The following is a 144,179-nucleotide window of genomic DNA, read 5'->3' as shown; positions in this document are numbered from 1 at the left end:
TCATGACTGTCCATCTAATGTCATATTTAAGGAAAAAATTTAATTATTACAACATGAAATTATACACAAAATATTAGCATTAGTTAAAGACTGGTGATATTCTGATGCACCTGGCAAATGGATAAAGCCTTTATGGAGCATCTTTTTGATAACTGAAGTGGTTTTGCATTTTGCAATCAAAATACATCATTTGTAACAGAATCACATGTAAAAAGAAAGCATTTTCTGAAAATAGTTTGCAAACCTCGAATGCTCATGGTCTAGCAATGGCTCAGAGTTGTAAATAAATCATAAAGGAACATTCTGTGATTGTTAGAGGGAGAAAGAGAATAAATGCAGAAATATTTGCAAACCATATTTTGGATCATTTAGATCGTTCCCCATGATCCTTAATAAGTCTTGCAGGGGAGAGGCATTAGTTTCTCTTTAAAGTGTGTTTTGTAGTTCTAATGTGTCTGAAAGGTGTCTGTTTCTCAGTCTGTTCCCCTTAACATCACATGCCTTCTGTTCTACCAAGAAAACATGTGAAATATTTCACCAGTGACGTAAAACTAACAGATTATCAATTCCCAAGTGCCCAGCTCTCTTTTAGCCCTTGATCTGTTCCCTGAACCCACCAAATGTTTGTCAGATTGATCCAAGCCTTCAAGCCTCACTTTAAACTGCGAGAGGAACAGCAACTGTGACAGCAGAAAAGGAACAGCGTGTCCCAAACCTAATCAACTAAGGGGACCAGAATTATTCATCCAGGCTAATGTGTTAACGTTTCTAGACACCATGAAAACAAAAATAGTTTTTAAAAATTCTCTACCAGGAAAATGAACCAAAAACATTGAAATCTTGTATAGGTGTGTGCACACATATTTTTGTTCAATACATTTTTCTCTTGCATGAAAATTTCACCTAATACTAAAGCCATCGACTAGTAACAGCAAGTAGCATATTATAGTTTTTCTGGGCTGTAACTAAAAAATGGACTACAATAAATCTGTGAAAAATCACTTAAAGGGATAGTTCACCCAAAAATGAAAATTCTGTCATTTACTCACCCTCAAGATGTTCCAAACCTGTATGAATTTCTTTCTTCTGCTGAATACAAAAGAAGATATTTTGAAGAATGTTGGTAACCAAACAGTGGTTGGGCCTCATTGAGTTCCATAATATTTTTTTTTTCTATACTATGAAACTCATTGGGGTCCCTCAACTATACTGACATTCTTCAAAATATCTTCTTTTGTGTTCAGCAGAAGTAAGAAATTCATACAGGTTTGGAAAAACTTGAGGGTGAGTAAATGATGACAGGATTTTCATTTTTGGGTGAACCAGTATCCCTGTAAAGCTCCCTGATGGAATAGGAAAATACCGTACATGATATGCAAGAAAAAAAGTAAATCGTGCTTTTACTATTTCATTCCCTCGATTTACTAAATCTTGCAGACGATTTACTATTTTGTTCCCTCGATTTGCTAAATCGTGCAGACGTTTTATTATTTCGTTCCCTGGATTTAGTAAATCGTGCGGACGATTTACTATTTCGCTCCCTCGATTTGCTAAATCGTGCAGACGTTTTATTATTTCGTTCCCTCGATTTACTAAATCTTGCAGACGATTTACTATTTCGCTCCCTCGATTTGCTAAATCGTGCAGACGATTTATTATTTCGTTCCCTCGATTTACTAAATCTTGCAGACGATTTACTATTTCGCTCCCTCGATTTGCTAAATCGTGCGGACGTTTTACTATTTCGTTCCCTCAATTTGCTAAATCGTGCGGACGTTTTACTATTTCGTTCCCTCGATTTACTAAATCGTGCGGACGATTTACTATTTCGTTCCCTCGATTTACTAAATCGTGCGGACGATTTACTATTTCGTTCCCTCGGTTTACTAAATCGTGCGGACGATTTACTATTTCGTTCCCTCGATTTGCTAAATCGTGCGGATGATTTACTATTTTGTTCCCTCGATTTACTAAATCGTGCGGACGATTTACTATTTCGTTCCCTCGATTTGCTAAATCGTGCGGACGATTTACTATTTTGTTCCCTCGATTTACTAAATCGTGCGGACGATTTACTATTTCGTTCCCTCGGTTTACTAAATCGTGCGGACGATTTACTATTTCGTTCCCTCGATTTGCTAAATCGTGCGGACGATTTACTATTTCGTTCCCTCGGTTTACTAAATCGTGCGGACGATTTACTATTTCGTTCCCTCGATTTACTAAATCATGCGGACGATATACTATTTCGTTCCCTCGATTTGCTAAATCGTGCGCATGATTTATAAATCAAGGGGAACAAATTAGTAAATTGTGCGTGTGATTTAGCCTACTATTTTTTTCCTGGATGTCATGTGCGGGGCTCTGTAAGAAATAGTTCCGACATATGAAATAAAAAAAAGTTAATGAAGTCTTCTAACAAATATAATAAATTGAAAACTTTTTTTTTTATAATGAGCCATATTTTTTTTGCCAAATTATTATTATTTTTGTTTTTAAGACTTTTTATTTAATTTGGCCCCATGCAGTTCCATCATGAACCCCTAGGGCTTCGCAAACCCTTGGATAATACTTCAACCTCAGCTTACACACAACAAAATCTACCAAAAATATAAAGGGTGGGACAGCCACCATAACAGAGCTGTTACCTGGAGGGGCTACTCTGTCCTGCCAGGTGGGTTTGTAATCGCTCAGGGTGAGGAGGAGAATCTGGATGGTGCCGATAAAGATCCCGGCCAGACAGCCATAAAAGATGAGATAGAAGAGGAAGATTTTTGCTGTGGGGAGAGAGATGAGAGCATATTTCAGCATGCAGATTTCAGACATTTTGATGTTGTTTTTTGTTATGGACATGCTTTTGCTTTTAATTGCTTTTAATCAATGGTTGAAACCTGCAATACAATAAAGCAGGTTTAGTTTGTTTTTTCCTTAGAGAAAAGTCCAATCCAAATATGTTTACTAGAGGAGCTAAAGTCATTATTACTAGAACTTATTTATACATATACAACCTATATTTACTAAATTCATACATTAAAGAATAAGTATTTTTGAAAATTACTACTTGGAACAAACTGATCCCAGGAAGCTCACTGATGCTACATCAAACAGGCGAAACTGCTGACACCACACCAGCAATACAAATGTCCTCAGTCTGTCCCCAGAAAATACAGAGGTGCCAGCATGACAGGATATGATGAGTAATCTCAATGTCTCAAACATCAACAAATGTGTAAGGGCATCGCAGTGCAGTAAAACCAGTAGGGTCATACCTTAAGTTCTTTCCAGACCAGTCAAACCAGTCTATCCACTTTTATCCCAAAACAATTCACTGACAGCCTGTTCAGATGATGCAGATTTGAATAAATCATTACAGTGCTAAACTCAATTTCAATTGCTCATGTGCAGTTAGGCAAGGCCACAAGGTCTCTGTGGTTTCCAGTGGTGCATAAAACAATGTCAGAGGGTCACTGAGACTAAAGCCCAGCGAATGTCAACGTACTAGATGATGTAATGGCCGTCAGAAATCCTAGGAGATGCACTGACATCTAGAAGGTAATTATGCAATGCTTTGCTGAAGCACGACTCATTTTGAGCATCCATCCTTAGGAACTTCTTACACTTTATAGCTCTAGCATGGATTTTATGTCCACACGCATCTGTCTAGACACATTCAAGGTATTCTGAGATTAAATTATATAAACTGGAAGGCAGGTTCAATAACTTACCAAGACAACGGAGTTAACTTTAGACTTTAGGTAAGCCACATTTGTAAAACTGAAGGCATGGAGTCTATCAGTTAGAAACTGTTGCTGCTTCAAATACATGACGTCAATATTCAGAGCAACCTTAGATGAATCAGTCAGACCCCAAATACTAGGCCTTTCACCTTGAGTCACCTTGAACAATGATGCATTTTTAACCCTTTATATGTATATCACATTAATAATGACAAGTATACTAATTAAATGACATGCTGATTGATTTCATGGCAAGTACAGCAAAGAGACAATCAGCTTTTTATACAAATACAAGCCTTTAGCCTTCTCGTTTTTTGTTTAATTATTTATTTTTTAGGAGGAAAATAATTTTAATAAATTTCCTGTTAGTATTGAGCAGCAAAAAATCGAACTGATCAATAATCTGATGCTGTCCTTTGTTGACCTTTTGCTCCTCCATCAGCATCGAATTCCCGCACAGCATTCATTATACATTCATATATCTTTCTATTTAGGTAGAAAAACGAAAAACACATCAAGCCTGTCTAAAGAGCGCGGGGTCTCAACGAAACAGGTGGGATACAGAAAAACACCAACAAATGAACCTACATGTTCAAGAATGCGTTGAACTTTCAAAATACACCAATTAACGCGGCAAATCGTGCGTTGGGTCCGTATATCAATATATTAAAGTCCGCGAGACGTTTGCTGCAAAGTCAAATCACACAGGTTGCATCGTGACCAGACTGGCAGTCTATCTGTACCTGCTGTTATAGAAACGGCGATGACAGGCATCACAGCGCTGTCCAACGTGCTGAAATCCAGCGGTACTGTCGATATTATATACCTATAGCTTATACTTACACCAACTACCACCGGTGCGCCCCAGAAATTCCTTCTTCTCCGAATTCCATACAAACTTCTTCCATCCTCCATCATCTTTATTTTGAGCAGGCATTGTGTACTGTAAAGATTTTTTTGTTCCCTTGAGAAGCGAATTCCCTCGTGTTTCCTTTCTTGCCTCCTTTGCAACACTACACCCCTTTCCCGGAGCACTATGCCCAACGTGACATGGAGCCGTACCCGGCTCTCTCCAAGGTGCCCCGCGTAATATATCCCGCGGAGCGCCCATGTCCCGCCCACAGTCGCCCAGAACAAATCACAAAACAGAACCTCCAATCACGTAACACGGTCGTGCAGCTCACGAAATCGGGGAGGGAATCACTTTACAATAGGGTTGCGTAAAGGTACGTAAAAACCGCTGTAAGAACAGGACAGGTTGAAAGGAGTGATGTAAAAACGCATGACGCAAGAGCCGCGTTCAACGCGCAGAAGAGGGATCTAGGATGCCCAACGGCGCTGTTTTTTGAGGATGCTCAGGCTGTTATTTTTAGACAGTATATGCAGATGGATGAACATATGCCTGTGCCTATGTTTTCATCATTATGTCATTACAAAATCTATTAAACTTGTCATAATCGTTTCTGTCACTTCTTTGCTAATTCATTTCAAAGTAGTACAAAACGTGCAGCTAAACTATCACTGCAGGCTGTCACTTAAACGCCACTTTGTTTTTTTGTTTTATTTTATTCGTTTTCAGCTCTGTTGAAATTTATAACAGTGTAAAGTATTTGGAATGATTAATAAAAAAGCCGATTAAGCGGTTGACAGAGCAAATAGGCTACAAGAAAAAAAGCAACTTCATATGCAGAGAAATGTAAAATAAGGGGTTCAAAAGTTTGAGAAAAGAATAAAAGGATTTCCCCATCCCACAATTTCCTCATGGAAATTACCAAATGCTATTTTTTAGCTACCATACAAGCACTTTTGAACTTCATTGACCATCACAATGAACTCCTTTGTATATAAGAAAGGTCAGATGTTCTGGCTCTCATTGAAGCACAAGCTGCTCTTTGGATCATTCTCAAATCATACTGGAGAACAAAATAATTCTTGTTCATGCACTCTACAGAATGCTGGGTTGAAAACAACCCAAGTTGGGTTGAAAATGGACAAACCCAGGGGTTGGGTTAAATGGTTTGCCCAATGTGCTGGGCAGTTTTATTTAATCCAACTATTGTTTAAAAATTACTATATGTCTGGCTTAAAATGAACCCAAAATAGGTTGGAAATTTAAAGACAACAACAATTACTAAAGACAACACCAATAATCAAAAGGTGAACATTTATTAATAAGCAACTTAATAAATGTTTAATTATTATTCATTAAACTTATTAATAAATGTTCATTTATTAAACATATTAATAAATGTTCATTTATTAAACATATTAACAAATGTTAATTTCCAACATACTTTGGGTTCATTTTAAGCAAGCAATAACGTAATTTTTAAACAATAGTTGAGTTAAATAAAACTATTCAGCAGGTTGGGCGAACATTTAACCCAACCGCTGGGTTAAAACAATCCAAATGCTGGTTATGTCCATTTTTCAAACCAACTTGGGTTGATTTTAACCCAGCATTTTTTAGAGTGTGCTGTTTGAGTGCTGTGCTATTAAAGCAATAGAGAGACATATCAAAGACTAAGAAGTTCTGAAATACACTTTCACTTTAACCTATAATGCTGATAACAGAACATATATATATATATATATATATATATATATATATATATATATATATATATATATATATATGTGACAGAACATATGAACTCTGACCAAGATAAGAAATATTGAAAATTAAAATTAAAAGAGGTTGTAAGAGTGATACTCAAGGTGAATGCCCATAAGTGTACTATGGGAACCCACAGCAGCAATACCAAATACATCATATAACACATGTACATGCAGGAGTGTAGGAATATGAAATGCAGGATGATTTGAAAAGATAAGAAAAATTGGAAGGAAGAACATGAAAGTTTTTTAGAAGTGAAATGACAATGATTGATAGACCACTTTGCATCTGTATGAGTGCATAGAGGTGCTTGAACAGCCTCCACCCACACACACATGCACCCTTGACCAAACACTGAACCACCTTGGAACAGTGTTTACATGTATACAGAGTGTAGACTGAATCACAAATAGAGCACACAAAAGAGGCAAAGCTGTCAATGTCAAAAATGTCAAAAACTGAATTGTCAAGATCACATTTGTCAAACTCAAGGTGAGTTCATAAGGAGACACTACGCACTAAATAATTCTCTGACAGGCCACATTATTTGAATTTATGGCTGACATTCCTGAAAACACACAGATAAAGTGTAACACATGTAGCACTGTCAGATTTACAGTTGATACCAACATTCTGAAACCACATTCTAAATGTGAGTCAATTTAGAATCCACTATATAAGAATGTCAGAATTAATATTATGATAATGAATTTTTTGAACATATAAATACCATCTTTAATTAAATTAAATTGCAAATCATGCTTTTTCATGTTAGGCAAGTGGTAGTGGTAGGTCTATTACATTTTAAACTCACTGCTCTTCATCTTGTATGGATTCTACCAGCAATGTAGGCCTAACATTAATCTACTTCACTCATATGTTGGAATAATCTCATTACAAATCGAAATACAAAGTTGCAAATGGAAAAAAGGCTGGCGTCCCAACAAAGAGTTGTAGATCAGAAGATAAGACATCACCACAGCAAACACTCACTTCCTCTGCTGATGTTCCAGGTGATAGTAACTTTAGATTACTCAGCAAAGATGTTGCAGGAATGTGAAGCTTAATATGGATATTGTACACTTAAAAATAAAGGTTCTTTATGGGCATCATTGGTTCCTTGAAGAACCTTTAACATCCATGGAACCACCAAAGGTTCTTTAGATTATAGAAATGTTCCTCACATTAAGAAAAATGGTTCTTTTAAGAACTGTTCACTGAAAGGTTCTTTGGGAAACCAAAAGTATTTATTCTATGGCATTGCTGTGAAACCCCCCTTTTGGAACCATTTAACTTGTGATGTTTGAACCAATGAGGGAGACTCAAGCTGTTACCTTCAGGTAATTCAGTAAAAACAATGTACATTCATTCCATTGGCAGTTTTCAGGGACACCTTTTTCTTTGGTAAAAGTATATTAATAAATGTGTCTGTAAAATACTTAGTTCTTATTGGTCAATTACAGAATTCCGTGGTCGAATAATTTCGTACTGTATAATTGCTGCTAAACTGTATAATTGACTGAGCTAGTTTCATGTCTCTCATTTTCTTCTACGGTCTCTTTCTTCTCACATAATACAATTTCTTCTGAAATCAATAGGTCTATTTCATGTCCATTTATTTATTTAAAGGGATAGTTCACCCAAAAATAAAAATTTGCTGTTAATTTAATCACCCTCAGGCCATCCAGCATGTAGATGACTTTTCTTCTTCAGTAAAACAGTAAAGAAGATTTTTAGCTGAAACTGTGGCCCTCTGTGATTCATATAATGGAAGTCAATGGGTGCCGTCACTTTGAGATTCAAAAAAACATATGCAGACAAAGCAAAATGAATACCTGCGGCTCCTGACGATACATTGAGGTCTTAAAGCAACACCATGAAACATTTGCTCCACATTCAACCACATTCAAACAGGGCTGCGTTTAGTATCGTAAGAAACCATTGATGCTTTTGAGAAAAGCAGCCCAGAACAATGCTTAACAGAAGACAGCAAAATATAATATTATTATTATTAGTTATTTCACAATAAACAAAATGAAATAATAGCCTACATAGTTTGTGCAATTACATTTATTTAAATTGAACGTTAAAAGTTCATATTGATGTTCTGTCAGAATGCAAATGTTTCATTTTATGGGCGCAACAGCCTGTTACTGGCAGTACCTTGAAAATGAACCATTACTACGGTGACCATAGTTCAGCTAGGCATATAGTAGGCTTATTTGTAGATTTTCCATGGTTTACCAAGTAAACATTTTAACCATGTGTAAACAAAAATATAATCTAATAAACTGCAATTAAGGCATATTGAATGTTAAAATGCCTTTCAAATATAATGTTAAGTGGGTATCATAACCCACTTTACCCTTAGTAATTAAATAATTGAATAAATGTTAAAATCTATAAGTTCATATTAGAGGTATCATATCGGTATCGATATCGGCAATATTGGCCTTGAAAGTATCGGTATTGTATCAAAAACAAAATAAGTGGTATCGCCCATCCCTAGTACCGACCTGAACCAGAGATTGCAGAGTGTGGTTGTAGCCGCTAGGAGGCTGCTCAGGTAGCAGCGGCAGTATAATTCATCTGGTTAAGAGCTGTTCTACCACTGAAATAATTTGAGACATTATTTTAAGGTCGAAAAACTATAACAATAACAATACAGCACGCGTGTCTTCCCTCTCTGTTGAAAAACCGGTGATGCAAATGTCTATTATTGTGAATTCGCTCAGGACCGTTTGCCAATGCTTTGGATTACAGTTAATAATGCTGTAAATAATGTTCAGTTTCTTGCATAGACCAATTGTTTTGCTTCTTAAGACCTCAATGTATCGTCAGGAGCCGCGGGTATTAATTTTGTTTTGTCTGCATGTTTTTTTGAAGCTCAAAGTGACGGCACCCATTGACTTCCATTATGTGAATTACAGAGGACCACAGTTTCAGCTAAAAATCTTCTTTACTGTTCTACTGAAGAAAAAAAGTCATCTACATCTTAGATGGCCTGAGGGTGAGTAAATTAACAGCAAATTTTAATTTTTGTGCGAACTATCCCTTTAATTGGTCGGTGGATAAGTGGGATAATGTACAGTCAGTTGGTCATTATTGGAATACGAATTCATGATCACCCTGTCCGGGTTTTTTTTTTTTTTTTTTTTGCAATAATGACCAAGTGACTGCGCATTATCCCTTACTAGATTACCCTTGTTATATAATACCTCTGGGACATCAACCTCATGACCTTTCTTTTGTATTTTCCTTAACAAGTTAGACCATTAGTGCTTGTGCCTAATTTGAAAGTGTGAGCACTTCACTTACATTATTTTACATTGCTTAAAGGTGTTTTAATCTTCCAAACACCTTCAAGGACCCTCAACATGAAAAAAAAAAAAAAAAAAAAAAAAAAATATATATATATATATATATATATTTTTTTTTTTTTAGAGCATGAAACAGGTTTGTCTCTCCATCAAATAATAAGTCTTGTCTGTCTGTCACCTCAGAAGACATTCGCTGAGTCACTGCCTCTGTAGCCATGGCAACTAGCTCAGCGGTATCTATGTGTGAAAAATTTGGAATTTACAGGAGCACCCAAAGAGCTGCATGAGAACTATCACAACACTTCAGACAGATGCTTTTTGCCGCTCCAGTCAATATGGCTAAACATAACAGGGTTTCACTTCGTGACCTCATTGTTTCATGCTGTGTCTAAATGCAGCAGTTACCACTGCTAAAGGTTTAATATAGAAATGTTATACTTAATACATCAATGCAGAGGATCCATTTCGACTAATGCCGGATATGCATGCACACTACGTTGTCTAAACTGGGAGTACAGGACATACTAACCATATTGCTTAATTTTTAACAGACATGACACTCTGCCTCTAAGCACTTTTAGACATTTTATTTAATTAATTATATTTATAACTCTACACCACACCCTAAACAGTTTTTCAGAAAGTGCCTTTTTAATGAGTTTCTTCGATGGCAAATTTGTAGAATTAATGTACGGTTATTTAAATGATGCAAAGCAGTAGTATAAAAAGGCTGTAATATAATACTACGGAAAAAAAGCATGTAGGTTTAAAGCGGACATTCATATATGACCTTTGTACAGTCCACCCACGAGAGCTGTTTTCACGACAGATTCTTAGATAGAGAGGTTTGTGGTGTACAGAAACGGTTTGTATATACCGTAAAGCTGAGTCAAGCAGTATTAGCATGTGTTTAAGCAACATTTCCTGCATGATTTTAGAGATAATAGAACATCCGTTGCCGTCAAGGACACCGCTACCCATCGGTCCCCTACCCGGTAGCTTTGTTGCAGTATTTACTGTTGCGGCCTGACAATTTTTTTAGCTAAGCCTCATTATTGACTGAAGCTATTCTCTTCTGAGAATATCTGTGTGTGATTCCTTGGAAAGTTTGTGGAACAATAAGGTTTAAATACTAATAAGACAGAATGTGACAGCAGGCGTTTTATACATTTTCCCAAAAGTTCAGTTCATAGACTAGATTTGCATATCACAGAAAACTTTTACAGCTGTTTTGTTCACCTGCAACCGAAACGGCAATGACGTGCTATAAATATCTTTCTCACAAAACTGCTGAGTTATCAGTCGCATGATTCATTTATGGCTCATCATAGTAAATGACTACTGTCTGCAGCACATTCATTTTGTTCTCCTCCAGAACTCTATTGAGGAGATATGGATTGAAAACAGTCAAGAGAGTTTATATATTTTCTAGTTGAGTGACCTCACTAGCAGGGCGTGTGTATGTTAAGGTGACCTTGTCCTGAAGGTTTCCTGCAGCGCTCCTGGTCACACTCTCGTCATCTGCTGGTGGTTTCTGGTCACTGCATCCATCACTAGACTGAAGGAAAGCAACCTCACGACACCAACGTGATTAGGTGAATATGAGAGATTTGAATGGGGAATTTTTACATGAACTTAATTTAACTGAGTTGTTTCTACTAAAAATGAGTATGGTCAGCTTTACTTAAAGGATTAGTTCACTTTCAAATGAAAATTACCCCAAGCTTTACTCACCCTCAAGCCATCCTAGGTGTATATGACTTTCTTGTTTCTGACCAAGACAATCGGAGAAATATTAATAAATATCCTGATGCATCCAAGCTTTATAATGGTAGTATGTGTTACCCAATGAGTATGAGCTGAAGAAAGTGCCTCCATCCACATCCATCCATCATAAACATATTCCACACGGCTCCGGAGGATTTATAAAGGCCTTCTGAAGCGAAGCGATGCGTTTGTGTAAAAAAAAAAAAAAAAAAAAAATCCATATTTAACAAGTTATGAAGTTAAATATGTAGCTTCCACCAGACCGCCTTCCATATTCAAATTATGGAAAAAACGTCAGTTCCGTAAGTTGAAAAGGGAAGACATAGGACATAAAGCGTAAGCTTTTTGAAGAATACGGAAGGCGGTCTGGCGGAAGCTACATATTTTAATTTATAACTTGTTAAATATGAATATTGTTTTTACACAAACACATCGCATTTAGAGGAGTTTCTGTAATGTTTCTGAATTTTGTGGTTACCATTATGCAGAAGAGTGGCGCCTGTGTTAGGGCTGTGAGCACTCATATGCACGATGGAATTCCTGTTCTCAATTTAACTGAGTTTGTTCAATGAGTTATTTTTTTGAGTGCATTTTGTAAAGCAAATAGTTAAGTTAATAAGATAAATTAAGTCAATGAATGTGTTCCTTACGTAATAAACATAACAGTATTACATAAACTGCACATATATGATGTAACAGTGACAAATTCAAATGATTTGTATTTACTAAAAGAAGTGTCAGCTTTACTTGAATTTCTTTATTTATACAAATTACTTTAGTTGAGCGGAACCACATGACGTTGCTTTTTTTTTTTAAAGTAAATCCAACAGTTAATTTTTTTTTGAGTGAAGTGAAAATGCAAATTCACTCTCTGACAGCTTATGCAAGCCAATTTCCCCCACATAACTGCCACAAAGTATTGCTTTTGTAAATCGTAAATATGAAAGTAGAAATTATGACAAACTAAGTCCTATTAATGAGATGAAAATTCGAAATTATGACATACCAAGTCAAAATTATGACATTTAAAAGTCATTAAAATTATGACAAACCAAGTCGAAATTATGACTTTAAAAGTCATCAAAATTATGACATACTAAGTTGAAATGTACATAAATCTTAGTCATAATTTCGACTTTCATAATTCATAATTAAGATTTGTGCAGCTCAGTGGGTAGCACTGTTACCTCACAGCAATAAGGTCCCTGGTTCGAGCCACAGCTAAGCCAGGAATCCTTAGGCCTGGGCGATAAAACGGTATCAATATTTATCGACGGGACGTCTTAATCTATAACGATAGAAAAAATGTTCGATATAATTCTCGATATTGTTTCACTTAAATGCGTTAAAAATGTAAACAGACATGAAGTTCGGTAGCATGAACAACTCTTAAGCTCGCTCCGTCCCTGGATCACAAACAGACGTGCTGCGAGTGACAAGCAAACAAGTTGCTCTGGAGTTCAGTTGCGCAATCACCGCGTGAAATCAGAACACGCAAACATATGAAAATGAGTGCTGTACCTGCCGGCGACGAGGAGATTGTGAATAAAAAAAGGACATGTCAGTGTGGCAATTTCATGGTTTCCTTACGTCTTACTACTTCAAAGTTCGTCTTGAGAGAGCAGTTGTCATGTCGGTATAAACAGCTGCAGTGTTTTCAACAACACAGTATCTTTATTTCTGTTACAAATATTCAAATTATCACAGAAATACTGAGATAAAAGTTTATAGTTCAGATATAAACACTAATGTTTATGTTATCGATCAAAATTGAGCAAATCCGCTTCTGAAAGAAACTTGGCGCTGAAAACGACGAATTTATCGATTACATTGTTTCACCACCAGGTGGCGACAAGTGACTGTTAAAAAATGTATTTGACATTGAATCTTCATTCAACAGATTCTTTTAAATACACTGATTCATCCAGTAATGAAACAAGAGTATTTATGAGCGAGTCATTGAATCATACATCCAAACAGATTTGGATGTATGATTCCGGTTTTCTCCAAAGACATGCAGGTTAGGTGGATTGGATGTGCCAAAATTGTCTGTAGGAGTGTGTGTGAGTATGAATGTGTCCCAGCACTCTCAGTGCTGGGTTGTGCCAGGAAGGGTGTAAAACCTGTGCCAAAACAAATGTGTGTGTGAAGTGTACCCTGCAAATGAGCGAAAATAACACGATGATGATGATGATGTCATAATTAAGATTTACCAAAGATTGTTTATGTTGGAGGAAATGGGATTCCATAGAGATTAATCTACTAAGGACAACTTTTTTATGGTGAAATAAGCATTGTAGTCACTAAATATTTGCTTAGTCATCTCTAAAGCTTACTTGAACTTGTTTTAGATTTAGAAACATAACTTTATGGCACCTTATGAAGAACTTCACACACAAAATGCTTTATACGTTGTACTGTAATTTGCCTTGGGCCCATTCACCTCAACCTACAGGGGAATAAGTTTGTGAGCACCGTCTAGTGGTGTATTATGTGCAGGGTCATCCAAGGCCATAGTGAAAAAAAAAAAAAAAAAAAAAAAAAAGAGGTTTCCACCTCCAAATAAAAAATAAAAAAGTAATTGCAACTTTTTATCTCACAATTCTGACTATTAGTTTACATCTCGCAATTGTGACTTTTTTTTCAAAATTGCATGATATAAACTCACCATTGCGAGTTAAGTCAGAATTGTGTGATACATTATCTCAGTGCATGTCTTCATTTAATACACTGTGTTCTAGTACTTATTTAAATGAAGGATTGAAAAAAAAAAAAAAACAAACATGTATGTTTACAACAGTTTTTTTTAAATCACCATGTCAAAATAGACCTGTCCTTCCTCTTCAGAGCAATTGCGTGGGTACTTGAAACCACAAAGGACTCCTATAATAGAGGAACACTTTAATTCCTCACGGTGACATTGAGATAAGCTTCCGCATGACAGAATCCAGCTATTTCTATATTAAAGGGAAAGTTCACCAAAAAACAAAAGTTCTGTCATTATTTACTCACCCTTCATTCAAACCTGCATGACTCTCTTTCTACTGCTGAAAAAAGGAATATTTTAGGATGCTTAAGCTGCTATTTTAATACAATGATTGTCCCTGGTCTCCATTCACTATCATTGTACGGAAAACAGCAGCTTGGACATTCTGCTAAATATCTACTTTTGTGTTTCACGCAAGAGAAACGGGTTTGGAACAACATGAGGTTGAGTAAATGATTACAGATTTTTTTTTTTTTGTGCGATCTGTCACTTTAAATAGCTTCTAGGCGATGCCACCATCAAGGGATTTCTAAGTTAAGTTAAATTTGCGTGAGTCATAACATAATCCCAAAATAATGAAGTTCACATAAGCTCTTGTCCCCAGTGACATGGACAAGGGTAAGCTAATTTATTCATATCAAGCAAATGGCTTCCTGTTTCTGCCACTTTTCATTCACACTTGTATTTATTTTACAGACACGTCTACATTTTGAGGCAGAATATATTAGCGCAATTTCCTCAGGATATGGTGGTCTCCTGCCTTCACTGCTGTGAGATCGAGTGGCACTCATCTAGTGTCCTTCACACTGCATTAATCGCTGTTTGCGTTCGTCCTCAGAGAACAGCGCTCCCTATTGCTCTTCCTGTCTCATGCAGCACCATCCCCCAGCACCCCCACCAAACTCACACGTGCAAACATGTGCACGACTCCTAGATATACAACAAGGAAAAAGAGCACGGGGAAACCAGGTGGGATAAGCAGGTCTACCCTTATGGTGGCTGCACACACACACACACTTGCACACGCTATGATTGTGACGACAGATTGCTATGCTATTTTTAGAGCCAGTCAATTTACCTTGCAACTTCACTTACCCTTAAGCATATTAATACGGAAGAATACTTTACCTACGTAACAAGATACTCCAAATTTGCTGACTCTGAGAAAGGATTGTATTTCTGTACATTTCATGCATCAATGTGGAAAATGAAAGAAGGAGACAGAGAATGAAACAGAGAGAGTGTCAGATGTCACTGAGATGAATTGGAACTGCCACTGCAGCAATTTAAGGCTTGACCTTGAAAGCACGAGATGATGGGTTGGTCACATTACCAAGGCAACAGTGAGCTGAAGTGAAGAGCCTTTAATTGTACCTATTTGACCTCCTCATGAAAAATAGACAATAGAGCACACCTGTGATGGCCTAATTCTTAAACTGCCTTGGGCTCAGTTACAGGCTAAAGTATGTGTGAATCCTGCATACATTACCTGAGAGATTTTATCAACAATTACTTCTATAAAAGGTCAAATTAATGAGATTTAAGGTGTTGGACAGATCAGTTTTCCTGCAATTGTATATTTGCTGTCTATTTTCTCTATACAAAATTTGTTTTTAACAGTTTTTTAAATCACTGTCAAAAGAGACCTCTTCAGAACAACTGTCTGGGACATAAAAAACAGCCAGATTATTTACAGCTTTATAACTTTTGATTTTAATTCATTAAATAAAAATAAAAATAGGCTACTTAAAAACTGCACGACAATTAACCATGTTTTTTTGGCATATTGATTACCATTTGTATAACCACACAAATACCATAGTTAAACTATGTTTTTTTTTAAGCATAACCATTTGTGGTTACCATGGAATAACTACAATAACAATAGTTTTGTAGTAAAACCATAGTTAATTTCCCTATTAGTGAATGAACAAACTCATCCCATGAAGTATAATGAATGACATAAACATAAGACATATTTTCACTTAAACAGCTTTACAGTTGCATTTACAGTTAGCCTATTACAGGTTTTTTTTTTTTTTTTTTTTTTTTTTTTACAATCGCTAGGACCCATTTCTCAATACTTGGGTCACTTTTTCAAAACTCTTCACACAGTGAGCACAACAGAAATCTATGTGGGCTAAACTGTGGATCATCTATTATTGCTTTGGCACAAAATGCATTCAATGATTACATGTTTTAAATTACATTCATTCTTTTCTCACTTCAACACAACAAATGCCAAAACTCAGTGTACCAACAGGCCAATTTGTGTTCACAAGACTCTCTCTCTCTCTCTCTCTCTCTTCTCAATATTTACTTTATTATTTGCGCTCACAACTGCCAACTTTTTTAGTGCAGAGGAGTCATTCAAGTCAGGTGAATGGGTGCGAAGTCTGAGCTATATAAACCTTCGATCTTTTCTCACAGCACAGGTTCTTCATTCTCTGTATTCAATGCTCAGCTAAAAACACCTGAAATACCATCACAGCTTATTGCAACAGTTAAGATAAGATCTTAAATCTATTTAAAAACTATTTTAATCAAAAAAATAAAAGCAATGGCATTTGACAGTCTTTGTTCCAACAATATGTAACAATGTTTGTACTGCAGCATATTTTATCACTTAATGTTATGAAGCGAAAAGCGTTATGAACACTGTTTTATTTCTCCTGCGTCACTCTAGCCCCGCTCACTGTAAAATGTCATTGGTCCAAAATCCTGCTCCTCTAAAGCCCAAAGTATAGTTCACTTTTTACGCGTACAGTGTACAGTGCGCATGACGCAAATTTGTATGCGCAGGTTGCACAGATGCATTAAAAAAAAAAAAAAAAAAAATTCAATAATTAGTTTATCCACAAGGTGGCAACCATGCCCTGGGGGCAACGATTCACAAGGTAGTCAAAGATAAACTGCATAAACAGAACAGACTGGAGCTCATGCAAGCTACAGCGACAATGGAGGCCTACATAGACGAGAGATTGTGCAAAGAGGTTAGAAAGTATCCTCATTTGTACAACTCTTGCATGAAAGAATACAAAGTTGTTTACATGGGTTGTAACTCGTGGCGAGAGATTGTTCAAAACTGCGCATGCGTTGAACGCCTGTGTATGCGTACGAGTCAAATGAAGTATACTTTCCAAGGCTGTGCGTTAGACTAGCATACGCGTAAAAAAAAACGAAGTGTACCCAGGGCTTAAACATTTTTTGCTTTCAGTGTCAACAGACAATTTATTTATTTGCCTGATTAGGAGACTATATTACGAATTGTTTGTGTTGTAACAAATTGCTAAATAGAAATGCAAACATAAATCTTCTAAAATTACTCAAACGGTTGATATTCATGCAGAAAGCAGAACACAGAATTTCTATTCTATGCTGTTCACATCTGACAAGAGTGTGGGCTGCAGAGGTGAAGTGTGACGTATAAGTTTTGAGACAGACGGATGATTCAACGCCTTGCATACTTAATTTAGAGTCAGTGTGTAGGATACACTGAAAACAGGTTTAAAGGGGATTAACGGGTCAAATTTAGCATGAGGGAACAAAATGGGGCATGTGTTTGTCATAGCACCCTTGATTCCTGATTTAGCAGTGGAGAGGGTCTGGAAATGTACGGTGCTTAATGACACAGTGTGTAGGATGCAGCTCTGGAGAAAAGTGCACTGTGGGCTCAAAATGCAAAGATGTGAGAATACAAAACAGTCTTTTGTCCCATTTATCAATGTAATTTCAATTTTGATTTAATAAAAGCATAAATTGACAGAGATATTACTATTATGTGCAATAAAGTGCTACAAACAAAAACACTTTAAAACATCATGTCTATCATCTATCATGCGTGTCTGTTGTGTACATGTGAAAGTCTGTGACTGATCTGGTAATGCCTTTTACCCACTTCCTGTTTTCATCTGAGCTCTCTAATGCAAAACAGACAACATTTGGCATACAGTGCATTCATGCAGGATGGTAGTTTTGCCATATGACCATTATTTTTTTATTATTATTTTTTTTATTTTAAAGGGGTCATATCATGAGGAATCAAATTACCCCTTAATCTTTTGAGAAAAAAAAAAAAAAAAATTAAGTACTGGAAAAACATTGTGACTTTCAGAACACAAAACATTGAGTTCTTATTTTTAACAATATCCCTGGACATTTCAGTTTGATCTTAGCAGTTTGTATCGCACATGTACATTTATTCAATTAGCAGGCACTTTTATCCAAAGCAACCTAATAATGAGGAATACAACTGTAATTTTTAGGTTTTCTTTTCAAGTCTTAAAAAAACTAAATTGTGACTGTTTTGGCACAAAACAAGAAAAAACAAAACAAAAAAACATTAATATTATAGGCACAACTTATTTTATTATTATTATGATGATATGACCCCTTTAAAACTGAGAAATTGATAGAAGTGGATCAGAATAACAACAAAGTACAGTATACAATCAAGAACACCAGAATTACAATCATCATATCACAATTTTATGTGATAACATTTTAAACAATATGATTGACATTTTTTTTTTCTATTTTACACAGATATGTTTGATCTATATAACAAATTCTGTGTGCAAAATGCTGATCCATTGCTTTTACAGTAACTGAAAAACAGCAAAACTTGTTCACCGTTCCACTTCTGTCAGACTAAATGGCACTTCAAGTCTGCTGCACTTCCTCTCCTTTCTCCTGTAGCTGTTGGTTGTACCTACACACACACACAAATACAAAGTGTGTCACTCCTTTTGAATGCATAATGTTAGCCATAGCACTGCAGGTGCTGAATGAACACAATAGGTTGCTGGGAACAGGAACACATGTCTTCATGACAGTCTGTTACCTCTCACTTTTTAACCTGCAGTTTCTCAACTCTGGTCCTTGAGGTCCATTTTCCTGCAGAGTTTTGCTCCAACCCCAATCAAACACACCTGAACAAGCTAATCAAGGTCTTCATGATTACTAGAAAGTTATAAGCAGATCAAGGTTGGAGCTAAATGCTGTGTTCACACCATGTTGTAATTACCATAATTTTGAGATGACAACACATGACGTTCTACTCGAGCTGTTCATGTCCTCAGACTGGGAATTATGCATTTCTATGGCAGCAGTATCAATGCCTAAAATAATCTGCAGCGGTCACGTGGTACAGCGGTCACGTGGTACAAGTAGGAGCTCTCAGAAAATTCCCAGCTTACAAGTGAAAAATTATCCCATAATTTACTCACCCTCAAGCCATCCTAGGTGTATATGCCTTTCTTCTTTCAGCCAAACACAATTGGAGTTCTATTAAAAAATATCCTGGCTCTTCCAAGCTTTAGAATGGGAATGAATGGTACCATTTTATTTGAAGCCCAAAAATATTGCATCCATCCATCATAAAAGTAATCCATACGGTTCTAGGGGGATAATAAAGGCCTTCTGAAGTGAAGCAATGCGTTTTTGTAGGAAAAATATCTATATAAACATATAATTATAACTTTATAACTAAACTGTAATCACAAGCTTCCGTTAACACCCGTCCACATGTTCACGTGATAGTCGAGTTCGGACGTAGGGCATAGCGTAAGCTAAAGTGAGAGTAGACGCCTCTCGCGGTTCAAACAAATAGGGCTGGGCAACAAAGTCAAGCTCCTCCGACATTTCTCTTTAAAAATTCTCATTTTAGACTTTTAATTCGTGACTGGTGTTTTGTTTTGCTCTATCCTCTGCACTTCTGCGTTCACCAGTGCGTCTTGTGTCGGGTTACAGGTCGACTGGAACTACTAGCATACTGTCGTTACTGGAAGCCAGGTATTATAGTTTATAAAGTTATAAATATGGTTATTTTTCTTACAAAAACGCATAGCTTCACTTCAGAAGTCCTTTATTACCCCCTGAAGCCATAAGGATTACTTTTATGATGGATGGATGCACTTTTTTGGGCTTGAAAAAAAATGGTACCATTCACTCCCATTTTAAAGCTTGGAAGAGCCAGGATTATTTTTAATATAATTCAGATTGTGTTTGGCTGAAAGAAGAAAGACATGGCTTGAGGTTGAGTAAATTATGGGATAATTTCATCTTGTGTGAACTATCCCTTTAAGAGCTCTATGAGGACATAAACGCTTTTTACAAGTTGAAATCTCATAGTCACAGTAATTACGACATCTGTAGGTCAAGGGCCAGAGTTGAGAGCTGTGCTAAACTCTCCATTACTTCCAGTTCGCCATCCCCAGGACTTATTTTTCTCAAAAAACTCATGTAATATAATTACAAGGCACCTTCACAACCTCCACCAACATAGGAGCCGATCCTATGGCCAAGCGCCCACGGAAAAACACATAATATTCTCAATTCATTTTGATCTATAAAAAAATCTATTGAGATTCAGGAACCTCTCTGATTGGTGGATCTCATATCGGGTCCCAGCGGGTCGTACTCATAATACACACAATTTTACCTTTATGTTTAGCATTAGAGCATAACAACCTGACACAAAAATTTGTGCTTTCTGTTTTTTTGCACAATGATAAATAGCATTTTAAGTAATTAACTCCAAAATCATCAGGTCTATCAGCGATATAATTTATTATTGAGTAATAAGCATGTTAAAATGTTTTAGGGGGCATTTGTTGAATATGTGTTTAATAATTTAGCCCAGATATCATTTGCTCAAGGAAGTGAATAAAGACGTGTTTATATTTGGTTGGTAATGTATTTGCACTTGCAGGTTTCCAATTAAAAAAGAAAGACATTTGGTTATGGAAGGTGGGCACCCACTGGCAGAAACATAAATCAGTGCCAACTGTATGTCTACCAACATTTAAGCCTGGGGCCATGATACATATCTCAATCATTTGTGGAGGCCATAACAAATATCTCATCTTTTTGTGTACATAAAACAGTTGTTTCAAATACTGATGGAGATCACATACAGTATCATGGTTTATCATAAATTACTATGCCAGTCATAGGCAACACTGAGCCTCAAAGTCCACTGTTCTGAATAGTTTAGTTCCATCCCTATTTAAATCCAACTGAAAAATCAAACAAGTCCTCAAGATTACATGAAAATTACAGGCAGATGAGTTCGATTAAGGAGCTAAATACTGTAGGATTGTGGACCTCAAGAGCCAGAGTTGCCCATCCTTGGACTATTCTATAATAACCTATGCATGATAATCCGCAGTGTTTTTGTAATATATGTGTGTTATTATAGTAGTGCAATTTTAAAAATGAAGAAATCAGTACATTTACTAACTTGAAAATAAAAGTATAACAAAATTTACTTTACATATAGACAAATACATTTATTTATAAAATAATTAATTTAATTTTATTAGTTTTTTAAATAATTAAAAAAACTTCTATGCAACTTTTAAACCTCAAACTGTACAATTCATCACATGGAATCAACCAGTAAACAATGACTGAATTGAAAAACACCCTTTTGATACACAATGTCTCTCAGCAAAAGTAAATATTGGTACTAAATACGTAGTAGGCCCAAGGCAAGTGTGATAAACAAGTGTTTTTGTGTATGTGTTTAGTGTGAAAACATTACGTAACAAGTAATTTGAGGTTTAATTAAAAAAAATGAGTCAAACTGTCAGTGTTGGTGAATAAAATTAAATAAATAAAACTAAGTTTAAATAAATAAAACTATGTAGTAACTCTTCTACATTTTGGTAGCTTGATATTAGCTTAAAAAAAAAAAATACTGTAGCTTTTGATGCTGCCACTCCAAATAGATCATTCTCGATTTTCTGTCAGATAAATACTTTGGGGGGAAAAAGGGATCTGATTTACTTTATTTAGTTAGTTTTAATGCATTTAAAAATATTATGTCAGTTACTAGCTTGTTGAACTCCAAATCATTAAACTCAAAGTCTTTGCAGCTTAACCTTACGACTAAGCTTGTCTCTTGTGTGTATTGATTGATGGTAGTAAACAAAGCTGACCTTAGAACAGAACTCGTAATGACTAACCTCCATATTCTTACGAGCTGGGTGGTTCCACATATGCCCAGGAAGAAGTTAACAGCAAACAGAGCCCAGTTCTTGGGAATGATCACCAAGCAGTACCTTGACCAAATTAATCCTGGAAAGAAACCAGAGAGAGTCGCTGTGTTGAAATAAAAATCCTCATTGCAGAATCAACAATTTGTGTGGGTAAAGTGGGTTAAGGCCTTAGCCTTGTTAAATGAAGACTTATATAGGTCAAAACTTAGGCCAAGATCACACTTGAGCTACTGAATCGTAGTTGAACAATTTTTTTAAACTAATATGCTAAGAGAAAAGACTAGCTGCCTCAGAAATGCTCTCTCAGAGTCAGAAATACAAACACAGAGAGAATATTTTCTTGACTGTCAAATTAGATCTACTGCTCAGATATTTAGTTTCCTGGGTTTGTTTCAAGTTCTATTTTCAGCCAAACTCATCTCAGGTTACTATGAGGCTTTAGATGAGATATTCTAATCTAGAGGACACTGACAACAGCTACTGATGTTGATAAATCTTGATCAAACAACATTGAGCAAGTCTCTGTCATGTCACTTGAACAAGTACCTGTGGCTGTAATGACGCAGGACTGAGAGAGACTGAGCTTTTCTGGTGGCCGGGTCAAATCAGAAAATCCAGCGACAACTAAACCCTGCATGAGGAAAGAAAGAGCAAACAACAGTGAGCTTGGCAACTTTGATCAGCAGGAAATTCATAATATGACTGAATTTACCGCAGCATTACAACATTTCAAATTGCAAAATGTGCACTGCCAATTTGTTAACTTAAAGCTAAAGTTCACTCAAAAATCATCCTTATCACCCTTTTGTCTTTACAAACCGCTCTTCCAAGGGACACAAAATAAGAAGCTTAGCAGAATGTTCTAGGTGCTCTCTTCCATATAATGAATGAGGATGGGGAAGCTCAAGCTCGAAAAAGCAGCACAAAAGTAGTCCATGTGACTTCCACACTACATTCCGAATCTTACGAAGCCATAAAATTGTTTCGTGTAAGGACAAGACTGGAATTTAAGTTACACCTTAAAATCTAGCTTGGCAGGGGTGGTCACTGTTTCTTTGTATAGAAAGAGCAGCAACATTCTGCTACTTTTATGAACTTATGCGTTCCACAGAAGAAAGAATGGGTGTTAAAATGCATGTGGGTGAGTAAATGATGAACAATTCCCTACTATAACTAGTTATTTTCATAGCATTCTCTATAATCAAGTAAAACACAAACTTCCAAGGCCAAGACAATCAACAATTTAGCCATAGAACTGCAAACATGTAAAAGCCGAAGATGGTAAAAGGCGATGATGAGTGCTGTATTTTAATATTTGTGTATTTTTAATATTTCAACTGTGAGGGGAAAACAATTCTCATCTCACCCATTTAAAAACAGGTGCCCAGAAGAAAACCGTCTTTGGCCCTTGAGGGGAAAAAAAAAATTTCTGTGAGAAATTATGACATACTGCTACTGTAAAAAACAGACTTGCTGTTGGTTAATTTTTTTTTTAATTTGATGCTCTTAATTCCGTAAAACTTGTAGAAGAAGAATGCTTGTGATCAGATAAGATTCATCTAAAAATGTCATACAGTGTATGATAAGAAATTATCATCCAGAAGTGCTGGAGTAGTCCAAGCAATGTTTAAACCTTAAAAGGTTAGTTCACCCAAAAATGAAAATTCTGTCATTAATTACTCACCCTCATGTCGCTTCAAACCCGCAAGACCTTCGTTCATCTTCGGAACACAAATTAAGATATTTTTGATGAAATCCGTGAGCTATCTGGCCTCCGATAGACTGCAACACAATTTCCAATTTCAAGGCCCAGAAAGATACTAAAGACATCGTTAAAATAGTCCATGTGACTACAGTGGTTCAAGCTTAATCTTATGAATTACGAGAATACTTTTGTGCGTAAAAACAAACAAAAATAATGACTTTATTCAACAATTTCTTCTCTTCCATGTCAGTCTCCTACACAGTTGACGTTGTAAACAGGCTGAACGACTGTAGTCACATGGACTATTTTAACGATGTCTTTACTACCTTTCTGGGCCTTGAAAGTGGTAATTGTGCTGCAGTCTATCTGATGCCTGATAGCTCATGGATTGACTCAATAATATCCTTATTTTTTGTTCAAAAACATGAACGAAGGTCTTACGGGTTTTTAACAACATGAGGGTGAGTACTTAATTTTGGGTGAACGAAGCCTTTAAGGGTACATTTACATGACATCGATGTACTAAAAACTTAAGTTTTTCTTTGTGTTTTTCACGTACAGACGACAACATTGTCAAAATGATCCCTGTTCACACCGATCTGCGAAAACGACTAAAAGTGCTTTTATGCTGCCAGGCCAGTAGTTGGCGATGTCACTTTGTAAAGAAACACTAAGCGCCTATAGACTAAACATGTAATATGCATGTGCATGACGTCACCATTTTCAGGCCCCCAAAACGACATTGTCGTGTAAATGAATGCTATAGACTGAACACATAATACGCATGCGCATGACAAAATTTTCACAAATTTGCGTTTTTGTAGTTTACATGGAGATGATAACGTTATCATTTTCAAAAACTTGCATTTTGAAATGTTTTCAAAAGTTTATTAAATTAAAATTTAGGGGCTGTTTACACTTTTTATGCATTATGGCCATTCATTTACATTTTGGGGGCCTGAAAACACAAACTTGTGAAAACAGTGATGTCATGCGCAGCATATTACACGTTCAGTCTATAAGCACATAGTGTTTCTTTACAAAGTGACATCACCAACTACTGGCCTGGCAGCAGAATACAGCATTTTTAGTAGTTTTTGCGGATCAGTGTGAACAGGGATCATTTTGACAACGTTGTCGTCTGTACGTAAAAAACGCAAAGGAAAAACTTTTCCATTTTTAGCACATTGTTGTAAACGTATCCTTAGCATCAACGGCACAGGGACAAACAACTCCATCAAGAACTCTGGAAAGAACAAAATAGGAAACCAACGCTGCATCTGAAATCGAATCCTTCCCTAATATATAGTTTGCGAAAAACAGTATGCGAAAAACAGTAGGCGAAAAGTCCCCAGATTACCTACTTCTTCTGGTGAGATTCTGAGGTGCGCATACGATAGACACCTTAGGCCTTGTCCCAAATGGCACACTTCTATGCACTTTCGGTCTTGTGGACTTACAATGGCTGCCGCATGCGCGTGTCCGTTAAGTCCACGAGACCGTAGGGTGTCCCATTTGTAAATTTTAGGCTTCAGAAGGGTGCACGCAAGCGCCCCCTTTGCGGCCGATATGCGCCCTCGATGCACACTTTTGCGACCTCCGCGGCAGACTTCTTCCCGACAGTCAAAGCGGCGTTACGTCACGAAAGTGCGGACTCGTAGGAAGGCCGTGAGTGTTTAGGGTGCCATTTGGGACAGGGCCTTACAATCCCATGAGGCCACAGAAGGGAATTTATGAATGGAGGAGAAACGACGCAACTGACGCTGGTAGGTCACATGATAATGACAACATGGCGGATATAGTACGTCCAGATTACATTTATACTACCCACATTCATACTATATAGAACATACTTTTTTTAACGGTCGCAAGGTTAGTTCAAATTCAAATGTAGTACCAACTCAGACAGTATGTGATTTCAGAAGCAGTGCAGGTCTAGGTGGTTATGGTGGACAGGACACCATACAACACAATACATGATTAAGTGGGACAGAAAGATGCACATAAGACTACCTCATTCAAACTGTCCAAGCCAGGCCCTAAAAGTATTTTGATATTTAAATCAGACTTAAAATGTATGCACAAATTGCAGCAGCAAACAAATGACCCTAGATCATTTCTCATAACTAAAAGCTTTCTGAGCCATTTTGTGATCCCAAGGTTATTTTATATGGATGTATGAAGTTCATTTAAGTAGTTCATTCATATAGATGTGTTCAATTAACGTCAAATTGTATTTGCTTTACAACTTAAACTGTAAAATGTTTGCATGAAAGATGTGCTTGTGCCATCTTTCTTTGTAATAACTGCCACTTGTTTAATGCATTTAAGTATCTAAATTCATTTAGGGGTCACTGTATGGCTGCATGAAAAGTAACATTACGGAGATAATAAAAGACGCTAAGATGATAATATAGAAAACATGAGTTATACACATGCTTTAAAATATGAATAATGCAATAATTAGTCAATGACTGGCTAGTGTGTTTCTTCAGACAGGAACAGAGTAATTTCTTTACCAGCAGGATGATTGTAGAGAGGTCTTAATTTAGGCGGCAGCATTAACTCGATCCTGTCCAGGGTCCGGTGATACGTCGCTCTCATACCACCGGAATAAAAACGACATGATTGAAGTCGTAAATAAAGTCTGCTGCTACTCATAGTCATTCAATGCAGTGATCAGAGCACGATGTCGATGGGAAGTTACGTCTGTGCACCTTCTCTCCACCCTTCGCAACGACCTATCACAATGTCACCATCACCGAAAACACGTCAGCGAGCCTACAGGAACACAAACAATGAGATACGTGAGGTCGATCTTGAATAATACAGTGAGAAATGAATGAATGGATGAATAAATGACCTATCTCTCACTCTCTATATCTATTTTAAAATGGGCTCCTTGGATCTCTACAGGGAAAATGTGGTCATATGATCTATTAATAGGTAACAGACTACTGAAAATATAAAAGCGACTGCAGTGCTCATCATCAAGTAGGCTACTAACGGCTTCTGTCCAGCAGATGTCACTATCGGTCTAATCGACGCCTGGTGAAAATCCCGTTTTGGCTTGTGGAAACGAACGAGAAGAAGAGAGAATACATTTGGAGCAGAAAATTGTTCAAATCTTTAAATAATCCATGAAGAAGAAGCTATGAAATCTTGATTGTTAATAGCCTACAATTTCCAGTAGCCCCTCACTGCAAAACACACGAGATCCAAAGGGTGGAGACTGGTAGGTTTAGAGACATGTAAAGTGTTTTTCACGTTAGCTTTTTTAAAAATCGTCCCGCTGTTTTTAGTGATTAAAATCACTGCAGGTGCTGTATATGGATCACAAGTGCCCAAAACTTGCATCTTGTTCATATATTTTTGTTTTTAAGATGGAAAATTGACAGGCTTGTGCTGCAGTTACATGGCTGTTTTGCCCGCCAGGGCTCCGCGACAGTCACGTGACTGAAAACTGACTAGGCTACATCATCTGAAAATACAGTAGCCTATTACACAACCTTGATAAAGTCATTTTAGCAGTCAGCTGGTTTTAATCATGTCACACTCACTGTCTGTGCATGACTGATATATTTACACATAACACAAAATGAAACTAATTTTTTTTACAACCAGAATTCCAGAAATGTTTTTTAAATTTGAATAAAATGAAAACTAAAAGACTTTCAAATCACATGAGCCAATATTTTATTCACAATAGAACATAGATAACATAACAAATGTTTAAACTGAGAAATTTTACACTTTTATCCACTAAATGGGCTCATTTCAAATTTGATGCCTGCTACAGGTCTCAAAAAAGTTGGCACGGGGGCAACAAATGGCTGAAAAAGCAAGAAATTTTGAAAAGATTCAGCTGGGAGAACATCTAGCAACTAATTAAGTTAATTGATATCAGGTCTGTAAGATATAAAAGGGATGTCTTAGAGAGGCAGAGTCTCTCAGAAGTAAAGATGGGCAGAGGCTCTCCAATCTGTGAAAGAGTGCGTAAAAAGATTGTGGAAAACAATGTTCCTCAACGGCAAATTGCAAAGGAGAAATCTCTGTGCGTAAGGGGCAAGGCCGAAGACCTTTATTGGATGCCCGTGGTCTTCGGGCCCTCAGACGACACTGCATCACTCATCGGCATGATTGTGTCAATGACATTACTAAATGGGCCCTGGAATACTTCCAGAAACCACTGTCTGTAAACACAATCCGCCGTGCCATCTGCAGATGCCAACTAAAGCTCTATCATGCAAAAAGGAAGCCATATGTGAACATGGTCCAGAAGTGTCCTGTGGGCCAAGGCTCATTTAAAATGGACTGACGCCGTGTCCTCCGGGCTAAAGAGGAGGGAGACCTTCCAGCGTGTTGTCAGCGTTCAGTTCAAAAGCCAGCATCTCTGATGGTATGGGGGTGCATAAGTGAATAAGGTATGGGCATCTTGCATGTTTTGGAAGGCATTACGAATGCTGAAAGGTATATAAAGGTTTTAGAGCAACATATGCTCCCCTCCAGACGACGTCTGTTTCAGGGAAGGCCTTGTGTATTTCAGCAGGACAATACAAAACCACATACTGCAGCTATTACAACAGCATGGCTTCATCGTAGAATAGTCCTGCCTGCCTGCAGTCCAGATCTTTCACCTATAGAGAACATTTGGTGCATCGTTAAACAAAACATACATCAAAGACGACCACAAATTCTTCAGCAGCTGGAAACCTATATCAGGCAAGAATGGGACCAAATTCCAACACCAAAACTCCAGAAACTCATAACCTCGATGCCCAGACATCTTCAAACTGTTTTGAAAAGAAGAGATGTTACACCATGGTAAACATGCCCCCATCCCAACTATTTTGAGACCTGGCATCAAATTTGAAATGAGCTCATTTTGTGTATAAAATTGTAAAATTTCTCCGTTTAAACATTTGTTATGTTATCTATGTTCTATTGTGAATAAAATATTGGCTCATGTGATTTGAAAGTTAAATTGTATTCAAATTAAAAAAATGTCCCAACTTTTCCAGAATTCGGGTTGTAAGAGTTATTATAAACCATAATGCAATTATATTGCACTACCCCAAATATAGCATGGGGTAGTGGGTCACATCTTTACACCATTTAGTGAATGGGAACACTGCTTATTCCTGGGCTTACCTCATTCATTTGAATATGGGTAAATGTGAAAATAATAAGATTCTATTTTGTATATTGCCTGGTATGAAAAATATGATTTTCTAGTGTATAGCATCAAAAAACAACTGTATACGTCTGAGAAAATAACAATCCACACACTTACAAGTACAAAACATGTGACATGTGGTTGGTTGTTTTTGTTTGTGTGTAACACATTGGTAATTTCAGTTTGAAGTTCCCTTTTGAACAGTAAATATACACTAACAGTAACTTGGTGTGTAATTTCTGCAACACTGGGGGAAACAAAGCCACAGTTGAATGGTAATCATTCCCGAGTCTTAATCGTAACATCTTAAAGGAAAAGTTCACCCAAAAATGAAAATTACCCCAAAATTTACTCACCCTCAAGCCATAGGTGTATATGACTTTCTTCTTTCAGCCAAACACATTCAGAGTTATATTAAAAATATCCTGGCTCGTCCAAGCTTTATAATGGGAGTGATTGGAGGATGAGGTTTTGAAGTTCATATTGATCAAAAAAGTGCATATTGATCATTAAACAGACTCCACGCGGCTCCGGGGGGTTAATAAAGGCCTTCTGAAGCAAAATCGATGAGTTTGGGTAAGACAAATATCCTTATTTAAAACTTTATAAAGTAAAATAATGAGCTTCTGGCGCCACAGCCATACGCATCCGACATAAGCTTGTTATTTTACTTCATAAAGTTTTAAAACATTTAGGTTTTGAGTAGATATCATCTATTTAAAACCTAAATGTAAAAAAAAAAAAAAAAAAAAAAACACCTTGAAATATCACGGTTGACTAGATGGGATAGAGAAGGTTGGTAACACTTTCCAGTATACTTCTACTGTCTACACCCTGTGTACTCGACATTAATTCACAGTTTAGGGCTAAGTAGAAGATTTATAAACTACTTTAATTTGTAGCAGACAAATATTGGAATATTATATCAAAGTTTAGACATACAACATGACACACCAAATACTGGCTTACAGGCATTAAAAAAAAAACTAAAAAAAAACATTTAAACATTCCCAGGTTTTCCCTGGTAAAACACTTTATAATGGGAAAGTCTCTATGAACCAGCAACAGCAAAAGTATTCATTATCAGTTTCATTACAGTTAAATTAATCAGCATTATAAAGAGCAAAAGTCTTCACTGAAAAATAAAGCTATGTGAGTCATTTGCAGCAAAGTGAAAGTATTTTTTAGAGCCGTATGGTTCATTTGTAAACATAGGATACCTTTTATTTTGACAGGCTTACGAAAAGCACGTATGCATTCACGAAATTCCGCTTTATCTTATTTCCTCCTAATCATGTGCTTCCTGGAACTCAGTGAATCATACGGAGTTTACATTCTCGTGTTGTGATATTGTAAAGCTCTGATGAATGCTCATGTGGTGTGGATTACTCTGAATTTACTCAGAAGACAACACAATTACATTAGGACTTCGGTTTTGCTTGCATTTCTGATGAACAGTCGACGCTTGTGGGTTGATTGCAAAACTTAGGAGGCAAGTCGTCATGTTCGTTTACATCCTAAATAGCCTACTGTAGATTACTCAATCACCTATCGTAATTCGCACAATGGTGACAATATAGACTGTAATATTGAGATGAACTGATATAGAATCATGACTAAAAGCGGAACTGTTTTTGTCATGAGTCACATGTACAGTATAGCTACTGAAAGCTGTCTGTGGAAAGTCCGTAACAACCCTCCCAAAAAATACCGGAAATTATTAAAAGATTTACTGGACCGATAGGTAGATAAATAGATAGACCGATTATGATTACTGGTGTTACTGATAAGCAAAAGATCAGAAGAGTTCAACACAACATCAAAATAAATGAGCGCACTAACTAGTCTAGGTGGAGGGGTACTGAACCTGATAGCTGCAGAACACTGTTCCCAACTAAATTTGAACACATCCACTAGCCGCAAAAGAGAGTATTTGGACACTTATGTCACAGTTTGTTGCATTGTTAGCAAATGTCACTTTGATATTCTGATATAAATCACAATAAGTCTCTTATGTTCACCAAGGCTGCATTTATACAGTAAAAAAAATTATTTGAAGCAACTAATTTATATTGTAATATATCTTAAAATGAATTATAATCCTGTGATAGCAAAGCTGAATTTTCAGCATCATTACTCGAGTCTTCAGTGTCACATGATCCTTCAGAAATCATTCTAATATGCTGATTTGCTGCTCAAGAAACATTTCTTCTTATTATCAGTGTTGAAAACAGTGCTGCTTAATATTTATGTGGAAACCGTGATACATATTTTCAGGATTCTTTGATAAAAAATAAAGTTAGAAAGAATAGCATATATTTGGGGGAAAAAAAAGGTATTTTAATGCGTCCTTGCTAAATAAAAGTATTAATTTCTTTCAAAAAGGAACCCTTACTGATTATGCAGAAAAAAAAAAAATCATTTTTATAAATTCTGAAATTAATGCATGTCTGAATTTTTTTTTGCTTTCACCATTTAGTCTTAATTTTCAAGGTAAAAGTGAAAGAAGGATTTGCACTGTCAAAACTTTCATTTCAGTCACACTATCGATCGCTCCAAACAAACTTAGATGGGTGGGGCCGGTATACTGTGCAACACTAAGCATATTAAAATATTAAGCATACGTTTTATAGCAACTGTAGCTTTGCTTTAAGGAAGTAGATCTTTTAATTCTAATAGCCCAATTAATACTCTATATTAACATATAAAATGGAGACATTAGCATTTGGTTTAAATTAATGGTAATCTTATTCCAGTATGTACAGTGTCATTGTAAGAGAGCCGCTCATAAAATTCCCCTTTTTGTTTTTGATACAGTTACAAGTTTGGGACATTCCCCAGATAAACTATATATGTATCTGTTCATAGATAGGATTCAGAATATGTTAGACATGCTGCGCCTTCTGATCATATTAAGTTTGCTCAGAAGAGGTCGGTAATTGACTCCTAATTTTTATGGCTAAATCTGAAACTGCTCTGGCTGGATGTTTCTAAACTGGATGGAGATGGTGGGAGGCTTATAACAACATCATTTTTTTTTTTTATTCCCCAGCTTACCTTTCAGAAATTGTAGGACAAGGAGACACAAATGTTGTGGTGGGTCAGGATGCTTCATTCTCTTGTACGCTGCCAAACCCGTCTGGAGTCAAACATGTCACCTGGCAGCGGGTGCGTGCGGATCAGTCTGTACAAATTCTGGCTACATTCAGCGAACGCTTCCAGGATAATGTGGATAAGGAGTATGCCAGTAAAGTCACTTTGACTCGTGCATCATTTAATTCAACATCTATTGAGATCAAAAACACAACATTTGAAGATGAGGCTTGCTACATTTGTTCCTTCAAAGTGTATCCATCAGGACCCATACGAAAAACCATGTGCCTCACTGTTAAAGGTAGGTAAATGCCTGCAACCAAACTAATTGAAATCACAAAGGTTTTCTCAGATTTTGAGTCAAAAACACTTGGATTAATTAAAAAAAGACAGGTTTTAACCAAAACGTTTAACTGTTTTTAAGACTAGGGCATATCAGTTTGGGGAAGGTTATGTTTTTCAAATGTGTAATTATATAATTTATTTTTACCAAAACAGAGGTTTGGTATTTGTTTTACATTTTAGAAATGGCTGAAAAGCCATTAATGGCTTATAATAGGCTATTTAATGGCAGGTTCCCATTGTGACAACTTACTCCATATAGTTTGACAATATTTCCCACTATTGGGGACATAAGGTTGATGTGTGTTAAATGATCTTTTTCATGGCAATAACAGTGGAAATGTTTAAAGTGCCCCTATTATGCTATTTTAAAGTTTCCTAATTTCATTTTGGAGGTCTCCTACAGTAGGTTTACATGCACCCAAGGTCAAAAAAACATAATTTTCTCATTACTTACATTATAGCATTACCTCTTTTCGGTTCAATTAAGGATCCAATCTCTCTAAACCTCTCCTTTCTGAGATCCTACTCTGATTGGTCAGATGGCCCAGTCAGTTGTGATTGGTCTACCGCTTACACCGCATGTAGGGAAACAAAATCGCCTTTACCATATCTGAATTTCAACCACAGATGCTTCCTCAGCACTTGTATAGTTCAAATAGTAACAATGGCTTCGGTTTTACTGACTCAACACATCCTCATCCTTTGGAAGCGCATGCAAAGTAGATTTGCTTATGAACACGCTGTCTTCTCGACATGTTGACAAAACGAAACTCTTCCAGGCATCAGCTACAACTACAGTGTTTGAGCGTCAAAGTAGACATTGTACACAGGAACTAATGAAGACCATAGGCTGGCATTAATTTGTTACAAACATAGGCTTGTGCAGGAAGTAAGACTGGAATTACTGACGACTCATTTCAAAGTCGGTTCTTTCTTTTGGGAGAAAACCGATGAAATCTGATCTTTGAAACTTGGCAGACCTTTTACATTCCCAAACAGTTGTATTGCACACTACATGAAAGATAATATCTGAACAAGCATAATAGGGACACTTTAATAGCTTTTTTGTAGTCAAGACTTTCAAAAGTATAAGCCTACCCTGAGAAATATTCCCTGAAGTAAAAAAAGTGTAAACTAGCTCCAGTCTCCACTAATTGGTCAATAAGACAGAAAGTATGTGAAGTGTACTGTATAAGTTGTGTAAGTGAAAAACAAGCAGTTTTATCCAAGATAATGCAGATATGCCCAAACTCATAAGGGGTGGTGGAAATCAGAAGGTACACAGAGATCTGTCTATGAATGATAATGGTATCTCAAAACAAGACTTTTATTCAGTTTCCAGTTCCAGAAAAATGAAAGCAAGTGTCAGCATCATAGGGTTAAGACAGCACAGTATATATTGTGAACTTTAATAGACATTTTGAGCTTTGGATATCACATTATTTATTGTTTAGTGTTAAAAGGTTATATTTGAGTAATTATGTTGCTGTTATTTTCCAGGTATCTCAGAAATAACAGCGGAAGTGAATTCTTCACCCACTTCTGATACAAATGTTGTAGTCTCTTGTTCAGCCACCGGTAAACCAACTCCAACAATCCAGTGGAAATCTGCAGAGAATGAGCTGAACTACATGTCAAATAATTTCACAAACCTCAACTTAGATAGTTCAAGCACCATTACAAGTAACATCACGCTTCCACTGTCACAGTTTCATGGGAAGTACGTGGAATGTTTGGTTCAGAGTGACGGTGTGGAGAAGAGGTACCAAATTTACGTGCCTCAACAAGATGATGATAAAGGTAACTTGATTTGACTTATGATACATAAGTGTTTGGATGGTTGTGGCTTATTGTATTAAAAACTGCATGAGCTAATAATAACATGAGCAAGCAGTGGTAATATTGTAAAGATGTGTTTTTATGTTTTAAATGAAATGATCTTCATCAATCTTTACATGCAAAAATATTTTTCTTTCACAGAAAATGACACATTAAGAAGTTATATAATTCCGATGTTGGTCGTGGTTATTTTCAGTATTGTCGTTATTGCCTTCTACCTTCACACAAAGTTAAATAGTAAGTAGAAAATTATTACTCTCTATCAGGACCACATTTATTGTCATAAAGAACAGCATTGTTAAATATGTATATTAATCATTTCTTTTTTTTCTTCCTTTTTTTTTTTTTCCAGATAAAGATCAGAAATTTGCTTGTACAGCATAAACTACTGGTCTGCTGCCACTTTATTCAAAATTTACAAAACTGTTATATGCTACTTTTGCTACTAAAAAAGAAACTGTTTACATTCATGAATAAGCTAATTGTATAAATAATATCTGTTCACCTGAGAAAGTCTCTATAGTTTCTACATCCTGCATCTGCACTTTAAGAACTTAATGAATAGTTATTTCTACTTAACATTTGGTATTATTTATTGTTGTGGGTAATGTGTATTGCATTTTGAAGAATTTTGTTACAGCAGGCTGTCTTTGAGTATCGGCTACAGTTTTTTATTTTTATTTTTTTATTTATTTATTTTCTTTACCAAACCCTTTTGCTATATGTGAATTTTGTGTTTTATACATTAATTGAACATAGAAAGTTCGTTGTCATTTATACTATGTATAGTCCATAAGTCCATATCTGGTACTGAAACCAACTGAGCCAGACATGAAAATGTGTAAATGTTATTGCAGTCAAAGTCATTTCCACTTATCTACAACACACTGACATGCTGTTCAGCAAAGCCACAGGTCACCTGTCCATAATGCTCAAAGTTCTTTAATAAAACATGTTTGATGGATGCAAATATTCCCAAGAGCGATCATTTGATGGCTAACCCACCAATAACAATAGCATAATTCTTTAGAAATCCCTTTGTAATTTGTCATTGGCGTCATTTGCCTTTTGGCAGTGTGCCAACAATACTCTGGAAAAGTATTCCATTCATCTTCTCATGTACCAATGACATGTGAACAGATAAGAGTATCCTGTTTATATCCAGTGACAGCCATTCCAGCAAGTCTGACTCAATACAGATTTTTATCCTTAAAATACCTAAAGTAACCCCTCAAATGGAGAATGAATGTTTTGCTTTCAGTTCCTTTCATTGCAGAAGTAAGTTTCTGTTTCTTCCATATGCAGTGCATCAGTAATCAGTTAAATCCTTTTAAGATTTTTTTACCCCATTAAAACAGACAATAGATATTTTGCAGAATGTCCAGGCTGTTCTTTTCCCTATAACAAAAGTGAATAGCCAATACTGTCAAATTTCAAGGACAAAATGGCTACCAAAAAAAGTGCATTTTCCTTCTTAATCCATACAATATTTTTGTGTTATACACAGAATTAAATTTAAATTGTTATTCACTAAAAGTCTTGCCTTCCCTCTCATACACATTCAAACCTGACACATTAAAGGGATAGTTCACCCAAAAACGAAAATTCTCTAATCATTTACTTCATGCCATCCCTGATGTATATGATCAACGCTATCTCACGACCAATTCGTACATATTTTACGAGGTGGCTAATTCGTATGTGACCTCACTCGTACGAATTCATACGATTTGTCTAAACCCCAGTGACGGTAGGTTTAGGGGCGGGGTTAGGGGTATGTCATTCGTATGAATTCATACGAATTTGGCAACTCGTAAAATACATATGATTTAGCAAAAAACTTACGAATTCGTACGACCTCACTCATACGAATTTGTACGTTTTTTGCTAAATCGTACATATTTTACACGTTGCTAAATTCGTATGAATTAGCCACTTCTGAAAATACGTAGGAATTGCCGTGAGATCGGGTTGACATGACTGACTTTTGTGAGGTCACAGCAAGCTAAAAGTGTAATGTCACAGCGCACTCACTGTGTGCTCATACTATGGTCAATGTGAGGTCAAAGCGCACTCACTGTGTTTATACTGTGGTCAATGAACTGTGTGTTCTTGCCAGAGCTGGGTAGTAACGGATTACATGTAATCTGGATTATGTAATCAGATTCCAAAAATCAAGTACTTGTAATTAGAGTAAACTACTTTTGAAAATACTTGTAATCAGACTACAGATACTTTTTTATGAATTACATGATTACATATTATTTACACAATGGCATTAAGTTGTTCAAAATTAATTGATTCTCCTAATTTTTCATTTTTTTAATGTTTATATTTTTTCCATAATAAACCTGCCACTTATATATATATATATACAGGTGCTGGTCATATAATTAGAATATCGTGAAAAAGTTCATTTTTTTATTGTAAATTATTTTAAAAAATGAAACTTTCATATATTCTAGATTCCCTACATGTAAAGTAAAACATTTCAAACGGTTTTTTTTTGTAAATTTGTTGATTAGAGCGTACAGCTAATGAAAGTCCAAAATCCAGTATCTCAAAATATTAGAATATTTACATTTGAGTTTCATTAAATGACCATCCCTACAGTATAAAATCCGGGTATCTTTTGTTTTTTGAAACCACACTAATGGGGAAGACTGCTGACTTGGCAATGGTCCAGGAGACAATCATTGACACCCTCCACAAAGAGAGTAAGTCACAGAAGGTCATTACTGAATGGGGTGGCTGTTTACAGAGTGATGTATCAAAGCATATTAAATGCAAAGTTGACTGGAAGGAAGAAATTGGGTAGGCAAAGGTGCACAAGCAACAGGGATGACCGCAAGCTTGAGAGTACTGTCAAGTAAAGCCGATTCAAACACTTGGGAGAGCTTCACAATGAGTAGAATGAAGCCGGAGTCAGCGCATCAAGAGTCACCACACTCAGACATCTTCAGGAAAAGGACTACCAAGCCACTTCTGAACCAGAGACAACGTCAGAAGCATCTTACCTGGGCTAAGGAGAGAAAGAACTGGACAGTTAACAGTGGTCGAAAGTCCTCTTTTCAGATAAAAGTAAATTTTGCATTTCATGTTGAAATCATGGTCCCAGAGTCTGAAGGAAGACTGGAGAGGCACAGAATCCAAGCTGCTTGAAGTCTAGTGTGAAGTTTCTGAAGTCAATAATGATTTGGGGGGGGCGTGACGTCTGCTGGTGTTGGTCCATTGTGTTTTATCAAGTGCAAAGTCAATGCAGCCATCTTCCAGGAGATTTTGAAGCACTTTATGCTTCCATCTGCTGACAAGCTTTATGGAGATGCTGATTTCCTTTTCCAGCAGGACTTTAGCACCTGCCCACAGTGCAAAAAACACTTCCAAGTGGTTTGCTGACCATGATATTACTGTGCTTTATTGGCCAGCCAATATGCCTGACCTGAATCTATGGGATATTTTCAAGAGAAAGATGAGAAACAGTCGATCCAACAATATACAGATGATCTGAAGGCTCAATAGTGCCTCAGCAGTGCCACAGGCTGATCACTTCCATGCCACACTTCACTGATGCAGTAATTTGGGCTAGGAGCAAGTCATTTGCTGTAATATGTCCTGCCAATCAAGTATTGAGTGCACAAAAGAACATACTTTAAAGAACTTTAACTTTTCTGTTTTGCAAATCCATTTTTTGATTGATTTTAGGAAATATTCTAATATTTTGAAATACTGGATTTTGGACTTTCATGAGCTGTACGCTCTAATCATCAAAATTTAAAAAAAAAAACTTTTGAAATGTTTTACTTTACATGTAGGGAATCTAGAATATATGAAAGTTTCATTTTTAAAAATAATTTATAATAAAAAAAATGAACTTTTTGATGATATTCTAATTATATGACCAGCACCTGTATATATATATATCCTATAATATGTGTGACATCAAATAAGGGTTAGCACAAAAGTAATCTAAATGTAATCCAAAAGTAGTCAGATTACGTTACCAGAAATGTGCAATCTAAGAGATTATATTACTGATTACAAATTTTGTCATGTAACTTGTAATCAGTAACTGATTACAATTCATAAGTAATCTACCCAGCTCTGGTTCTTTCTATGGTCAAAATGTGAGGTCACAGCGCACTCACTGTGCGCTAATATATGGTCATATGGTTGGCATTTGACACAAATATTTGTATTTGACAGATGCATTTAGATTCTGCCGTTATTTTGGTGACTCCTTTTCACTTCTTAACCTCTATTTCTTTTTCCCCTTGAAAAGACTTGACACATCTTGAAATACAGAGAGCAATATGTCAATGCAATTAGTTTGATTACTGGTGTGATTACTGAAACCAGATGATTCTACACCTGAGCTAGCAAGATGGCTGGTTCACATGTACCTGGCTATGTGCCAGTACTCTGCTAACACAGGGCCAGGCCACAGTGGATATTGGCATTATAATAGCATATGAGCGTATGTGAATAGCAATTAAAGAAACCACTCCCCATTTCTCCAGTGTAACAATTCCATGCTGAAATCCTGGCATATCCACGTTTTTTAAGTGTTGAGAAACAGGAAGTTTCTCAACTTCCTGTCCCACCCCCCCCCCCATTTAACCTCAACATTTTTAATTCACAATGAGCTCATATATTACTCACGCTGCGAGTATCACAGTATGAATCATTTGAATTTACAATAAGCTCAAGTATTACTCACACTGCAATTATCACAGTATGAGGATTTTGTGATGTTGACTGGATCATCGGGAACATTGGGGATGGCATGAGGGTAAGTAAATGTTGAGAGAATTTCCGTATTTGTTGAACTATCCCTTAACAATGCATGAAAACTTTTAACTGGAAGTGCAGAACACCCAGCACTTCCTTATGGTTTGGTCCACAGGGAAGGAATTAAATATGCAAATAATGATGCAGAACATTGTTTGATATGTTAAGTACATATAAATGATAAACAACTCAATAAATATAGGCAGCCCACATCAAACAGTGAAAGATAAATGTATTAACTGGCCAAGCTGATTACTTAAGTTCATCATTTTGATTCATCCACTGATAAATACAACCAACAACAACCTGGTTTTAAATTGTTAGCAAAAAAATTTTGACATTTTTTTTCTAACAAGTCAATATATCTATTTGCTCAACAGTTAAATACTTGACATGTATGCTTTTCTGTAAAATTAATATTATGAAGGATCTAAATCACAATGTAATGTGGAGTGCTGAATCTCAATGCCGTGACCCCATGAATACACAAATTTACCATAATACATGAGACAGCAAAAATACAAACCATTTCTTCATTTGCAAATTAGTTTCTGGGAATGTGAGTCTTCCTGTTTAACATGGATTTTTTTTCCTTCTCAAAAGTGATGCCTCATTTTAACTGTCATTTAAATAAGGAAACTCCAATAATTACGTCACATGGTGAAGTAAGCAAGCAGGTGGTTTATTTACTTTCACTTTACATGAATGCAGGGTGTATGCGCTGTATGTGGGGAACCAGTGGCGTAGCACTGCGGGGGGCCCCGCGATAACCCCCCTGTGCAGGGTTGCATGAACAGATGAGATGATGATCATGTCAACAATAGCCAGAGATATTGTCAAAAGCATCAAATATTGGCAATATTAAGATGATTTAGCATTTCCAATTAATGTAGGCCTGTTACTTTCTTCTGATCTATCAGTATTACTATTAGGTTAGGCTACGTTTATTAATAAATTAATATTATAATAAATTAGCCCCGCAATAATTTCATAGCGCATCACCGCATAACTGATGTGCTGTGAGGATAATAAAAGACTAGGCTATTTGCTCCTCTTGAAAATGTTTTACACATTTTTTAGGTCTATTATACAATTAATTACAGGCCCATAATTAAAATTATAAACAGTCTTTAATATTCACTGCAGTCATCAATGGAAATTAAGAGCAGCTATAGGCTACTTCAAGCACCGACTTTAAAAAACAACCTGTTCAACACGAAATACTATTCTTCTTATTTGTTTCACTATATGTACGGACCACAAGAGAAATAATGGAATACATTAAGACAGGTATACCGTTATCAGCATATTATGTTGAAATTCGTCTCTGAGAGAATATGATCCGTTAATACAGCGTCTAGCTCCCTCACTTTTTACTTTCACTTTATGTAGTGAATAGGTTGGGAGACTTTTTTTTCACGTTTTTCAACACTTGAGCAAAGTTTGCTTCTTGCGTCATATCAGTGGCTCACCTTCTTGGGTTGAAACGGAAAGATCCCCCGCCCCCTTGGAGGCATCTGACTTACGCTACGCTACGCCTCTACAGGGAACTCAGGGAAATTCTGCACTTAGCTATATATATATATAAGATCACAAACGGACCATGGAAACCATTCGACATGTTGTGTCTGTTGAACTTGATCGTAATTTTAAGCTTCATAAATAGAGGTTAGTCATCATGAGAATCCTACTTTTTATTCAATACAACGCATTTCTTTTTAGGACAAAACTGTGTTGTTAAGTTTGCAAATTAATAACTTGTTTGTTTTTATTCCACAGCTTACCTTTCAGAAATTGTAGGACAAGGAGACACAAATGTTGTGGTGGGTCAGGATGCTTCATTCTCTTGTACGCTGCCAAACCCGTCTGGAGTCAAACATGTCACCTGGCAGCGGGTGCGCGCGGATCAGTCTGTACAAATTCTGGCTACATTCAGCGAACGCTTCCAGGATAATGTGGATAAGGAGTATGCCAGTAAAGTCACTTTGACTCGTGCGTCATTTAATTCAACATCTATTGAGATCAAAAACACAACATTTGAAGATGAGGCTTGCTACATTTGTTCCTTCAAAGTGTATCCGTCAGGACCCATACGAAAGACCATGTGCCTCACTGTTAAAGGTAGGTAAACACCTGTACATTACTGTGACGATACCATGGTGTAGTCATAGTTTTAGATGGTAATACCATGGTGTTTGATATAGGCTATGGGTCTAAATACAGCATTTTTGTAAAAATGTAATTTTAAAAGTCACTTTAGAATAAACAGCACATACCTTGCACTGTATCTTGACTATCCACACATTGTTCTTATGTGGCGGGGCATGTTGTCACAATGAACATTTTAGCTATATATATATTAAAGATGCACCGATATATCGGCCAATAATCGGTATCGGCTGATAAAAGCAAATTTTCACACTATCGGCTATCGGCTGATATAAAAACAACCGATAGTCAGGGCTTAATATATCCTGTCAATCAAAAGTGCACTGAATGCACTGAATTTGTGATTTGTGTAAAGATAATGCTAAGAAACCAGTTTGATGTTCAATATTAATAGTTATTATATGAATTGATAACATTCAGAAAGTTAAGAAATATTAATTTATTCTTCAGAGTTTAGTTAATGTGTGTTAATATTAATTTGGGTAATGTGTTTGTTTATAACTGATGCCAGTTACTCTGAAACAAGAAATAAAGTTTTTATATGCATTTCTTTCAAACAATGATTAATTAATTATAATGAAATTATCATTAATTTAAAAAAAGGTATAAAAGGCAGAAACCCCAAACTATCATTATCGTTATCGGCAGATATCACTAATCGGCTATCGGTATCGGTGGAGAAATTTAGTATCGGTATATATATATACATATATATATATATATATATATATATATATATATATATAGATAGATATATATGTATATATGTGTGTGTGTGTGTTACCGGCAATGTGTGAAATCCGGCATTGTATAGAATGCCTAGGGAATATATAGAATGCCTTAAGTTTTTTGGCAAAGTATGAAATGGTTTATATTTCACACATTTTGTAGGCATTCTATACAATGCCAAAGGGCTTGTCATTCTGTCAAATATCTAGGTAATGTATAGAATGCCTAGGAAAAGTATGCAACATAATCACAAAAAACAGACATTTCATACTTTGCCTACAAACTCATTCTATATATTCCCTTGGCATTCGATACAATACCTGCTTTTCACACATTGCTGGTTATATATATAAATATATATATATATATATATATATATATATATATATATATATATACAAGGACTAATGCAAGGACTAAAACCATCAAGCCAAACTTGTATTTAGAAGTTTTTCTAGTGTTGTAGGCCTAATATTTAGTACTTTTTAAGTCATTATCTTGCTGGTATTTTCCAGGTATCTCAGAAATAACAGCGGAAATGAATCCTTCACCCACTTCTGATCAGGTTGTAGTCTCATGTTCAGTCACCGGTAAACCAACTCCAAAAATCCAGTGGAAATCCGCAGAGAAAGAGCTGAACTTCGTGTCAAATAATTTCACAACACTAAACAAAGACAGTTCAACCACCATTACAAGTAACATCACGTTTCCACTGTCACAGTTTCATGGGAAGTACGTAGAATGTTTGGCTCAGAGTGACAGTGTGGAGAAGAGGTACCAAATCTACGTGCCTCAACAAGATGATAAAGGTAACGGGTTCAACACGGATATCAGCTAATAGTAAATCACATTGAGAAAATGTGCAGTTGTTACTTTCTAACTAATGCAGTCGCTTAATTTAGTCATACTAAATATTTTTTAATGAAATAACTCAAAAGATAAAACTGACTAATTTAGATGTTACAACATGAAGCACATTTTTAGATAAAACAGCAAAACCAATTAAGCCACACATTCATTATGTTGCCATTTTGACAGTTTTTAACTGCATGACTTTTTCTCACTATCTAATGAAAAAATATTTTCTTGTCTTGCAGCGAAGAATGCTACACAAAGGAGTTACATCATTACATCGGTCATCATTGTCATGACTGTTGTGGTTATTGTAATTTTTGTCATCTGTCTTCACACCAAACTAAAGAGTAAGCTGCAAAATTCTGTCTCTCAAGTTTAAATACTGCACCATACCCAACATACTGTAATCTTTTAACAACAGCATCTCTAATTCAATAATTATTTTTTGCTTATTTTTTCTCCCCAAGGAGACAGTTTTGGTATGAAATCCCTTGATGACCTAAACGAGGAATGTTAACTCTGCAGCTTCATATGTTTGTTTTGTTTTTTTCCTCACGAAAAAATTAATTAATTAATTATTTTCTTCATGAATATGAATTGTTGTATGTTCCTTAAAGGAATCACGAATGTGTCTAGTATTTATTTAATTTATTTATTTACATAGGCCTACATGCATTTTACATATTTATGTTTACAATACTGTGAAGTATTCTATTACAATAATATATTTAAATACACAATATTTTTGCCACTATGTTAGTGTATTTTGACCCCAGAGAACAACTGTATAATAGACATGTAATATTCATACTATAACTCATGTATTAATTTATCAGATGTATTTGCACTTTAAGACCCAGTTGGTTGAATGTAACGCTTGAATGTAATGTAATTATTCTAAAGTTGAGTATGTGACAGTAATATATAAATTCATAAATGCAAGTTTTGATGTTTTCCCATGATCCATTTGTTGTGCAATGACAGTGGTTTGGGGAAGGAAAAAACATTACCTAATACAAACCGAGAATCTAAAGGGTAAAAAATCTATTCTTCAACAGTGAGTAACAAACTGAAAGTTATGTCATTATTAGACACAGATACTGTTTTGTGGTTTCCTGCAGGAAAATCTAAAAGCTGCTTAGAGAGATTCCTAGTTTTGTTACTATTGTTAGTATTTGTACTTTGTTCACTGCAGTAACAAGTAAGTAGTAAGTAAGTGTTTAGCTGGCAAGAATGACTGGCAAGTAAATCATAAGTGTATAAAGTTACATATTTGTGTTTGTTACATGTTATATGTATGTTTATAAAACGGTTAGTTCCTGTCCTTGATTCTGATTGGTCAATAGCTGTGTTTTATTCACGATAAAACACGGCTATGACCGCTTCACCCAACGGTTCTGTGTATCACTACACAACCCCCTTAGCAACCACTCTTAGCAACGTAAACTATGTTCTCAATTGATATTGTTCATTTAAGCTTAAGTTATAAGCTAACTGTATTATGTAGAAGAGTATTGTGAGAAAGAGGTCGAGTGAGCGAGTTTATTACCTGCATTCAGATTTAGCATTTTCCTTCAGGTCAGTTCTATGTTCATAATAAAAAATCTGTTTAAATGTCCGATGTATTATCTTGTCCTTTTAACAGTTAAGGGGTTTTACCATGACTGACAGTGCTAGTCAAAGCATTTGTCAGTTGCGTCTTGTTCCGTGTTCACAACAATTCAGTCTTTTCAATGTAAAAGTCTTTGCTACTGACTGACACACTCAAAAAGACAGTCTTTGCCGCCATCTAATGGCGTAATAATGTAACTTCTGTTGCTGTTCACAGTCAGGGACTATTTTTTCCGGCGGAAGGAAGGCTTTTAGTGAAAGTTTACTTCATGAAAGTTGCATTGATACATATTTTTGGCTTTAATATTTGTATTGTGTGGTAACCGTTTTATAATTCAATGCAATTGCACATTGCAGGTTAGACGTAAACAATAAGGTACTCAAGGCTAGTGCTGTATCGTGAATACACTAGCTTCGCATCATGCCTAACAACGCCCTTCAGCCGTGACTTATTCACGATACAGCACAGCCTCTCTTACCTTATTGCTTAAGTCTAACCTGCAATGCGCAATTGCATTGAATTAAAAACAACTTGTCAACTGCTGCATCAACATTACTTAAATTTCTTTGCTTAAACCCAAATATGTAAGATGAATTTAGGTTGATTGAGACACTTTTGCCTTTGAGATGACTGAGAAAAATGCCCCAGTCTCCCTGAATTCAACATATATGTATAATGTCATTTCGAGTAAATCTAGTTAAAAAAATCTAAAACATTTTCATAACATTGCAGATTTTGAAAGGAAGAGAAGCTATTCACACAGTGAAAAGAAAGGGCCACTGGCCTAGTCGAGCTGAAAATGACGTATTTAAAGCGGTAACTGGCTAGTGGTAAATGCTGAGGCATGATTCCTGTACAAGGTCTAAACAACTTGCAGTATCAAACCAGTGGCAAACGAACACAATTTAAAGTTTTTGTTCCCTAAAATTACCAACTTGTAACTTTCAACAGTGCTTTGCTACCTCTTTTTTCACTAGCCACATGATTATCACTAGCGCATCTATATTATGATGCACAGGTGTTGCATCTGCAAACGGAGATGTGGTTAGAGCATGAGACAAACTTTAGGTAGCCATTTTCAAGTTAGCCATTTCCCTTGACTTACTGAGCACAGAAACATGCAGTTCTTTCACGCGACTTCTACGTTCCTTATTATGGCTGTTCTCTGCAGTCTGCTATGGTCTTTAGCAGGGGGTAAGTTTCGCTCACTTCTTATATAAAAAAATAAATCAGACACATCTGTTTTTTTAATGAAGCTTTCCCAGCAAACATTCTCAGAACTTTGGCTAATATTCTGGGAAGGTTCTTTCAAAGAACAAACATCCTTCCAGTAACATTAATAGAATGTTAGTTCAAAGTTATCTGGTCTTTAATAACATCTTTGAGCATTACCACAAAAGTGTTATTTACATTATTCATTTATCATTATTCATAGCTGGATGTTAGGCAAATGTTTTTTTAAACATTACTACTTACAGTATTACTTCTTTCAGATGGTTCAGAGAACGTTCAAAATTAATGTTCCCATAATACTTGCAAAATTATAAAACAGAAAACATTAAGGGAATGTTTTCTCGATTTTATCATTTAGCAAGTATTATATGACATTCACCAAGAAAAGGTTTTTAAAACATTTTAAAAAAAACTGGACATTTTGAACATTCTGAGAACATTCAGAAATAAAGTTTTCATAACTTAATTGGAACTTTAGCAAAACTTTCTTTTTTTTTTTTATTTTTTTTTTAGCTGGGTTGTTACATTTTGGTGTTGAGGTCTTTTTTAATTCATTTAACATTTTTGATGGGCTTGATGAAATGCAAAATATTTCCCAGGTACCTTGGTTGTGAAATACTCACGTGAACCGGTGACGGAGACTGAAGGCCATTCGTTGTCTCTCAAGTGTGAGGTGCAGTATGAGATACAGGATTGTGACATTGTGAACAATTGGTGGTACATAAAGCACGCTAAGCGTGAACCTGAGGTCGAGCCCATCACAGATCCAAACCAATATGTAATTGAAGTAAATGAAACACAAAAAGAAAAACTGAGGCACAGGAACATTTTCCTCTCATTCAATTCCTTGAGACTTAAAGACAGTGGATACTACCAGTGTGATGCCAAATGTCTCAACAGTGGGACTGCAGCGAAAGGCCATCTTGTGTACCTCAATGTCACAGGTTTGAGCAGAAACAAAATCATTGATTGTTAGTTGTTGTGTTAAAATGCTCTTAAATTTGACAATTGTTAATGTGACAAACCTGTTTCTACAGCTGATTCATACAAAGGTCTGAAGGTCTCAACATGGAGTGGCCAGTTAAAGGCAGACGCAGCTGTGCTAGCATTCAGCGCCATATTATTTTTATGGTGTTATTAAATGACATGTTTTCAGTATGAACCATTGCAAAAAAAAAAAAAAAAAAACCATTAAAAAAATAAAATTGGTTCTAATTTATCCTAAAGCACCATAAATTGAGTATTATTAGAATTTTATTTCTATATTTTAATATTCTTATTACCTAATTTAAGTTGTCAAAGGGATGATGAATTGCACAGCTTGTATATTAAATGATCTTTTTGTGCTAAATTCATTTTAACTGCAATGGAACATTTCACTGCAGCAGTCCAGGCTTGTGGCTGAAACTGAAACTAAGCTCATCTTAGTTTCATCAAGCTCACCATAGTTGTGATCAGATCAGTGATGGCACTTTTGCATTTTGCACTTGTGATACAATTCCCTTCAGTGTTGGGGAAAGTTAAAGTAATGCATTACAATATTGTGTTGCTCCCTAAAAAAGTAACAAATTGCATTACTTGGTTACTTTTTATGGAAAATAATGCGTTATGTTACTTTTCCTCACCTGGGCTGGGCCTTTCGCACCTAAAGTGACATGAATAAGCCTCAGTCGGAAGGAAATGCAAATGTACAGTAGAGGGCGCAGCTCAAATAAACCTTTCAGCTGTGCTGCCATTCTGGATTTCAGTAGAATATGCAGGAGAAGAAAGTTTACTCTTCAGCAATAAAAATAAATAAATAAGTAAGTAAATAAAACAAATGTGATGTTTATCGAAAGTAATTTTTGCTTATGTGTATGATTGAATTGGCTCATCGAAGGTCAGCTGCAAGACATTGGTTAATAATGCGAGATTAAATACAAAGTATATTTGTGTTATTTAACATTTAATTACTGCAGGTTTGTGTAATATTCTGAGATTGAGATCTGAGAATTTTAATCATTTTGAGGAATACTGAATCTGTTTTTGTGCAAGTGAGATGAGTAAATGCATGAGTAAATGTTCACATTACTTACTCCGGATTTCTCTAAACATGGGGACAGGAGAGCTGTCAGTCATTAAATGAACTGTGCGATGACGCTTTGTGCGAATTATGGGTGTAACTTCCATTAAACTGTAAACAATCACTGAAATGTTCACTCTATAAACGCAATAATATGCTTCTTTTAAAAACTGGGCACAATGAGATGACGTTATTCTCACTCTGTTCAACCACTGAATATTAAAAGGAAATTTAAAAGTGTAAAAGCATCAACAAAGTACATTACTGTGTAGTACTCTATTGCATTAATATAGTTAATTACACAATATTTTTACCACAGAGAATGACTGTATAAAAGATAATATTCAACTATAACTCGTGTATTAATTTATCAGACTCATGTATTTGCACTTTAAGACCCAGTTGGTTGTAATGTAATGTTAATGCTTGAATGTAATGTTATTCTTCTGGAGTTCAGCCTGTGACAGTAAGTCATAAATTCATAAATGTTTTCCCATCATTCATGATGTCACAGTTCACAATGGTACAGTACTGTGTTGAGCAATGACAGTGGTTTGGGGAAGAAAAAACATTACCCAATACAAACCGAGAATCTAAAGGGTTGAAAAACCTCCAACAGTGTGAAACAAAGTGAAAGTTATGTCATTATTAGACACAGATACTGTTTTGTGGTTTTCTGTAGGAAACTCTAAAGGCTGCTTAGAGAGTTGACTTTTGTTACTATTGTTAGTATTTGTACTTTGTTCACTGCAGTAATATTACTAAAAGTACAAGTGTTTAGCTGGCAAGAATGACTGGCAAGTAAATTATAAGAGTATAAAGTTGCATATTTCTGTTTATTGCAGTATATGTGTGTGTCTAACCTGCAATGCACAATTGCATTTAATTAAAAAAACTAGTCAACTGCTGCATTAACATTAATTTCTTTGCATAACCCCAAAAAAGGAAGAGGTGTGTCAAACACAGGAAATTTATGCAGGTCACATAAATGATGTCAACAAATTAGTATAACACACATAGATGACAAGACTAAAAATATCATATGTAAGATGAATTTAGGTTGATTGGGGCACTTTTTGATATTGAGATGACTAATAAAAGTGTCCCAATCTCCCTGAATTCAACTTATAGGGTGAATTCAGGTTGATTGGGACACTTTTTCCCATGTCATCTCAATGGCAAAAAGTGTCCCAATCACCCTGAATTCACCCTATCATATGTATAATGTCATATATAGCATTTTGAGTAATTCTAGTTACAAAAATCTAAAACCTAAAGTTCTGACTTTTTATAACATTGCAGATTTTGAAAGGAAAGAAAAGAAAAGAAATGGTCACTGGTCTGGTTGAGCTGAAAATGATGCATTTAAAGTGGTAACACTTGCTAGCAGTAAATGTTGAGGCATGTTTCCTGTACAAGGTCTAAATCTACATAACTTGCAGTATCAAACCAGTGGCAACCTGAACACAAGTGTTTGTTTCCTCAAATGACCAACTTGTAACTTTCAAACAGTGCTTTGCTCTGTTTTCACTAGCCACGTGATCTGTGATTGCCTGTCTAAAATGATGCACCAGTGCTGCATCTGCAAAGTTCATAGGAAGATGTGGTTAGAGCATGAGACAAACTTCAGGTAGCCATTTTCAAGTTAGCCATTTCCTCTGACTGACTGAGCACAGAAACATGCAGATCTTTCACCCGACTCCTGCGCCCCTTATAATGGCTGTTCTCTGCAGTCTGTTATCAGCAGGGGGTAAGTCTCGCTCACTTCTTAACTAAATAATATATATATCAGACACATCTGTTTTAATTAAGCTTTCCCAGCTGAACAGTGAACAGTCTCAGAACTTTGGCTAACATTCTGGCAAGGTTCTTTCAAAGTTACAAACAAACGTTCTTCCAGTAACATTAATAGAACGTTAGTTCAAAGTTATCTGGTCTTTAATAACATCATCGGACATTAGCACAGAAGTGTTATTTATATCATTCATGGAAGGTTTTTCTGAAACATTTTAATTGTACATAAGTCTAATGTTTTTTTTTTTAACATTACTACTTACTACTTTTTTCAGATGGTTCAGAGATTATTCAAAATTAATATTCCCATAATACTTGCAAAATTATAAAACAGAAAACATTAAGGGAATGTTTTCTCGATTTAGCAAGTATATGACATTCACCAAGAACCAAGGAAAATATTTTTAACATTTTTTTAAAAAACTGGACATTTTGAACATTCTGAGAACATTCAGAAATAAAGTTTTTATAACTTAATTGGTACATTAGCAAAACATTCTTACAACATATTTTTGTTTGCTGGGTTCTTGTCAAATTTTAATTTGAGGTCTTTTCATAATCCATTCAACATTTTTGATGGGCTTGATGAAATACAAAATATTTCCCAGGTACCGTGGTTGTGAAATACTCACGTGAACCGGTGACGGAGACTGAAGGCCATTCGTTGTCTCTCAAGTGTGAGGTGCAGTATGAGATACAGGATTGTGACATTGTGAACAATTGGTGGTACATAAAGCCCACTAAGAGTGAACCTGAGCAGGAGCCCATCACAGATCCAAACCAATATGTAATTGAAGTAAATGAAACACAAAAAGAACAACTGAGGCAAAGGAACATTTTCCTCTCATTCAATTCCTTGAGCCTTAAAGACAGTGGATACTACCAGTGTGATGCCAAATGTCTCAACAGTGGGACTGTAGCGAAAGGCCATCTTGTGTACCTCAAAGTCACAGGTTTGAGCAGAAACAAAATCATTGATTGTTAGTTGTTGTGTGTTACAATGCTCTTAAATTTGACAATTGTTAATGTGACAAACCTGTTTCTACAGCTGATCCATACAAAGGTCTGAAGGTCTCAACATGGAGTGGCCAGTTAAAGGCAGATGCAGCTGTGCTAGCATTCAGCGCCATATTATTTTTATGGTGTTATTAAATGACATTGTGTTTTCAGCTGTCCCCAAAATGTGTCTATAGCTCAAAATGCCCCACAGATAATTTATTATAGCTTGTCAAATTTGCCCCTATTTTGGTGTGAGCAAAACCCCAGTAGGGCTCGCTGCAGCCTGCAGTAGACATCCAACCCCGCCCATATCCAAATGTGACGTCAGAAGCCACGCCCCATGCCCAATACGTCACCGCGTGACTCCCCACTAAACCACTTCACCGACTTCATGCAGCACTGCGCAGACCGACCGGCGGCTTACTTGAAGCAGTGCATGCCGGTTATAAATTTTGTCTGGCTTGAGACAGCGCCGACGGCACATGACTGTGACGTATGGCATCAAAGTACCGCGAGAGCGATTTGAGCGCAGTCGGCTGAGTCAGCCAGCACAGCTTCTCCAGAGCGGCTGCACGAGCTCTGATGACGACACAGCTGTTTCATGATTGGCCGGATTCACTGCATGACAACAATCACATGTGTTTTGTGTTTTTATTCTGAAACCTTCAGTTCCACTAATGCTCACAAATCTGTAAAAGCTCTTTTAATGTAGTCGCATTGTTATATTGTTTCATGTTTATCAAAATAAAACCGATAAAAACGTAGACCCCACTTCTTTGGTATTTAAATAGTATATGCTTATGTTTAACTTTATTCTTGTACAAACAGACACTGTAAGCAACACATAAAGTATGAAAAGAAAACGCATCTGAAACATCTGTGTATTTGACAAATATTGCATTTATTTCACTTCAGCTTTGATAAAGTATGCAAACGCAGCGCGAGCGTCACTACGGGAAGCAGAAGTGTCAGACTTCACGTCTCCATTTTCAGCTTCTCCCCGACTGCACGCGGCTACTCTTGCCGATTGTTTGCATCCAGCTGCAGCTGATGTCGAACACACCTAAAATCTTAAAGGGGGTGTCTAATGCTATTTCATGCATTCTGACTTATTTACAGTGTTAAAGAGCTGGATTCTCATGCTAAACATGGCCAAAGTTTCAAAAAATGAGTTGGACGTATAACGGAGTATTCCTGTACCAAAAATCCTCTTCAGATTGTTTGCAAACTTCTGAATTTTTTTTTTTAAGAATATGGACCTTTATTATGTAATAAAGGGCGGAATTCCTTGTACAGGCACTTCTCCCGGAACAGCGCGCGCACACACATCGACCAGAGAGAGTGAGCAAGAGCACGCCCATCAATGTGCTTCGTTCGACTTTACGGAAGTAGTTGGCAGCGCTGCACAGGACTTGCTCGAGAAAGATTTGTCATTTTGTTTTTAGACCACGAAATCAACAATGTCACCAAAGAAGTTTTTGGTTGTGAGGGAAAGATAACCTTGCTTCCCAAAGAACCCAGTGTTAAGTGGAGCTGAGAGATTTGTGCTCAAGCATTACATTGATGCGCTCTCGATATCTGTTATTAAAATAACCATAGAAACTGATAGTTGCAATCACTTTTTTGTTTGTTAAAATGAATAGAGAAAATCTCGTGTTTTTCCGTGTATGCTCAAGCCCTCAGGATCAGCGCTTATGGTTTTATAAACAAGGCCCAGTTCTACGCTGGATTTACAGATCGTTTGAAATTTAAAGATGGAGAGGTCCCAGCGATAATAATCCCGGTCATGAGTCAGAACCGCAGGTGGTGAGTAAAACTGCTTCAAATGTCTGTTTTGTTGGCAATAGGCACCTAAGTGCATATAATGTGAACAACACGAACGTAGTGAATTCATAAATTCATTATTCATCATTCACTATATGAATGATGAATAGATCACGCTATATTCATTATCGTGATTTAAAAGTTATCCATATAATGTGATAATGTGATGGTGTATTGTGTGTATTTAAATATATTTGTTTAGCTGACCATTGATAGCTTGCAGACGATCGCTACGCAAAAGCTGTGCGTGCTCGTGACTCTTTAGCTCTGCTCACACGACACGCCTCCAGGCGCTCGGCTGTTTTCGGAAAGACTCGGTACAGCAAATGTATCTTTTATAAATATGATAAAACTAAAGACTTTTCGGAGATATGAAGGATGCACTACTACTCTATAGATTAACATGAGATTGGCAGAAACTGTGTGTGATATCCCCCCTTTAAGAATCGTCTGCAGAGCGGCATGGACCTGGCTTCTAACATCACACTTGGATGTGGTTGGATGTCCACCGCAGGCTGCAGCAAAAACATGCCGTTTTTGTGTGTATCCCTTTAAATTCAAATCAGCTACTGCTCCCGGCCTCACCCCCTTTGTTGCGTGTTCTCGGGGGCAGGGTTTATGTAAATTTTAGGGTTAGTGATGTCACTAACCCGGGAAGAAGCTTGTTGTAGTCCCTACCAGCCGTTTGTTGTAGAGAACAGAGAATTCTTTAAAAGAAAATATCTCCCTTTGCATTTAACTTTGAGCGTCGTAACTTTGCAGATGTTGTTTATGCTCTAACAGCAACATTATACATTAACTAAAGTTAAAAAAAGTGAAATCATAATCAACCACCCCTTTTAAGTGTACAGCACCATAAATTTAGTTTTATTAGAATTTTATTTCTATATTTTAATATTCTTATTGCCTAAAAGATAATATATACTGAATGTCAAAGGGATGATGAATTGCACAGCTTGTATATTAAATGATCTTTTTGTGCTACATTCATTTGAACTGCAATGGAACATTTCACTGCAGCAGTCCAGGCATGTGACTGAAACTGAAACTAACCCTGTCTTACTAAAAATAACATGCGCCTCCATGTGCACAGTTGTGATCAGGTCAGTGATCAGTGCAATGCATTTTGTTGCATTTTAGAGTCGACTTGCAATACAATTCCCTTCAGTGTTGTGGAAATTACTTTTAAAAGTAATGCATTAATATTGCGTTGCTCCCAAAAAAATAACTAACTGCATTACTTAGATACTTTTTATGGAAAATAATGCGTTATGTAACTTTTGCAATATTTTTCCTCACCTGGGCTGGGCTTGTTTGTTTTTTAATAGCAAAAAAGTTCTATTTTTGGCAAATGTAAGGGCTCTTTTACACCCAAAGTAAAATGAATAAGCCTCAGTCGGAAGGAAATGCAAATTCACACCTGTAGAGTAAGTAGTGGGTGCAGCTCATGTTCGCACACAGCGCACACAACGCCTCTACACTTACTTGCAATTTCTCTCACCATGGGGACAGGAGGGCTATCAGTCAAAAAATGGGAAAACTTGCGTTACTTATTTGAAAAAAAGTAACTAAATATTTTGATATTTTGTTGTAAATTTAAAGTAATGCCTAAAGTAACTACCAAAAGAGGCTGAATATTAATTTGCATGCCAATACAACATCATAAAAGTATGTACTGCACTGGTGATCGTAAAGTACCTTTGCATATATAAGCGTATGCAAGTAAACCATTACACCAGTATTAGCACAATAAAATTACTTCTAGATACATTACTGCAATTCATTTTTGCTGAACTTTTCGGTTCATATATTTCACAAATCAAATAATAATAATAATAATAATAATAATAAATTAAGTAATAAATAAATAATTTATTAACACATTGAAGTACATTAACCTTAACAGTTTTATAAATCAATAGTTCATCTATATTTTTTTAGACCTGGATAAATTTGCTAAAACATAAACATAAAATTCCTCTGCCATGCAGAAAATTAACTTAAAATGTGTGTAGATTTACAGTAGAAGCAAACCAAGGGATCTGGATTGATCTCAGGAGAGAAATACTACCATCTACTGGATATCAGATATCTTGTAGAAATCACTGAAAATATAAGGAATATAATATTTCTCTCCTGTCTGTGATTTATTCAACTCATGGACACAGTAATTAAAGGTGTTCCTTTTGTGGCCAGTAATAAACCCTCCAAGGCTATGCGAGCACTGCACTTCTGCCCGAGATGCTAAGGATGACAGATTGGAAGAGATTTTACTTTAATATTTTATATAACCAAGTACAATCAGCCTGATAACCTATCAAATGAGCTTATAATAAAAGGATTAATGGTCATTATAAAGGAGTAAATTGACCAGGTTTTACCCTCTATCATTGGAGACATCTGAGTGAGGTTGGATTTAAGTGCCTTTAAGCCCATCCGCAAATAACCTTCAGTGAGCGTGTACGGTCTGTTGACTTTCTCTTTCTTTTCCTGTCAGTTTTACTCTCCCTATTTCTCTTTAGTTTTCCCTTCATGGTGACCAGGAATTATGCTAGGTAATTCTGAAATTTCATTTTCAGTTACACTGAAAAAATTCCCCCTGTTATTTTTCTGCTGGTCACTCTATACCGAAATGACTGGATCTTATTACAACTAGCCTAAGGTTTTAAAGGAGTATTATATATTTTATATTATATAAGAAATATATTTCACATCTGATGACATTATAGTATGTAGTACTTTCTGACCTCAAATTTGTTTTATATCTTGTAAAATCCTTTTTACACAGAGACTACAACTTCCCCCAGGGGCGTAGAATTTACGTGTCCCTACTATTATCCAGTAACACTGATTTGTCCCTAGCAATAATTTCGATAAAAAATTAAAGCATATTCCCAGCAAACACATTTACGTCGTGCCAACGTTCTGTGTTTGTTGGGTTCATATATAACTTGTTGTCCGATTGTGTCATGTGGTTTTTATGTAGGTTATTACTTATTTTATTTAACCAGGAAACATCTCATTTAGATTAAAAATCTCTTACAAAAGCGTTCTGTGAGAAATGCTCAATTCCTGGTACACAAACGGTTAATAGATCAGAGTCCCGCCTCCTGAACCTACATCGCTAAACTGATTGGCTTTGTTTTTTCTTTCTAACTTGTGAGAGGCCGTAGCTATATTTGGTTGTGCGAAGCGGCAAAGCTCCTCCGTCAGAAACCAGGATGCGGTAAGTGAGGGAGAAATCAACAGTTCTGTGCACAAAAATACTGGGCAAATCGCGTCACATATTGGTCATAAGGTCAGTGCAGTTTTTTTCAATAGCTATATCTGACACCCAGCTATGGAGTTTGGTCCTCTGTAGAGGATATTGTATTTTAGCGAATTTCTCTGAGACCTGTTTTCGCCCAAAAATGAAATTTCTGTCATTTTTAGATATTTTTGATGAAATCCGTGGTATCTGATCCACATAGGCAGCAATGACGTTGCACCTTTTGAGGTCCAGAAAGGTACTAAAGACATCGTTAAAACCGTCGACGTGACTACAGTGGTTCAACCTTAATATTATGAAGCGACGAAAATACTTTTTGTGCGCAAAAACAAAACAAAAATAACAGCTTTATTCAACAAATTAATCTGAATGCGGGCTCGGTATTGGACGGCTCCTGCGGACGTAAACACTGAAGCTCTGCAACGAAAATAGCGTAGCAGTATGACAGGGGACAGACGAATTTGATCAAATTTAACACCCTTATGGAAATATAATATTGTTTGTAATTATCATTTAAATCTGAGTAATTTTCAAATTGTTTGTCATAAATCAACATCTCAGGAAAATGTTATGGGGTATGACTTTCTGTTACGAAACAGGACATTGATTTCATACATGTCCACTGTAGAGGACACGAGGACCTTATTACGCATTTTGGGAGACACAACAAGTGAATAGGGAAATAAATTATATATCAATATTCCTATGAAATATTAGATATTATTATGAAAATCTTACCCCGTTATTACAATTCTTTTTTCATTACATATAGCCCCAAACACATAAATATGCAAATTAGATATAGTGTATAGATACATTGTATATAATGGGAAAACACGTTTATGGCCATTTTACACACATATTGCATGAATGGTATATCAAATCATTCTGTTATATCTTTCATAACATAGTTGAGAATCAACTTTATACAAAGTTTTGTATAAAAAAAATCCTGAAACCTAAAAATTTATTGGCGATTTAACATTGATTTATCATTTTTTAAAAATGTTATTTTCCCATTTTTTTCTTATGTTCTAAACAATGTAATGACATGAAAAAAAAAAAAAAAAAAAAAAAAAACTAAATTCACAAAACTTTTTTTTCTGCTAGTCAGGAGGATATGACAATCACGGGATAAGTAGCAAACCTAAACGCTAGTGTGTGTGTGTGAGAAACCCTACATTAAGGGGACAAAACGTCCCCAAAAAGTATAGTCTGAAAAACTTTTTGGGGGGCATTTTTTTGGTCCCCATGAAGAAAACAGCTTATAAATCATATAGAATAACATTATTTGAAAATGTAAAAATGCTGAAAGTTTTCTGTGATGGGTAGAGTAAGTGTAAGGGGATAGAATATACAGTTTGTACAGTATAAAAATCATAATGTCTATTGAAAGTCCCCATAAAACATGAAAACACAACATTGCTGGGTCTGTTGAAGGCTTGGTCTTGTTGAAACCCTTGTCAGGCTGCTTTTAGTCATCCCAGTCTCATCAGTTCTCTTAGGAGACTGAAAACATGGCTCAGAACAATAGTGGCACAACTGAGACTTAACAGTATTGCTGTGTGCCATGCCCACCAGAAAAACTGGACAATATTGACGTGAAACAAATATGCCAACAGTTCATTTCTTTTAATGACATATGCAGACATGTTTGGCTTCTTTAAATAGCAAGGAACAAGACAGTAGACACATTGACATTGACTATTGCATTGCAGTATGAATGAAGTAAAGTTAAAGACAAGCAGGCAATTTAACAGTTACCTGTAACATTACAGAATTCATTAATTAACATATTGTTAAGGTCAGTATGGACTAAAAGCCTTAATACTTTATTCTATTCATTTCCTGAATTCTCAGCTTCTGTGGATGTCCCCACCGATTTCAAAATCAAACTCAAATGACTTCCCCTATATGTTAAACAAGGTTTGTGTTCAAATTACTGGCAGAACATGCAGGGCTAGAGTGATAGTTACACACTGCTCTGCTTGTGTCACCAAAAAGTACAGTACAAAAATAGTACTGGTAGTCAAATTATTTCAGTAACTAATGGAGCATAAACCTTTTTATCAAAGGGAAGTTTAAAGGTACTGCAGTTTGCGGTTTGATTCAAACAAATTTTTAAAAATCACATGGTTGAGCAGAAGTTTGACTAAATCCCAACAACAATGTGAGTAAATATGGTCAGTGAAGTTTTTCTTAGAGGTAGTGTAAATTTACTGCCATTAGGCTGTCATTCTGAGTAATCTATAAACACTTGCTCACCTTCTCATTCATTTGTAATTAGATGTCAATGTGAAAAACCAATTTAATTCCACCAATTCCAGCTCTTCACTTTGCAAGCATCCAAATTGCACCCAGGTTTAATGTATTATTTAATAGAGCTGTCCATGGCAGTTCAAATACATCACTTTGTCAAACGAGCATGGAGGGCTTGTCCATTGTTAATGTGGCTCATAATCAGAGGTGAGAGGCAGTGTAGGTGTCTGTTCTTATAGTGGAATCATTTTAAGATCTTTATCAATTATTCATTCGCAGGAACGATTGTAGCAAGCAGCTGTGGATAGATTGCTGTAAGGTATTATCAGGATGTTTAACATAATGAATCCAAAGTTTCCTGGGAATGTAAACCGTATTTTAAATGTTATTATTATCGATTACGTTTTATACATTTATGTTTGAATATTATTTGTGTTATTTCAGTATAAATCATATACAATATGCAAAATGTGTCAATTTTATTAAATAAAATATCAAACAAAGTGGCATATGCAATCAAAATATCCTGGAGCTTTTCTGAAATGTATGTGTGATAGGCTATCTTTATTTAGCAAAACATGTAATCAAATCTTATTTATTTTAATGCATTGAGCATTTGGGGGTAATGCAAGAAATGTGAGTTACAGTCAATCCAAAATTTGTTCAGACACCTTGAACATTTCATTCATTATTACAGTTTATTTACTATAGTTTAAAAAAAATGGCAATAAAAAAGATCTCAGACTTAAACTGTGTCAGAAAAAATCTTAATTATGTCATATAACACAAAACATGATCAGGTCAAAGTGTCTGAATAATTTTTGGTTCCAACTTTTTATCAATATTACTGGTAGTCCACTGTATGAAGAGTTTTTGGGTATAATATATCACAGTTTATTTTATTTTGCTATCCTCACTTACATAAATGAACTATAGTGTCCTGCACCCACTAGTAAAAATATATCAAAAATATCTAAAATGTCTAAATAATTTTTGGTTTGACTGTACAAAATCAGATTACTAGTAAAATAATGCTTTATTTTACAACAAAATATCTGAGTTACTTTGTTTTTACTTTTTTTTCCCCCATTTATGAACTGACAGCTCTCCTGTTCCCATGTTGAGAGAAATCAGGAGTGAAGTGTAGAGGCTTTATGTGCGGACTTTAAACGTGATGGTTATTGTAGACTAAATGTGAACATGCATTTACTCATATCGCTTGCACAAAACAGATTCAGTATTCCTCAAAATGAACAAAAACTATGAAATGCAAACTCAGAATATTACGCAAACCTGCAATAATTATATATACTAAATAACACAAATATACTTTATGTATTTAATTTCACTTTAATAACCAATGGCTTTGCTGCTGACCTTTGATGATCCAGTTCAACCATACGAATAAGCAAAAATGACTTTAGCAATAAAAAATAAATCAATTGTGATGTTTATCTAAAGTAAGAGTGTTTTTTCTTCAGTAATAGTGTTGAACTTTCTTCTCCATGACATGCAGGAAAAAAAAGTAAATCATGAGCACGCTTTACTAAGTCGTTCCCTCGATTTACTAAATCGTGGGAACGATTTACTATTTCGTTCCCTCGATATTTAGCAAATCAAGGGAATGGATTAGTAAGTTGTGCCCACAATTTAGTAAATTGAGGGAATGACTTAGTAAAGTGTGTGCACGATTTAGCCTACTATTTTTTTTCTGCATGTCACGTGTGGGGCTCCGTACTTCTGCAATCCAGAATGGCAGCACAGCTCAAAGGTTTGTTTGAGCTGTGCCCTCTACTATACAGGTGTGAATTTGCTTTTCCTTCAGCCTGAGGCTTATTCATTTCACTTTTGGCATGAAAGGGCTTTTACATTTGCCAAAAACAGAAGGTTTTTTTAGTTTTTTTCTGTTATTACAAAACAAGCAAGCCCAGCCCAGATGATAAAAAGTAACACAAAGGTAATGTAACATATTACTTTCCATAAAAAGTAACTAACACAATTAGTTACTTTTTTGGGAATAACGCAATATTGTAATGCATTACTTTTAAAAGTAACTTTCCCCATGCAACACTGGCAATGAAATTCTGGCATTTTTAAGTGTGCCTTTAGTGTCTTCTCAGGGCCACTGTAAGTTCATACTTTCTTATGACTGATGCTAATGTATAAAAGAAAAGAATTTTCAAAAAATATGCACTGAACACAGTGAATAATATGTGTTGAGGTCTGTTAGATCTGACATAGTCTGTAATGTCATGTTTCCAACAAAGCAACATTGATGGATAATGAAACCTCAGTAGAATTTCTTCTGACTGGGGAATGGCCTGCAGTAGATGTAAGTAGGAAGAATGGCCTATTCCTTTGTGAAGAGGAAGCAAATTTATAATTTATTATTACTTGAATAGACAAAGAGAACTAGGCAGAAACAACTGCTACATGAGGACATTTATAGATAAGTGTACTTATGCTTTTATTTCAGTAATAAACATGCACCAGTAGCTCACTGAGTCTATTGCAAAATCATTTTTCAACTTAACCACTGTGTAAAAGATATTCCTTTCACCAAATTAAGTAATACTGCATCAAACAACAAGATTCATCTTGAAAAAACAAACAAAACAACAACTAAATATAGAAATAATCTCTGCATTTACTACAGTGCAGTTTTCATACTAGAAATGAGATGTCACAGTAATTAGTCAGAGCTTTTATCTTGCATTTCAGTAACACACATTTCCAATCGTGTGGATTTTTGTTTGTATATTTTGCACGAATGCATTTTCATTAAGACATTACTTAACATGTGTGGGTCAGGTTTTTCCTGGACTGCAGTTATAGAAACCTGAAATCACCAAAGCTAAAAATCAAAACGGCTAAATGTTGGCAAACTATAGAATTTCTAATACTGAACTACCTAGTTTATATTAACTGTAACAAATAGGGAAAAATGTCCAAAAAGAGTAATGTTTATTTTGCCACTACACTACTCTTAAAAGGGTACCACTGTTGGCAAAATGGGTTTTATTAAAACTTTGCTGCCTGTACAGTAGGCAGACAGGCTTTTAGGCAGACAAACGTTTTAAATTTTGAAACTTCACTGAAGTTTCACAAGAACGACTCGAAACAAAAGATTTGTAAAGCTTCGAAGCTTCATGATGCAGTGTTTTGAAATCGCCCATCACTAGATATTTGTTGAATAAAGTCGTTATTTTGTTTTTTGGTGGACAAAAAGTATTCTTGTTGCTTCATAACCACTGTAATCACATGAACTGTTTTAAATATGTCTTTAGTAGCTTTCTGGGCATCTGAAAGTGTTAATTATCTTGCTGGCAATAGAGGCCTCACCGAGCCATCGGATTTTATCAAAAATATCTAAATTTGTGTTCCGAAGATGAACGGTTGTGGAACGACATGAATTTGAGTAATTAATGAATTTTTATTTTTGGGTGAACTAACTCTTTAAAAAATCACGAGTGGGGTAATACTGATGTATTTTATGTCGTAGAATAAAATGTGAATGTGTCTTGAGCCTGTGTTCACCACATTCCTTATTTCAAATATTTAACCATATAAATTCCAATTCTAAAAACACATTGACTTCGGGGCGATGGAACCGGTAGTGCTAAAATGCTAACTTGCTTCTGTGATTTGGCCTACAACGTGATGTCATACCTGCACCACTCTATTGGCATCTGTGGTTCCATGAAGAACTTTTAACATCCATGGATATTCTTTATAGTGGAAAAGGGTTCTTTATATTAATAAAATGTTATTTTAAAACTTTTTTTTTTTCTTTTTTTTTTTTTTAAAGAAATTTTTACTAAAAGGTTCTTTGGGGAACCCAAAATTGTGGCATCACTGCAAAACCTTCTTTTAGAACCTTTGTATTTAGAAAAAGGTAAATGGAGCATTTATTTTCTTACTTCATGTAGTATTTTCAAGACTTTAAAGTGAGATTTGAATTTGAGGGAAAGATGTAGATTTTGTGGAGGGAACAGAGCCCAGATTCAACTGACAAGATTAGGGAAATTTTTCTTTGATGATAGATTGAGCTGAGAGGAGATGTGTATTTAATGATTATTTAATGGTGATGAGTATAAGATCACAGCGGGATTCTGTAATGTTTCTTTTGTGTTCAGGTCTTCTGCTAATAAGGCAAAACGAGTATTGTGAATCACATCTAGCCTATGCCTCAAGGCGGCTAGAAGAACTACCAGTCAATACCCAGAGACATAAATTTCCAAAGCTCTGTCCAAACACATCACTGACTCACACATGTGAGAGTGAGAACGGGTGCTGATTCCACTCCCAATTACAGGCAAGTCTAAGTGAAGAGATATTTAGCAGTAAACATTATTTATTAATGGCAGCCATCATGCCTTATTGGCATCCCTCCACATATTCAAACAGGATGATCAGTTGCCATTTGGCGCAAGTGTTTGATGCAACATACTTCAGCAAGTTTGAGTTTGCAGATCTTTATACAGTAGAATTTTGATTTAATAACAATATACAGTAGAATACTTAGAATATACTGTATAGCACAAGACAAATGGACTTCTATTATGATGCAGATTTATCCTTTTTGGAGTTTGCCACCCCCATGTCACTATATATGGAATGGAAAAGAGCAGATTAAACATTTTGCACCCCACCCCATTTCTAATAATTTCTGATTATATAATTTTCATTTTTGGGTTAACAATTCCTGGAAAAGTATTATAGTAATTTTAATAATGTGATAATGGAATAAAAATAACACAATAACATAAAATGCAACACACTCACATAACTAATAAGAAAAATATGAATAAACTAACTTTTTTAAATAACACCTCGCCACTTTTTACATCCAAAAAATGTTGATACATTATTTTACAGTAAATTTACATTTGCTGTTCTTTCAAATATTTTTACCATATATGTCAAGATAACGTACAGTTAACAACATGTAGGCTAGTATATCAGAGTCTAATTGTAATTAGCCTACTCTCATTTTTGTAGTGTAATTGTCATGGTACATACTGTAAGTAGTCACAAGGACTACGTTTTTTAGTGCTTATTTGACTGGTAATAAGCCCTTAGTTATAATATGCGTTTGAGGAATGGAAAAAAAAATTATTCAGAACATCTCCTTTCGTGTTCGACAGAAGGATTTGGAATGACGGCCGAATAAATGATAGAATTCTCATTTCTAGATGTTCTATTCCTCTGACAGAATCATTCCCGTTGTTAGAAGATTGTTAAAATCATCTCTATCTCCAACATTTAAGAGTTAAATTATAAGAAGGGAAACCCCGTAAGTGTTAACCAATAAAAGAAAACTTGTAGCTATTCTAACGGCTGTGTGATGTCACGAATCAAGCGCCACAGCAGCATCCCTCAGTCTGACACCATGACAACCGCAGCGCGCGAACGCTGGAATCTTTGCAGCTGCCGCGAAGCCCAATATGAAGACAAGATGCCGCCATACGAGCGCGAGACGCACTTGTTCTTTTGAAATATTACTCGCTCCGCACTTTTGGAAGAAGACGTCGGAGATTTGCAAAACCACCTGTATCTAGCGTCCGTTGGCAATGTGAGTTAAACAACCTTTCTGCTGCTGGCCAAACCTTAACATTTCTGTGGCACATATGGTTTGAATGCACTGATATCAGCCGCGCGTATAGGAGCGATGAAATGCGCATTGGAGTCAGGGATGCTCCTCATGGCGTTTACGCGTGGAGAGCCCACTGGGGCGTGTGTGCTGTGCGTGTTAATGCATGTGTGAGAGAGTGAGAAAGGAAAACAGAGGAAAGAAAGGAGGCTTGTACATTGACCGCACGCGTTCCGCTGGCTCTAAATGGGGAATATGAGGATCTCGTGAGGACGCCAATGATAAATAGTATTCCAGACTTCCCTGCCACATAGGAGGACCACGGAACACCCTCCTCAGAGACCCCTTGTTTAATACGAGGGGCGATTGAATATCCACATAGTAAGGCGCATCAGGTAAGCGAAGCGATACGGGGATTTCATTCGCATTGAAGTTCTAAAGCGTCTTTTGTCGAGCATCATTTGATGCGTCGCAAAAGTGAAAGCGCTCAAGCGCCTTCGCACCTACATCTGCAGGTGTCAATGCGCGCGCTTGATCAACAAGAATGGACATATCACACAACTGACCACGGAAACCTGATCTGTAAAGTAAATCAAGCGTTTTTCATGCAGATTTTAATCAACTGGGGAAGCATCATGAGATTTGATAGCCAATTGAGACCAATTCATTCGATAAGAGTTATCACAACATTCATGTTCTGTTTACTTAAAGGGTCTTCTAATAACTTAGATATTGTCTTGTAATAATGTATTGGGCTTCCATCATCTTAAACGATCCTGATTACTGCATGGATGCTTAATGCTGCAGTGTTGGTCTGAGTTCAACTTCGAGATCACACGATATTGCTTTTTAATGACGATATCAATACAGATTTTTTTGTGTCCAATAGCCGATATGCATTACAGATATTTAACTATTCTTTTTTTCTTTTTCTTTTTTTTTTTAAACATAATTATCATGATGCGACAACAAAAATAATATGCCTTCTGAATAATGTTTAATTATTATTATTATTATTATTTCCATTATATTTATTATGGTGGCAGATTTATTTTCATCTTTGTTTAGGGCTGTCTGAATATTAAACTACACAATTGTAACTTGAGAATAAATGGCTGTTATTTAAGAAGTTAAGTAATCTTCCAAACAATACATTAAATTAGTTGCTTTTGTGAATATTGTTGTTAGATGATTTTCCATATTAGTGACCAAATGTCATCATTTATCCACAGAACGATAGTAGAGAATCACTTGAAAAGAGTTTGGTCAAATATTGGTCAAGGTGATCATCAGTTGCAATGCCAGATTATAATGGTTATGTATATATATATCTTTTTTGCATGCATTAATTCATCTAAGACTTGCTAAGCAGCTAGGCACTGCTGGCGACATAATTATTGATACTCGCTGCTCTCTGAGGGCTGAAGAGTGTGATCAAAGATTTATACACTCATTCCAGGCGCTGTTACATGTGGAAACAGAGGTTAGGAAGTAGACAGGGTTTGTCCCAATAGATTGTCCATGCATATCGCCTCAAGGGAGCTGAGAGAATAGAAATTGGTTTGAGCAACACAGTTAGGACTGTAAAGTAAATGAAGCAGATGCAGATTTTTAATGAATTGGGGAAGCTATTTCACAGGCAGTTGTCACCAAGGATTCAAATTTGTTGTAACATTTATGTTCCGTTTAGTTAATAGGGTCTAACATCATTAGATTGTATTGTAATTGTTTGTGTCGTGTAGTATTTGGGTTCCATCATCTTAAAGAGTCATGCTAAAAGAGCCTAATGCGGCAGTGTTGGTTTGAGTTAAACTTTTTGGAGCGTAATGGTTATGTAAACAAAGGTTCTTTTGTCATGAATTAATGTATGAGATGTTAACTTTACACTGCAGCACAGAAGCTGCATCTGTAGTGATATATATCACAAAAGGTGCATTCGCATAGACATTATTAATGCAGAAATTATGTTATAGCCTGTTAATTTCAGTGTCGCAGTTGCGGGACACTTGACACATTTTTTATTTCCTTTTTTCCCTATCACATATTTTAATAATCATCATAAATTAGGTATCATTCAAAAGATTAAACACTCAAAATTCATCCAGTAAAAAAATCTTTTTTTCCAAATTGGACATTGCTTTTCCAATGGAAACGGTAATTTAAAACCTTTTAACAGGCTCAAATTTTGTGATATCAGTTTCAGTTTTGAAACACAACTTTGTTAGACTTATGGCTTTGATTTTCTAGCAGTTTTAGAGTCCAAAATATTTTGTAAAATATATATTTTGTATAAAATAAAAAATGTTTTGTTCACTACATTTGCTTTACAGTAGACATATGACTTTTTTACATGTTGTCATTCATCTTCGGAACACAAATGACGATATTTTTTATGAAATCCGAGAGTTTTTTTTTTTTTTATCCCCTATAGACTGCAAAGCAATTACCACTTTCAAGGCCCAGAAAGGTAGTAAAGACATCGTTAAAATAGTCCATGTGACTACAGTGGTTCAACCTTAATGTTATGAAGTGACAAGAATACTTTTTGTGCGCAAAAAAGACAAAATAACGACTTTATTCAGCAATTTCTTCTCTTCCGTGTCAGTCTCTGACGCTGTTCATGTAGTAAACACAGTGCAGCGCTTCCAGGTTCTATGTCAAAACGCTGGCTCAGTATTGGCCGGTTCCTGCGCCAGCACCACACACATACGTCGTGGTGCTCACGTGAACAGCGTCAGAGACTGACACGGAAGAGAAGAAATTGCTGAATAAAGTCGTTATTTTGTCTTTTTTGCACACAAAAAGTATTCTCGTCACTTCATAACATTAAGGTTGAACCACTGTAGTCACATGGACTATTTTAACGATGTCTTTACTACCTTTCTGGGCCTTGAAAGTGGTAATTGCGTTGCAGTCTATAGGGGATCAGAAAGCTCTCAGATGAATGAAGGTCTTACGAGTTTGGAACGACATGAGAGTGAGTAATTAATGGCAGAATTGTCATTTTTGGGTGAACTAACCCTTTAATTTTTTGAAGTGCTTTCCAACCTTAGGTCTGTGTTCCAAAACATTCATGATCATTTAAGTTCAGAAATTATGATGAATAGACCCATATGAACGAGAGAGATTTATGGAATGGAACAAATAACTTAGCTACTCTCAGACTTCAGTTGAATACATTTGAGGCAATATGGAGCCCAATTTCAAGAATATTACATAACAATGACCATCAAACCATGTAGGAGAGGGTAGAAATTTGCATACAATCATATACATATCTATAATTCTGGCGTGTTATTGGTTTATTTCCGTCCTTGACTTAAAGACTTGAGTTTCTGCTCTAGTTCTCTATTCATTCCCCCCCACCCCTGTTTTTTAAATTTCTTCCATTTCTATTTTCTGTTTCTTGTTGTCAGATGTATATCTGTTAGAATATGCTGTTTCTAAGTTAAAAAAAGAAAAGAAATTATGAATAGAAATAAGAAAAAACAAATGTATTGTGAAATAGAGCTGGTTTGGAAACGAGGGTTTGAGATGGTCAGTGGCATATTTTAGTACTGTTTTTATGCTGCCTTGTGTCACACTGGATGTGTGTGCATTGTGCAGATACCTTAAGACTTAAGGCTACAGGATAATAAATGTATCTGGTCATCTCTAAGGGCTGAGGAGTGTGACCAATGGTTTATACACTCGCTCCACTGCTGTTTTGAGTGGAAACCAAAGGGAGGCATGTAGACAGGGTTTGGACTGTCCATGCACATTGCTTCAAGGGAGCTCAGGGGGAAAAAAGAAATTGGTGCGAGCAACACTATTAGGAGGTGACAGAAAAAATCTTTACTTTATAACATTCAGTTTGTTCATCTATGAGAGATGTTTTGAGTTTGTAAGCCATGGTTCATTTGGGCTAATGTCTCCGGGGATCAATTTAACCTTGTCCCCAGTTTTTCATCTCCATGGTTCTAATGAAATTGCACAGGACCCATCAGGGTCCAACCTTTCAAACCCTTGATTATAAGTGAGTGACCTAGTCTCTCAAATAAGATTATATCGCCTAATGGTGCATTACATAAGGCAAACAGATTTGGGACAGGTGTGTATTCACTGGCCCACACACAGGTCTCCAAAAACAGTGGATCGTCATGCTTTTAGCAATCTCTCATCATAGAATGATCATCACAGTGATTTTAAAGCATTCAAAAAAGAGTCCTTGAAAGACAAAGAGTAGCAAAGTGTGTGATAAGTTCTTCAGACCTCTTGTACTGAATTTATCTTGTTTATTTTGTTATTTTGGCCCTTAGGCATCATTCAGGACATGAATATGATGGAACAGACTTATTGCTAACAAACAATGTATAGATTCTTCAAATGGTACAGTGGTAAAGACAGTGAAAGAGTGGGAGAGGAAGAAGGCAAAAGGAGAAATACAGACAAAGGGAGAAGGTCAGATTTACTTTGAGAGAAGATAATAAATCTAATAGATTTTTCAGGGTGTCTGGTGGTTTATGCTGTCTGGCTTTGCTATGACTGAGTGTTTGAGACCAGCAGAAGTCACCTCCATCAAAGCCCAGACTCATACTGCTTACGTGGTTTATATCAAATCAGAGCTCATTACTGAAACTGCCAGTGCTCTTTAGCAAGAATAATGTGCAATTATTGGAGATGCTGAATGTACTATACTGTTTTGGTCATGACAAAAATGCTTTGGAGGCATTGTTGGATGTGAATATTTTCACATTTACTGTACATCTAACATTTAAATGATTGGTCCACATGATTTCAAAATGAATCTTTTTAAGTGCCTCGTGCTAAAGGTACATATTTTGCTGGTTTGGTAAATCATACATTTGTGTTTTATTCACAGTTATATAATGTTAGTTTATTTATTTATATATTTATTTGTTTATGTGTTTTAGGGCTGGGCGGTATGACGATATATATCGTTACCGTGGTATAAAGTGTCTATCGTTGGAGATTTTGCTAGCCTATATTGTGTATATCGTGATATGTAAATATATAGCACTATTAACACTTCAGAGTGATGAAATGCATGAATGTGAATATAAAGAGCGGGATGTGCTTGATGTTAAAAAAGAGTTATAAGCACAATATATCCTGAAAAGGAGCTCAGTGCGGTGCTCAAGCTGACTGGCAAAGTGCGCGCACAAATAGCTAATTTGGGACATGCTTGATGTTAAAAAGTGTTATTAAGCACAATAAGCAGAGAAAAAGAACTCAACGCGGTGCACGGAAAGCCATGTTTCTCAGCACGCGATCTCTAATTCAGTTCTCTTTCACATCTTACTGCGCTTGAATGGTCGAATACACCTATTGTTGTCCGACTGTTTGTAATTTGCTTCTTTTTTTCTTATTTTTAATAACAGAAATGAGATAAAATAACACATAACTATATCGTGATATATATTGTTAACGTGAAATACAGTTTTTCATATTGTGAAAGAAGAATTTGGTCATATCACCCACCCCTAATGTATTTATTTAAATTAATTTTTGATTAACAGTCTAATCAAAATCTAATGCCTAAAAATTACTGACCAGTCTTGTCTAAACAATTATTTCAATGCATTATCAGACAAAATTTTACTAAAATCATACAAAATACAGTAAAATGTTGCTTTGTAGCACTTACAGTAGTGACAATGTACACAGAGATATACATCATCATCATCATCATCATCAAAAAAAAAAAAAAATTCACTCAGAAAATGCTAGTAAATTTCAGAAATAATTACAAAGAAACGGCAAGTAACATACTGAGTTAAACGTGAAATTTGAGAGTAGAAAGAGTAGAAAGAGTAAAAAGAGAACATTTCTTTTTTTATAGTGGCACAGTATTTTCCCCATTTTTTAAATAATTAAATAAATCCAGAGAAGTTCATGCCTTGGATTAAACTACATATCAGCCCTCAAACAAGTGCTGTATAACATCAGTAAGAACACCTGCATTTTAACCTTTACACCTAAATTAATTTCTACTAAATTAGGTTTTTTTTCCTCATTTAATGATAAGTGATAAGTGATAAGTGCTTCTGTCAGGAGCACTATCGACAAAGATGATTGACAGTCGCATAGAGTTTGGATTCTCTGAACTCCCTGCCCATCCATGCAGCCTAGGATAAGATCAATATTTTCAATATTGTCAATATTTTAATGTACAACATCATTCAAGAAATTAGTCGCCTCAACCCAGGCAGACGTGGATATATGATAGAAAATTGTGTTTGTGTGTGTGTATGTGTTACAAACGACAGGGAGATTATGGGTTGTTAATTATCTCGTCCCTGACTGGACGAGAGGAGGAGCTGGGGATGGAGGAGGGTAATTAGCTCCAGAGAAACGCGATAGCTGCTGATAATGCTGAAAGAGCTTATATATGGATGCTGTGATAGGCGTTGTATTCCTATTGGTAGACGCGAGTCAGCTGAGTCACTGACGTGACCTGCCAGAACTAACACTACGCTTGATTCTCCTAGGTTCTGATATGTAGACTCTGCAGTTTTTTTTTTAATAGTACTGCATAGACAAATGGCAGATAAAATGCTTTGCAGAATCACACTTCACACTTCCAGCCAGTGTACAGTAAGTATAATATCCAATAAAAACTGCTCATGAAAGGCATCGTTTGCTCCAGACCACATTCAATATGACAAAGTATCAGTAAAAATAGTTATTATATAGTTATTACATAGTAATTAATGTAATTAGAAAATATTATTGTACCCAATACTTGTGTTTTCATGCTTAGAATATCATGCTAATGTCTCCAGCGAGTCAAATCTCCCATGCGCTTCATGCGAGACGAGCTATTGGTGTGGCACATGGGTAGAGTGCTCCAAATCGGTCACGTTTGAGGTTCCATACTGTTTAGGATGCTGCATTAGAGGCTGGCTAGGTCTCGCTACACAGAGCTGCAGACACACAAAACAGAAACTTTGATCCCATCTCACATTGATGACACATTCTTTAGACATGACAAAAGCATGGCTTTGAAGTATCGCCTAAGTTCATGGAGAGGAGAGTAACTCAACGTGCCTGGCATGTTAAACTCTCACACTGATGCTCTACATCACTGCCACAGCGTCTCTATATGTCACGGCGAACAGCTCTTAACCCTGAAAATGACTCACAAGATGAACTCACTCACAGCTTATTTTTTCCCATAATTATCCCTGCTACCGAATTAAACAGCCTTTCCATAGACCAGCGAGTTCGTTGACGTGGATAAATGATAGAAAATTGTGTTTGCGTGTGTGTATGTGTTACAAACGACAGGGAGACTATGGGTTGTTAATTATCTATTAAACTAAAAGGTTAAACTGGAGACAGGCTGTTGGAAATACATTCAGGTATGACTAGGAGATTAAAAAGAAAAGTGTATCTGAAGCGTACAGATATGTATGGAATTTAGATCAGGATTTGCTTTGCAGGATGCTTTGGATGTTGTTTATGCAGCTGGTTTCTATCAAGGGCTATAAAACAGTATAGTGAAAAAAGTATAAAGGTGCAATAGGTGATTCTCTACAGAAACATTTCTTGGTTGAAAGTCTCCTCATATCCTGATAGCAATCACTGTTAAACAGCCTAAATGTATTTTTTATAAATATACATCATCTGCGGAAGGCGTAGGACCCTAAAATGTTCATCCAATTATTATACTTGGTCCAAATGAAATAATATGATGTCCTACCTGCCTGTCATTGTATGTTTTTATATACACTCTCGCACCCTATTCACGCAGACATCATATGTCATCAGCGTGTTTCATGCTATGACGAGTTTATACAGACAGACGTCAGTCACGGAGCACCACAAACAAACAGCAGCCACCTTTTACAGTTCCTACCGAATCAAAACAACAAGCTTATTCTGCATTCATGCAATAGCTACCGTAATTAAGAGATGGGAACCCGTGACATTCTAGCCGGAGCTGTTCAGTCAGACTCAGATTTATGCGTGTCCATGTCAACACCGAAATGAATCCGCAGCAGTCAGGTACAAGCTCTATAAGCTATTTACGTTCATTATTATTGTAATGTTATGTGCTTTAAGACATGAGGTAGTTTAACGTCATCTCTTGGGACACTTTGGCCCTGTCACACTTCTGGCACACTTGTATGCACTTTTGGTCTTGTGGATTTACAATGGCTGCCACGTGCGTGTGTCCGTTAAGTCCACGAGACCGTAGAGTGTCCCATTTGTCAATTTTAGGCTTCAGAAAGGTGCTCACGAGCGCCCCCTTTGCGGCTGATATGCGCATTTGATGCACACTTTTGCTGAGCCCGCACTGGTGCGAGCTCCGCGCCAGACTTTTTCCCGACAGTCAAAGCGACGTTATGTCACGAAAGTGCGGACTCGTAGAAAGGCCGTGAGTGTTTAGGGTGCCATATGGGACAGGGCCTTTGCCAAGAGCAGCTGTGTATTTTGGCGGAGACGTGGCTTTGGACTGCAATTTGCAGTGAGTGTGGGATCATATGCTTTCAATGTTAGCATGCTAACATTAGCATTTCCCAGATCACTTACTGCACCTTTAAGTAACTTATCCTCACCACATAATATAATAATAATAATGAGAGAAAACAACAGATTTTAGAATTGGCAACTATATCTACCAGGAAAGTAGCTAGAAAATCATATCTGATCTTGTAATACAAAGCTAGTTACAAAAAAATAAAAAACTTTTGTCCCTTTCCTGCCTGTCAGATAAGCATTTGGAGAAGCAGATCTGGGCTTTACATGTGTATATGTGAAACATGCTGGGAAGAGCAGTATAGTCCTAGCAGTCTTTGCATGCTTTACACCAGACAAGGCGGAGATGTTTCCATGCTTGTCTTTCGTGAGTTTGTTTTGGATCACGAAAGATTGCAGAGCTTAGCTCTGCATAAAAATTTAAAGGCTTCCCAAACACCCTCATGGGTTTGCTCATGGCTTTCTGACATGAGGGTGGAACACATGGCTGGGTTAGCTAAAAGGAAAAGATATAATGGTGAGGCGAGTAGTCGCTTTGTATTGTTAGAGAATCTGACAGGAGGAAGCATTTTCCTTCCTCTCAGACGTATGTTAAATTTTCATTATACGTCTGCCTGTCAGTGTTTGTTAGGGTTTATCGAATGGGTAATGGCAAAATGACAGAGGTTTCCTCTAAATGTTAACTGTAGGGCAAGACAAATTGACCAGGATGATAAATTGCGACAGCAAAAAAACAACGGAAGCTAGAAAAGGAAAGTTTGTCAAGAGAAACTCTAGTGTTGTTGACAAACCGTTTTAAATTGAAGTATAATGTTCATTCAGGCCTTATGTACTAGGTTGTTGTTGCTAGGCTGTTCTGAGCCATTGCTTGGCACTAGATAGATAGATAGATAGATAGATAAAATATAAAAAATATAAAATCTAATTTATATTTAGTACAAATGAATATATTACAGTAGTATACTGATAAACTGTTTTTACAGTAATTGCACTGTATTACATAATTACAGTACCATGAAGTTACTATAAAACTGAAATACGGTTATAGTACTGTAAATCTTAAATCTCAACAGTGTTGCCAGTAAGTTACTGTAAAAACCCTTTTAAAATGTCTAACAGCGTAGATACTGTAGATAGATAGATAGATAGATAGAGGTGAATGAGTCCTCGAATTTTTTTCAATTTCTTATTCATCTTTGCAGACGGGTTTAGACTGTCTCTCTCTCTCTCAACACACACATCACAGCAAAGAGTTTAATTGGATTACAGTGGCGTAAACGTGGCATCCTTCGCAATCGGCTGTTGTTTTGTAGCCGTGCTTAAATTTCTGATGCCTCTAATACCCATAAATGTCTTCCCAGTTGCATGCCATCCATGCCAGCTTGTTCCTTTAGTTACGAGCTGAGCTGTATGTGCTAATCTCCCTGCTTCCCATAATTCAAGGAAACTGTCCTTAAGACACAACTGTGCTGTGTCAGGGCCATTTTTAATTTAATTTACTCATCTCAAAGGACCAGACAAGCCCAGATGAATTCTTATAAGCATCTGTGTTTGATTCTCCTGAGGTTTCTCCTGAGAGATTCATACTCTCTGTCTGATCCAATCTGGAAAATACTCATCGATGTATTGATTTAATCAGTGTGCCCATTCGGACCTCGTCAGCGGCTTTTCATTGATTGTACAAGTTAAAGTTATTTCCCCTCAGAGCACAGTTTGTTTCTTTTGTGACTCTTGTTTTTTTTTTTTACTGCGGTTAAAAACTGGAAAAAACAAAAAGCAATTTCAGCAAGATGATGTTACAGTCTGGATCAAAAAGCTTGAGACTACTAGTGTAAAATATTGCTGTTTAGCATTTTTTGTATTATCAGCACAAAAAAATATATATATAAATTTCAGAATATCTTACTATTTGGCACTTTCTATCATTGCATGAACTCAAGTTATAATGGACTTTGCAAGTTTGTGCAAAACCTGATGTTCCGCATTTTACACAATCAGACCAAAATTAACTTTGTATAAAAGATGACAAATTCATTAGTGACTTACTGTTCTAAAATATTTCACATACTGGTGCAGTAAATAAATCAATGATTTTGTTAGATGCTATGGAAGGAAGTATCATTGAGTTAAGGCATTCCGGAATGGCTCTCATTCCAACCAGAGAAGCTTTGTCCACTTCAGATGGATCACTGGGGATTTTCCTGCACACTTAGTTTACGTCTAATTTATCAGCTAATGTTTGGCCCAGCTTATACTCTAATGATATTCCTCAGAGATAAGCAGCCCTTAGAGGACTGAGAACCACAGATTAATTACACAATTAAGCCATCTGCGATTAGACTGCAGAGATAATTGCTCGGTCAGAGTGGTGCTTTGTAGTGGAGTCACTGAGGCTGTCCAAAGCATGCCTTCCCTCTTCTTTTCAGGGTTAGAAGCAGGGTAAGGTTTAGAGGAAGAGTCATCGATTGTTAGAAATCATTATACAGCAACCATGTGAAAGTAAAAGAAGGACGAAGTAAGAATTGCGAAATGCTGAAAATTCCCCCTATGTATTTTGTAAATGCATGATATAGATTTTATTGTGAATGCTTACCCATGTATGTTTGATTTTTTTATTTATTGTTTTTTAAATTTGACCGTATTTTTGTGTAAATGACAGACTTCCTTCTAGTCACACAGAGCGAACTTCTCCAATCATTTAGTCTGCTTAAACTCCAACACTCCACAATCGACAGCAAGCTCGCATTCATTTTTGAGTGCATCGCCCACATCTCAAAATCCAGTCAACATCCGATTGATAGAACCAAGCCCCATCCCTACAGGTCTTACTCAAGATATTCATAACTCAAAAAATTGGAGGTGATCAGTTACATCAAATTTTTTAAGTTGACAAACTCAAAGATTAAGTTATTATAACTTTAATAGTATAATTTTGATTTTGTACTTGTGTTAATTGAAATTTTAATTGAAATGTAGACTAAACCAACTTAAAAAATGTATTGCATAAACATCATGTTAAGTCAAATATTTTAGTTAATACTTGAAAGTGCTAATGTAACTATCTACAGTATATACATGCATGTACATAGTTAAGCAACAGGCATTATATGTAGTCATCTCTCCCTATAATAAGCTGTGCAAAAACACACAAAATAACAATTATTTTCAACAATTATTTTCCTTAGACAGTATGATGCAAAAGCATGGTTGGAACTACTGCTGCAAGTTCAGCTTTATATAATCAGTTATTGAGTTCAAATAACTTTTTTCTATTAAGTACAATTAACCTCTTACCTACTAAAATCACGATGGGACTTAACATAGTAAAATGTATTAATCCGAGCTGAGTGTGCTACATTTTTATTGGTAGCTGAGAGAATTATCAAATTAGCTAATTTGATATATATACTAGGGTTGTCAAGTGATTAAAATGTTAAGTGATTAAAAATTTGTATCTAATTATTTACATGATGTGGCAATTAATTAATCTTATTAATCGCAATTTAATCACACATCAATTTTGGCTGATAAATTACCCCCAAAAGATAATTTGAAGTCATTATTGTGTAAAGCATCAAAGAGACATTACAAAAAGTAGCTTCAGAAAGAAATATTTTATGAGAACTATTTTGTGTGAACTATACCTTTCATTTTTTAATTAATATGGAGATATATTAATTTAAAAAAAAATTAATAAATAAAATTAGACTCTAAATAGGAAACTAAAACTGCCAGTACGTGGCAGTAAATGTCTTAATGATTAAGTCGTTCATTCATTCATTCGATTCATTCAAGTAAATGGTTCTCTTCAGGCTTGTTGGACTTGAAGCAGCGCGATCGGTATATGACATCAAAGTACTGCGAGAGCGGTTAGAGAGCAGACGGCTTTGTTTGCTTTTGAATCACTCTGGCTGTACTTTGAATGTCATACACCAATCTGTCTGTGCAGCGCTGCTTCAAGTCCAACAAGTCTTTTATTAATGGTCCGCTGAATCATTGGTTTCACTCGGTTCATTCAAAACACGGATTCAGAAATGAAACACTGCTGTGCATTGCATGGAGATGAACAGTTCTGCTTTGCCTTTATATTTTCAATGGCAAAATTGAACAAAATAGACAATATTGTGTCTAAAATATCACAATATTAACTTCTTATTTACTGAACTGCTGTATAAAATCAGTATTGCATTTGCACTCGTTACTCGTGTGATATTGTTTAACTTGTATGATCTAAATATGCGTTAACATTTTTAACACGTTTAAACTAATTAATCTATTAAAACATAAATCGACAGCCCTAATATATACGTATATATACATACAAATACGCAAAGCACAGGGTATGTGTAGAACTTTGTGAATGACAAAACGTCTCAATTCTACAGCAATCAGCAGAGCTTTCATCTTTGTTCTGCGGAAGCAGATTCCATGTGGGAACTCTCTATACAAAAAAGTATATAAAACTCACTTCGCAGTTCCTACAATCTTTGTTTTTCAGACAGAATAACTGGCATCATTCTAACACAATGGTTTTGTTTTTGACTAAGGCAACCAGAATCCATTTTGAAAACAGCACTGATCCTGGAACGGTTCGCCTGTACCATGTTCCTATCCAGTATCTAAAAATTAGCATTAAGGAGCAGAAAGCTGTGTGGGTGTACCAGCTGCAGTGGGGGCAAGTGCACTGATGTGTTCACCAGCATCGGATTAACATGGTGTGGATATTTAGAGAGGTTGAGAAAAAGAACTCGGATTGAGTGATAAAGTTGCAACGTGTTATTTGGGAAAAATATTGTTGGGCACCACAGGCTTTCTTTCTATAAAAATTTAAAGTTGCGATATAACGGAAGTAGATACAGATCTTTTCTTCCATATTGTCACGTACATCTGAGTGAAACTTTAATTATCATTAAAGAAAAAAGTAGGGCAATCCATCGGTGGTTGATTGGATGCCGGCAAATCTGAACGTGAGCCTGAGGTCGACAGTAAGAAGGGGGCGGGGTATAAGCAGACTAAATGATTGGAGTTATGATATTGTGATTTAAAAATACAAGCTCAAAAAAAGAAAAAAGAAACATATGCATGGATAAATAATTCTTCACATAATTCTATTTCATGTCTTCTTTAAGTGCAAATGCATTTGTTACAGATAATCCAATGATATATCAACATTAAAAACTTGATGAGCTAAAAGAATGCTGTTAAATTAAGTCATAAGGTATTACTTTAGTTCCCCTGTAAAAAAAAACCCCCAAAAAACAGACATAATGGATAACATGAAATTTATGTTCTTAGTGGATTAGGGGATCTGCATCTATTAGACACTGGTTAGACCCCATAATATAAAATGCAACGCAAAGTGTGAATTGGGTGCTAATGAGTCTGAGTGTGGTGATAAGTGTGTGTGTTCTGATAAGTGTGTGTGTGTGTGTGTGTGCATATGTGGTGTCAGCTGAAGCGAGACCATATGGAAGACGCCACCTGGTGTGTCTGTTCATCTTCTTCAGAGAAGAAGATCAAAGCAAGACACAACATCATCACAGAGTCAATCACAGTAATTACTCAAGTCTTCCCATTTATTCTGAAATTAGAAGGATATTTTTCGCTTGCTGATCGGTACACTTTGGAATGAGCTGAGATGAACTGCTGGTAAACTGGAAAATTTTGAATTCCACTGGTTTGTTGCTTACTAATAACAGTAAACACAAAGAAAAAACAAAACAAAGAAATATGTGTCCCATGTCCTGACCAAACAAAACGGCCACTTATATGAGGTTTCCTTAAAGGCATAATTTGGGTTGAGTTTATGGGCCGCATCTGTAAAAATGCTGTAGATTACCACAAACAATAATTTCACCCTTCAGTGTGTATAAATGAATGAGAAATGCTTTTATAAGTGTATTACCATATTAGCAGCCTAGCAGGCAAGCGGGTCAACTGCAATAAATGTTTAATATTTAGTATTGCTCACCTACACTGTATGTAGAGAGTTGCCTAGCTAAAATGTAAATCTAGTTCCATGTGAAGATTTCAGGAATACCATGGGAAAGATTTGGCGTAACTAACCATGAAGAACTGTTTACATGGAGCCAACAGCCAAGTTTTGCAAACTACACCCACAGGAATTACATTAGAAAGGCACAATTAGGTTTATTTCCTGTCTTCCTGCATCCAAAATCGCATACTCTCTTGAGTATGTACTTATTTTGAAAAAGTAATTACTCCACAACTGCTAAAAAAGTATGTTCTAAATAGTATGAATGTGTGTAGTATGAATGTAATCTGGACGTACTACATTCGCCATGTTGTCATTATCATGTGACCTACCAGCGTCAGTTACGTCGCTTCACTGCCGTTCACAAATCCTCTCCTGTGGCCTCATGGGATAGTAAAGTGTCCATCGTATACTTCATGATCTCGCCAGAAGTAGTATAGGTTATCCGGGTACTTTTTGTCTACTCTTTTATGAGTTCTGTGAATTCGGACATACTTCTTTTGTCACATACTGCTATATAGTAGGGAAGTATGCAATTTCAGATGCAGCCCTAGTTTCCTAGTTATTTATTACCATTGTGTCCACCTGTTCCTTGTTAACTCACTTATTTAGTCTCTGTATATAGTTTCATTCCTTGTCCGTTCTTATGTCTGTTTTAAGCGATTGTTCTATTCCTGCGTGTTGATCTCTCTCTTGAGTGTTTGTTTTATATGAGTTTGTGTGTTATTATTGTTATAATTGGAGTTACTGTTTGTTAAATTTTTAATGCTGCAACTAGATCCTGCTCAAACTCATCCTTGCTGCAACCACCGTGACACTCAAGCTACGTTCAGACTGTCAGTTCAAATCCAACTTTTGTGCCTCTCCGTTTAGATTAAGCAAGTGTGAACGGCCAAAAATCACATGAAATGCGGTTTTTACAAATCCCTTTCGAGCTACATACAGATGTGGTTTTAAATCCTATTCAAATTGCATTTCTGGCAATCCATTTCAGTCTGACTGCTCTGATCAGATTTCACGTGGTTTATGTGACTTTCTCTCACCATGTAAAACGTAAACGTCATATGTTGTTATAGGAAACATGCTAAAAGTCGCTGCAGAAACAAGGTTTTGTTGTTGCAAAGTGCCGGACGAGCAGAAAATGACAATACAACGGAGACATGTTTTGAAACCGCCTATCAACGCAACGTCATTGCCATAGAAACCAGTGTAGATATTCCGGAAAACTAAAGAGCAGCATGGACACACAAATCAGATCTGAACAGTTGCGATACACAATGTGGACGTTAAAGATCAGATTTCAATCGAATACACAAATAATCGGATTTGGACTGACAGTGCGAACATAGCCTCAGTGCCTTTATTAAAATTCCATTTGGTGCCACTAGTGTTGCAAACAATTACACAATGTAACTTTAAGACTTGACTGGATCTGATTGTGATTCTAATCACAGAATTAATCCTTTCATACACTCTTCTAACAGACACTTGTATACATGAAAAAAACTATGAAATATCAACTCTTCACCTTTTCTAAATTACTTCCCCTAAAGCAAAAGTGACAAAAAGAGTGCGATAACACCATCATTTTTTAACACACATGTTCAGTTATGGCCTAGCTGAATTACTGGCATCACAGTATGAGGTGACTGAAAATTATAACAGAGATAGCTGTTGCTTTTGGCCATTAAGAAAAATGACATAAGGCATCAGTCACTCCCGGAAACTTGAGGCATCAGTTCACCTATTAATTTCTCACATCCGTCTCTTATTGAAATTTACTCTGGTTAAACTTCAAAGAGCATATCTTAATGCATTTCAAGATCAAATTATTTCTGTGGAATGATAAGATATATAATTTATAAATGTATACAATTTCCACATACCGACAGCAAGTATGCTGACTCATTTTTATCAAGTGCCTATTTCCTGTTTGTTAGTGAATATTAAAGGGGACCTATGTACAAGATGTAATGTAAGTGTCTGGTGTCCCCAGAATGTGTCTGTGAAGTTTCAGCTCAAAATACCCCACAGATCATTTATTATAGCTGGTCAAATTTGCCCCTATTTGGGTATGAGCAAAAACACACCGTTTTTGTGTGTGTTCCTTTAAATGCAAATGAGCTGCTGCTCCTGGCCCCCTTTCCAGAAGAGGGAGGAGCTTAAACAGCTCACACTTCAGTTGCTCAACAACAACAAAGCTGGAGAATCTCACGCAGCCAAAAATGACTATTGTCAGTAACGGTGTTCAGCCTTACATTGTTAAAACCGGAGTCGGACGCTGATGGAGAGACAGCCCGACATGGCCTCACCCCCTTTGTTGCATGTTCCCGGGGGCAGGGTTTATGTAAATTTTAAAGTTTGTGATGTCACCAACCCGGGAACAAGCTCATTGTAGTCCCTACCATCCATTTTTTGTAGTCCCTAAAAAGCGATTTCTGTAAAAGAAAATATCTCCCTTTGACTGTCGTAACATTGCAGATGTTGTTTATGCTCAAACAGCAACATTACACACTAACTAAAGTTAAAAAATTGAAATCATAATCAAGTAACCCTTTAAATGATTACAGCTTCTCTATCTCTTTTTTTTTTTCTTCTACCAGCATCCATCATGAATCCCTTGTCACATCTATACTACAAAAAGAGCAGCTACTCTCCGTACCGGGACCGAATCCCTCTACAGATTGTCCGGGCAGAGGTAGAGCTCTCTCTAGAGGAGCGTTCATTCCTTTTGGCCGTGGAAAAGGGCGACTATGCAGGGGTCCAGCATGCACTACGTGAGGCAGAGGTCTATTACAACATTGATGTGAACTGTGTGGATCCACTAGGCCGCAGTGCACTGCTAATTGCTATTGAAAATGAGAACCTTGAGGTGATGGAGCTACTTCTGGATCACGGAGTGAACACTGGAGACGCTCTGCTGTACGCCATCCGCAAAGAAGTCGTAGGAGCCGTGGAGTTACTGCTGTCCCACAGGAAACCCAGTGGAGAGAAACAGGTCTGTTTGCGTTTGGGATCTTATATGCATTTTCACTGCTGAAAAGCATTAACTATTCATTTCTATTGTGATCCAGGTTGGTTTATGCTGTATAGTTTCTAGTCTAGACTCATTCTGACAATGCTGGATAAGTTAGTTAACCCCTTAAAGCTTGACATAATTGCCAGAATATTTTTATTGAACAGGTTATTGAACAAAGAAATTTTGACAAAAATTAGACAAAAACTATTTGTTTATGTGTTTTGTTTTTGAATCATATTTGATACATCAGGCTTTTATGGCCCATGTTAGTATAATGTAGTGAGAATATGGAGCTCATACTCAAGGATGAAAAAACACCTCAGTTTTATTCAGAGGCATAAACTGAGCCAAAATACACAATTTGCTGCAGATGTTGTTATTTATATGGCCAGAAATGAAGACAAATTCTGATAGCTTGTGATGTAAATCAATGAAATTTTTAAAACAGTATAGCAAACAACTTAAATATCAGTTGTCAATCTATAACTCCCAATAAAATGTCTTTGTAAGATGATATTTAAATGCTATGTAGTTTTAATGGTGGGGGTTGGGGGAGAACGGGTTATTCTGCAAAGATTTGCTCATGTAATTTAGAGACCTTAGAAAGTCATTTATCAAATATGATACAGTAGGCTTTATAAGGTTAAGCAGTCTGTTGGGGATATCAGCACAACATATGCTGGTGACCAGCCATGGTAATCTTTTCAGCTGGTTTACGCTGCATACTAACCAGGTGCAATGCAACAATTTTCTAGCAACAACTTAATTTGGCCCTCCGCATTGTGTCACAGCCAGTAAGAAAATGCTTCATATGCCGAATTAAGTACCAATGAGATTTACACTTAAGCAGGGCTAGCTAGTGTAATGGAACATAAATTGAAAACAAGTGGCCCAAAAAATGCTTATTGTAGCTGGTAAGGACAAAAGGAATTTAACGATTCAGTATATCAGCCACTCGCGCAAATAATTAAGATTCAGTGCAGTTATGTGAGTTAGTCTCAGGCTGGTCCTGAAAGTTGCTTAAACAATGTAATCCCATAAATCATGAGTTTGAGATTGACCCATTCATTAAAAAGAAGAATGCCAAGCTCTAAAATATTTTATGTGGGTGGAATGGGGTGGCCTTCAAACATAGTTGAGGACAATGGACTTATTCTGAATAAGAACCAGTTCTTCATTCCCATGCACCTGGTTAGGACACAATATATATAAATATAGAGTTTTCATATGCATTTTGTCAATTTCCTCCTACTTATGCAATGCCTAATCTCTGTTTGTGTGTATTGAGTGAGTGTCTGTGCTATTGAACAGTGTGCATGCAGGTGGGAACTGTTCATATTTGTGGTTGTACTCTGTGTTCGGATGAGTGGGTGTTCCAAAGCTAATAGAAAAGATGAGATGGCAGAGATTTATCTTTCAGATTTGATTTTCACCTCACGTAGCTCGACAAATCTTTATTGGATTGCATTTTGTTATCCTCTAATCTTTCCCCTCATTCAAGGGTAAGATTAACCTGAAATGCTTGCGTTCCTGTATTGTCACAGTTCGCGTTTTGTGACATGCTTGATTTCGTAGCCAGTGGTGGATGAAGGGGAATGTAACTTCAAGCGATTTCTGCTAGTGCTAGCATACACTGACAAAGGGCATGTGACAGCGGTTTTCACTTTGAACCAAGGTTCGATTTGTACAGCACGGTGCCAGAAGGAAGCCACTGCACACAAAAACTATCACTATGAATTTATCAGTGCTTGAGGTTATGAATGCCCCTTTTCAAGGAGTAGAATAAATTATGCACATAATCACTCTCATTTCCAGGTGAATGGCTGACATAAAGCCAAGCACAGGAAATGCAGAATCTGCAGAAACTCACTTAATGATTTTTACAATATTTTTTCATATACTGCAATTCCATTGAGAAGTCTTTACACTTTTTCTTAAAAAAAAAAAAAAAAATTCCCTGAACTTAATTCAGTTGAAGGTTTGTTAACGTTAAAGTAATCTGTAAACTCATGGAATTTAGTGCTTGATTATCATGGTTTTATCTAGAATTTCTCACTCACGTGTGGACATAGCTCAACTCAGGAGCTCTTTATGAAGTCGAATCTTAAATAGTAACCTTCTGAGGTGGACAAGGTGCTCAGCTCAAGCTCCACTCTTCACCAAAAGGGTACACTCTAAAACACCAACCTAAAATAAACTATATTGAGTCCCCTAACTGATCATTAAACACTAAAAAATCCCCTTTTTACACACACACGCACACGCACACACACACACACACACACACACACACACACACACACACACACACACACAGACACACACACACACACACAAAAACATTAAATAATGGTCACTTAATGCGTTTTTACTGATTGGATAGCTATCCGTTTTGTTAAAACTCTTCCATCTACACTTGGCTACATAAATAGGCCTCCACAAAACTAATATAAATCCGATCTTGAATTCAGGCACTATATTTAACAGCAAATTTAATTTAGTTCACGTCAATGAAAGCAACGGATGTGAGCTGCAATTTATTTATCGTCAGCTAATTTCAAGATCAAAGACCGCAATAAGAGAATAAGAGAGAGCAGCTTTAGCACTGGTAAGATCATTTAGTCTCTCTATGTTTAATGAAGAAGATTGTGTGTTGAGCTTCAGGATGTGACGCTGAACTCTCAGTTTTATTTGCAGCAGTTTGTGGATCAGCTCTGCTACTCATCTCCGGCAGGTTATATCTGTGGCGGATCATATCTGTGACGTTGCAGTAGCGCTGTCATAGCCTGTAACACTCTCTCACACGTTTATTTATTTATTTATTTACCATTTTGGGAGGAGTACAATTTACATATGTGGCTTCACAAACCAGATGCATTTGCACTTGTTCAGTTTCGTCTGGAATGCGTCTCAGAACACCGCTTGAGTGATTGGATGTAAATCCGTCTCCAATGCGTTTTGGAGGGCATTTACAGGTGGTCTTTTTACGATCGGATATCTGTCCTATCAGAGAAAAGTATGAAGTGACCAGGTGTAAACAGGCCCTAAGACTTCATTTCAACATTTACTTTCCCCAGCCAGTCTTATGCAAAGCATGCTAGAAGCTGGAAATCATCAGTCCTGTTTCAGTAATGCAGTGTTACTGCCAATGAAAAATATTTATGCCGAGGATTAATGGATTGAGTAAACTTCTGTTTTACAAATTTAAACAGACTGCATGCTGTAAAAACAAATTGTGACAGCTTGTTCAAGAATTGTATTGCATTAGCTTATTTTAATTATGTAAATTGAGCAAGCAGGATTTGTTTAATGATTAATGGAATAGCCTGTTTTTTTTTATGTCATGCTAATATATAATTTCAAACTATCCCTTTAAACTGAAAATTACTGGCTTATTTGGGAAGAGTTCTTCAGTATGTTACACAGCAAAGAAACTGAGCTTGACAATTCATTTTATGGGGTCTTTCGAATGTTGGCACTGCCAGCTTGCTTGCTAGTGTATAATGTAATGTGAACTGTAATATTTACTCTAAACACATTTTCCATTTGTTTATACACACTGAGGGAGGATTCAGAATCGTTGTACGTGGTACATGTGGTAAACATTAGATTGAAAAAAAGTGATTCACATTGTATATATATATAAACAATTTTAAAATTTTACTTTAATATACATAAGTAAACAAAAATGTCCTTAAAATGAAACATAATAATATTGAAATGAACTTTATACCCAGCTAACAGGGATTTTTTTTTGTTCAAAACTTTGGCTAACATTCTGGCAAGGTTCTCTCAAAGTTACAAACAAACATTCTTCCAGTAACGTTGATAGAACATTTCGTTCAGAGTTATGTGTGTAACGTGTACGCTCTGTTATGTTCCGTTTTAGGGTACGTTTACACGACAACAGTGTAGTAAAAATGGAAAAGTTTTTTCTTTTGTACAGATGACAACATTATTAAAAAGATTCCTGTTCACATGGATCCACAAAAACGACTAAAAACACGGTATTATGCATGCCAGGCCAGTAGTTGACGATATCACTTTGTAAAGAAAGACTACGCGCCTGCGCACATACGCATTCGTTTACAGAGCAATCGCACCAAATGCGCATGTCTATAGAATAAACATAATAATAGTAATAATAGTATAGTAATACGTGTGTGCATGCTTTTACTGTTTTCACAGTTTCACGTTTTTGCAGTTTACACGGAGACGATAAGGGTGTTATTTTCAAAAGTTTACATTGTCAGGCCCCCAAAGCGCCGTTGTCGTGTAAATAAACGACAGTTTTTAGGCCCTGTCCACACAAACACGGGTATTTTCATAACCACAGCTTTTTCTATGCAGTTTGGCCGTTTGTCCACACGCAAACGCAACTTTTTTTGAAAACTCCTGCCAGGGTGAAGATTTTTAGAAACTCCGGTTGCAGTGTTGTCGTGTAGACAGTGAAACCGGAGATTTTGGCTTGTGACGTCGGAACTGGAACCGGTAATAACCTTTTTTCCAGATTTCTGATTGACCAACATGGCTTTAGAGTTAGGGTTATATTGCCGCCTGTTGGTTTGGCATGCTCCTGACTTAGCGTGTTTTTGCGTTTTCATGTGGACATGATTTATTTATTTATTTTTAAAACGAAGGAGGAAAATCTATGTGTGGACTAGGCCTTAGTTGAAAACGGTGTCGTGTAAACGGCCCCTCAGTTTCATTTTCACTCTGTTCCCAAGTTATTTTCCATAGTCCCTAATTCACACCTGTTCTGTTTCTAACTGGATTAAGTTCCTGTGGTATTTAAGCCCTGAGTTTCCTTAGTTCATTGTTCCGTAATGTCAATGTTAGCGTGATTGTTTCAGTTTATTTCTTCTGCAATCTACTGTGTATTCCCTGTGGATTTAATATTAAATACTATTTTGTTTCTCTATTCTTTTGTCATGCGCTTCTCTACAACGGCAGTGGCCAATGTGGTCTTTAATAATGTTATCAAACTATTAGCACGTGAATGTTATTTACACATCATTCATATTCAGTAAGGGAGTCAACATTCTGAGAACATTCAGAAATAATGTTTTCATAACTTAATGGGAACGTTAGCAAAACGTTCGTTAGCTGGGTATAGGCCCAATAATATGCAAAATTATTAAGATGAGAGGCTAAATATGAACATTTATGAATGCTTCAGGTAAACCTTTTTGAAGTCAATATCTATCTATTTGTTTATTTTTATGTTATATATTTGAATTTAATATTATTTGTTATATGTTGCATTTTCTCAAAGTCTAGTTGCCCTTTTAGAGTGAAAATGTGGACACATGAATTATTATAGCTCTTTTGTTATTCTACAGCTTCACTGATTTACAAAGGAGCAGCAGTGATGTTTATGCAGCTCCAGGTAGCTTTGCTGCTCCCTCTTGGATTAGACGTACACATTTTTATGAAGTGAAGTCCTTCATCACTAATACTGTTCAGAAGAGAAGCACAGGCTTCCTACACTTTTGATGTTAGAGTGAACAAGCATTAGGGGAAATAAAGCCGGTAGCAAGGTTTGTTCTTTTTGCTTCATTATTTGGTTTTTTAAAGTGAACTGCAGATACATCAAGTGAGATTGTTGCGGGAAGTGCCGTGGGGCCTAAATTGGAATCTAGCCCATGTACCATGTGCCCGCCGTTCGCAGAGCATGGGCTATTTTGCATTGCTATCACTATAGCAACCCTTGCAGCCACTTGGGAGTTCTGGGGGAGGACTGTTATACTAATGGACTGAAAATAAATCTCAAAATAAAATGCGTTTGCAAACCTCACTTACTCACTCGCTGGCTTGTAACACCGCCATACCACAAATCATATTTCCATAATATTCTCATGGCAAATATGGCTGTCTTTATGATAAGATTGAGTATTTTGGTCATATACTGGCACTTAAAAATGGATTAATGGTGTCATGCATGCCATTAAGTGTGTGTTTGTGTGTTCACATGCAGTCATCCGCTCTTGAAAGTAAAGCCCTTGACTCCTAAACTAAGGTAAACAATCAGTATAAAAAGGAAAGGAATTACACAAAGGTTCCTCTGAATGAGTGTGGATGTGATGGATGAGGAGAAAAGATACAAACGGGGTGAAAGACATAAAGAAGGAGAGGTGAAAAAAGGAAAATCTCTAACTGGCGTGTGGTTCATCTTTCTGACAGCTGCAAGGACAGCATGATATATATGCAGTTCTCCTCCATCATCACTTGTTTTTTCTGTTTACTCATCCTGTAAACAGACTTTCTGTCATGTCTCTCGTGTAGCATTCGTGTTTGTGAGGGGAGGAGTGAAAGGCAGAGGAGGCGGGGCCTTGAACTGTTTCACATCATGTTCTGAAACCTTCTGTTTTTAACCACTTCTCGTTTCTGTCAAATTAACTTTTCTTCTTTCATCTCTGAAAATATGCATCAAATATAAAGCTCCAGTCTTAGCTACTCCTGCTAAACATGCGTATTGTGTCTTTGGTCCACTCCCCCTCTTTTTATTCTGTTCTCTATTCAATTCTAAAACCAAAAAAAGAAAATTCTCTCATTTACTGATCCTCATGTTGTTCCAAGCAATAACCAATATTTTTTTGTAAAATTGCCTAATTATATTTTAGAATACCGTAATTAGTTTATTTCAACAAAATCTGTTGTAAATTCATATGTTTAATTGCATACCGAAATGTTTACATCCCAAGAGCACTTCCTGAGTTATTTTGAATTGGAGTGACCGTAAAATGTCTCGTGGTTCAGTAAGGGAGCCAATTGTGAACTCAGTCATGGCTCTGAGCATTTCATTGACTGAGTTGAGTCTGATTCAAGGAGAGAGTTTGAAGCTGTTTTTTAATCTTTTTAATTGACTCAAAACAAAGAACCAGTTCATAAGAGTCATCGCATCACACTGTTATTGTTGCTGCCTGCAGCTTGATGATATCGGATGAATTTGCTTAAAGGATTAGTTCACTTCAGAATTAAAATTTCCTGGTAATTTACTCACCCCCATGTCATCCAAGATGTTTGTGTCTTTCTTTTTTCAGTTGAAAAAAAATTAAGGTTTTTGAGGAAAACATTCCAGGATTTTTCTCCATATACTTCACTGGGGTACAACGGGTTTCAATGAAGCTTCAAAGGGCTCTACACTACTTTTTAACCACAAATGCTCATCTTGCATTGCTCTGTTATGCGCCATACATGACGTAATCACGTTGGAAAGGTCACACGTGATGTAGGTGGAAGTACTGATCCAGTGTCTACAAAGCGAACGTGCAAAGACTAAGTCAAACACCCTTTACAAAAAAAAAGGGAAATTCCTAATTTCTTTTCAACTGAAGAAAGAAAGACATAAACATCTTGGATGTTTTAGGGAGAGATTTATTGAACTGACAGAGACTGCCCACAAAAATACAGCATCAACCAACCTTCCCAATTCCTACTCAGAGGACTCATGTGAGATCATAATTGCTACGTTAAAAACCTGTTAATAGGTTTAAAGGTACAGTAAGTTCCCTTACTCTATATGGTGAAAAACTATAATAGATCTAATGGGACTGTCATGTAATTTTATAATAAAATACTGTTAAATATAGAGTTTTTTTTCTTATTTACAGTATGTAAATTAGGGATTCTTGGCCCTGTTTACACCCGGTATTAAGATGCGTTTTGGTCGATCAGATCACAAGTGGATGAGAGAGACACGTACCCGTCTACACTTGGTGTTTTAATCCATCTCTTTTGTCCACTTTCGACCATTTCTGTCCTGATTTCTTTGAGGGGAGGGTCTATGGGTAAGTAAATGTATAGGCTTCTTCAAAATTTTTGATTTAATAGGTGAAATATCCGTGCGAAATTTGCATATGAACGTGACCGGAGACTACGGGAAAACACACAGAGAGCATCAGCTTTCGTTTCTGCTCTGACAGCCGCGAGACCGCGCTGAACACGGTAAGTGCATGTTAGAAAACAAAAATGTTTAGAAAACATTGTGCTCAGTAAGTTTTTCGTCTTCAAACCAAACTTATGGCTTCAGCCAGCAAAGTTTAAATCTCATCTAGCTAGCGCGCTCCTCATAACGTTTGTGTCAGTAGGTGGAGAGAAGGCGGTCTTAACACATGAGCGTCTACACCACGAACGCAATCCGGTCGAATACGTTTTCGACTTCCTCTGAAAGTGGTTGAAAGTGGACTAGCTCAAAACGTTTTACACCCCGTTTACACCTGTATTTAGAGTCGTCCACTTGTGATCCGATCGACCAAAACGCATCTTAATACCGGGTGTAAACAGGGCCCTTGATACATCTTATGTTGTTAAATTAATTGTTACTATGATGTTTTTTTTTTTTTGTATTTGTGTGTATGACATTGTGTACCTTCTATTAGTATTTACCTCAAGCTTGTTAAAAACCAACTTGTGATGAAGTTTGATTTATTATGTGGCTTTCTTTTTACCTCCTGTGTTTTTAAGGTGATTGTCAGTATATTATAAAGGTAAATATCATTTTTATTGTAGGTTATTTTAGTTAATTTAAATAGTAAAAAATACAGTTATAAATACAGGTTGTTCCAAAACTTGTATGAATTTCTTGTATCTGCTGAACACAAAAGAAGACATTTTGAAGAATGTCAATAACCAAACATTTGATGGCCCCATTGACTTCCATAGAATTTTTTTCCATACTATGGAAGTCATTGGGGCCCATCAGCTGTTTGGTTACCCATATTCTTCAAAATATCTTATTTTGTGGTCAGCAGAAGAAAGAAATTCATACAGGTTTGGAAAAACTTGAAGGTGAGTAAATGATGACAGAATTTTCAGTTTTTTGGTGAACTATCCCTTTAAGGTCTGGCAATTGCAGCCTTTTTCACTGACTTTCGCTAAAGTCTCCATTTGTTTGCCATTTAATCTTATGGCTGGCAATTAACTGGGATATTAGAGAGCTGGCTGCACTCTTGTCTGGTCATCTGTATTCTGCTGCTTTAGTTTTACATGCAGTGTGGGTTGGTGGATTGCCATACTGATGGACTCTCAGCAGCTTGTGCAGGTGAAACACTCCATGAATCTTGTGTTTTTCACACTTTCCTTCTTGTCCCTTCTTTCTTAGGTTCCATCATTAATGATGGATGCCCAGTTTTCCGAGTTCACACCTGACATTACTCCCATCATGCTCGCCGCCCACACAAACAACTATGAAATCATCAAACTCCTGGTCCAACGCAAAGTCACCATCCCTCGGCCGCACCAGATCCGCTGTGACTGTGTGGAGTGTGTGTCCAGCTCTGAAGTGGACAGCTTGCGTCACTCTCGGTCCCGTCTTAACATCTATAAAGCACTCGCCAGCCCCTCTCTCATTGCCCTCTCCAGCGAGGATCCCATCCTAACCGCCTTCAGATTGGGCTGGGAACTGAAGGAGCTCAGTAAAGTGGAGAACGAGTTTCGACAAGAATACGAGGAGCTTTCTCAACAGTGTAAGCTCTTTGCTAAAGACCTGCTGGACCAGGCACGTAGCTCCCGTGAGCTGGAGACCATCCTCAATCACCGTGATGACCAGAGCGAGGAGCTGGACCCGCGAGAGTGCCGAGACTTGGCTAAACTCAAGCTGGCCATTAAATATCACCAGAAAGAGGTGAGGAGACTTCTTGAATAAATTTGTTGCTGGTCATTTGTACCCAGTCTGGTCTGATGTTGAACATACAATGAATTAGCTGTGCACAAGATTCTGTACAAGAACTGAGATGACTTTGGAGAAAGTGTGTATTACTGTGAGTTTGATACTTCTGCTTGCTATGGATTCAGCACAGAAACCTCATTTGAATATTAAGGGTGTGAATATCCTGAAATTTCACCCCCAAATCCAAAGGAATTTTATAGTTTTGCAGAAAATAATGAAGCCTTTTATATTTTTTTTTATGTCACATTTTTTCATGTGAACTTGGGAGGGAAATGTGTCATTACCATAATGCATCTGCTTACTCATTTTTAAATTAAGTATTTAAAAAATTATTCTCATCCCAGTATCACAGTATTCTCTTTGGTGTTTCTTATTACTGTAATATATACATACATACATACATACATACATACATGCATATATATGTATATATATATATATAATTTAAATCAGCATAAATTAAAAGCAGTACAAAATGCTACAATGTAGTATATATATTTTAATTTATTTATTTTATATTTATATTTGTGTTTATTATTTTTTGTTTAACTCTTTCCCTGCCATTGACAAGTTATGTTGTCTTTTATGAGAAAGCGCTTCCCAGCCAAGAATGAGATTTTACTTGTTTCCGTGTTTTCACTGTTATAAGGTAGGGGGCGCTATTATGCATCTTCTGAAAGAGTACTGAATCTCCTGATCAAAACACAGACGAAGAAGATGCAGAAACAAGCGATAGCATATGTAATAATATAAGTAAAATAATGCAATCATCAACATTAAACAGCATAGAAATCAAAACTGCCTAACGTTACTGAATGAAATGTTGACCCCAGACGAGCTATAGGACCTTGAAGCTTTGGGGGTGTTGATGGACTCAATCTATTCTCGATCCATCTGTGTTTTGATCATCGTCCTGAATCTGATCCAGATGTAGTCTTTGACAAAAATATGATTTTCTCAGCTTTTTGCTCAAAATGTTTGTTTTTTGATGAAACTTACCTATATTCAAGTGAAGCTAGAATAAACTTTTGTTTGTTTGTTTGTTTAAAAGCAGAGGGTCTGTTCTTTCTTTTGATATATTGCATGTTCAGATATTCATACAACAAAATATTGTGGGGGCCATGAAATATTTTGTGAAAATGGTCAAAAACTCTAGGAAAAACTTGGGGAACAGCCAACTTTAAAAAAAAAATGCTGGTGGGGAAAGAGTTAATTATATATAATGTAATTGTAATGCAGTTTAAATACTGTATTATTTATTCACATTATCATATTGAGAACTAGATTTTATTTCTGCTTTACATTCATCAGAACTGGGGTGGGGGTTTTCGATAGGTTTTCGGAGATGCACCCATACACACCATGACATTTTTTTTTGTTTTTTTTTTTGGTATAACTATGCAGCATCATATAGAATAGAATAGAATAGAATAGAATAGAATAGAATAGAATAGAACAGAACGGAATAGAATAGAATAGAATAGAATAGAATATATATCCTTTATTGTCATTACAATGAAATTAAGAAGTGCATGACATAAGAAAATTGCTTCACTAGCCCAAAATTTTAGCAGCTGCTGAAAAATCTAGAAAACACTAGGGTAAAGAGAGAAACTTTATGTATGAACTTCATTGTTTGGCAGAAGTCCACTCAATAGCATTCTGGAGACCCTTGGAATATTTAGAATGTGTTGTTCCAAACCTAAAGCAATAGAGAAAATGCCTTTCCGTCTTTCTCTCTGAACTTTGTGATCCACAGGAGGATACGATGTGCGCTGAAGACCAGAGGCTTGACGAGATTAGAAAGACAGGAAATAGAGACAATGAGAAAGAAGCACTAGGCAGATGAAAGACAGGAGCTCTGTTCCAAAACCTTGTGAGCTGCCACACTACCTACTGCCTATAGGCAGCTACCTTCTAAGTCAGCATCCAGCTACCTTCTAAGTCAGCGTCTTGGAAATAATTTGAAATTCTCTAGGCAATGGCAATCAATGCAACAAATAAATAGTGCTTTGCAATTGAGACTTAAATTGATTTCAAATGATACAATACTCTAATAAACATTAAAAATACATCATCCTGGGTTAAATTTTAATTACACTGAACATTTTTATTGATACTTCTTAGTAGTGAATGAAATACACATTTAATCTACATTTCTCCTTGTCTCCCATCTTGGATTTATTTTTTCACTGAGCTTGTTGAAGTGCATTATGGGATTGCATTCTCCATAAATGATACATGATGAGAATTTGGCCAAAAGAAGGCAGCATAATTAAGTTTTAAAGCCTACCTTTTGGAACAGCTTTCGCACTGGAAGCGCTCCAATGATGCCTTAAAATTCTACCTCTGTAGGCAGATCACACGGTTTTGGGGAAAAACAGGAGAGTGATGTGCTAGGTAGAATGTTTGCAGCATTTAACCATGCATATGCAGCAAAACAAGCAGTGCTGTGTTTGAGAGAATCTTAAAGGTGCTGTATGTAAAAATGACAGCTAGTGGTTGAAATGGGTACTGCAGTCCAAATTCAAAATATTGTTTGCCCCGCCCCCTCCTCTTCAGACTCAATGCGGGTTGCCAGTTTAAAGACACGCAACAGGAGCGAGCTCAATTGACATTGGAAGGCGAGGAGACTTACACACTGTAAGATAATTAGTTGATTTATTGATTTATGATGAGTTGATATCGCGTTTTAATATGCTCCCGTTCATAGAGATTTTTAGATGGATGCAGAGGCTTTTTAGGTCTGGTAGAATATGTGATCTGTGACCCAGTTTGTTTATTGGCTTCCATGGCTGCAATTCGCTGCATGTGTTTTCCGCCGACTGGCAACCCGGGGTGGAGAAATACTATTGGGTAAACTGGCAACGTGCGGTCTTGCACAGACCGAAACAAAAACAGAAATTCCGACACGGAGTGCACATTTCAAAGTAAAATAACTGGCTGTAGCAATGGTTTTGTATGTGAACTCAGCATGTTTAATAAATATCTGCAATAAATATCTTATGTTATCCACAAAAATAGTAAGCAGCACAACTGTTTTCAATATTGATAATAAGAAGAAATGTTTCTTGAGCAGCAAATCAGCATATTAGAATGATTTCTGAAGGATCATGTGACACTGAAGACTGGAGTAATGATGCTGAAAATTCAGCTTTGACATCACAGGATTAAATGACATTTTAAAATATATTAAAATAGAAAATGGTTACTTAAAATTAGGGATGCACCGAATTGAAAATTTTGGCCAATACTGATAACCGATAATTCTTTATATTTGAAAGCTGATAAATTATATATTGGCCGATAAATCTGAATTCAAATTTTTATATAATTTTTGAGAGCCTGATTACAAAAACAAAAGTCGCACCATTAAAAGCCATGTCCCAAGCACACAATTATAATGTTCTCATTATAATTTTATGTAGCCTATGACAGACTTGCGCTGTATGTTGCACTTAACTGTATTTTCCTTTTTGAAGTCATTCCAATCATATTTCATATTTCAAAACCATCAAACAGTGCACATCTGAAGTGTCTCAGCTGAAGGAAATAATCCATTATTTATCAGCTTTAATATATATCGGCCAAATTTTCTTCAGATTTTTCGGACCGATAACAATAACATTAAAAATGAATATATATCGGCCGATACCAGTATAATGGCCGATATATTGTGCATCCCTACTTAAAATTGAAATAAAATTAAATATTATTATAAAGAAATACATTTATATATATATATATATACATATATGTGAACAGTAGTGTACGTTGCAGCATGGATGATATCCACAGTAAGCAAAAAAAAAAAAAACAGCATGTGGGATACAGTGGGACTAAAGTCATAAATAAAAGGAAACAGGCAAGGTACTTTTATTAAAGGTTATCATGGTTTTCAAATAATGTGAAAAACACCAACAATTTACAGAATCCTCCAAAACAAAGATTTTTAATTGAGCATTGGAAACCACCTTGAGTTTTGTTTTCTTGAGATTGTGTAAATCCATTTTAAAAACCGTCTTGGGCTCTCTAGGGAGATTCCAGTGATCTTTTTTATTTTGAAACCCAAACCGTCTTGTTGCAGAACTGACACTTGTTCCAAACTGAGGATCTGAGAGCCTAGTGTCAATGCGTCTCGTTTCTCTTCCTGTCAGTCAGAGGTGATGCTAGTCCTGGCCTGCGAGACTGCTCCTCCAATTAGCTCTAATTGTTTTGTGCACCTCAAGTAAAGCTGCTGTGAATACAGATCACAATGCTGTACGCATACGCACACATGGGGAAGATAGTCAAGACAGACGTGGGGCTTTGAGCCAAGAGATGCTATACAATTGAAAGAGAGATCAAGATTATTATGAGCACATTTAGTGTGCCATAATATTTGTAGTGATTAAAGTTTTATAGGATGAGATTAATAATTGAGAAATGTTAGAAGCGTTACTCGAGATTTCACACAGTAATTTGTCTGGTCACACTTCAGATTATACTACAATTCTCACTATATTAACTAACTATTAAGTATGAGTTTCGCCTCAATAAACTCTTAATTGCTGCTTATTAATAGTTAGTAAGGTAGTTAAGTTAAGTTTAGGTAGGATTAAGGGATGTAGAATATGGTCATGCAGAATAAGGCATTAATATGTGCTTTATAAGTACTAATAAACAGCCAATATGCTAGTAATATGCATGCTAATAAGCAACTAGTTAATAGTGAGAATTGGACCCTAAATTAAAGTGTTACCTTTTGTCTAATATAAATTGTTAATATGACAATTAAATGAGTCTGAGAAGATGACGGTGTAATACTAACAGGGCTGAAAGGGTGAGGAGAGTGCAGAGAGTCAAATACAGCCAGACAGGCTTGCTTGAAACATCACTCAGGCATTATAGTGACAGATAATGCTGCTTATGGATTTCATTATATGCTCACAGGTCTCAGGAGCCTTTGTGTTGTTGCTTAGAGCTGTCCTCAAATGGGACCATACTGGTTCTGGTCTTTTTTATTGATTTTGTTACTGATAAAGGGTTGTACAATCTTGCACAAGTTTGGTTTCTGGATTTTCATCTTGTAGATGCAATTAGTATTACTGATACCAAGGCCCTGTTTACTCCTTGTATTAAGATGCATTTGGTCGATCAGATCACAAGTAGATGAGGAATACACATCCTTTTACACCTGGTGTTTTAATCCGTCTCTTTTGTCCACTTTTAACCACTTCTGATTTCTTTGAGGAGAGTGTCTATGGGCAGGTAAATGTGTGTGTGTGTGTGTTTTTTCAGATATTTCAATCTAATGGACAAAATAAGCTTGTGAAATTTACATATTAACACACCTGAAGGCGGAAAATCATACGGAGAGCATCAGATTTCATTTCTGCTCCGACAGCCGTAAGACCAGCCGAACGCTGTGAGCGTGTGTTAGAAATCAGGAATGGTGAGAGAACACTGTGCTTTTTTTACGTTTTTCATCTTTAAACCAAACTTGGGTCTTCAGCCAACAAATTTTAAATCCTGTCTGGCTAGCGTGCTTCTTATAATGTTTACAAATTAGTTCAGTAGGCGGAGAGAAGGCGGTCTTTTGTGGCATGTTCAAATGAATCTGATCACATGAGCGTTTCCACTATGAAAGCAATCTGGTCGAATGCGATTTCGACTACCTCTGGAAGTAGTCGAAAGTGGACAAGCTCAAAACGTTTTAAACCCTGTTTACACCTGTATTTAGCGTTGTCTACTTGTGATCCGATCAACCAAAACCATCATAATACCAGGTGGACACAGGGCCATAGACTTGGGGATTGGAACAAACTCCAAACATTAAGTATTTTAGTATTATTTATGTACTTTTATAGTATTTATTAATATTTTAAATTAACATTTATTTTTATTTTTTCATTTTTCATTTTGCTCATCATTGCTTTTTTCATTATTATTATTATTATTATTATTAAACATTTATATTTAACTTTAATTTCTTTTTATTTCCATTTTAGGGATTTCAGTACTTAAAAAAATGTAAATAAGAATTAGAAATGTTGCCTTGGCAAATACCTGAAAGAAATAAGTTTAAGTTCAAGTTTTTCATCTAATATTTATATTGTATTTATGTATTTTGACATTTGTAATAATTTTGACTTATTATGCAGCTCAAAAACACAAATTACCCGAACATGTACAGTCAGATGTTCATTATAGCAATGTAAACCAAGACAGGGTGATCAGGACTCTGATACGAAGACATGAAAATACAAATCTAAAACAAAATTTGATCCCAGAATATAGTCAATGACCAATCAGAATTGAGCATTCTATAGGCGCAGTGTGAGTTAAAGCCGAAGCATGTAATTGTTTCAGTGTTGAAATTAGTGATGCATTGAAATTTCAGCTGCTGATAATATTCAGTTGGAAAAAAAAAAAATTGAAATTAGTTGGCATGGCAAAATTTCAAGTGTTTGTTAAAATTGTATCGTTTTGATTTCATAGTTTTAGTTAACAATAACAGCACTGTTAAGTATTAAACTTTGGTGTGTAACTCATCCCATGTTGTTTGTATGAACATGAATGATACTCCGAATCATGTGGCTTTTTGTGGAGAGGTGTACTTTTACATTTCTATGCAATCAGATAGATGACAGATACTATAGGCCCTTCCTATCCTCCTTCTTTTGATGTCGTTCCCTTCTCATCCTTTTCTTATCTTGTGCCTCTCCCCATCACCTCCTGTCCTTCCATCATTTCTTCTTTTCTGTAATTTTGGAAGAGGGAGGAAAGTAGATTTACTGCAGGGGAACATCAGCGCAGTCAGCACCCTAGGAGCAACATCCCCCCCCCTCCCCTCGCTCTTTTGCTTTTTGAATCGATAAGGATTACATACCCCATATACTCTGAGCAGCACTTTGCTCAATAACTGCTGTGCTTCAATCTCCTTACCTCGCCTCTCATCTGAACTGCTGCTTGAAAGCTGCGCTGTATTCATGCACATCGATAGATACGACTGCTGCTGTTATAACTGTACAGAGGTGGGATTTGGCCAGTGTTATTGAAGGGGATTGAAAGTGGTTGATCAGTTGATCTGCTACCTCGTTTTAGGTCAGTCATGGCCAAGTTGTAGTAATTCCTTCCTATGATTAATTATTTTGTTCCCTCCTTTTAGTTAAATCAATGCCACGATGTACTAAACTGAGGGAACAAATTAATAAATCGTAGGAACTAATTAGTACAACTTGTCCACAATTTACCTAAAAAGAGGGAACAAATTAATAAACTGTGCGGAAAAGATTTATAAATCGTTGGAACACATTCTTAATTTATGGCCACGATTAATTTTTTTTCTTCACATTTTATGTCTGGGGCTCATACACTTGGATACGTATCACAACAAAAAAATCACAACAATTTCCATTTCATACTGACTTTAAAGTTTAATTATCTCATCATACTGAAGTGTGTACATTTTGTAAATATATTAATCTAGGACAGGGAACTTCAACTGATGTACTGAAAATGTTTTCACTAAAACGCAGAAACCAAAATTAAAGAATTAGGCTGGCCACACACAAGTCCGATTTTAAGCCCGATTTGCACCCCTGAACGTTTTTTGTCCAAAAAACACTCTATTGTGTGGTGTCATTATGATTATTTAATTGCTCCTGATCGAGATGGAGCATCATCGATCTCAAACATTTTTGATATTTACGACTCTTGATTGGGCTGCCTCTAACGTGATACCCGTGATAGCCAATGAGAATGAGCAAGCGTCACCTACTGGATGCTGCGTGCTTCTTTAGCTGAAACTTGGCAGCCGCAAACATACCACAAAAGTGGAGTATTGAGAAGTATTTTTTTCTATTTTGTTTTACACCGTAAAGTAGAACGCATGGCAGGAGAGGCTGCTGACAACATCGATTGTCCTTCATTTGATTTTATTCTCAAGTCAGTCGAGTCTCCGTGAGATCTTGTCTCACTATGAAATTGTTCCTGCAGTCGACAGGTGTGTGGTCTTGCAGTCCAGTCTAATCATCTAGTGTGTACGTTCAGGGGATTATAATGCTAATTAAAGATGCAAGAAGCGTTGGAAGGGCCCTCGCACCCAGGGCCACCGTCACCCGGTGACCTTAGGAAAACAGTGAATAGTGGGCGACGTATTTAAGCTAGTAAATATATAGGGAAAAATTAGCAGTCATTTTGATGTGCCACACTTCCTGCTTCCAGCAGGATATTGCCATGTAGATGTCTTCAGGTCAGGATTATTATCAAACATGTGAAGTTTGGCGCAGATCGCATATTTTATGCCTGAGTTACAACAACTTCCTGTTTCATGGCGTTAATCGCATACTTTAGCACTTAGCCAAGTGTTGTGTGATTTAACGTGTATGTATTCTAGTATGTTTGGTACTTCGTGGCATATTTAAATGTGTTTCTGGGAGTGAATTACAGTGTAAAGCATGCCATTTCCTTTTGCCACCAGGTGGCGCTATGACTAACTGAATATAGGCATGTAGATGTCTTCAGGCCAGGACTCTTATCACACATGTGACGTGTGGGGCAGGTCGGACATTCTATGCCTAATTTACAACAGCTTCCTCTTTCATGGCAAAACATCAGATTTTGTCAGGCCGCCACGGACACGCCCTTAAGCGAAAACCCAAGAGCTTCGCAATTTAACATTGCTAAGGGCCTTAAGATTAGACTGACCAAATATGATGTTCATCTGGGTAAATCTCTACGAGGAGTCAATCACAGTGTAAAACATGTCATTTCCTGTAGACCGCAGGTGACGCTATGACTGTAACTGAATATTAGCATGTAGATGTCTTCAGGCCAGGACTCTAATTAAACATGAAGTTTGGGGCAAATCGGACATTGTGTGCCTGAATTACAACAACTTCCTGTTTCATGGTGAAACATCGAAATTTGTCAGGCCGCCACGGACACGCCCTTAAGCGAAAAATCAAGATCTTCACAATTTAATGTCACCAAGGCCTTTAGATTAGACTGACCACATATGATGTTGATCTGATTAAAACTCTAGGAGGAGTTCGTTAAGGTACAACGTCTGGAAATGGCAAAAAAAAAAAAAAATCTCACTTTCTGTTGGCTTTTCAGATTTTGCTCCCTAGGATATTTTTGTAGGTATTGGGCTGTTACACGTGTCTACCGAATTTCATACTGGTATGTGAAATGTAGCGTGAAGGGTGCTTAATTGAAATAGGTGGTGCTATCGAGCCGTTTTAGCACACATAATTCCGAAACCCATATCAGACGTAAATTTTCACCACTTCTGACACGTGTGCAAAGTTTTCGAGCATGTTTAGGCCCTCAAAAATGCGATTAATTTCAGAGAAGAAGAAGAATTGACCGAGCAATTACAATAGGGTCCTCACACCATCGGTGCTCAGGCCCTAAAAATCATTTGAAACTGTCATTATATCTGTGGTCTCCCAAAGTTTTAAAATCGGTTTAGATTTGAAAATCGTCTAGTGTGTCCCAGGCCTTAGCTAATTGGGTAATTGAACTCAGTTTGCTATTCAGTATTCTTGAATTCTCAAGTGATAAAATAAACCAGTTGTAGAAAAGTTCTTTGGCAGCGAGCCTCTCGATATTTCAAACAAACAAACTTTACATATTGCTACTCTAGCTTTATTTTACCTGTTCGGCTGCTGACGTTTAATGTCCCCGACAACCTCTGTAGTCCCATTTAGCCACCTGTTAGCAACAGCCTTTTTCAAGACAAGTAAACGCTTTAAAAAACGTCACATTTTATCTTGAGCTTGTGTTCACCACAGACCTTATTTCAGGCATTTAACCAAAAACCCATTTGAAAAACCCATTGACTTCGAGACGATAGAACCGGAAGTGCTGAAATGCAAACTCGTTTTCATGTTTTGGCCTAAAAAAATACGTCATCCCTTCACCGCTCTATAGCATGTTCAGTCTGGCACTGTAGAAAAATGCAGATGTGCGCAGTCACAAAGTGTTTCTTTACAAAGTGACATCTCCAACTACTAGCCTGGAATGCATAATACAGCATTTCTAGTCATTTTGGCAGATCCATGTGAACGGGGAACGTTTTTACAATGTTGTCGTCTTTACGTGAAACTTTTCAAGTTTTTAGTACATAGTTGTCGTGTAAACACCCTAAGACAGGTCAGGTGAAGAAGACTGCTGATCTTGCGTTTGTTCTTCACACTGGATGGATTGAACATTGGATATCTCCCTGTATTTTTAGCTCTGCACCCTGCCGGAGGAATTGTTCGCTCTGTTCTCACTGCACGCTCACTGACGGCACCCTGGGATTAGAGTACGCTCCCTCCGCTCACTCACAACATTTCTCTCTCTCTTTCTCGTACTGGTCCAAGTCAAACACACACATACGGTGAGGGGGGCAGAAAGGATGAGGGATAGATAAAGAAAAGACAGTGAAAGTAGATCTGACTGAGAACAAATTGTTGCTGAATAATAAAACACAAATCAATTTCTCACTCTGCCTGGTCGGGAGGTTGGATCGCTCCCGGCCCACTGAGCAGCAATGGCTTCTTTTGTTCTGATGGAGCGAGGGAGGAGAGAGAGAGGTTTATTCTTTCTCTCTAGCACTCTGCTGCTCTATTCTGCTGTTCTAGACCTTGTGTGTAAAGGCAATCAATGCTTCTCTGCTTTGATGACTTGTTTCGTTACAGGAATCCACAATAAGTTGAGCAAAATTGTTTGCTTTTAGTAATTCTAGTATTTCAACTTGTTTTATAACTTATTTTTAATTATTAGATCAGAATTTAAACATGGGTCCCCTTGTGAGTTAAATGAAAACTGTATTACTTAACCAACATGTCGCCTGTTTTTTTGCCTTTGGTCGTATTTTTTTAATATATAATAATAAATATATATATATATATATATATATATATATATATATATATATTTAATATATAATAATAAATATATATATATATATATATATATATATATAGTTTTAACCTTTTCCACATTAAAAAGTTTTACATCTAAAGAAATTAATAGGGTAACACTTTATTTTAGGGTCCTTTAACTAGTTGCTTATTAGCATGCATATTAATAGAATATTGGCTGTTTATTAGTAATTATAAAGCACATATTAATGCCTTATTCTGCATGACCTTATTCTACATTTTTAATCCTACCCAATACCTAAACTTAACAACTACCTTACTAACTATTAATAAGCAGTAAATTAGGAGTTTATTGAGGGAAAAGTCGTAGTTAATAGTAAATACATGTTCCCTATACTGAAGTGTTACCATTAATAGTATTTTTAGATGTTTTATTTTTTTATTAATTTACTTATTTCAACCACTGAGATGCAGTAAAGACTATAGGATATAATGGACAGTAAAAGATGTCTATAAAAACCAACCATAAAGCTATCTTAGAAGACAGGATGTTAAAGAAACACTGAGTTCTGACAATCGCTTTCTACTTTTACATACTGCCTGCGATGGCAACATTACTCACTTTTCTGGCACTCAACATATTGTACAATATTGTTTTAATGGTACAAGCTTCCTGTACACACTTATCCTACTTATGATGCCATACTGTTAAAAATGACATATGTGCTGTTTTGCTCACTCATAGCCTCATAAAACATTAATATGAGCTGTAAATTGGACTAAGCAGGAAGGAGGAAGCTGGGGAAGGAGGTAACAGGAAGCTGAGAAACAGAGAGCTTATTCCAGCCAGGAAAAAAAAGATTGGCTATAACATCAGGCTTATCCTCGGCAGCTTGTGTGTGAACTAGAGTTACAGTTCGCTGCCCGTCTGCTTCTACACACCACACTGCCTACCCTTGTCATTTATTCATCTTTCTCGGTAAGAATAGCAAGGACTGCATAAATTAACCAGCACTCCAGTGTCTCTGTGACAAGCAGATTGCTCTCAACAACTTAAATACACAAGAAAGTTATAGCGACGAGGGATTTCTACGGAATAACCCATTAGACAAAATGTTATCTTGGCTTTTGGTGCATAGTTGAACCAAGATATTTGTTAATGTGAATTTTAACTAGTTCCACCCACTACAGTATTGTGTCAAGCTTATTGCCTTTGTGTTTATATACTAGAGGAGACAACATTAGAAAACGAGTTAATTTTTAACTATACTAGGGGTGTAACGGTAACATGTATTTATCCTGAACCGTACAGTACGGATGTCACGGTTTGGTTCATGCAGTTAGAAGACGAATACAGTCAGTCACGGGTGATCCACGCTCCAATCCAGAAGGGGGCGCGCGCGGTAATGCAACACTGTTTGCTAACTGCCAAAACAGGAAAAAGAGAAGAACAAAAACAGTGCATGTGCGAATCAGCGAATGACCGCTTGAAAACAAGTCCTCTAGATGCACACACATGTCGAATGAGTCTTTCTGCGCTCACAGACAAATTAGTATGCTTTGAAAGACTCATGTACTCAACTGCGCGTGAAATGGAGTGGAACACGGAAAATTAAGTATAGGAGGGTTGGCTTAAAGCTTTGAATGTTTAAATATAGTTTAAGTGTAGCAAATTGTAGCACATTGTAAGTGGAACAAACTGTAATTTGCACAAATGTCTGTTCAAAATAAATAAAAAGAAACCTAGTATTGTAGATTTGTTGCTTTTCCAAACATTTTAGGGTCCAATTCTCACTTAAGTGACAATTAAGTGCATCAATAACTTCAATACCCTGCATTTATTAATCAGTCTGCAAACAATGGTCATTTATTCATTTTAGCATGTTTTACTGATGTTTGCTGTTTGCTTAATTATTAATCTTGTTCTGTTTACAAAGAGGAGCTGTTTGTGTAGATCAAAAACAACACACCTACATTCAAATATGAATGGAAATGTACGTTTTTGTTAGTGAGCTACAGCCAAATTAAAGGACAGTTATGTAGACTATTGCATTGTGGCCTATTCAGACCAATTCCCCATGGTGATCACACACAGTGTTCTTATCAAATCATATTTCTTTGTTAAAGTATGTTGAAAATGTAAGGATATGGTAAAAGGTAGATTTGGTTTTGTTATTTCTGCCTTTCAAAAGTTCTGAAGTTTCAGATTTTTCAGCAGCTATTAATCCAGTCCTCAGTGTCACATGATCCTTTAGAAATCATTCAGATATGCTGATTTGCTGCTCAAGAAACATTTCTTATTATTATCAACACTGAAAACAGTTGTGCTGCTTAATATTTTTGTGGAAACTGTGAACATCATTTATTTGAAATAGAAATCTTTTGTAACATTATAAATGTCCTTTTTTGTCACTTTTTATCACCACAATGTATCCTTGCTGAATAAGTGTTAATTTCTTTAAAAAAGAAAAATATTACTGACCCCAAACTTTTAAATATTAGTGCATATCTGCAGTTTTAGAAAAAGGATTTAGATATTTTAAAAAAAATATTTTTAGAGGCCATGCATTCTTAATTTTTTCCTCTTTTGTTTTCTTATCACAACTTAATTTTCTTGTGATAAGTAAAGTGGTTTTTATTACTGCCAAACCAAGAAAAGAAATATTGTATTTATATGTAAGAATATATAAAATATTGTATTTTGAGACATAAGTCAGGGTCCTGAGAAAACATGTTTTGTTATGTTGAGATCATGAGTAAATGAAGTTGTAATCATGACAAAAAAGTAATGCACAGCCTTCTTAAAGGATTAGTTCACTTTCAAATGAAAATTAGCCCAAGTTTTACTCACCCTCAAACCATCCTAGGTGTATATGATTTTCTTCTTTTCTTTCTGGTAGTGAACAGGGGTCACGAGTATGAGCTGAAGAAAGTGCCTCAATCCATCATAAACGTGTACTCCACACAGCTCTGGGTGGTTAATAAAGACCTTCTGAAGCAAGCGATGCATTTGTGTAAAAGAACAATCCATATTTAACAAGTTATGAAGTAAAATATCTAGCTTCCGCCAGACCGCCTTCCGTATTCAACATGCGAAACAGTTCAAAAAGCTTACGCTACGTCCTACGCCTTCCCTATTCAACTTACGGAAAAAGTGCAAGTGACGCGACGCCAGTTTACACTTTCTTTGTAACTTGAATATGGAAGGCAGTCTGGCGGAAGCTAGATATTTTACTTCATAACTTGTTAAATATGGATATTTTTTTTACACAAACACATCGCTTCGCTTCAGAAGGCCTTTATTAACCCCCCGGAGCAGCGTGGAGTACGTTTATGATGGATGGAGACACTTTCTTCAGCTCATACTTGTGATCCCTGTTCACTGCCACTATAAAGCTCGGATGTGTCAGGATATTTATTAATATTTCTCCAATTGTGTTCATCAGAAAGAAGAAAGTCATATACACCTAGGATGGCTTGAGGGTGAGTAAAGCTTGGGGTAATTTTCATTTGAAAGTGAACTAATCCTTTAAAATGTAAAATATGAAAGTAAAACCATGTGAACACTGCTGTGGGGAAACCCGGTGGTTGCACAATTTGATTAGAAGATTCTGTGAATTTTCTCAGGATCTGATGTGTGCTGTTATGACATTTATGCATATTCTGCATCATCAGTTTCAGCAAGGCAATAATTATATCTTTCAAATTACTTGCCTCCTAGTGTTAAACATATACAACTGTTTATAGTATGTATCGATTAAACCACTTCACACCTCAGAGAGCACTTCAGCGTATAGTTGTGATTCAACTTAAATCAATGGTTTTACAGTTCACAATCTGTTCTGCTCCATATTATTGTGTTTCTCTTGTGCTGTTGTGACATTCATTATTAAAAAATTCAAAACTGATCTGAACATTTCACCTCCAATTTTACTTTGAATTCTGCCATGAAACATTTATTGAGGTTAGCTCGAAGTTGTTTTGTGCTTAGTGCACAGATTAAATATGAATTATGAGGGATTTCATCATATAAATGGCTAAATTATACATTAACATTGTTTATAATTCAATTCAGAGCATTAAAGCGGTATTTACACATTGTACAGAGGAACATTGGGATCTTGTGCCATGTCATTTTGTGCCAGTGGGCAAAGCTTACTAAAATGGCATGATGCCTATTTATACACCCCTGAAGCAGCATTTCTCAAACCTGCCAGGACAGCGGCTATGACATCTGCCAAAAGTTAGTGCTTTATCCATACTGTATCTCCAACAGCCCTTCCCACCTTTTTAAATTTGGTCTCCATCCTACTCTTATTCTGTCTCATCAAGATTCTCTTTGACTTTATTTTTTTCCCTCAGCTATCCCCTCTGCGTCCTCTCCTCCCTGTGTTGTTTCTTTTCTGCTGCTACAGTACAAACAGCGACAGAAGATCTCCGTGGAAAGAGCTGTGAGCGATTAGTCTTCACTCCAGAGTCTTACACTTGCGTTTCTGCATCTCTCACTTTTTCGCTGGCCTCCGCCTCCATCTTTTAATCTCTCCCTCTCATCCGTACTGTATCACTGGCAGCGGTTATTTTTATCTATTCTGTGGGTTTGCTGGTGAGTGAGTGTACAGGTTGTAGAAGTCCTCACTGGTGGATTGTACGCTGGAGAACATGTCCTGATGATTCCTCACTCAGGAAATCAGGGGAAGTGTTTACAGCTTGTTTGCTCAGGCGGTACAGCACTGGGATTATACTGCTGACGTGTGTTAAACTGGTGTTTAGTAGAGCTTGGTTAGTAGAATAATAACCATAATATTGTTCTTAAGCATTTTTCTGTCATATTTGGGCACAATTTATGAGCATAGATCTTTAAAGACCCATGACATCATTATTGGAGTTCAGTAGCTTATACTGTAGCTCCTATATGGTGGCTTTAAAAGAAGAGTTTACCCAAAAATGAAAATTCTGTCTTCATTTACTCACCCTCAAGTTGTTCCAAACCTGTATGATTATTTTTCTTCTGCTGAACACAAAAGCAAAAACCATGGAAGTCAATGGGGCCCATCAACTGTTTGGTTACCTACGACATGAAGGTGAGTAAATTATGACAGAATTTTCATTTTTGGGTGAACTGTCCCTTTAATGCCATCTACAGTTGCAAGAAAAAGTATGTGAACCACTTCAGAATCTGTGAAAATGTGCAAAATTTTAACAAAATAAGAAAGATCATACAAAATGCATGCTATTTTTTATTTAGTTCTGTCCTGAATAAGATATTTTACATAGAAGATGTTTACATATAATCCATAAGACAAAAAAATAGCTGAATTTATTAAAATTACCCAGTTCAAAAGTTTGTGAACCATTGATTCTTAATACTGTCTGTAGTTACCTGGATGATCTACGACTGTTTTTTTGTTGTGTGATGGTTGTTCATGAGTCCCTTGTTTGTCCTGAGCAGTTAAACTGAGCTCTGTTCTTCAGAAAAAATCTCCAGGTCCTCCAGATTCTTCAGTTTTCCACCACCTTTTGCATATTTGAACCCTTTACAGCAGTGACTGAATGATTTTGAGATCCATCTTTTCACATGGAGGACAACTGAGGGACTCAAACACAACTATTAAAAAAGGTTCAAACATTCACTGATGCTTCAGAAGGAAACACGATGCATTAAGAGTCGGGGGTGAAAACATTTGAACAGGATGAAGAGGTCCAAATTTTTCTTATTTCGCTTGAATATAATTTTTTTTTTTTTTCATTTAGTACTGCCCTTTGGAAGCAACAGAAGATACTTTCATGTTTCCCGGAAGACAAATTAAATACAATTTACCTTGATCTTCAAATTCCAAAAGTTTTCACCCCCCATCTATTAATGCATCATGTTTTTTTCTGAAGCATCAGTGAATGTTTGAACCTTTTTTAATAGTTGTGTTTGAGTCCTTCAGTTGTCCTCAGTGTGAAAAGATGGATCTCAAAATCATTCAGTCACTGCTGTAAAGGGTTCAAATGGTTCACATACTTATGAATGGGGTTATTTTAATAAATTCAGCTATTTTTTTTGTCTTGTGGATTATATGTAAACATCTTTTATGTAAAATATCTTACTCAGGACAGTACTAAATAAAAAATAACATGCATTTTGTATTATCTCCTATATTTTGTTAAAATTATTAACATTTTCACAGATTCTGCAAGTGGTTCACATACTTTTTCTTGCAACTGTATATGCTAGTGTACTCCTAAAACTCCTAAGTACACAGACCATAAAAAAAAGATGGTGTATCTTGCAATGACAGGCTAAGCCAAATGTTTCCCCAATAAAAAGCTGGACTATAGCAATAACAAGTAGGGCTGCACAATTAATTGTATTTTAATTGTTGTCAAGATTTCTGTTTCTCTCGATAAATTAAGCATAATTATCTGCGTTACTGATAACTTTTTTTTTTTCTTTTTTTTTTGACATTTTATCTTTCAAAGGTAACAAGACTCAGCGTTGCCAAATGTCAAGAGTTTAAAGTCGCAATGAAATGGCAGTGACAGACCTTTTTGAGATGTGGGCATCACACTAAAAAGTGGAGGCAGATGAAAACTAGAACCTATGAATTGTTCACAATAAGATCTATAACATGCATTTAGAAAATAGATAGGTTGAATTTTCAATTCATACTGACTTTAAGTCCCCAAATCAGAGATTTTCTCTTAAATGGATACATTTTCTGCCCAGTGTTTTACTTATTACTTTAGATAATTTACTTGGTAACACGTTATTTTACAGTGTCCTGGTTTACGTTACATGTTGTTGCTATAGTAATTACTATAAATTGTGCATAATTACATGCAACTAACCTTAAACCACACCCTAATCCTAACCCTATAGTACATGTAGTTAATTATTAACTCTTAGTCTTTTATACAAGGATACCAGTAAGTGTAACCATTTACTTTAATCTTCCCAACCTGGCAACGTGCAATGTAAAAAAGCTTTTTTGTTGTTTTAATAGATAAGCATTAACATAATTTGGAATTATTAGGAACAATTCACAGTTTTAGCTGTTGAGAAAAGCTTGCTTTGCCAGTTTTTGGTAATGTGGAGAGTGTTAATTTATATGATAAATAAAATAAATCAGGAAACAAGATTAGGTCAGATAAACCCTGTGAATGAGTATATGTTCTCTTGATTGGTGCTTACATGAAACTGCAATAATTCTGATGAAATGTAAAAAGATATTTTTCAAATGAGAACAGTCTTGATTAAAAATAGTGATTATAATTTTTGATCAAAATAATTGTGATTATCGGTTTAACTATTATTGTGCAGCCCTAATTGCAAGTTGCAAATCATATTTAGTCTATTGGCTATTAAATATAATGGACTTTGATATGTCTTGCCCTAACTTCCTTGTTCTATTGGAAATATATCAACAATGAAGGTAAACACCTTGTCAAATCCAGCAAAGAATATATTTAAAGGTCTATCAAACTTATCAACTTGACTCATGAAGATTAATTACGTAGCATGACATTGCCCCATTAGTCCTATCTGATTTGCTTGAAGGCAGAGGTTGGTCAATATTTGCTGCTTTGTAACACCTGATTACCAATGTTATAATGCTTTAAAGGTCTTTGACGTTATTGGATATGCAGTTGGTTGCCCTTTGTAGGGGAAACCATTATATAAACCAATCTCATTTCCATTAACATCTATTCTCTTTTCATTATAATGATGTAATGATTGGGTGCATATGATGAAATACAGTTACATATTGCATGCAGAGGAAAAATATGAACTTAATATTTACTCCGCTGTTGTGCAAAGCAAGTAAGAATTGACATCATGATTTGTGAACTTTGGCTGGAGTGGCATCCGAAACATCCTGGAGCCAGCGGTGCATTATCTGCTGGGTTGCTCATGCTCAGCTAAAGAGCGAATGACATTCTGCTAACAGTGTTTGTGATCTGTTGTTTGGAGCGCTGCCTGGGCTCTACAGAATTGCAGTGGCACTGCAGCAACAGTGCAGCTGTGGGGACTGGAGAGGCTAAGTGAATTAGCATTTAAATCACATCTGACCTGAACTGTGCAAAATGAAATTGAGTAAGCTGAACGCTTATTAGAGGAGGTTGAAGGAGAATCGCATGGTGGGGAGGGGCAGATTAGAAGCGTAGGATTTGAATAACTAATCTCCCCTACTCTAGTATTGAAGCTAAGCTAACCCTAAAATGTGGTCAATATGAACAACAACAAAAAAGTACTATGGTTGATAGAAAATCAGATCATTGCATTTTAAAGGGGTGGTTGATTATGGTTTCACTTTTTTAACTTTAGTTAGTGTGTAATGTTGCTGTTAGAGCATAAACAAAACCCTGCCCCGGGAACATGCAACAAAAGGGGATGAGTCCATGTTGAGCTGCTTTAGAGAAGAGGAAGAGTTGTTGTAGTAGAGTGTTATTAACATGCCGTCATTTTACACCGGACTGCTTCACAAATGAAGGCCAGTTCAACGCTGGATTTGCACAAAAGATTAACATGATGGCACATGCTAGTTGATGAGTTGAATCAACTTCACAGCAACTACATAAATTCATCCACTAACCATTCAGAAACGTCCAGTTTCATTCTAAAAGTTGTAACTTCTTCCTGAGTCTTTCCATCAGTGTCCGACTCCGGTTTGAACAATGTAAGGCTGAACACCCTTACTGACAATCCTCATTTTGGCTGCGTGAGATTCTCTAGCTTTGTTGTTGTTGAGCAACTGAAGTGTGAGCTGTTAAAGCTCCACCCTCTTCTGGAAAGGGGGCCGGGAGCAGCAGCTCATTTGCATTTAAAGGGACACATACAAAAAACAGCGTGTTTTTGCTCGCACCCAAATAGGGGCAAATTTGACAAGCTGTAATAAATGATCTGTGGGGTATTTTGAGCTGAAACTTCACAGACACATTCTGGGGACACCAGAGACTTATATTACATCTTGTAAAAGGGGCATTTTAGGTCCCCTTTAAATAAGCACTTGCTGTATTCTCAATGTATACCATTATTATATTATATTATATTATATTATATTATATTATTATGCAATGAAAGCTCTTTAGTTTTTATTTTGGGGGCAAACCAAAATTATGTTTGAGAGATGTACAAATAAATGTTCTTCAAAAGCCTTGTGTATCATATTTTAACATGCATTTTCTAAAAATTGATGATTAATAAATAACGAAGCAGAGCTTGCTTCAGTTGCTTCAGTGTGTGTTCATCTTGAGATAATACTAACAATATAAAAGTTATTTTTGCATTTATTTTTACCTTGTGTATCAAATATGATACCTTAGGCTTTATAGGGTTAAAGGCAAATAGCCTAAAGAGTACCATGGAACTATCATGCTTTTTTGGACATGAAATATGTTAGATCCATGATTCTTTAAATCCCTACTGTGTAAACCATGCAACATAAATATGGTCATACTGTGCCATATTATACAGTATATCATTAAATTACCATCTAATACCTTCACTGTACCATGGTAGTAACACAGTATTTATGTATTTGTTTGTTTGTTTGTTTGTTTGGGCCGGCATTACTGTATGCATGTTTTCAAATGTTGCTGTTAATAGGCTATTTCTTCAATACAGATCTAGCATCACAGAAATAAACATCATGAGGGGCACAAAATCTGTTATGTGATCCTGAAAAAAGCAGCCAGAAATAGCTTACCTTACTGTAGATAACTTTTTTCAAACATACTGTCTTCTGTTTTTGAGGAACTTAATGAGAATCTGTATTTTCAGACCGCAATTCCAGTAGATGCAGCTGACGTGCTGATAACTCATACTAATGTGACTTAAAGTAGCCTGTAGCCTGTATCCACTGGCTTGTCAGGTCTGCAAGTTCCATTACTCAAATAAAGTCAAAGTGGCAGCTAAATAGTCCTTGTTCAGTAATCTAAAGGGAGTGCTTATGCACCTGAATAACCTTTAGTCCATTCTATATATAACATATGGTTCATCTTTTCTTTCTGTATGAAGAGATGAGAAAAATCATACATATTTTATGGACATCAGGATTTTTTTTATCTCTAATATTTGCTATTGAGCCTCAAGACTGCTGAAAATCTTTGCCCTGTGTATAATGAGATTTTAATGACTTTTTCACAGATTTGAATATAAACAATTATTGTATTGCACTGAAGATGAAAACGAAACACCATCACTTCTCTCCCTCTCTCTCTAGCACTCTTTTATACTGCAGTATGAGTTTTGATTCACCTCCTACTTTATTGCCAGATACAGTATGCAATTTAGCTTATACTGAGAAACTTTGATGCGCAAAGCCTTTTTAAAGCAGATGGTTTCAAAGGGATTTGGGAAGCATTGCACTCTTTAAGAGACAATTTCCTAGAAAAGAGCCATTTTTAAAAGATTAAGGAGAAGCTGTGTGGGGGGTTTAGGGAACGGCAAGATCACCAATGGCAACTTAATTTCTCAGAAAAAAGACGCTGATCACAGTGCACTTTTGCAGTTTTTCTGTAAGTTTGTGAGATTGCAGTAAGGAAAACTGCAGTAAAGATGCTGTGTGGTGGCTACAGCAGAAGACCACACCGATTTCTGCTGTGACAATCAATAATTTGGCGTAAACAACATGAAAGCATGGATCCATCCTGCTTTGTATCAACGGTTCAGGCTGGTGGTGGAGGTGTAATGGTGTTGGGGATATTTCTTGGTACACTTTGGGCCCCTTAGTAGTACCAATTGAGCATCATTTAAACGCCACAGCCTACCTGAGTATTGTTGCTGACCATGTCCATCACTTTATGACCACAGTGTACCCATCTTCTGATGGCTACTTCCTACAGGATAACGTGCCTTGTCACAAAGCTCAAATCATCTCAAGCTGGTTTCTTGAACAGCACCTTTTTGAATCTGTGCCACAGAGAAATATGGCAGTCCTGAAGATGAAAGGGGGTCCAACCCGGTACTAGAAATGTGTACCGATTAAAGTGGCCAGTAAGTGTATATTGCAATGAAGTTGCATTTTAAAGGTAGGGTGGGCAATTTCAGAGTGGCTAGCAATAGCAAGCTAGCTTTGAAAGTGTAAGAGTGGTTCTTAAAATTAGTTGAAGGTCTGTATTGATACAGACAAGAACACTAAAAGCAGATAATAAATATAGTTCTGCCATGACAACTCTCTGAGAGATTGGCATGGTAATGGATATGGCAATTTCATGTATTTGGTCTTGGAGGAATAGATATGCTACGCTGCTGCTGTTGATTATTGCTGCTGCTGCTGCTGCAGAGCAACTACAGAGACTTGCTAGTGCCAATACATTCACAGACATTGCTGTGAGTATCTAAGACATGCTGCTGCTGCACATATAACATACATGAAATAAACCCTGTAGCAGATGTATACAGGTGGAGCTGGGGAAGGTGGAGGGTTTCTGAAAGTGCGCTGCAGACTGCTAACGGCAAACAATGCCAAGTACTTGAATGTTGAGCAGCAAGCTCATTAGCCGCTGAAACCACAGCAACCAATCAGCTTCATGTTTCATGCCAGAACTTTGTATTTAGAGATGAAAAATAAATAGGATCATCAACTTTTAAAAGGAGAAAATTTACTATATTGGTTATTGTTGATACTGAATGCTGTTTGTCTTAAGAAACTTTACAATATTCTGGTATATTAAAGAAAATATGACCCATAATACAAAAGCTTTGAGTTCACAAACATGATTTGTCCATTGTGCAGTAAATTAACCACTGAAATTCAATTATGATAAAATAATAGATATTCAAAATGAAGACTTTTGAGTATTTTGAATCCCTCTAGTTGTCAGATGTTAGTAAAACATGTTCATGATTAATGTGATAATCTTCACCCGTTGCACACTTGAATGAACTTGAAGAGAGCTGAGTTCATACTTCCACTAAAAATCACCTTGTGACTAAAAATGGGTCAGAAAAGTCAGATCTAAAAAAAAAAACTGTAACAAAATTTGTTTGCAGATGCTGTTTTGATATTTCGTTATCAAATGCATTCATACATTTTTCAGCGTCCAAATACTGTTGGGGCCACGGTCATATCATGCAGGTCAAATTCATATCATGCAGGTGTGCACAACTTTAGTGGAAGTTAATGTATTCTTTGACTCTGCATTAGAGTCAGTTACTCTTCAAGAGTGAGCCAGCCTAAACTCTTTGCATTATCAGAGCTGGAGATCAATCCTCATTAGCATACTGCTCCCTAGCAACCAGAACACGAACAGGACATCTGTTGTTCTGTAATCGCTTCTGTCAAACAAGGCAAAAGAACAAAAGATTACATCATTACCTGGCCTTCTGTTCACCTTTTGACCTGTCTTATGAAGGTCGCTCAGTCTAAACCTACAAACTAACAGTGTTGATTCATTCCAGTGCCTTGATTCTTTTGAGTCTGTTCACCAAAAAGATTCCTTCACTGAACTTTCTTTAGCTTAAATCATTATGCCAATAGGTGGACTAGCAATTATGGGATTTCAATTATGAGCAATAATTTTATCATTTACTCAACATATTCATTCGAAACACTACCACTGAATTTATTAAAGCGGGTATTATTACAGTGATTCACAAGCTAAAACAACAAATACTGTGAATAAAAAAAAACAAATAGGTCCTCCTTCCTTCATTGAGCCACCTAAGTTTGTCTTTCACAGGTTTTGACAGTTCTGTGGGCTATCATTGAGAAACATATCTGAGAAAGTTGTAAATTAAACGCAATTCAGTCATAATTTCAGTTTTATAGCTTTAACAAAGCAAGAAGAAAATCTTTGTGAACTATCCTTGATTGGGAATCTCTTTACTGAGAGATTTGAGAAATTATGTTTAAGCACCATAAGCATTTTCTACACAAATTAAAACAAAGCAAATCAATTTTTTTTTTTTTTTCAATCTATAGAAAAAGATAATAGACTAATAAACAGTGACAGTGAGGGAAAACTGTTAAAGGGTTAGTTTACCCAAAAATGAAAAATCTGCCATTAATTACTCATCCTAAGTCGTTCCACACCCGTAAGACCTTTGTTCATCTTCGGGAACACAAATTGAGGCTCAGTGAGGCCTGCATTGCCATCAATTAACACTTTCAAAGACAATTAACACTTTCAATGCCCAGAAAGCTACTAAAGACGTATTTCAAAACACTGCTTCATGAAGCTTCGAAGCTTTACGAATCTTTTGAATCTTTTCTGAACCACTGATTCAAGAAAAAAAAAAGATTCGTAAAGCTTCACGAAGCAGTGTTTTGAAATCGACCATCACTAGATATTGTTGAGTAAAGTTGTTATTTTGTTTTTTTTGGCACACAAAAATCATTCTCGCCACTTCATAACATTAAGGTTGAACCACTATAGTCACATGAACTGTTTTAAATACGTCTTTAGTAGCTTTCTAGGGATCTGAAAGTGTTAACTGTCTTGCTGGCAATGCAGGCCTCACTGAGCCAACGGATTTTATGAAAAGTATCTTATTTTGTGTTCCAAAGATGAACGAAGGTCTTACGGGTGTGGAACGACATGAGGGCGAGTAATTAATGACAGAATTTTCATTTTTGGGTAAACTAACCCTTTAAGGTGCGATCACATTAGCGAAATGTCATCAAAATTGTCAACTATCGTCAACTATAGTATGAAGCACAGCTCACACAGAAGTCACTTTTGCACCAAGCAGCTTTCTGTTAGTCAACGTGGCGAATTTGTGTGACCACAAGCTCAAAATGAGCTAAACCTGCTTGGGAAATCTTTCGCCCTCACACATGGATTCCAATTGGAATGACAGTGAAATGTAGCTGAGCAAGAGTAAACAATACATTTTCAGTAGGCTACACTCAGTTGATGTTATTTTTATTGTGTATAGACATCATTCATTTATCCACATCCATAAACTGAAGATGATTCTGTGTGCACAAGTAAAACTGGTCTTCATTGCATTTTCTTTTGTCTCCTTGCCGAATTGATTGAACAGCGTCATCTTCCATTCAATCATTGAACGAAAGGAAGCATATTCAATCTGTCAACAAACCGGTATTCGTTGTTAAAGTAGCTTCTTACTAAAATCATGTGGCTGAGCTTCTGTCACAGCTCTGAAAAATGTAGTCAGGTTAGTAGCATCACTACTTTTAGTTAGTTAGTTTGTCCCTATGACTGCATAGAAGTGAGCGAGAATGATTCATTCAGTTCATTCATTTCAGAGTCGACTGAAACACCACTACAGCAAACTCATCCATCTTTACGGTAATAAAGTTTCATTTATCTTCAACGCAATGTTGCAGTATACATGTACTCCATCCCTGCTTCAAGACTGTTCTCACAGGTCAGAATACAAGACGCCATTTATTTACTTGCAAGCCACGTGTTGTAAGTCATTACTACAGTCCGTAGCGGTGCATGCTGGCTGGGATGTTATCAGTCTCATTTCGTGGACAGGTTGAGGAATGGTGTTGTTAACTAAAGGGCCGCCTGAAGGTTAGTGTTCATATTGATAGATGAAGAAGGGATTTAGCTTATTGCTGTAGTGTTACTCTCACACCATGGACGAAATACCAGCAAGTCAGGTGTGGGGAAATGACCCATCCTCCCGATTTGTTCATTATAAAATAAAACCTGAAGAAAATTACTGTCCTATCTCCTTTCGCAAAGCTCTTTGTTAAATTCACTCTCGTGTCCCTTTTAACCCTTTTCCACGTCCCCTGCTTCTATTAACTTACTTCATTAAGTGGAGGTTGATTGTCTTTTCCTACGGGACCTTTTGTGATATATGTAATGAGGTTGAGTGAGGGGTTGTGGGAAACCAATGATTGGCTGTGGGTTTAGTGGATATTTGGAAGGGCACAGCTGGTTCAGAAGCCATTGCTTTTTCTCAGGCTTGCCATGGAAACTCTAAACAATGGAAACTTCTAAAACTGAGAAAGAGTTGTTACTCATCTATCATGCAGTGTTGTCATCCCACGCAGCATTTTCCATTACAGCCACTAGATAACTTATCACAAATGTGCTATGAAATATGAGGCGAGTCAGTTCTTGGCTCGCTTCATTTCAAAGCAGATGTTTCTGAGGACGCTCTCTTACAAGCAAGTCTCTTACAGCAGTGCACTAAACTGGTAATTAGCTTTGTTTACACTCTAAAGAAGAGCTTTTCCATTCATCCTCCTTTGAGAATGATTGAGAATAATGATACTTTTTGCATTATGTATTTGTATTTATTTATTTTCATTATTATTTTTTAAGAATGTCCAGGCCAATCTTTTTAATATAAGTGATTGATAACTGGGGCTTTCAAAAAGTCAAGTTTTTCAGTGATTAACGGCTTACATTTGGATCTGTTTCTTAAACAAAGTTATAAAATAGCTTTAAGGGTGCTTTCACGCTTGGTTCGACTGCCTGGTCCAAACCCGAGTTCGATTGCTGCCCCCACTGGATTGTGTTCACATTATATTATTTACATCCAAACTGCAGTGCATTTGCATCATCAAAGAAGCAGCTGTTTTACCCCTGTTGAATGGTAACGGCGACGCAGGAGAAGGCGGCAAAATGCACAGAGTTGCTCACCTCACTTTTAGATCTTTTGGTTTTGTTTCCAAAGCATCGGCACATAACAGCACTTGCGTCTGTCTGCCGCGAATGTACTGAAAATATTCTAAAGAACACAGGAGTTTTAAACACACAGTTTAATCGAATCATGCGTCATTAATAGTGGTTCACGTCTGCGATAGTAAGATTGCGTTCATATCAGCAGCAAACCGTACTTGAGTTTGCATGAACCATACTCCAGACCACACTTTTTACGAGGACTCTGGTACGGTTCGCGGGTGCACACTCGAGTTCGGAAATCATCCGAGTTCACATCATCCAAACAAACCGAACTCTGACATCAATCGAACCTGGGAGCGCACTAAAAGTGCTAGTGGGAAAGCACCCTAAAAGACTCTGAATATAGCAAGCATATCATATGTACCAATTTATGATACTTTTATTGTGCTTTTGTGTCCTATTTGATGCTTGAAAGCTTCAGCCCCCTTTCTTTGTCTTTGTTGGTCTGTCTTCACGTTCCCACATTCATATTCAGCTGCAAACCATGAGTGACATTTCAGAGCTAAATGTGTTAACACGCATGGTTCAATAAACAACAAATGCAGAGAAATGAATCACAGTATTGGTCTGTTTTTTAAAGCGAGCCATGTTTATGCAATAAATGTACATAGATTTATCATTTTTTATAGATATAGACAGTTACTTTCATTTTTGGGGGTACATCTTTTGAGCATCTGTATTAGTGGTCGACTGATATGTTTTTCAGGGCCGATACCAATTATTACAGATCAAGTAGACCGATAACCGATATTTTGAACCGATATATATGTCTGGTATAAAAATTAAACTTAATTCAACTTAAAATTAAGAATAACAGGGGCTCTGACAAAAACTTTCTTTAAATGCTTTTAAACATATTTTTAATTCTGAGAACTGTTAATAATAATATTAATAATAATCCAATATAAAATAACTCTACATAGCCTTAACTGTATAAATTAATGTATACCTGTATAGATTATTAAAGATTTTCTTTTGTTGTTTGATTGTGACAGGCAATAGTAGACAGTAACAGGTTTAAAGGCTACTGTCTCTTTAAGACATAAAGGAAATATACTGTCACACATGCTGTTCATATTCACTAAAGACAACCGACTGTGCTTACGTGTATACTCGCCAGGACGGGCATTTTAACATAACTGTGTGTTTAACTGAATGTTTATGTGTAATAAGTCGCGAAAAACTCAATCTGACATTTGTTGCGAGCAGTTTGAGAGGCGGCTGTGCGCGTGCTGACTGACCCCTCTCTTGAGAGCTCGCGAGTATTTTATGCTTTAAAATGGCTTGTATTTTTGAAATGGCATGACTTAAAATGACGTGCAAGTGCCAATTCCGTCAACTGTCCGAAACGCGTGCTAATATCGCAGAGTACAGGTCGCTTGCAGAGCAAAATCGTCGTGGATACTATGGATGTGAAGCCATTTGCGAGAGAGAGGGAGACTCGGATCCGCTGAATCACTCAAAATGTTTGTGAAACTACGTCTCACAGAAAGCTTTAAAATAACTGAGCTGCTCTGATAATCTGTTTGGATTCAATCTACATGCTATGGTGCATAAATGTTTAATAATCGCGAAATTTGCGGGAATGAGTAGAATTATGCGCAATACCGCGATCCCGCGCCGGAATTCAGGCCCTGATTATATTGAGGTGCAGCTTCACCAACGTCTGATGCTGCTCCAGTTAGAAAGTGCTTTCGGTGTGAGAATGCAAAACTTTGCTTCAGCCTTCCGCGCTGATTGGCCGGACTCGCGACTCGCAACAAATCAGATGGGCGGTGGGCGGAGCTTGCTCTAGGCCACAGAGTGGTGCGTTGAGAGGTGGCTGCATCAGAGCCAAATAGCGCATTTCAAAATGAAATTATTTTATCGGCAAATCGGTTTTGAAAATGACCGATACCGGTAACCATAAAAATGCTTAATATCGGTCTACCCCTAATCTGTATAATATCTGATTTGTGAACAAACTGCTGGTTTATTTTTAATGATTTGTTTGAACCTATTCTCAACGTATTTGTAAAGCATTTGACTGTAAAGGAGCAATTTGGGTGTAAAAACTAAGTTTATTGATGTCATTAATCATAAATGTGAGTAAATAGAGTACCCATTAAAAGTTTACACCATGAGTGTTGTGTTTTTAAGATGGAATGTGAAGTTGAAACCATCTTCAGTAAGTTCAGCTTAAGACCACATATTGCACTTAACCTTGTACCATTCTGTTGCTCCGTCTTTTTTTTTTTTTTGAGACATGAATGCATCCTGTGAATGTTTAATAAGAAACAAATCTGATTTGGGTCTGGTGGACCCTAATTATACAAGTTTTCCTTAAGATCAGCTAGTCAACTATTCATCCCACCACCGCACCAACAAGTGGATTGTGAAAATTATGGTTTTACCCATCTGTAGGATAAATTACTCTTGTCAGAGTGAATAATGCTCCTTTTTCTCCCAGTTAATTGGTCCTTCTGCGTATGGTTGCCATTATGCATGAGCATTTACAAATCATTTAAAATCCATTTACAAATCTCTCTCTTTTTTTTTCCAGTTTGTGGCACAGCCAAACTGTCAGCAGCTCTTGGCCACACTATGGTATGACGGCTTTCCTGGCTGGCGGCGCCGTCACTGGGCAGTTAAGCTTGTCATGTGTTTCATTATCGGCCTGCTCTTCCCTGTCTTCTCGCTGATCTACCTGCTGGCTCCAAAAAGCACGCTGGGACTCTTCATCAAAAAACCCTTCATCAAATTTATCTGCCACACGGCCTCCTACCTCACCTTCCTCTTCCTCCTCCTCTTGGCCTCACAGCACATTGCACGCACCAACCTACACATGCAGGGCCCTCCGCCCACTGTGGTGGAGTGGATGATACTACCTTGGGTGCTGGGTGAGTATTATTGTGTGTGTGTGATGGGAATGTAGGATGTTTAGCTTGTAAAAATTTTGTTAAATAGTAATGAAATATATATTATGAAATTGCATATTTATAATGTATGCAAGTAAATGCTGTAATGATATTCCTTAAATATTCTGGTCAGGGATTTTTACAGAACTTTAATAAAAGTTGCAAGTATAATTAATCCCTATCAGTGTACTGTTAACAGTATATTAATCCCAACGTATAGTGCTTTCAACTTTTTTGTAGATTAGATGGTCCTGCTTTATATTAGGTGTCTTTAACTACTATGTGCTTACATTTAAATTAATCATTTGATACAATGCACTTATTGTGTGCATACATGTTTTTACATTGTACTTGTATTTTTAAAAATACCTGTATGTAATTACAGCTGTAATTAATCTCTGTAATTAGGGCCTGAGCACCGATTGTGTGAGGACCTTATTGTAATTGCTCAGTCAATTATTCTTCTTCTCCAAAATGAATCACATTTTTGAGGGCCTAAACATGCTTGAAAACTCATGAAACTTTGCACACGCGTCAGAAGTGGTGAAAATTTACGTCTGATATGGGTTTCAGAATTAGGTGTGGCAAAATGGCTTGGTAGCGCCACCAACAAAATTTCGTTTTTAACGCTAAGTTTCACGTACAAGTATGAAATTCGGTAGACACATGTAACAGCCCAACACCTACATAAAAATCCCTGGGTGCAAAATCTGAAAACCCAACAGGAAGTAAGATATTTTGAATTTTCTCTGCAAAATTTTTGCAGTTTTTGCCATTTCCAGATGTTGTACTTTAACGAACTCCTCCTAGCGCTTTAATCAGATCAACGTCATATTTCGTCAATCTAATCTAAAGGCCTTTTGCGACATTAAATTATGAAGATCTTAAGTTTTCGCTGAAGGGCATGTCCGTGGCAGCCAATTTGATGTTTCGCCATGAAACAGGAAGTTGTTGTAACTCAGGCATACAATGTCCGATCTGCCCCAAACTTCACATGTTTGATAAGAGTCCTGTCCTGAAGACATCTACATGCCAATATTCAGTTACAGTCATAGCGCCTATTGCGGGCAACAGGAAATGTCATGTTTTACACTGTGATTAACTCCACATTGAGATTTAACCAGAACAACTTCATATTTGGTCAGTCTAATCTTAAGGTCTTAGCGATGTTACATTGCAAAGATCTTTAGTTTTCGCTGAAGGATGTGTTTGTGGCAGCCTGACAAAGTCAGATGTTTCGCCATGAAAGAGGAAGCTGTTGTAACTCAGGCATACAGTGTCCGATCTGCCCCAAACTTCACATGTTTGATAAGAGTCCTGGCCTGAAGACATCTACATGCCAATATTCAGTTAGTCATAGCGCCACCTGCTGGCAAGAGGATATGGCATGCTTTGCACTGTAATTCACTCCCAGAAACACATTTGCATATGCCATGAAGTACTTGATAGAATGTCTATTGGGGGACCATCAAAATAAAGTGTTTGCAGTTATTAAGCAGACAGTCTACTAATACTATAATGAGAGTTAGTTGTCATGTAGTTGCAAAGTTACTTACACTTAGTAGAATGTCTATAGAGCATCACTGAAATAAAGGCCCTTATCGTGCATCTCGCGCAATGCGATGCCAGGCGCAACGCAAGTGTTTTTTTGCTAGTTTCAGCCCGACGCAGTTATCATTTTCATGTCCAGCACCCACATTGTTTAAATAACAAATACACTCGTGCCCATCTGTTCCATGGGTGTGCTGGTCTGAAAACGAGGTGTGTTCAGGTGCATTGTTGGCGTGTTGCTATTTTGAGGCAACTGAAAATGACTGCGCCATTGACCAACAAAAACCTGGTCTAAAGTCAATGGCACAGTATTTTTTTTTTTTTTTGTTATTTAAAGGGTGCGTTAGTAATATGCGCCTATAGGCAGGTGTACAACGCGCGAACACTCTGCTTGTTACACACACAGGGACGTGCAGCAGCACACAAACATGCCAGATATTAAAAATGTATTTAAACTGACTCATCAGATTTGAGGTTGTAAATATAAATCTGCCATGGTGCAAGTGGACCTGGCTTTTAAAGAGAATGGGAGATGAGATGAGCAATTGGTTTATTGCAAGTTACACCCAAAACACACCCATGACTTATTAAGAGACTAGGTACAACCTCGACCATGCGCCTGGTGCACCAAGCATTTTTTCCGTTGTTAAACTAGCAAAAGCGGATTCTGACATTCCCTAAGTGCACCTGCGCCATGCGCTTAGATCGTTAAAATAGGGCCCAAAGTGTTACCATTTTTTAAATCTAAATGTAAATGTAGGGGAAATGAGCATGCACAAATAATAATGCAATATCATCATATATATATATATATATATATATATATACAGTTATATCTAGTGATAAATTAAAATATTTTCCAATAACCTATATATTGTGCATCCCAAGTTTATTCCTATATGTTTGTGTGTTTTGCTCATAGGCTTCATATGGGCTGAGATTAAAGAGATGTGGGATGGAGGTTTTAATGAGTACGTCCATGACTGGTGGAACCTGATGGACTTTGCTATGAATTCTCTGTATTTGGCCACTATTTCTTTAAAGATTGTTGCTTATGTCAAGGTGAGCCCCTTTCTTAATTGTTTCACTTTCAGTTCAGTCATCTTCGCTCATATTCGAATGCACGCGAGCACATGCACACAGACACACTCCAGACTTCATGACCATCTGCAGCTGTGTTAGTCACCCTGCATTGAAGGGGTTCCAACCCACACGAGTCCCTTACAGCGTGTGTTTGTGCATACATGTGTGAGATGATAAATCCAATGGTCCTAGCTATATAATTTATGTTCTGTTTTGCATTTGGACATGTTCTCAAGAAATGCATTTAAAGCTAAAAATGTTTGTGTGAATGTTCCTGGCTACATGTATTATTATCATTTTATAGTATGATTCAAAACGTGGGAATAGAGGGTGATTTTTTCTTTTTCTTTTTCTGTTAATATTGTGGTCTCAGTCTCAGTAGAGAGCAGAATTTAAAGAACTCAGCCATGCCTTGCACTGAAAAGCCAGCCTTATTTCTCTGCCCACTGAAACATGGAATTGAAGGATGGAACTGAGGGAAAAAGACGTCTTGTTCCACCCTCAAGTGAAGTTATGCAAGGCAAAAGCTCAGGAAATGTCTAAGAACCTGTTAGACCTTTGACTCAACTGCCTGGAAAAGCCTGAGGCATGTCCAAAACAAAATCTAATGGAAGAACTTCCTCAATATAGTTTTCGCATTAAACTTTTCCATTTTTTTCATTATCAGACCATTTCAAAACATTCTGAAAGGGAATTCACTAATGATTTTAACCTGCTGGTAGTGTTGTGTCATTTGCATCTGTTGTCTGTATTGTTACAGCACCTGATTTACTCAAGGAATTATGCAAATCAGGTAATGGTTCAAACACACCCACAAAATTACTGCTGATTGCAATTTGCATTGCAATTTTTACTTTGCAGTGCTTCACCACTACAATCTAGGCCTGAATCGACTTCTTAAACTGCCAAAATTTTGCTCAAATACACAGCACGTCTGTATATATGATAGTTATCATACTCTTCTCCATCTTCTTTTTATCAGCATTTTGATGAATTACCGCCGTCATGATCACTAGAAAATGTACACAAACATCCCTTTTAAATACAATTACCGTCAGCTTCTGTAGGTGGTAATAGCGCAGCGTTAACTGCATCAGGCAAATAAGCCGATCCATTCATGTTCGTGAATCCGATCCATTGAGCCACATTTGCATAAAAAGTAGGCTTATTTGCCCAGAAACAAATGACAGTGACTTGGCAATGAATTTAAATATGCATGATGCAGCGCTTAAACCAGTGCATTTAGCACCTGGTTATGTTGGATTGTGGGTGTTACAGTATGTGAATAAGGCTAAAAATGGACTCCACACAAATATGCAAACACTTGGCCAACCAACTGCAAGCATGTTCCCATTGTACATACACTATCGTTCAAAAAATATTAAGCAGGGCAACCATTTTCCACACTAATAATAATAAGAAATGTTTCTTAAGCACCAAAATCAGCATATTAGAATGATTTCTGAAGGATCATGTGACATTGAAGACTGCTGAAAATTCAGCTTTGCCATCACAGGAATAAATTACATTTTAAGATATTAAATAGAAAATAGTTATAAAAATAGAAAACTGTGATTACTGTATTTTTGATCAAATAAATGCAGACTTGATGAGCCTAAGAGACTTCTTTCAAAAATCTTACCAACCCCAAACATTTGAAAGGCAGTGTATTTAACATGCATTCTTGCAGTACTATTGCATCATGTTTGCGTAGCTAAAACCCCTCTAAGTTCTAATGCTGAAACTAAATCATGATATAATGTTCTGAATGTTTTTATGTTCTCTCCAGTATAACAGTTCTCGTCCACGAGAGGAATGGGAGATGTGGCATCCGACGCTGATCGCTGAGGCTTTATTTGCCATTGCTAACATCTTCAGCTCGCTTCGGCTCATCTCCCTCTTCACGGCCAACTCTCACCTGGGCCCACTGCAGATTTCTCTGGGCCGCATGTTGCTGGACATCCTCAAGTTCCTCTTCATCTACTGTCTAGTGCTGCTGGCCTTTGCTAATGGACTCAACCAGCTTTACTTCTACTACGAGACAGAGGCAGCAGACGAACCCAACCACTGCAAGGGGATCCGCTGCGAGAAACAGAATAATGCATTCTCAACGTGAGTTTCTCAGCTTTTATGACCGGGCTAGCAACTTCATATTTCTTTATCCCTCCCTTTGCCATCTGTTTGTTGTGTTATTTTGTTCTTTTAGTTCTTTAGTGAATTAGTTTGTTTGGGTGGTTAATTTAAATGAATCAGTTAAAAACAGTCTCCTGTGCAGCATTTTACTTCTTTTTGATGTACACAATAGAGTTCTTGTTTTTATTACAATAATTTCGCAAAATAATATATTTTTTAAATACTGGGGTTCATTGCTTTGTTATATATATAAACTGAGAGGTTTTCAAATTCTTTTTGTGGTATTTAGTGTAAATTTACTGTTATGTATCATATGATGTTTAGTGCTGTCAAAATTAGCGCATTAACGCATGTGAATAATTTTTTTCAGTTTAACGCGTTAAAAATATTTCAAGCAATTAATGCAGCATCCGTTTTTCTGTCATAATTTCACTCAAATGCTTTTTTGTTGTGCGCCACAACACAAACGAGAACGCGCTGTCTGTGAATGTCGTGTCTGTGACTCGTGTGCACAAAAAGACGCGTGCCAGTATTGAGTTCTCTTTCGCGCTTGAACAAACAATAACACACAGAATTATGGCAAAATGTCCGTTTTGTCAAGTATCCTCATAAGAGCAGTCTTAAATGAGTTAAATAATGTCTTAAATGAACTTAAAGAGTTGTGAGAAAATGAGATGCGCGTCATGTTTTGCAGCAGTAGGTCTTAAAGTGACAGCAGCCTAATAAACCAGTTGTTGTGATGGCTGTCATTAATGTTAATCAAAAAACAAAGCTAACAGAGAAAATTGTAGCTTTAATAAGGATTAATCTGTATTTAATTTATAATTTATGCAGTGCAGACTGTTTGATAACTTCAATTTCTGTATATTTCTTACCCGTTAGACAGGTAGGAAGGCCACAGGTAAATATGACATTCATTATAATGAGTTTATGTGAAGATTGTTTTAATTCACTTAAATTAAAAGTAATTTTTTAAAGACTAATAAATTTTGAAATTGATAGCTTTCAGTTATACTATAATGTTGAATGTCTATAATGTTTCATAGAGACATCAGTACCAGTATTAGTATCAGTGATACTGGCCTTCATTCATAAAAAGATGCCATTAAACAAATATTTAAAATATACTGTCTTTAAGTTGTTTCTACATTAATTTGGAAAGTAACTGTGAAATTATTGCAAGATAAAAATATTAAAAACTCCAATATTTTTAATCACAATTAATCGCAATTAATTACAGAAAAAAAATGTGTGATTAATTACTTAATTGTTTTTAATCGATTGACAGCACTAATAAATTGGAAGCTCCTTTAAATAGCTTCAGTGCTGCAGTGATGGCATATTTTTGTCAGACAACCCAGAAGTTAGCATCACCCTGGTTCACAATAGGATTTTTCTTATGATTCTTACATGTTTTTTCATCATCACAATCAAATGAACACAACTAATATGAAATTTGAAGCCTAACAAAATTAAAAAACTAAACGTAGTCTATAATCGAACTACACCACAGTCGCAAGACTTCAACATCACAGCCATTAAGTTTCCACAACTCTTTCAGTATTTATTTTAAAAAAACATGAAAGTTTGAGTTAGAAGATATTGCAAGAGCATGATTATAAACACAATGAGACTACAGTTAGTAGATGAGTTTTCCTGTTCAGCATAATGATGTTTAATGTCCCAGACAACATCTGTAGTCCCATTTAGCCATTTGTTAGCAACCAATTTTTCATGACAAGTAAAAGCTTTAAAAAATCACGAGGTATTACTTATGTATTTTATGCCATAGAATAAAACGTGAAAATATCTTGAGCGTGTGTTAAATACAGACCTTATTTCAGCATTTAACCAAAAACCCATTCAAAACACCCATTGACTTTAGGATAATGAAACCAAGTACAAAATACATCATCCTGCAGCACTCTATAGGCCCCCATATAGCTTCAATGTAGTTAACTACATTTTATTAGCACTGTGTAGTCAAAATGGTACTTTGACTGTTGTTGAACAATTTTAAAGTGTTAGTAGTTTGAAGGAGGCTTTCTCAACACTGTTTGTTTACAACATACATTCATCCTTCCCTGCACTGCAGCTCCAGGTCAGCCTCAGTCAGTGCCGATTGGGCAGCGCTGATACTGCTTCTGAATATTCATCAAGACCTCTTGCTTTTCCAGTGATTTGTTGATCAATGACACGCCGATAACCGCACAATCATCCAACACTGCACAATAATGCAGGTTCAAGAATCACCTCATGAATATTTATGAGAGCAAACGCTGAGAAAGAAGGAGATAAATCTGTGCTGTGTCTCTCAGAAAACTGTAGCTGCTCTGTGAAACAAACACCTGAAACATAAAAAACCTGAGCATGTTGTTGTAACGTCTGGGGATTTTCTTGCATTTCCATCAGAATTCTGTTTTTTTGCCTGCAGCTGCATATGAGCTGTATGTGACATTACCACACTGAGATATCAAATCCCTCAACCCATATCACATCTGAAGCAGCACAAGCTCCTTCAGGCTTCCTGTGGTGTTTTCTGAGGTTCAGTCACATAGACTCTCCTTCACAGATTAAAGTCTTTGACATCCCATACGGCTTGGGCCTTTCAAAAAAACACGTTTTATTAATCAGTATTTTTGTCTGGTTTTCCAGTAAAACTCACACTATTAGCATTTTTATTCTTTTTTAAGACCATATTGGGAAAAAAAGTGTAAGGAGGATTTAGGCCAAGTGAATTCCATAAGCGGGTCTTTACTAAAGGATCGGAGCATAAAATCCAAACAATAGTCACAACTCGTAGTCAAGTCACAGGCTTTGGTCGAAACACAGGCAAAACAATCCATTGGCAGACAAATCCAAAACAGTAATCCAAAAATGTGAGTCAAAAGAGCAAAAGCAATGGTCATAACAAAAATCAATAATGGAAGCATTGAAGAACGCTTAGTAAGGCAGTGAACTGGCAATAATTCGTAATGTGGCAGTGCAAACACATGGCTTAAATACAGGGTGACAGGAAATGACAAGACAGGAACTGATGTGGCAGGAACAGGAAGTGACAGAGTTCAATATTCAGGCAAGGGCTCCCTCTGGTGGACTGGAGCCTGATCAAACGTTACAAATTTGCCAATAGGGTAAGAAAAATAAACTTGATTCAATATATATTCTCTGAAAACAGGTAAAGGCTTCAGATGCAAAAACCTCTAAGTCCATCTGATATTTTTCTTTCAAATCAGCATTTTTATCAGGCTCCTATGTTTAGGTTCAGTAATTTCACTTTAATGGCAATGAAAAGGTTATTAGTAAGTTATGTCATAACATCTGTCAGAGTGTTTGGCATGGTAATGGATATGACAGTGTTGATATGTTTGGTCTTGGTGGAATAGATCTGCTACGCTGCTGCTGCTGCTGCAGAGCAAATACGGGACTTGCTACTGCCAATACATACACGACACGCTGCTGTGAGTAAGTAAGACAAGCAGCTGCTGTACAATATAGTGTACAGTACATGAATTACCTGTAGCAGATCTATACAGGTGGAGCTGGGGAAGGTGGAGGGTTTCAGAATGTAAGATGTATTTGAATTTTGAGCACACAAGCTCATTGACTACTGATACAGCAGGAACCAATTAGCTTGTGTCCTATAGATAATGATGTGATTACGAGCAGGTTGAGTTAAAGGACCTATTAGCCTGCGCCATCTAGAGTTTCATGACAGAACTTTGTATTCATTGAAATGCCTTATTTTCAAAAATCTCACTTGAATCAATTCATTGGTATTTAACAAATTTGATTGTCTTTTGCTGCAAAAGTCCACCTCTTTGGACAAGACATAGTAAACTGTTGCAAAATCACTAAAGATAAAGTTATGTCTGTTTCAGTCAGAGTTACAGCAGCACATGAAACACTGTTGTGTTTACATGCTACTTGCGAAATCCTGTCATTGCCACTGTAACAATTTTCTTTAGTCTTAGAATGGGCAGAATTATGAGATTGACGACCACAGGTTCATTCATTTCATCATACTCCTCCAACTTGTTTATTTAAAAATCTCTTTAAACAGGATAGAAATTTGCAGCTCGACTACTGAAAGACGGCTCATACGCATGTCGTCAGTCACCTTGAAATCATATGATTCAATTCGCATCTTCTGATTGGTTCTGTGAACTTAGAGGATTTTGCTGACAAAGGGAAGTGGCATTTAGAGGTTTCTGCCAACAAACTGGTATTTCTGAATGGGCTGAATTTAGCAGGTTTGAAAAGAAAGTATTTGATGAACGTATACTAAGTGGAGAGCATTTGCTCAATATCGTTATCTCGTTTTGACCTTTAGTGGCTTTTGCATCTGAAGTCTTAAAGTATTCTCAAATAATTGAGAATGAAATTTTAAATTTAATCAACATTTATTTTTAATAATTAAAATGTTTTGCTTCTCAAGTAAATTTTTCTGGTTTTATGGATGTTTTGATAATTTTACAGAAAAAAATTCCGCTTAAAAAATTTATTTATGTTTTGCAAGGCATAGCGGCAAAAAAGATTTCTGAGGACAGATCTTACACACACCAGTACGCTCAGAACATATTCATGTCTTCTCTGTATTATTTTGGCCTTTCAATTCGAAAGCTTCAAATGCCAAATGTCGGCTGAAACGGCACAGGATGTGCAGGGCTGCTGGCTCTATAGTGGGCTGCCAGTTGTTATGTCACTATCTCTGACAAGTCAGTGAGGTGCTTGAGGCAAACCTGTGTGCCTCCATTAGGGCTCCGCCACGGCAGGTCTGTCACGGCAGTCCTGTGGTTTAGGTGCTGGCCACGCTTTATTTTTTATTCATTTATTATATCAGTGTCATTGAATGTGCCAAAAATATAACATGGATGCAGCCTTCTAAATTCGGCCCATGTGATCAAAATGGACACCACTATTCACACAGATATATCGATGCCCTGCTCAGAAGCGTCATGCCCATTCAAACTGAGAGGCTGCTTGCCTCTTCACATTTTAAGCCATATATATAAGTGCCTCTGACCTTTCTTTTCTTTTAAATGAGCATTTTCTACCAGGTTCCTATGTTTAGGTTTTTTTTTTTTTTGTTTTTTTTGCAGAAACCTCTAAGTCGACCTCTTTGGACAACAAGACATAGTAAAACATGACATGGACAAAACATGATAAAAAATTGCAGCTCGGCAATTGAAAGCAGACTCATACGCACACCCTCATTCATCTTGAAATCATATATGATTCGATTTGCATCTGCCACCGAACCGGTATTTAGGAATGGGCTGAGGCTGGGATTTAGCGGATTTGAAGCGAAAGTGTTTAATGAACGTATACTATGTGCTGAGAGCATTCAGTCAATATCATTATCTTGTTTTTGACGGAGGTGGCGTTTAGCGACTTTTTTACATCTGAACTCTTGATATATATTGTATATAGGAGGAGTAAAGATCTGAGCAACCTGACAAGGGCCAAAATGTTGATGGTCAGGTAGCATCTCTGAAACGCCAAGCCTAGTGGGTTGCTCCTGGTCAGTAGTGGTGAGAACCTACCCACAGTGGTCCGAGGACGGACAAACCATAAACCATTGACAGGGCATTGGGCTCCCAAGGCTTCTCAATGTGTAAGGGCAATGAAGGCTATCCTCTCTGGACCAATCTGACAGAAGGCCTTCTGTGGCACAAGTCATGCAAAATTTTAACGATAGCTATGGAAGGAATTTGTCACAACAAAACTGTGCATTGCACCCTGATGCATATTGTGCTACGTAGCCACAGACCAGTCAGTGTGCCCATGATGACCCCTGTCCACAGCCGAAAACCCCTACAATTGACACATGAGTGTCAGAACTGACCTTGGAGCAATGGAAGAAGGTCGCCTTGTTCGTTGTGTCTCATATTCTTTTACGTCACCTGGACGGCCATGCACATGTGTGCCATTTACCTTGGAAAATATATACTACAAACTATTACATGTGTTGTTTTTTATTGTTTGTTTTTGGCCATGTCTTGCCTAGGGCACAAAGTGAGCCAGGGGTGCCACTGCATGTGCTGTTGGGAATTAAAGGCAGCAAGACATTACAAGTTTTTTCCCCACCTGTCCCAGATGGTGCACTTTTCGTTCTCAGCGTTCACGTAGTCTTGCTGTGTTTCTTTTATATGTTTGTGCTGCTGAAGTTTCTCACATCAAACACTATCACACTCAGTTTAACACCTGCTTCCATACATGATCCACGGTGCTATGTCCTTTCTGTTCAGCTGTAACTCCTTTTTCCTATTTTCAGGAAACCACATTGTATTTATCTCTGCCAAAACTTTGATTAAAGCTGGCAATGTTGAATATTTAATGCAATGAAAAAAATCACAATTCCTTTTGCCCTAGGGAGCTTGTAGACGCACAAACTTCGAATCTTGGAGACAGCCAGACATTGCTTTCTGAATTTTTTGATGCTGTGCATTGCAGTACTGTTGCTTCTAGCAGGGTTATTTACAGAGCTGTGGCAGACTCATGTCTTATTGTATGTGAATGTTTGTGTGTGTGCAAACCATTAAATTTGTGAGATTCATTACATTTTAAATACATTTTCAGACTGCCAGTGCGAGGAAGATGACTTATAGTAATAATGAGTTTTGAGTGAGTGTGACTTATACTAATATAGTAATAGATTAAACACTGATTGATCATCAGCTTCCAATGACTGTCTATTTTCCTCCATTTTTTTTAATGACATACAGTATATACATTAAACACTACTACAAATCTACATGCCATATTATAATAATTGGAATATGTCCTGTATATGTGCCATTAGTAATAGAACCATTAAAATACTTACATTTGAGATATATATATATATATATACAGTTTATATACATTATAAGCATATAAGCATAAGCATATTGAAAAAAATGTGTGACCATTTGAAGTGTCCAGTGCTTTTTTTTTACTAAAATATTGTATGTATATTTACTAACATATTTTGAATATTTTGTTTTTGTTTGTTTGTTTGTTTTTTGAAAAAGTGAAGTGTTACAATTTCCCCCATCTCCCCTAGTCATAATCTCACATTCACAGTATTTCATTCACACACATTAATAACTTGATCCATTTCTCATTATTTACTAATGAACTGTTTACCCCTGGAGCTTTGTGATCTTCTCTGGCCCATCCTAAATGTATCTGTGATGATATTGCACAACATTCCTAATTATGTTTTTTTTTTTCTTGCCTTTTCTTTCTTCATCTCTCAGGTTATTTGAGACACTTCAGTCTCTGTTCTGGTCGATATTTGGCCTCCTGAATCTTTATGTAACCAATGTGAAGGCTCGGCACGAGTTCACTGAGTTTGTTGGAGCCACCATGTTCGGCACCTACAATGTCATCTCACTGGTGGTTCTCCTCAACATGCTCATCGCTATGATGAACAACTCCTACCAGCTCATCGCTGTGAGTACTGAGCACAATAATCCTAAGGCCAGAAATATAGGCTATACGCAAGTACGCAGATGATTGGCCAACAAATTGCAAGCAGGTTTCAGTGCTCAGGTTAGATTATAAAATTATAACAGTCTTCTGTTTGTACCGTCTTGGCTTCTTTGCTCACTTTCATAACTTTTGCTTTTATTCTCATGCACTGACTCAAAGGCCCACCATATGTCCAACACAATATTCAAAGCCCCTAAAATATTTTTGGTATTTCTGCCATGATTATTACAAAGCTGCTTGTTTTAAAACGTTTATAAGAAAAGAACCTAGGAGTATTGATATATTAATTAACCATGATTCATTTTGTGATTCTTTGTGAACTGTATGTCCTTCAATATAAAATAAAAATGGTTATTCAGGGGGGGAAATGTGATTGCAGTAATTTAGATTTTTAGATTGAAGTTAGATTATTTTAATATATTAATAATAATTTATTTATTTAAATACTTTTAATTAATTCTACAACTCCCTTGAAGTTTGCTGAGGCCCCCTAGTGGGCTCCGGCTCCCTGGTTGAGAACCACAGTATACTATATGCATTGGTCGAATATACTCACATTTTATACACACTTTAGGGTAATTATTATACTTCAGATCTTATTATTAATAGCTCTTTTGACACTGTGCTTTAGGACCATGCTGACATCGAATGGAAGTTTGCTCGGACCAAGCTGTGGATGAGTTACTTTGATGAGGGAGGGACACTCCCTCCACCATTCAATGTAGTCCCCAGTCCTAAGTCTTTCTGGTACCTGTGTCTATGGGTACACGGGCGGCTCTGCGGGTCGGAGACTGCTCCGCCTGAAGAAGAACCCCATAAACACGAGAATCTGAAGGAGTTTACGGTAAAGAAAAAAACCTGAATCCATTTGAACATGCTCACTGTGATTTCATCTGAATCTGATCAAGTGGTTCTGGTTTAAATTACACTTTAAGCACAATGCAGCAGGCTCATTGTATAACTGATTACCCATTACAGTGACTAACAGCACAGCCACACACATATATCAGCACATTGAATGCTAAAACAGCTCATTTACATTTTTATTGCCTTTGAACTATTGGTTTTTGACACATAGTGGGATGCAGTAATTGTATTTAGACTGGTATCATCATGCATTACCTTCAGGTATCACTGGGTGAAAGAAATACATTAAAAAAACCTTTGACTTTAACAAAGAAAACAACTTAAAAATCTGGCACATTGAAGTCAACATCAGATCAAATACTCTACTTCAAACCTTGATCTTCTGATTAAGTCAGTGACTTCAGTGTGGTACGTCTACAACACCTTACAACTCAAACATATCTGCAATGCACACATACACTAATTGGGTTGCTTTCTTTTTGTATTAACATCAAGACTTTAGGTTAAAATATACATTAATTTTAAGGGAAAGTATACGCTATTCAAAAGTTTGGGGTCAGTAAGACGAAAGTCTCTTATGCTCTCAAAGGCTGCATTTATTTGATTAAAGATACAGTAAAACAGTAATATTGTGAAATATTATTAGAATTTAAAATAATTTTTCTATTTGAATATATTTAAAATGTAAATTGTTCCTGTAATGGTGTCACGGATTAAGGAGTTCAAAGATGAAGATGAGTCAAAAGGTTCCAATACAAATGTCTTTAATAACAATAATATAAACTCAGATAATCCACGAAAGCATAACAGTGTGTACCAAACACAGACAACAACAGACCACTGAAGAGTGAACAAGGGAAACTTAAATACACAGTGATTATAAGATGAAACAGCTGTGATGATAGTCAGTGTCCAGTAGAAACGATTGGCAGGAAGACAACAGGAAGTCCATGAAAGCGAAACTAACAGAATAACTGTGATCTTACGCCCCCTCCCTGGGAGGCGCAACCTCGCCTGATGAAGATGAAGTGAGGGAGGGAGGGGGGCTTTGGAGGTGGACAAGGAGCTGACGAAGTGCTGGTGAGAGGAGTTAGCAAAGGGCAGGTGAGAGCAGGCAGAACAGACCAAGGAGGCGATGGAGGAAGAAGCCATGGAGGAGATGATGGAAGGTGTGGCCAGGTGGTGGTGACCAGAGCGCAGCCAGGAAGTTAGCCCATGGCGGAGTCGATGGAGGAAGGAGCTATGATGGTGACTTGGCGGGCGATATCCGGGGGACGACCGATGGGACCAAGCGACACTGCTGGCACAGTGTCCGAGGAGGAACCCTAGTGCCCGAGGACTGAGTTGGAGCCGGTGCGACTGAGGACCAAGGTGGAGCCAGAGGGAGGGTGGAGCCCGCTGGAGCCGAAGGGGTGGAGAGTTGGAGTGCTGCATATGGCTCGTAAGTCCACGGCACAGGCAGGGTGATGGCTGACCGAGATGGAGCCGGAGGGACGAGGGAGCCTGGTGGAGCTGCAAGGCAGAGGGTCTCTGGTGGAGCCGAGGGTGGGAGGAGCCAAGGTGGAGCCGACAGGTCAACGGGCCGAGGTGGAGCGAAGGGATGCTCTGGCTTAGGTGAAGCTGGTGGCATCAGGGGGAAGACGAAGGGCTGCAGGAACCCAGCTGAGGCGGGGCTGGAGGACTGGCTGAGTTCTGCGGTAGAGGTAATAAAGGGAGGCTGTATGGGATTAATGATGGAAACTCAAAGTCTGTAGAAGTTGACGATACAGTCTCAAAGCTGGCTAGAACCAGCGGTGATGATGACGTTAATTGATGACGATGATGATGAGTTAATTCAGGCTGGGAGGCAGTACCTCATTGTCCCATTGTATCAGCCAGTCCATGTCCAAATCCACCAACATTCCCTCTGCCACAGATGTTGCTGGCTCACACCCCTGGTCAGACTCACTCTGGGGCGATGATTTGCACTGTCCTCAATTAGTTGGGCTGTGGCTCACTCATCACAGCAGGCGTAAACTCTCTGGCTCTAGCAGATTCTCCTCTGTCGAGGGTGGTGGTGGTGGGCTGGGCTCTGGGTCTGGCTGTGTCCTGGATCGGGGACAGACACCTGGATGATGGCCTCCCTCCAGTCAAGTCCTTGGGTGTCTGGGAGGTCTATAGGATGGTGAAAGTTCCCGATCCAGAACAGAGATTTGATGGTCTCATCATCAAGGTTTGAACGGATGGCTGAACTGGAGAGTATAATCCATGAAGTCCAGGCTACGTTGGGCCACAACAGCGAACTGAGCTGCTAGATTCATATTAGTGGTCGGTTGTTCTGTCACAGATTAAGGAGTCCAAAGATGAAGATGAGTCAAAAGGTTTCAATACGAATGTCTTTAATAATAAAACAAATTCAGATAATCCAAAACAGCATAACAGTGTGTACCAAACACAGACAACAACCAACCACTGAAGAGTAAACAAAGAGTATTTTTGTGGAAACTGTGATACATTTTTTTGTGATTGTTTGATCAATTAAAAGTTCAAAATTGTATTATGCATATATATTATAGTGTATCTTTTAACTGAAAATTGATCACCATTATTTCTTGTCTTTAGTAGTTACTTTTAAAGGGTCTTGCAGTTAAAAGATTTAAAAGGGTCTTTCTTGTCAAAAAAACAGCATGGATAATTCTTGTAGAAGAATTGGCAACATAACTGAGTCTTCTTAAAATAGTTTTAGATGTAGTTTAGCATGCCACACTACAGGTCAGTTGCATTTCATGTGAAATACCCATTTATCAGGGCTACTATGGCAAAGGCTTGGTCCATGAATATTAAATAAGTTAGATAACCGAGAAGGTTACCTAGCAACGTTAGCATGACTTAATTAATATTCATGAGACAGGTCTTTGCCATTTTTTTGACATCACAATCAGCTTGTCAGCCCCCCTCCCCCCAAACTTCAAATACTGCTTTCATTCAGAGTGGCCTGATTGGTAGCAAATCTCATTTCAATTGAATCAGTGGAGTTTCTTATGAATTAATTAAACTTCTATGAAGGAAGATTCTTTTATTCAACAAGTTTCTATGTCTCCTTTGATGATGTAATGAGGTGTAACATGGCCCGAGTCTGTCTGGAGTTTAACCTCCTGTGTTGCCATGCAACTCCCCTCGAAACTCCCGGGACTTTCGTCTTCTCTGTTTCGAATATAACCTCTCATGTTCCACCTGACGCACTTTTATTACAAATCCATCTCTCTGCATGGCCTTTATTGGCCTGCATCAATACAGATGCGCATGCACTCTCTCTCTTTCTCTTTTTCACACTGTCATTCACGCACACACTCACTCAAAACTCTCTCCCACATGTTTGCTGGCATTGCTGTGCTGGGATCAAACCTTGATCATTATATAAAGCTGCCTACATGTAGAGCTAAGAGAAGAGCAGCTTTCCTGCAATATCTGATAAGAATATTAAGGATCTTTCACAGCTCATACTGCAATAGCAGAATGCCTTTTTCTGCATGTGTAAAAGCACACATCAGATTTTGTCCTGAATGTCAACATTCCAGTTAGAAAAGCTGTACTAATACATCTCAATACAATGCAAAAGCATTGTAGGGCTACACATGAGAATTTACATTTAAATAGCATTTGAAATTTTTGATTGATTCCTTCATTGTGGATGTGAAAGGAAAGGGTTGATATAAACCCAAGATTGTTTCTTTGTTTCCATAGTTACACAGTCTTTTTACTATCAGACTTTTTTGTAAAGATATGCAGCAGACTAAATGTCAACAGCATCAACAGATACAACAGAGTCTTAGTTGTGTCAAACTATCATTGTTTTTTTACAGACACCATCAGTTCAGTTTGTACACTGTAAAAGTTTATACAACACTTAATACTTTTATTCAGCAAGGATGCATTAGACCGATAAAAAGGGACAGTAAATACATTTATAATGTTACAAAAGATTTCTATTTCAAATAAATGCTGTTCTTGTGAACTTTCTATTCAGTGACGAATCCTGAAAAAAATTTATCATGGTTTCCACAAAAATTTTAAGCAGAAGAACTGACATTCAACATTGATAATAATAATAAATGTTTCTTGAGCAGCAAATCAGCAATTCAGGATTAATATTTAACATTATTACTGTATATTTTACTGTATTTTCAATCAAATGAATGCAACCTTGGTGAGCTGGAAGAGAGGAAGAGACTTCTTTCAAAAACTCTTACAGAGAAAGAGTTACTTACTTCCTTGAAGGGTTAGTTCACCCAAAAATAAAAATTCTGTCATTGCACCCTCATGTCGTTCCACACCCGTAAGACCTCTGTTCATCTTTGGAACACAAATTAAGATATTTTTGATGAAATCTGAGAGCAACCTACTCCTCCATAGACAGCAATTTAACCACCACTTTAAAGGTCCAGAAAGATACTAAAGACATCGTTAAAATAGTCCATGTGACCACAGTGGTTCAACCTTAATGTTATGAAGCAACGAGAATTCTTTTTGTGTGCAAAAACAAAACAAAAATAACGACTTTATTCAACAATTTCTTCTCTTCCCTGTCAGTCTCCTATGGTGTTTATGTTGTAAACACAGTATAGCGCTTCTGGGTTCTACGTCAGAATGCCGGCTCATTATTGGCCAGCTCCTGCGTCAGCTTCATAACATTAAGGTTGAACCACTGTAGTCACATGGACTATTTTAACAATGTCTTTACTACCTTTCTGGGCCTTGAATTATTACATTGCTAATTACATTGCTTTTTTGGGGGGTCAGAAACCTCTCAGATTTCATCAAAAATATCTTAATTTGTGTTACGAAGATGAACGAAGGTCTTACGGGTTTGGAATGACATGAGGGTAATTAATGACAGAATTTTCATTTTTGGGTGAACTAACCCTTTAAAAAATCTTACAGACTACAAAAATTTTGAACGGTAGTGTGTTTTTCAACCTCTCTTATGCTAAAAATATGCTAACTGCAGTGTGAAATTAATATTGTCGAGGCCAATATAAATGCAAACATAGTGGTAACAGAAACTTAATTCGTTTTTTGGTAACACTTTATTTTAAGGTGACGTAGTTACACTGTACTACATGTACTTACTATAGTAATAACCGTTAATTATGCATAATTAAAAGTAACTAACCCTAAACCAAACCCTTAACTATGCATAACTCTATACAAGTACATGTAGTTAATTAACATTACTCAGTACTTATTTAAGTAAATACAATGTAACTATGTCACCTTAAAATAAAGTGTAACCCATTTTTTTATCATGTCAACACCCTAAATTTGATGTCACGATCATCAAATTACAGTAGGGAAATGACTAATAACAGTACAGTTGTTAGGCAGAAAGTACAGGGGGAAATAATATGCAAAAACTATTGTAAATTTATGATTTATTATTCAGTGCCATTCAAATGTAGTAATCACGAATAGAAACATGCATATTGAGTGACAAGCATAATTAAATCTGTAATCTACACTAAATTATACATAATGAATTTATAAATTAATTTAATTCAGATTCATTATATTATATCATAATTAATTTAAAGTTTAGTGCCCTGATAATATGCCAATTGTAAGTGATGGTGACACATAGCACAGAAATACCACAGTTTCTTGTGAATGACCCTGGAGTTTAATTGAATAATTATCAAACAAACAACTAAATAAGTGGCATGTATTTGATTAGGCAAAGAGCACAATTACCCTGCATAATTACAGTGTGAAAATTTGTTTCTCCTTTCAGGAAAAGCATGCTGACAGGCTGATACAGAATCAGCATTATCAGGTACGTCAGCAGATAAAGCTCTGCAATTACACACACATATGAGAATACAAACACTGTGTATGTAATTGCATTACATCGCATTGCCTCTGGCTTTGTTTTCCCCGTCTCTCTTTTTCCTTGCACCGTCACACCAAAGATCCAGCTGTACATTTCCAGATTAACAAGATTAGGGAGTTCTGTCTGATTGCTTGCTTTCTCTTCTTCTCCTTCAATCCCTCAGGAGGTCATCCGTAGTCTAGTGAAGAGGTACGTGGCGTCCATGATCCGCAACGCTAAGACAAACGAAGGGCTGACGGAGGAGAATTTTAAGGTGCTTCTGAAACTGCTCTCTGTTAATCTTGCATAAACATCAGCAAATGCATGTTTACTAACAAAAACACTGCCACAAATAATCATTCTTTATCTTATTATCTTTATTTGCAATCGTTACTTTACTGTACAAAATTTTTTGTTACACTAGCATACTTGTTACACGAACACTACACTAGCACACTTAATACATTTTTTAAACTTTTATAAACTAAATAAAAAATGTGAAATATATATAATGATCACTATTTTAAAGGTAAACCCTGGAATAAAATATAACATAATGTATTTAAAATACATTTATTTTATACTAAGTATACTATAAATCCTTTAACATATTTACTGACATATCGCTTGAGACTTACTGATATAAATATATTATAATTAAACTTTATTTGGAGCACTTTCTATTGCACAATGCACTTTTCTTAATATTAAGCCTAAAATGTGTTTTAATATCAATATTAGTAAGGATAGTATGATCACTGTAAAATATCAGTCTTAAAATGCAAGATATTTAAAGTGTACTTAAAGTATACTTGCAATAGTTCCATTTTAGCACAATCAAATATACTTAAGTATATCTTTAGTTGGACCTCAGCACTACTTCTGGATAACTAAAGTGCATTAATTATAATATTAGTTGTTCCAATTTAGCAGACTTTAAGTATATCAATTTAGTATACCAAAAGTACAGTTGCAGGGTATCTATATTAAGTACACAAATATGTAAATGTATTTGTAGTATACTTAGCATAAAATAAATGTATTTCAAATACATTTTTGGTATATTTATTTTTCACTAGGGAAGACTGTAAAAATGCTATGCTAAAAACCTGTTAATTGGTTAACAGTAACGGTACTTTCCTTAAAATATACAGTGATTAACTACAATCTAAAGGGATATTTCATGTAATTTTTCATGTAATTACAATAAAAATTGTACTTATTACTTATACATATAAGTATTATATTACATTTTAGGTTGTTAAATTAATGTTTATTTAATTGTTTTAGTGTTGTGTGTTACCAGGATGTGTTTTGTATATGCGTGTATGACAATGTGTGTAGCTTCTATAAATTAGTATTTACCTCAGCTCGTGGGAAAGCTACTTGTGATGAACTTTGACTCATCATGTGACTTTTTTTTTTTTTTAAGGTATAAAGGTACAAGACAGATTTTAGTACTTTGGTATATTTAACATGGTCACACTTTAGTTTGGGGAACACGTATTCACTATTATGACTTTTGCCTCAGTAAACTCTAATAGTTAGTAAGATAATTGTTAAGTTTAGGTATTGGGTAAGTTTTAAGGGATGTAGACTATGGTGATGCAGAATAAAGCATTAATATGTGCTTTATAAAGTAGTAATTATGCATGCTAATAAGAAACTAGTTAATAGTGAGAATTGGACCCTAAACTAAAGAATTTAGGTCCTTGCACTTCGTACACTTCGAACACTGAGTCCGATGCATATAAATTAATCAGTTGAGAAAAAATTCGTAAAACAATACAAGATGGAGTTGAGGTTGATTTTGTTTCCTCTCTCTTCTTAAAAAGACAAAAAGAAAGATGAAATATTGGGTCCATCCAATCCTGAGATTGCATAGAGAGGAAGGAGAGTTCCACCTCCTTATGAAGGAGCTTACTTCAGGATGTCAGTGTCTCAGTTTGATATACACTCTTTGTATTGATTAATACTCTTTGTATTCCGCACTTTGTTTTTCATACAGTGCTTTGTGCTGTGAGACGAAGTGGATCAACTTGTCAGACGCCATTCTGGATTTTGGTGTTCGCATATATGGTGGCTCTGAAGTGTCAAAACACCTCTCAAAATGTTTGCTACGAATGTGAAAAACCCACGTGTAGCTCAGTTGGTAGAGCGTTGCAATATACAACTATATGCAATCATGTGATCATGCAATCGTGGGTTCGATCCCAGGGAACGCATGTGCTCATAAACACTGTATTTGCATTATTGTAAGGGTAGGTTTAGGGTTGGGGTAGGTATGGTCATTAATAAAAAAAAATGAGTTTTGCTAAATGGAAATAAGACAAATGGCGGGTAAGAGACTGTGTAAAAAGTCCACACATTGCATTTAAATGAACACGCATTTTGATTGGTAACGATGGTCATACGTCATTTCATGACAACAGATGTAACACGACACTGTCATTATTTTTACGCCAGCGGGAGGGCGCATGACTTTAAAACGTAAATATTGGTCGTAATAAGGTGCTTGGAAAAACGACCTATAGGGTAGTTTTTTTGGAGGAGGACAGTCTCTTAATTTTTGTTTTCTTCCTCGACCCACTGTGAAATCTTATTGGTTTAAAATCTAGTTTCAGATACATCAGAAATGTAACATGCTAGTTGTGATTTAGTTTTGTCATGCATCATGTTAGAATCTTCGATTCGTAACTTCTGCTGTGCTAAAAAATGAGAATCTTTTTTAAATGCATTATGTAATTCTGTAATTCTCTGCTGTAGGAGCTGAAACAGGACATTTCCAGCTTTCGCTACGAAGTTTTGGATCTTCTCGGCAACCGAAAGCCGCCCCGGCGGAACTATTCCTCCAGCAGCGAGGCCACGCTTCGAGACGAGGTCAGCGACGATGGCGAGGCCTGTTATCACAGTGATGGGAGCAGCGTCGGGGCCAAAGGCGTCTCTTTCAAAACCATCACGCCTTCAGATCCATCCTACGGAGTCTCTGCCCTTTTCCGCTCCATCTCCGGAATGGAGGCGTCAACAGCAGCAGCATCGTCTGCGTACAGGGAAGATAAACCAAAGATCAATGGACTGAGGAAGAATCCCTCGCCCTCCTCTTCCCTGTCCTCAGTGGCTCCAGCAAGACCTGCACTTTCACGGACTTGGAGGCGTTTTTCACGCTTCTCTAGTTCCAAGAAGAACTCCTTCAGACGGCTCGGGCTGCTGTTCTCACGCATGGGCAGCCACATTCCGCAGCCTGCAGGTGTTACTGCTGCAACCTACACTATCTCAGATGGATTGCTTCACCCGCCGGGGGCTTGGCAGGACTTGGGCTTCACCAGAGGCGACGGTCCAGTCACCCGCAGCGAGACCAACCTTAATCAGGTGGATGTGGCCACTTTAAATGAGGGCGACAGTGTTGCCATGACAACCAATGGACAGAGAGTTAACGGGAGGGATGTTTTACTGACATTAGGACCTCTGTCCCCATCTTCTTCCCTGCACTGTGCTTCCAGTTTCTCCGCCTCCAGCTCCCGCCTCCTGGACTCAAATGAGGACGTGTTCCAGGGATTGGTCGGGCCCTGTGGCGGACAAACGCCAGACTCGTCCCGCTGGGTAACGGAACAGGACGATTCTGTGACCACGCAGCTATAGTATTGCTAGTATGTACTGTACAGCACTTTGATAATAACAATAACCAGTGATGATATCAATAACTATTACCTTAACAACAACCGATTCTTGTTTGTTCTTTTGTTTGCTGCTGCAATATTTGTCATTTCTCTCTGAGATTTAACCAAATCATTGACAGATGGGATGAATAAATGAAACGATGGACGACAGAGATTCAGAAGGGATAGAAAAGTGCCATAGTCAGGCCAGGATGCATTTTTGTGTCTTCATTACATCATTTCATTAAAGGGATAGTTCACCCAAAAATGACTCCCCCCTCCCCATGTCATTCCACACCTGCATGATTATTTTTAACGAAGCCTACAACCAGTCAGTTTGCAAAATAAATACAAAACCTGTCCTAATTGAAAGAAAACAAGTCGACAAAAAGATTGTATCCAATATTTGGTGATAGAATATAGCATAGCGAGAGATTTATAAGCTATTTTTGGTAGGCCGGTCTTTTTTGACTGTGAACACCACAAGTGTGACTTTGTTCCATTTTGTACAAGATAAAAGAATTTCAAAACAAACTTCCAGTTTAAATATTAAAGCACACTAGTGTGATAAACAGTGCAATTTTTTTCATATTTGATTGAATATTGACAAAATTATCCACAAATACTGCTTTTTCCACTCAAAAACTGAGGTACATAAGCTCAGATAAATGAGGCTTATGATCAATTAGTTCCGAAAAGAAACACAAAACCTGTCCTAATTGAAAGAAAACAAGTTGACAAAAAGATTGAATCCAATATTTGGTGATAATATAACATAACGAGAGATTTAAAAGCTATTTTTTGTAGGTCGGTCCTTTTTGACCAGCAACACCACAAGTGTAACAAGGTGGGGGAAAAAATCCCAAATAAGTACAAAAATTATCCAGAATTTTTGGGTGTGAGCGAAGTCAGTAAGTTTTAGTCCAATGCAATAATATTAATTAACTAACATTTTTTGGGAAATAGAAAATCCTCACAACATGAGGGTTAAGTTTTGGGTGAACTTAAAGGGATAGTTCACCCAAAAATGAAAATTAGTCCATGATTTACTCACCCTCAAGCCATCTTAGGTGTATATGACTATCTTCTTTCAGGCGAACACAATCAGAGACATACATAAAAATATCCTGGCTCTTCCATTTTATAATGGCAGTGAATAGGGGGGCCAGATTTTGAAGCAAAAAAAATTGCATCCATCCATCGTAAAAGTACTCCTCACGGCTTCAGGGGGTTAATAAAGGCATTCTGAAGCAAAGCGATGGTTTTTTGTCAAATAAATATCCATATTTAAAACTTTATTAACTATAATAATCAGCTTCCAACAGATGGCCGTACGCATTGATTTGCGGCAGAAGAGTGAACTCTGACCTGACTCATGACGTAATGGTGAACGCGTAAGCACAGAGGATAGAGCAAAATAAAACACCGGTCACGAATTAGAAGTCTAAAATGAGAAATTTTAAAGAGAAATGTTGGAGGATTTCGAT

General features: G+C 36.7%; 6 protein-coding genes across 9 annotated transcripts in view; 4 read left to right on the top strand and 2 right to left on the bottom strand.

Moving 5' to 3' along the window:
• The window catches only part of atp1b1b (ATPase Na+/K+ transporting subunit beta 1b), a 12,422-nt gene extending 7,605 nt beyond the window's left edge, over positions 1 to 4,817 (bottom strand). Inside the window, exons 1-2 of the mRNA XM_051907489.1 lie at positions 4,581 to 4,817; positions 2,649 to 2,777 (exon numbers count right to left, since the gene is read on the bottom strand). Coding sequence (XP_051763449.1) covers positions 2,649 to 2,777; positions 4,581 to 4,674 — 223 coding nt within the window. The 5' untranslated portion in view covers positions 4,675 to 4,817. The remainder of the gene's footprint in view (positions 1 to 2,648; positions 2,778 to 4,580) is intronic.
• Positions 4,818 to 17,935: 13,118 nt separating this feature from the next.
• mpc2a (mitochondrial pyruvate carrier 2a) lies at positions 17,936 to 26,929 on the bottom strand. Of its 2 annotated transcripts, XM_051888318.1 has the most exons (6): positions 26,791 to 26,929; positions 26,436 to 26,697; positions 23,578 to 23,618; positions 22,758 to 22,842; positions 22,179 to 22,290; positions 17,936 to 18,919 (listed from the first exon to the last, which is right to left on the bottom strand). In XM_051888318.1, exons 2-6 carry the CDS (start codon positions 26,581 to 26,583, stop codon positions 18,871 to 18,873), a joined length of 435 nt encoding a protein of 144 aa, XP_051744278.1. In that variant the 5' UTR covers positions 26,584 to 26,697; positions 26,791 to 26,929; the 3' UTR covers positions 17,936 to 18,870. The 2 variants fall into 2 exon arrangements, with proteins under 2 accessions (XP_051744278.1, XP_051744287.1); XM_051888327.1 differs by lacking the exon at positions 26,791 to 26,929 and having other exon boundaries at positions 26,436 to 26,739.
• A 3,702-nt stretch (positions 26,930 to 30,631) lies between these two features.
• On the top strand, positions 30,632 to 35,341 carry LOC127509496 (OX-2 membrane glycoprotein-like). Its single transcript, XM_051888276.1, has 5 exons — positions 30,632 to 32,023; positions 32,145 to 32,486; positions 34,031 to 34,330; positions 34,511 to 34,606; positions 34,722 to 35,341. Exons 1-5 carry the CDS (start codon positions 31,831 to 31,833, stop codon positions 34,751 to 34,753), a joined length of 963 nt encoding a protein of 320 aa, XP_051744236.1. The 5' UTR covers positions 30,632 to 31,830; the 3' UTR covers positions 34,754 to 35,341.
• A 5,235-nt stretch (positions 35,342 to 40,576) lies between these two features.
• On the top strand, positions 40,577 to 44,528 carry LOC127509506 (OX-2 membrane glycoprotein-like). The gene is made up of 5 exons (XM_051888288.1): positions 40,577 to 40,825; positions 40,937 to 41,278; positions 42,571 to 42,864; positions 43,153 to 43,257; positions 43,378 to 44,528. The coding sequence occupies exons 1-5, from the start codon at positions 40,777 to 40,779 to the stop codon at positions 43,425 to 43,427; spliced, it is 840 nt and encodes a 279-aa protein (XP_051744248.1). The 5' UTR covers positions 40,577 to 40,776; the 3' UTR covers positions 43,428 to 44,528.
• A 4,331-nt stretch (positions 44,529 to 48,859) lies between these two features.
• zgc:174945 (uncharacterized protein LOC793867 homolog) lies at positions 48,860 to 51,374 on the top strand. The gene is made up of 3 exons (XM_051888307.1): positions 48,860 to 49,567; positions 50,220 to 50,564; positions 50,660 to 51,374. The coding sequence occupies exons 1-3, from the start codon at positions 49,498 to 49,500 to the stop codon at positions 50,761 to 50,763; spliced, it is 519 nt and encodes a 172-aa protein (XP_051744267.1). The 5' UTR covers positions 48,860 to 49,497; the 3' UTR covers positions 50,764 to 51,374.
• An 11,957-nt stretch (positions 51,375 to 63,331) lies between these two features.
• trpc5a (transient receptor potential cation channel, subfamily C, member 5a) lies at positions 63,332 to 143,777 on the top strand. 3 transcript variants are annotated; one of them, XM_051907563.1, is made up of 12 exons: positions 63,332 to 63,536; positions 80,637 to 81,031; positions 90,156 to 90,677; positions 119,724 to 120,060; positions 122,552 to 122,691; positions 123,473 to 123,505; positions 124,502 to 124,824; positions 132,090 to 132,285; positions 132,956 to 133,168; positions 138,959 to 139,000; positions 139,221 to 139,310; positions 141,803 to 143,777. In XM_051907563.1, exons 2-12 carry the CDS (start codon positions 80,645 to 80,647, stop codon positions 142,673 to 142,675), a joined length of 3,156 nt encoding a protein of 1,051 aa, XP_051763523.1. In that variant the 5' UTR covers positions 63,332 to 63,536; positions 80,637 to 80,644; the 3' UTR covers positions 142,676 to 143,777. The 3 variants fall into 3 exon arrangements, with proteins under 3 accessions (XP_051763523.1, XP_051763519.1, XP_051763532.1); XM_051907559.1 differs by lacking the exon at positions 63,332 to 63,536 and adding an exon at positions 63,554 to 63,949; XM_051907572.1 differs by lacking the exons at positions 63,332 to 63,536; positions 123,473 to 123,505 and adding an exon at positions 63,554 to 63,949.
• Positions 143,778 to 144,179: the final 402 nt, after the last annotated feature.

The sequence above is a fragment of the Ctenopharyngodon idella genome, chromosome 1 (assembly GCF_019924925.1).
Source record: "Ctenopharyngodon idella isolate HZGC_01 chromosome 1, HZGC01, whole genome shotgun sequence".
Taxonomy (NCBI): domain Eukaryota; kingdom Metazoa; phylum Chordata; class Actinopteri; order Cypriniformes; family Xenocyprididae; genus Ctenopharyngodon; species Ctenopharyngodon idella.
Note: the sequence above shows the minus strand (reverse complement) of the source record. Positions and strands in the feature narration are given on the sequence as shown.

Excerpts from the sequence above, each read along its gene's own strand:
- LOC127509496 (XM_051888276.1), top strand. The coding sequence starts at position 31,831 with ATGGTAATCTTATTCCAGTATGTACAGTGTCATTGTAAGAGAGCCGCT. Across the intron at positions 34,331-34,510 it reads TCAACAAGATGATGATAAAG|AAAATGACACATTAAGAAGT; the intron begins GTAACTTGATTT and ends TTTCTTTCACAG. Across the intron at positions 34,607-34,721 it reads CCTTCACACAAAGTTAAATA|ATAAAGATCAGAAATTTGCT; the intron begins GTAAGTAGAAAA and ends TTTTTTTTCCAG.
- zgc:174945 (XM_051888307.1), top strand. The coding sequence starts at position 49,498 with ATGCAGATCTTTCACCCGACTCCTGCGCCCCTTATAATGGCTGTTCTC. Across the intron at positions 49,568-50,219 it reads CAGTCTGTTATCAGCAGGGG|GTACCGTGGTTGTGAAATAC; the intron begins GTAAGTCTCGCT and ends AATATTTCCCAG. Across the intron at positions 50,565-50,659 it reads TGTGTACCTCAAAGTCACAG|CTGATCCATACAAAGGTCTG; the intron begins GTTTGAGCAGAA and ends CTGTTTCTACAG.
- trpc5a (XM_051907563.1), top strand. The coding sequence starts at position 80,645 with ATGAATCCCTTGTCACATCTATACTACAAAAAGAGCAGCTACTCTCCG. Across the intron at positions 122,692-123,472 it reads AGATTGTTGCTTATGTCAAG|CACCTGATTTACTCAAGGAA; the intron begins GTGAGCCCCTTT and ends GTATTGTTACAG. Across the intron at positions 132,286-132,955 it reads ACTCCTACCAGCTCATCGCT|GACCATGCTGACATCGAATG; the intron begins GTGAGTACTGAG and ends ACTGTGCTTTAG.
- mpc2a (XM_051888318.1), bottom strand. The coding sequence starts at position 26,583 with ATGACTATGAGTAGCAGCAGACTTTATTTACGACTTCAATCATGTCGT. Across the intron at positions 23,619-26,435 it reads TCTCTACAATCATCCTGCTG|GGCCAAAGACGGTTTTCTTC; the intron begins GTAAAGAAATTA and ends TTTCCCCTCAAG. Across the intron at positions 22,291-22,757 it reads CTGCGTCATTACAGCCACAG|GATTAATTTGGTCAAGGTAC; the intron begins GTACTTGTTCAA and ends GTTTCTTTCCAG.
- LOC127509506 (XM_051888288.1), top strand. The coding sequence starts at position 40,777 with ATGTTGTGTCTGTTGAACTTGATCGTAATTTTAAGCTTCATAAATAGA. Across the intron at positions 40,826-40,936 it reads TTTAAGCTTCATAAATAGAG|CTTACCTTTCAGAAATTGTA; the intron begins GTTAGTCATCAT and ends TTTATTCCACAG. Across the intron at positions 42,865-43,152 it reads GCCTCAACAAGATGATAAAG|CGAAGAATGCTACACAAAGG; the intron begins GTAACGGGTTCA and ends CTTGTCTTGCAG.